A 144,179-nucleotide genomic window follows, 5' to 3' on the forward strand; every position below is an offset into this window, starting at 1 on the left:
CTCTAACGAAGTCATATCTAGGTTACGTTCACTTATATCAGAACAACTCAAGCACAACAGATATGCCTTCAGCTTAGACGTCGTCGCCTTCTACACATCTGTCCCTGCATACCCGGCAATTGACATAATTACTGACTGCATTTCGTCCTGTAACCGCTATTGCTTTGGCCTCACTGGAACTGATATACATGACCTCCTAGAAATGATAATAGATAACACTTACTTCACATACAAACAAAGCACATATAAACAAATCACAGGATTGCCTATGGGGTCCAGCCTGTCAGGACTACTCGCTATCGCATTCATGGACAAACTCGAACGCCGCGCCCTCAACTCTTGCTACTTCGACACCTTCTTCACGCGATACGTTGATGATATCCTACTCCTAACACCTTCCCGGGAGGACGCAAACTCAATTTTTAACATGTTTAACAACACCGGCCTACACATTGAGTTAACCATCGAGCACCCCTACAGCTCTAGATCCCTGGCACTTTTAGAATTCAGCCTCAAGATTCCGAAGACGGTAATATATCCACCAAATTCTACAAGAAGCCCGCCTGTAGAGATCTCTTCGTACACTATAAATCTGCTCTCCCCCGTAAAGCTAAAATAAGCTATACGAGGAATGAAATAGCGCGCATCCGCAACAAATGCAGCAACGAAGCGGATAAAAATACCTCCACAAATAAATTCAACCAACTGCTAGAAACCAATGGATACCCAAAACCAACCATTTAAAACCTCAATAAGTCTAGAAGACGCACGCAACATTCTTCCTCTAACACCTGCTTTCTAAAGCTGCCCCATTTCAACGACAAGATCACAACAGCCATCCGCAAAGCTATAAACAGAGAGGGTCTAGACATACAACTTATACACACTGGCCCATCACTACGACAACATTTGTCAAAATGCAAAACCCACCTAAGTAACGTACCCTGCACCCTAACTAACTGCCCGACGAACACCACTAACATGTGCTACCGTACATACACAGTATATCGCATGCAGTGCACCAGATGTGACCAATCATACGTCGGTAGCTCAGTGAGACACCTGCACATTAGAGTAAAAGAACACAAGCCTCTTCTGTTCGCAAACACCTTCACACATGCGGCAACACTAACAAATCCATCAGAATAGATATTTTAGCCACCGAACGCAATGTTGGCAACCTTCGTATCAAAGAATCAATTCTGATTGCCAAATTACATCCCAAGATTAATCGCCGACATGAATTAGGCTCTTCATTCTTAACTTAATGCACACCATCCTACCATTGTATAATACAATTAAAAAATAAATACACAAACAAAATAAAATAAAAAATAAATCCAAAATTAAATTAAAATAAACCAAAATAAATAAACAAACAAAATAATAAATACGCAATCCCTATTCAAGAGTACTACACATTAATAATAATAACAACAATGTTTAACAATTAAATAGCAAGCCTAAGATACATGAATTAGATGGTTACTTAAACTCTCGAAATAACTTTTAACCACTTCGTCATAACACATTGCATATATAAATAAATAATTATAGTTACTATATAATTGAATTAAAGATCAATAATCCATAAATGAGTATATATATACACTACATAACGAATTAAATAAAATACCTCCAGAATGAGAATAATATAACTAAAATAAAATAAATAAGCAAACAAATAAATACACAAAAAGTAATGCAACGTTATACATCTAACTGAGAAAAAATACCGGTAACGATTATCCTCCTTAGAACAACTCATCAAGTAGTCTCCTTTGACCAATCGACTTATTCTAAGTCTACGCCCACCACCACCAAACAGAACGCAGAAACACAAACAACAAATAAATTAGTTAATTAAATCTCCTCAATATAAACATAAACTACTATATAAAAAAATAAATAAATAAAATAAATAAATGAATTAGAAATAAATTTTTATTTCTATGTTTGTAAGTAAAAGAAAAACAAACAAACTCAATCATATTTAATTAAAAAGCCACCAACAAGGTCCGGACAATTATTTAGCCCGATACTGTTACTATTTACTATTTACAGCAACACGTTTCAACCAAAAATAAACTATTATGAAAAAAATAAATAAATAAAATAAAATATAATATAAAATAAATAATTTAGAAATATAAAATAAGAATGTAGAAAAAAGTCTAACCATATACTACCCACAAGTCCCGAGCGTTTATTTGATGCGGTATAGTTACTGCTTACAACAGCACGTTTGTCAAAGTCAAGTAAATATCTGACGAAGAGATCTTTCTCGAAATATTATATTACACGGACATACCACCAGACCGACTTTCCCAGGTGACCACTGTGCAAATATAAATATACTGCGTATATGAAATATGAATATGTACACATGTATTTATAAGTTGCATTAATAAATTTCTCACCTGCTTCAGCGTGTGTCTTTCCGTTACTTCTGTATTGTACCGCCTTCAACAATTCTATTTAACTACATACTATACAATGCTTCAAGCAAACTACACCCACCTCTTATATATTTTTTTAATTTATAAAAATAAAATATTAAAACGCGAAAATGTAAGTGAGGAGGGTGATATTAAGTGTCATTTTAGACTTTAAATAGAAAGCAATAAGGGGAGAGCGTTTCAAGACTTAACAGAATTAATGGAAAACTGAGAAAGAGATAAAAAAGAGGAAAAAAGGGAAAAGAAAAATAAAAAGAAAAAGAAAGAAGAAAAAATGAAGAACAGAAACACGGATGAACGAAAGAAGAGGAGGTCAACATGATTACATTACATTAAGGAATGGGAGGGGTGAACACATTAAGGATTAAGAGATACTGTGTCAAATAAAGAAAAGGGGTGACGTAAGGGATATGATAACAACAAATTAGCATATAGGGTTTCCAGTGAGCCATATATATACACATACTTACGCTTATCAGCTACTCAGTCGGACACAGACATATGCGCTTATGTGAGTAAAGAAAAAATAAAACACGTGACAACCTTATGCATCGGTAATTAGTGTTTTTTAAATATAGGTCATATTTATCACAATAAAGTTAATAATTTAAAATTAAATTTTTACAGTAGTAAAAATTAAAGATCCAATAATAATAATAATAATAATAATAATAATAATAATAATAATAATAATAATAATAATAATAATAATTAAAAGGTGAATTATAATTATAAGTGTAAATAAATAAGTAAATAAAAAATACAATAAAGAAAATAAGAAAGACATAATTAAAGAAAAACGATAAAATCAATAATATAAAGGAAAATATAGATTAAGAAATTATAGGAGAATAAATTAATACATAGCATAACGATAGTAATTGTTTAATAAAAAATAAATATAAATATGCAATAAATATAAAAATTCTGAATAAAATTTAAAAAGTGATAACAAAATATGTAGAATACTAAGTCGAAATAAACTAGAATATACGAATAAAAATAATTGTAAGAATAATGATTAATTAAGAGAATAACATCATAGAATATAAAAATTAAAATGCAGTAATAATTATGGAAGTCATATGGACGTTAAAAGATGTCAAATACGTAAGACTTAAAACATAACACAACCATAGATGTAGAAGTAAATAATAGAGAAATTAGATTAAAATAGTTGAACATTTATATTTAAAAACTTTCTAACTTTTTAAATATATAACTTTTTTAAATTAAAAAAAAGCTAACAAAATCTAAAAAGCCTGCAAAATAGGTAACTAGGAAGATATTATAAGATTACAATACAGGTTAATAAATCTTAGAGGGTAGTTATATACTTGGGGTTATGAAATTAAAGAACAAACAGACATATGGTAAGCTAAGGAAGACAAACGTGTAAAAGATAGTAAATCAGAATGTAGTAAGAGAAGACCCAATGTTCTGCAACAAGACCCATATTGTCAATTTACAAGTAATCAATACAGCATTTCGCATGTTATATAGTTCCTATTAATGTAAGGACGAAACAAAAAGCATCTAAAAAAAAGATAGTTCAGAGTTACGAAAGGAAATCAAAGTTGCTAAGAAGGCGGGATTTATAGTATCCACAGTTAAGAGAGGCTTCATTTTTTATGCAGGCGTTTATCTCTGCTATTTGGAGTTTAAAATGTTACTTAAATCCACCCCCTCCCACTTAAATTTTAGGTTTGAATATTTTATTTTTATAAATTATAAAATATATTTTACTTCTTCCATTTTTGAAGCAGAGACCTTCGGTGGCAAGTAATAATTTTTACGTTGCCTGGCGAGTGACTTTTTGTTTCTTTAACAACTTTTTCCAAAACACTAGCATGTCAGTGTAGCGGCTATGTAATATTTGTCTATATGAATAAAAAATATTATATTTTGCTCTGTTTTATTAGGCACTCTTAACCTCGTTTTAATTCATGAGTTTTATCTCCTTAATACCTTAAACTTAGTACCACACAAACACATACACATACACACACACACACACACACACACACACACATATATATATATGGCAATTAAGCGACACAGTATATTCCGCGTTTCATTCTCGTGAGGATTCGTCAGGCTTATGCATATGCTACTCCTTTCACATCTCTTTGTTCCTCATCTTTACTTATGGATATTTTATCTTGTTGTCTTTAAATAAATGCGGATAAGACAAAGTTTATGGCTTTCAATGTGAAGAGAGAGATGAGGGCTTTGGTTAAATCAACACTGAAAGAAGTCGCTGAGTTTACGTATCTGGTCAGCAAGATAGTTTCCACAGAGAGAGATATCGGAATTCGCATCTCAAAAGCATGAACCGCAATGGATGGGCTACATTCTGTATGGACTTCGAGACTGGCTGACAAACTGAAAAGGGCAGTGGTAGAGTCTGTCCTTGTTTACGGTGCTACAACCTGGACACTCACCAAAAGATTGGAAAGAAAACTAGACGGCACATACACCCGTATGCTAAGAACAATATTAAATATATCTTGGCAAAATCATCCCACGAAGCAGCAACTTTATGGCAATCTACCTGCCATATCTAATACCATCAGAGAAAGACGCCTACGATTTGCCGGTCATTGTCTGAGGAGCAAGCATGAATTGGTGAGTGATGTATTGCTATGGACTCCACAACACGGACGCGCAAACAGAGGACGATCTAGATCCACGTACATCCAACAAATACCACACGACGCCAACTGTGAACCTGAAGATCTGAGACAACTGATGGAAGACAGAAAACTCTGGAGAAGAAGAGTCACATTGGTCCGGGCAAGGAGCCCGTCATTATGATGATGATGATGATGATGTCTGTAAACACTTGTTTAAAACTACTTAACTCTCTTTTACTTCAGTTACGAACTGTGCACAACTAAATTTTTGTATCCCCTTAAATATAACTAAGGATTATTCCTAGAAGTAATGATAACATTACGAGGATATTTGTGGGGGATACACAACTTGAACTCAGGATAAAATACATCACCCATCACGGACCACGTATTTTCATGTGAGAGATTTGAAATTAGAAACTACATCTCTGATTTAAGTCCCGATTTAAACCATTTTCCTCTAAAAAGTGAGGTTATATCCGTTAATTATATTCTAAACCCGGCTTTAATATTTTAAAAGTTTTCAAAATTCCCATCACCAACAGCAACACGTTGCCCTGAATAACTATTTAAACTGGATGGAAACTGTAATTCTCACAGAAGAGCTACTGTTTATTTACTAATAATTTAAGAAATATATTTCGACACTGCTTTGCACTCAGCACGAACCTAAAACTTTGGGTAACATCTGCACTCCTTTGCTTTTTTCCCTACTGTACATTTCTCCCTTTGCTGTCGTATTTTCATTTTATTTTATTTCTTTTTTTTTACTTAACTCTTCATAATTTTTATACTTATATTAAAATATCTGTTTATTATTATTTTATATTTAATTACTTTGTATTACTTATACTTTTATTATTTAATATTGTTTCGTATTTTTATACTTTTACACTTGTTATCCCGTATTGCTTTGTAGTTTGGTCTCCTTATACTACCATCTATTTATCATATTAAATGAAAATGTTATTTTCATATTGTATCCTTTAAAATCCATCTTTCAACTTTATTATTTTATTATTCATATTATTCCTAATAGTTTATACTTCATGTAAATACTACGTCATAATTCCGATAACGCCACTAATATATACGGACCTATCATAAATCTCCTAATTCATAGCTATAACCCATAATAACATATAATTAAATAAGCATTCTATTCCAATCACTTCCTCTATATTGTTTTGCGAGAGTTTGTATATTGCACGCAGATATTAAACCCACCATGGCAGATATACTAGGCACCTACCTTCATTTTATAATTATATATATATATATTAAATATATAATTAATTATAAGTTATATTCTTCCTACATCACAGTGATCATTTAGTTGTCCAATTCCCTTCCCAAACAGTCTCAAATGTTTATATCTCACTGCACAACTATTTCGCCCCTAATTTAACTATCGCTATTATTTCTCTCCTCTTTCTCTGTCCTTCTGGTGAGAAGTATTATGCTTCGAAATACTCTGGTATAAAGAGTTTTACTATCCTATACCCCAAATGTATCAATGAATGAAAACATGTGGATACATCAGTATATATTTTCATAATGCCACTTTTTAATATTTTAGATAATCTCTCTCTCTCTCTCTCTCTCATATGATTATTTTTTTGAAAAAGAATTCCAGCAGAGTGCTCAATTAAAAGGAAAATCCAAAATGTAAGATCGTATTTATATTTTGTGTACAGAAAGTTGTTAGTTGAGACAGATCATTGGTACCGTCGGTATCAAGCCCGATAATAAGGCCCGTTTAAGGTATCCTTATCAAGCTCTCTTCAGCCAATATTCGTCTATTTTATAACCGGAAGTGTGAAGTATATATACCTCGCGAGTTCACATTTAAATCTCGTTTTGTTAAATTCACCCTCTTTTATTTATCGGATTATGTAATACCTAATTTTAAACTTTGAATTATTTAAATTTAAGATCTAATTTCGAAAAAAAAAATCCTTATATAAATCGATTTTAATTTGAACCCAAATTAATTTAAAAATCTCTTTTCTTATGCATAAAAAACCTTAAAATATATATTGGTTTCGGTTAAAAACTTTAAAATTCGTTTAATTATATCGAATTACGTTTAAAAATTTCCAAAAATACGTTTAAAGTTTTAAAAAATATTTTAATTATATCGAATCACGTTTAAAAATTTCGAAATACGTTTAAAAATACTTTTTAGAAACCAAATCTTTCAAGGTTTGGGGAAGTGAGTATTTATCTATCCTAAGTGATTTCCCTAGTATATTAACATTATTATATTTTTCTATAGTTTTAAATTCGAAATACATTGTAAATTACATTTATAAAGTATAATTTACAAATTTTTTATAAAATACATTAATTTAAAATCTATAATATATTTACGATTAAAATCCAAGTTTACCGACTAATCATTTTGTATTTTTTGATGATAAAACATGGGTCAAAAAATCAAACCCCGAAGACCCCTTTTGACGTCCCGATGGGGGCGTATGACAGTGCGGATAACTGCGATCTGGTTGGACTTTTTCTACTGGAGACAATGAAACATGAATTCCCAGATCACTTTTTTGGATTATATAGAGATGATGGACTTTGCCTATCGCGTGACTACAATGGATGTGCACTAGACAGGCTTAGAAAAGACCTAACTGATTTTTTTGAGGAACTAGGCTTTAAAATAATAATACAGACAAATTTAGATAGAGTAGATTTTTAGATGCCACTCTAGATCTCGAGAAGAAAATACACAAACCCTTCCACAAACTAAATGAACATGCCACCCACCCACAGTGTTTAAAAATATGGTAACAAACATTAGTCAAAGAATATCACGGCTTTCTTCGAACGCTGAAGTGTGCGAGAAAGCAGCACCATATTATAATGAAGCACTGCATTAAAGTGGGTTCAAAGAAAACATAAAATTTCAACAAACCTAGGATAATAGAGAAAATAAAAAACGAAAGAGGAAACGGAAGATAATCTTGTTCTTACCTCCGTTCTCATTGAACACTAAAACTAGAGTAGGACATTTTTTTCTTAGCCTTCTAGACAAGCATTTCCCAGAAACACAAGAACTACATAAAATTTTTAATAGAAACACTGTGAAAGTTAGTTACTCGACAGCTCCATCAATAAAGTCGATAATACCCAAGGAACCAAAAAAGATAGATAACGCAGGCTGCTCTTGCAGGACCAAAAATAGCTGTCCATTCGAGGGGAATTGTAAAGCCGAATCCCTTGTTTATGAGGCCACAATAACGGACCAATCCACAAATGTACCGGAAATATATATAGGTATGACAAAAGGCCATTTAAACAAAGATATTACGCGCATATGAGCTCCTTTAGAGCTAAAACAAGGATGAATACAGCATTAGCTGCCTGCGTGTGGGAGCTTAAAGAAAAAATACACCCTTTTCCATAAAATGGAGAAAAATAGAGCATAAACCAGCATACGTCCCGGAATTAAGTCAATGCTCACTCTGTAACGCAGAAAAGTACTACATCCTCCGGGCAATTCATGACCCAAAAATAAAATGTTTAAATGTGAGGAGTGAAGCTTTGAAAACTTGCATACACAGAAGGAAAGGGCTCCTAATAAATTGGATCAATGAATAGAACAACACTTAGATGTTGATTATATATATATATATATATATATATATATATATATATGTGTGTGTGTGTGTGTGTGTGTGTGTAATAGGAACAAAATTGTAAATACAAAAATGATTAGTCGGTAAACTTGGATTTTAATCGTAATTATATTATAGATTTTAACTTAATGTATTTTATAAAAAAAATGTTCAATTATACTTTATAAATGCAATTTATAATCTATTTCGACTTAAAACTATAGAAAAATATAATAAAGTTAATATACTAGGGAAATCACTTAGGATAGATAAATACTCACTTTCCCAAACCTTGAAAGATTTGGTTTTCTAGAAAATATTTTTAAACGTATATCGAAATTTTAAACGTGATTCGATATAATTAAAAATATTTTTTAAACTTTAAACGTATTTTTGGAAATTTTTAAACGTAATTCGATATAATTAAACGAATTTTAAAGTTTTTAACCGATACCAATATATATTTTAAGGTTTTTTATACATAAGAAAAGAGACTTTTAAAATAATTTGGGTTCAAATTAAAATTGATTTATATAAGGAAAATTTTTTTCGAAATTAGATCTTAAATTTAAATAATTCAAAGTTTAAAATTAGGTATTACATCATCCGATAAATAAAAGAAGGGGGGATTTAACAAAACGAGATTTAAACGTTAACTCGCGAGGTATATATACTTCACACTTCCGGTTATAAAATAGATGAATATTGGCTGAAGAGAGCTTGATAAGGATACCTTAAACGGGCCTTATTATCGGGCTTCAAAACCGACGGTATCAATGATATTTCTCAACTAACAACTTTCTGTACACAATATATATATATATATATATATATATATATATATATATATATTCAACCCATATGCAGTATTGTTTCTTTGTATCATAACTAATCAGTGCGGCCAGACATACACCTTTCGCCAGTCGTGTATCGAACCTACCACCCTCGTGTTGGCAGTCGGCATCTCTAACCATCGGACACTGCCCGTAAATATTTCGCCTCAAATGTCTATTAAATTTAGACTTGCCAGTCGCACCGTGCTCAAACCATCAGTTTGTTTACAAACAAACTAATTGTGGGTTTTGCATAATTGCTTAAATACGCGCCGGGTAAAAATATATTTACAAAGTGGTCAACCCAAAGAGGATGGGCTTTAATATATATATATATATATATATATATATATATATATATATATATATATATATATATATATATATATATCCTGGACAGGGTTCAAAAGAGAGTCGCCAACCTGATAGGTCATGAACTGTCATCTAGGCTTCAGCCTCTGTCCCATCGACGAGATGTTGCATCCCTCTGCCTGTTCTACAAATACTTTAATGGGGAATGCTCTGAGGAACTGCAAACACTTGTACCTCCCCGACGTAACTACCCCCCGACAAACCCGACAAGCTACTAAGTGTCATCCCCTTACAGTAAAGACACCTAGGTGCAAGAAAGCCTTTTACTCCAATAGTTTCTTCCCCAGAACTGCGGGTCTTTGGAACTCCCTTCCAGGATTTTGCTTTCCCAACTGCACTGATATGCAGAAGTTCAAGTGTAATGTTAACAAACATCTTTCTACTCATCTCCCTTCATAATGAGCCCGCTAATTAAGTCCCTAATAGTAGCCCCCCTGCTTCAAAGTGGTACTGTGCCTTGTTTGGGATGAAAATTGAACTAAATATATATATATATATATATATATATATATATATATATATGTACTCATAATTTCTTTTGTTTACCTGCATGGCTGCTTTATACTAAGTTTTATATCCATGCGTTATGATTTTTGAATGTGGGTCTCTATCCAGCTATTTCTCTTTTTTATCGCTCGTCGCTCTTTTGTGTGTACGTATTGCATAGGAAACGCAAAATACAAATTATTTCATCACCACATCGAATGAATCCGACATCTAGTACTTACAGGATGGAAATGTTTGCCAACATTTTCAGTAAAAGTGATTTTTTATTGACCGAACTGGATTCTAACTTGGAACACCCGGTAAGACCGTGTTGTTAAGGATGATGCCATCCTCATTTATAATTCTCCACTTCATGCTGTTCTCATATTTTTTTTAATATTTCATAATTGTGCTTGCATGTCGGAGTATTTACTGGAGTAACTATCAATTATTTAATTATATTATTGTACAAGTGTTAATTGTATTTTTATGCTACTTTTACTGTGATAGTGTTAAATATATCAATTACTTTTTTTTATAATTCCCAATAGATTTTCTGATAACACGCGTGAAGTCTGGCTAGTTTCCAATCTTCTTTCAGGAAATTTATTTTATTTTTACCATATTTCTTACTGTTTTCCCGGCCAATAACTCCCCGCTCACTAGTGCAATCATTGTTTATAGTTGACATATATTTAAATCACAGACAGTTTGATGTACATTTATTGCCGATAATCATGTAAATTAGATTTATCTTTCAAGTTAAATCGAAAATTCTGGCTTTGTATTCACAATACGGTTTTGATTGTGTCGACAAAGAAAATGTTAAAATCAGTTTTCGCGCATGCCGCTCTCGTTATTGACCTTATTTTATTTATGAAGGTTTGACAAGGTCACCAAGGAAGAATCGATAAAAACATCCGATACTTTGCGCTTAAATATGTCTTATCGAGAATTTTAATGTATATTCAGTTGTTTACTAAAGATATGCTTCCAAATAAACGATGAGATTAAAAAATGATATTCCATGGTCTAGTAAGGTTTAATAAAGAAAGAAAATTATAGGCATGATTGTAAGATCGAAGGCAATGAAAAAAATGTATAATCTAGAACCAAATAGAGAATTTTTAATGTTTACATGTACATTGTACTGTACAAAAGATTTCTCTGCAAAGTTTGTAAGATATTTTTTAATTACATTTTCATCCCAAACAAGGCACACTGCCACTTTGGTGTAGGGGGCTACTATCAGGGGCAATAACTACTGGGCTACTATGTTGGGATTTGGGCAGCAAGATGTCGGTTCACGTTACACTTGAACTTCTGCATGTCAGTACAGTTGGGGAAGCAGTGGCCTGGAATAGAATTCCAGAGTTTGGCGGTTCTGGGGAAGAAACTACTGGAGTAGAAATATATTTTACATCTAAGGATCTCTACTGTGTGGGGGTGGGATTTAGCAGCCTGTCGCATTTGTCGAGGGTGTTTACGTCGTGGGGGGCACAGATGCTTGCAGTTTGCCAGAGCATTCACCATTAAAATACTTGTAGAATAGGCAGAGGGATGCAACTTTTCGTCGATATGACAGAGGCTGAAGCTTAGATGCCAGTTCAGGGCCTATCAGATTGCGACTCTCTTTTGAACCTTGTCTAGGAGCGAAAGACTAGCAGCAGATGCACAAGCACAAATGGGACAGCAATACTCCATACATGGGCGAATGGTGGCCTTGTAGAGGTACAGGATACTTTCGGGTGTGAGTAGTTTTCTATTTACTGTAAATTATGTGTGTGTTAGAGGAAAACAACATCCGTATCTCGGTTTCAAACAAACAAAACAAACAAAATGAGCATCTAGTTTGTATTCTATGGTTGACTGTCCTAAGCTTGTGTTCATTTTCATAGCAATTTTTAAGAGAAGCATACACAAAAAGAACATGTAGAGAGTCCGATGTAGATTACTAGCTATTGGTCTTTTTGGATTGTTTTTAAAACAAATTTTTCTGATCTACTGAAATCAATAGATAAATAAATATTTCGCTAATATTTATTAATTTTTTAAGGATCGTGTACTTTTTGGAGTTCTAAACCTTCTAATTAATACACACACACGCATACGCATACACACACACGCACACCACACACACACACACACACACACACACACATATATATATATATATATATATATATATATACTTATTGGAGTGTAAGAATATCACATATTTGGATTAAACGTTCTGAAGTAGTGAAATGAAGCTAATATGTGTGAGATATTATTATTTTACTTTTATGATCTTATCCTATTTATAAAAACAAAGTTCTTACGGAATTTTAAATTTGGATTTCAAATATTGTATTTTCAAATAAGTTTTCGCTCCAATGCCTTGATTTATATATATCATTCTTAAGGGTGTGCTCTGTTCTATCTAATCGTTTATAATACAGTCGTTTTTTTTTAAAGTATGCATTCTTTTAAGAACGTTTAATACAAGATAGAAATAAGGAAATTTGCATAATTTTCTTATTTAAATGGTGAAAGCTATCGAAACAGCTGGTGATATCAACGAAGCGTTTGGCAGAGGAACCACAACAGACAAAACAATGGTGGTTTAATGAATTCCGTGGTGGTGATGAGCGTAATGGTCGGCTATCGGATGTTGACACCGATCAATCAATAGCCTTAGTCGAATCCAATTTACGCAAAACTGTTAGAGGACATACTTCCGAATCAGACTAACGTATACGACGATTTCCAACCACTTGGGAGAAATTGAAAAGACAAAAAACCTTATAAATTGGTGCCTTACGAATTGAGCGACAGCCAAATGAAACGCCGTTATGCAACAGGAAAGACCCGCTTCGACTGGGTGGTGACATGCACTAAAAAGTGGGTTCTTTATGACAACCGGCGACGCTTAGCTCAGTGAGTAGACACAGACTTAGCTCCACGGCACATTAGTTTGTTTTTTTAATGTAGGCGAAACCATTAAGGTAGATAAGTATTTTAAATAAATAAATGAAATGCATCAGAAACTTCGACAATAAAACCCTGAACTAGTTAACAAAAAACGTCTAATTGACGTCAAAGACAATGTCCGACCGCACCTTGCTAAATCTACCTTGCAGAAGTTGAACGAATAAGGGTTCGATACTACATCTCATTCGCTATACTCTCTAGACTTCTTACCTATCGACGACCACCTTTTCAAGCATCTTGAAAACATTCTGCGTGAGAAAAGCTTTAAACATCATAGCTATATTAGAAACGCCTTCAGCTACTTCATTACCACCAGAGCGCAAGATTTTTAGTGACTGGCATAAATACACTTTTTTTTGCGTTGGAAAAAAGTGTGTTAATTCTGATGAGGATTATTTCGATCAATAAATATTTGTTTGAGCCGAGATCTGAATTTAAAAGTTAAAAACTCCAGTTACTTTCTTGTCAACCTGATATAATCGAAGCTACAGTTCAACAAAATAGGACTCCATATTGCTCCTTACTTTAACATGGCATGCGAAGTGTCCAGAAAACTCACTAGGTGTATAATGTAGGTTAGTATTTGTTTGAAATAAATGCATTCTTTGACTTCGACTTGTACATCTTTAGTATTTCAAAGAATGGATCAGAACTGAGATCAACACAGTTACAAATTAGAATGCACGTGTAATAAACAAGAAATCTTCGGAATAGTACAACAATTTACTGCTGGAAACGGTCGTAATTCGCTCTATATATTTGAAAATCATTACAATGTTACAATTTTTTGTACGCTTTAAAAAATATAGCAATATTTTTAGAAAATTGAATACATCAGAAATTTTATAGAAACATTGATAACTATTATAACCAAAGACGAAATACTTACACATATAAATATACACACTTCACATGCTAATTAGTCATGGACACTCCGTCATCAAAATAACCATGGGAAAATTAGTATTAATAGTACACAATTGCTACTATGACCGAACCCCAGAAACAATGCACACAGGATCTGCTAGTACACAACCAAGTATGACACACCGAAATTTTAGCCAGCGATTCGAAAATATCATCTCAAACTAATCAATAAGTTGTGTGTATATGTCAAGGAAGGTAATGTGTATGGTTGAAGGCTTACATACATATTCTCATCGGATTTTTTTTACTTCATAAGATTTTCACTTTCTACATATTATCACTTGTATATTTCTTTATTACTAGCAGTGCAGCCCAGCTTTGTTTGAGCCCTATGTACTGTTCATAACTTTATATATATATGTATTAAAATTTTTGACTCATGTCCAGATAACCTACATCTAAAATTTCAAATGTTTAGACCATAAATTTGGCGGAGGAGTTTGGTAGAGTTTGCAAATATCAACTCATTCAACGTTGACCTCTTGGCAGACAGATTTATGCCTCAAAATTGATTGAAAGGCTTGCGCATTTCTGAATACTATTTGTGTAAATTTTCAAATGTTTAGACCCAAAATTGAATGAATAGTTAGCTACAGACCGCAAAGGTAAGATTTTTTAAATTTGACCGCTTTGGTAGCCAAATGTCAACCAAAACCGGATAAAAACCTTGCCCTATTTTTGAATACACTTTATGTAACATTCAAATGTTTAGACTAAACATTGGCTGAAAGGCCAAATTCTTTAAAACTTTGACCCCAATTTTGACCCCTAATACTTATTGTTTTGGCCTTAAATCAAATTAAAATGTTTGATCCATGTCCAAGGAACCTACATCTAAAATCTTTAGACCCAAAGTTGGCGGAGGAGTCTGGTAGAGTTTTCAAACTTTGACACCTTTACAGACAAATCTCTGACCGAAAACCGATTAAAAAGATTTTCCCAAATCTCAATACTCCTTATGTCAAATCCCGAGTCTGAAGATTGAAAATTGACGGATGGGTTTGGTAGGGAAATTTACACACACAGTCACATACACAAAGAATTTCACTTTTATAGATATATTAGCAGTTCAGGCCGGCTTTTCTCGGGACGTATCTACTGTTCATAACTTGCCTTATGTATGAATACCCTTTATGTAAAATTTTAAAGATTTAAACCCAACAAAATAATAGAGGTAAATGTTATTTAACTTTGACGCCAATTTTGTACCCCTTAACATTTATTGTTTTGGCCTCAAGTAAAAATAAAAAGTTTGACTCATGTTCAGGTACCCTACCGCTAAAATTTCGTGTGTTTAGACCTAAAATTGGGGGAGGAGTTTGGTAGAATCTGCACAGGTCAACTCTTTCAACTTCGATCTTTTGGTAGCGAAATTTTCGCCCCAAAACTGATCAAAATACTTGCTGCATGTCTGAATACCCGTTATGTAAAATTTTAAATGTTTGCACCAAAAATTGGTTGAGTAGTTTGCTACAGACGGCAAAGGTAAAATCTTTTGCACTTTGATCCTCTGGCAGCTCATTTTCCGACCTAAACCGATTAAAAAGCTTGCCCTATCTCGAAATACCCTTTATGTAAAATTTAAAATCTTTAGACCGGATATTGGCAGTGTAATTTGGTAGAAACCGTAGAGGTAATTATTTAAAAGTTTGACCCTAATTTTGTCCCCATTAACATTTATTGGTTTGGGCTCAAATCAAATTAAAATGTTTGACTCATGTCCAAGTAACCTACATTTAAAATTTCAAGTGTTCAGACCAAAAATTGGCTGAGGAGATTGGTAGAGTTTTCAAAAGTAAGTCGTTAAACTTTGACCCCTTGACAGCGAAAATTTTGACCAAAATCGATTACCCAATCTCAATACGCCGTATGTCAAATCCCGAGTCTGCAGACTGAAAATTGACAGAGTACTTCGGTAGGGAAGTACACACATACACACACATTTTCAATTATATATATATATATATATGTATATATATAATCGTGTATTCTCATGAAAAGCAATGCTAAAATGTATTGTATTAAGAATAAAATGATATTTATCGTCTCATTTACACAAACTTACCTGCAAAGACCACATTGTGATGTCCTCTATTAATTTAAGCCTATGTACAAACACACAGAGAAACATTATTATATATATATATATATATATATATATATATATATATATATATATAGTTACATATCGATATATATAAAAGCAAAAATGGGTGTATGTATGTTTGTATGTATGTATGTGTGCTTGTATGTCTCGCAAATACTTTCCACACGGGTCACGTATTTTTGCCATATCGGTATCATTTAAAACTTCCAACATTCGCTCGACAAATATCGAAGAATTATCCAAAAACGTTAATTTCTCAACCCTGAAATAAGCAGTTTTCTATAGGTGGGTCAGCAAAAACCGTCCTCTCATGACGAGTTCCGTTCTACGCATGCGCAAACGACGTCGTAACCTGATTTAGTTTAAAGATTTGAAAAACTGACACAATTTCGGCGACGTCGTCTTAGCTCAATTCCTTAGAGCGCAGCCTCATGAATTAAAAGTTTTGGGTTCGAATCGTGGTGTGTTTTTTTTTAATGGAAAGTAGATAATACAGTGGATGTGTTATCGGCAGCTCCAGTAACTCTTGCTTCTCCTATTGTGTCATTCAGTCCTCATTCAATGAGTGATTTTTCTGACAAAGGGTGAGGAAAAAGCTGCTTAAAGGTCGGTAGTACTTGGTGAGCAGTAGTCTGAGATGTCGGAAATTTTTCTGTCTCTATGTCTGTCCTTGTGGCCATGTCACTAGTATGGGTGCTGGAGGTAAACGTTTTGTCTGTGCTGACGTTATCCACCTGATAGTCAGGGACCCGAACCTTGGATTAAACACTAAGGAGGCTGTCCTATCAGCAGGCGCAAAGTACTGGGACTGCTGTATTGCTATTTGGTGAGTGGATCTGGACCATGCAGTAGTCTCTGGTGGGGCCTCTCGATGCCATACTAGTGGTAATTGTTACGGCTTTACCTTTTCGTGTGTTACAAAAAAAAATCCTGTCTTTTTCTCTCTTACTTTCCCTCTCTGTACTGCTCTAACCAAGTGTGCCGACCTATTCCACAAATCCCCAAACCTCAACATGAAATATCCCCATAATAAAAACTCGATTAAACCTAGAACCCCTTATCTTACTACTACCAGGTCTCCTTCTCCAACATCAGGGGTCTACGTTCCAACCTTCCAATTACAGGAGATGAAACCGGACATATTATTTCTAAGTGAAACTGGAATAGGGCCGACTACTAGTTGAGTTCATAATTAACGGATACTCTTATTTAACAGCTAAATCTGACACCCAAGATCGCCATGGCCATGGAATATGTGCCTACATTAAGGATGGCTTCCCGTGTGGCAGGGATATCTCTGGAGAAGATCCTAATTTACCCTATATGTGCTTCAAAGTTGCACTTGGTAACACCACTGCATTTATATTTGTCCTCTATAGGCCCCACAACAGCGGAGTTACTATCTTTAAGAGCATATCTGAGAAAATAGACCACATACTGTCTTCACATTCCTCGGCTAACATCCACATCTGTGGTGACTTCAACGTCTATAACGTGGAATGGCTGACCCATTCAAATAAAACAGATGATGAGGGTAGGTTTTGTCATGATTTTGCCATTGCTTATGACCTCACTCAGATTGTTCGCGAACCCACCCGTGTGCCCGATACACACGGTCAATATGCAAGCCTCTTAGACCTTTTTCTCTCAACTTCTCCTGATCTATGTTCATGTTCCGTTCATTCTCCTCTAGGATCCTCCGACCACTCCGTCGTATCAGTTAAGATAAAAACGAAATGTAAGAAGCCCCCAGACGTACCCATCCACAGTACTGTATATCGATACTCTATGGCTGACTGGAATAGCTTCCGTACATTCATATCTGATTTACCTCTGCACTCCATGTTTAAAAAGGAAGTGTCCTCTATAGTATCAGAGCTGACCGAATGGTTAATTGTAGGCATAGACCAATTCATACCATCTAAAAAATTCCAACAAAAACCGAACAGCCAGCCATGGTTCTCCCCAGAATGTGCTGCTGCTATCGCGCACAGAAATCAATTTTTTCCATAGCTCCCAACGTAATAGATGCACTGAGACTAAAGCTGCTGTCAAGACTGCCAGCAACCACTGTAAAAGAGTAATAAAAAATGCAAGAGAGCTATATGCCCAGTCTATAAAATCCAAGGTATTTGATCAGCGGCTGGGTTCCCACCAGTTTTAGCAAATAACAAATAGGATCCTGAACAGAAGTGTGCTTCTATCCCAACCATTATCAATGGACCAGAGGTCATCTCGTCAGCGTAAGACAAGGCCAAACTATTTGCAAAGATATTTGCAGCTAATTCTACCCTATGCGACGAAGGCCATCAACTCCCCATATTTCCTCCTATAACATACAAATATCCGTGCATGAGGTCGCCAAGCTAATCAAGAACCTAGAATCCAATAAAGCAACTGGTCCTGACGGCATCCCAATTATAGTGTTAAAAAAGCTTCAACCAGAACTTGCTCCCATACTTACGAAACTATTTAAGCGCTGCCTTAAAGAAGAAGTGCTTTCCGACTCCCTGGAAGACCTCATCAGTTTGCCCTGTATTTAAGAATTCAGGTGATAAGTCATCTCCCTCTCAGTACAGACCAATAAGTATCCTGTGTGTTATGAGTAAGTTGCTGGAATCCATATTAAATAGAGAAATAGTCAACCACCTCAGCAGGAATAACCTTCTTTGCGACACACAATATGGTTTACGCTCTGCAAGATCTACCGCAGATGTGCTGACGGTTATATCCCACAGGATTAGTGAATCTCTTGACAAAGGCTTCCGTTCTAGGGCAATTGCTCTTGACATATCAAATGCCTTCGACAATGTATGGCATAAGGGTCTACTTCACAAGATTTACAGCTACGGTATAACTGGAAATGTTTTCTCAATAATTAAATCATTTCTCTCCGAATGGCTCATAAGAGTAGTGGTAGATGGACAAAAATCGGAGGCCTGCAATATAAATGCTGGAGTCCCTCAGGGGTCAATTCTAGGCCCTACTCTCTTCCTGATCTACATCAATGACCTCACTAAACACATACTTAAATCATTCGTTGACATCTATGCTGATAACACGACCATCTACGGAAACATATCAAAGGCTGTAAATGACAAATCTCTCTCTGATTCTCTCTCCTCTGATCTCGAGCGCGTGGTTCAGTGGGGGAAGATGTGGCTGGTTACCTTTAATGTATCCAACCCAAACTCCTATCCTTATATCATCGACGCTCTGATCCCCATCTGGCATCAATTGTGATGGATGGCTCTCGTCTGGGTGAGGCCCCGTGTTTTGACAAGCTTCTGGGTTTGACCTTTACTCCTTATCTGAAATAGAACACGTACATCAAGTTTGTTGCCAAGGTCGTTGGAAATATGGTGGGATCCTTCTATCGCTCCAGAAGATATCTCACTACTGATGCAATTCTCTATCTATATAAAAGCCAAGTACGTCCAAGTATGGGATACTGTTGCCATATCTGGGCAGGAGCTGCTAAAAACAGCCTATCCTGCCTTGACAGAGTACAAAATAGACTTCGTGGCTTAGTGGGGGGTGCCCTTTTCTCTACCCTGCAACCTCTCTCCCACAGAAGAGACGTTGCGAGCCTATCCTTGTTTTATCGTTATTTCCGTGGCAGGTGCTCGTCTGAACTTCAATCTCTGGTCCCCCTCGCCAATCTTTCACGAAAAACACCCGTCTAGCTTAATCCACTGTGAAAAATTTCTCCCACTCTATATCTGTGCCTAAATCAAAAGGTGGATTCCATTAACAAAGCTTCATTCTTAGAACTGCACGCCTGTAGAACTCTGTTCCGTCTGCCTGCTTCCCACCGGACTACAACTTGGATGTGTTCAAGTCCAACGTTAACAAATTCCTAATGAACCGCCTCCTTAAGTAAACATTTCATCAAATCTCCACACTAATGTATGTACCTGCAATAACCCTTATGCCTGAGTGGCTCCCGGGCCTTGATAAGTGGTGATCACAGTGCAAAAAAAAAAGAGATGTCTTTTTTTTCGATATTTTAAATTTTAATAATGAAGCAGGGTTCTTTAAGCCATTTTTCAGGTAACGTTCGTTTTTCTGTTTCGCGTTTGCCTTACGTTTTTTTTTTTTTTTTTACTTCCCTTATTCTTAGGTTTTCATTAACACCTCCACCCCGCCCGACTATACACCCAAAAACACCCGGGCAACGCCGTGTACGCCCTCTAGTACTTTCATAAATCAGAGTCCATTTTCTGTTGGCTGCTTTGAACCCAGTCAACGACGGGTACTTATGCGAGTATATAATAATTCTGAAATCGATAAATATCGATGTTTTTTCTAGTTGCGATTTTGGTAAAAGGTACTAGAGATTACAACATGGTTGCCTTCAAATCCAATTTAAAAACATTCTTGTAAAGCCGTTCCCATAAATAATCAGATTCTATCAAATTTACACAGTTATTACTACACCATCACCTTCATACACCCTAATCCTCGAGTGTCCTTTAGGTCTTGAAAAGAGGTGACTTCAAGTAAAAGAATATTTATATAATAATATTGCTAATTGTTAATCTGCTAATATGCTATTCAATCCAGCAAGACTGTAAATGAAGGCCATCAAAATATTAAATAAGGAAATAAATAATATAACTGAAACAAAGTTATGAATTTTGGTTAAAAATTGTAAAGCTAAACCAAAATAGAAAGATACAAATACACATTAAAAATGTAATTGCAACAAAATTAATTGCTATCAAATGTACCGGCGAATGTCCGCTTTCTTTGAGTTCCCAGCATTTATTCGCTAGTGTTGTTTTTATACGGTGTTTTTTATTTTTGAATGTACTTTTGTTGTCATAGTATCGGGTTTTGAAATCTAAAAATAAAAAACACCGTATAAAAACAGCACTTGCGAATAAATACTGCGAACTCAAAGAAAACGGACATTCGCCGGTAGTCGAATGGAAAATAATGAGACAAGCTATCACGTGCAGACATTTAGACGACCCATGTAAATTATGCCTCCATGAAAAATTTGCTATCCTGTACTTTAAAGAACCTCAAAATCTATTAAACTGTAGACGAGAAATAGCAAACAACTGTGTTCACAAAATAAAACTTACTCTAGGATAGCGATACAAAATAGCTTTAAAACTAACAATAACAATAGAAAACAAACAAATAAATAAATAAAATAAACATGAATATACATAAACGATCGCAAATATATGTATATATATGTATATATATGTGCATGTGTGTGTGTACACACATATATATATATATATATATATATATATATATATATATAAATGAAGGAAAACGTCTACCTTAAACCACTAACCTAGTTCTAAAACAGATCCTTTGTTCGATAAAATGCATGCCCATTGGCTGATAGGTAGGGGCGCGGTGGATACTAGAAAGCTGATTGGCTTACTAGAAATCCTCAACATATATAAAAACAAGAAGCAACCACAGAATTCGCGCATAAGCCTTACGAATCCTATAGTGGATGAAACGCAGAATATTCAGTGTAGCTTAATCGCCATATATATTTTATAAATTACTAACTAGCTCTACCTACGTATTGAGCACTTTTGAAGTAAATACTTAAAGTTTACGCATAAATCTATACTTTCGTATATTAGGTTTATGTGAGTAAATGAAGTAGTTATATATATATATATATATATGTGTGTGTGTGTGTGTGTGTGTTTATGTTTGTGTCTACAAGTGACTTAAATATAATGCATCACAACACAAGTATATTTGCTTGGACAACAGGAGAAACAGTGCGGCACCTAGTAATAATAATATGTGTTAAAACGTAATTAGAACTTGATCTCCGCATTTAAATGTAATTGGGAAGCGAGCGTCAACCACGTAAGTTAAATTGCACCTGCGCAAACTCTACTTCTTGCCATTTAACAACAATCAACGACAGATTTCGTAACTTTGTCGACGTTGTGTACACGCAGAGTAGTCAAAACTAGTTCTTTTTTTTCATGATAGACAAAACATATAAAAGGAAGTTTATATGCAAGTGATATCGGAGCGTCATTTTTGAATTATAAGCTCTCAAAAGTGCATACTGTCGCAACGAAAATTTAATATTCATCAGTAATTGGTGTATTTTAAACATATATCTTATGTTATTTCCAAGAATGTTCCGCCATTGAAACAATATTCTATTTGTGTGCTCCCTGGTTGATTACAACATGGTTGCCTTCAAATCCAATTTAAACAAGTTCCTGTATAGCCGTTCCCATCAATAATCAGATTCTATCAAATTTACACAGTTATTACTACACCATTACCTTCATACACTCTAATCCTCGAGTGTCCTTTAGGTCTTGAAAAGAGGTGACTTCAAGTAAAAAATATTTATATAATAATATTGCTAAATTGTAAATCTGCTAATATGCTATCCAATCCAGCAAGACTGTAAATGAAGGCTATCAAAATATTAAATGAGGAAAGAAATAATATAACTGAAACAAAGTTATGAATTTTGGTTAAAAATTGTAAAGCTAAAACAAGATAGAAAGATACAAATACACATTAAAAATGTAATTGCAACAAAATTAATTGCTATCAAATGTAGAAGAATTCCCGTTATTAATGAGTCGCAGTTGTTATGTATATTAGAGTGAGAGTGGAAATCCCTCTCATTTTCTGCTTGGATTGCTATATGGCTAAGTCGCTAATGGCTAATAAAATGATTACTCTGAGAAGGTTTTATATTGGAATCTACTGATTCCAATATAAAACCTTCTTAGAATAATCATGTTATTTTTTATAGAGAAACATTGTTATAAAATGATTATTAAAATTAGCTTTATAGCTTTTTGGAGAAAACTTTAAAACATAAAATTTAAAGTTATATCAGATAGGATTTAACTTTGACAAAATTCAATTTAAAGTATATGGTGAATTTAAAGAGTCATGTTACTTTTGAACGACACTATATACTTTGCTTTTAGAATTGCATTAGGCCTGCTTTTCTGGTCGAGTGGTTTTGGTGTATGCAGACCTGTAATTATATGAATGTGTATTAAAACTCGCCTGTGTGATTCGAATCATAGTTATGGAAAATTTCTCATGCTCTTGGGTTCTTTAAAACAAATTGCAAACAATAGGCATTTTCATAGTGAAATCGATATTTTTATGGATTCCTACAACAGAAATCAATTGCTGTGACGCTATCGATTTGTTGCCTACAAAAAAGAAGATACGTTGACATTCATTGGGGTAAAATCGCAGACGTTCTGAGAAATAAGAATTTCATTCGCATAAATATGTTCACTAGAAGACAACGCGTTGCCTGATAGTTAAAATTATTTTTTTTACCGGAAAAGATTTGCATAAATCTTATTTTAGAATATATTTCGGTATCAGGATACAAACATTTATGCCTAGAATCCTTAATACAATTTTCATCGAAATCCATGAAATGATTTGGATTCTTAAATGTCTAAAATTTAAGCCTTAAAGTAGGCTTATGTAGAAATTTGAATTATCGCCCAAGAACTCTGGAGTGATTCACCACACAAATATGCCAGAATTAATAAAAGTAGCGATTAAACTCATAATATTCTAAAAAAAATCCCAAAAATAAATTTTATGCACTTTTTCCAGCTTAAACTATTACTATTATTGTCAGAATTACTAACATTTCGCTTATGCATGTGAAGGGCTACTAATTTGAATAACTGGCGCGGACTGTATGAGCAGTAGAGCTGTAAAACTTCTGTATTACATTACGGTCAGAGAAGCAAGTAGCAGAGATGTAATTCTAAATTATACCAGTCCGCGAGAAGAAACTATCAGAGCAGAAATCGCCTATGAAGCTCAATAGGTAAGGAGTGTCCTTATACTATTTATCAGATTAGTTGGTACTACGAAAAAGGATCACAATTATATAATGAGCTCATACAGCACACCCCATTAGAGAATGCAACATTGACCAGATGAGATAAGGGTTATATCTGGGCTCATAGTGCGTAACCGATAAAATAAGACAATATAAGACTCTCTAAAGTGGAGCGACTAGTGGTAGATGTACAAAAAATATGGCAGCAATACGCCATACATTAGCGAATTGAAACTTTCTATAGATATCTGAAACCATTAGGTGCGAGTAACATAAGAAAGAACAATTTATCCTCTTGCGAATAGTAAAATCAAGATAATAACACCTACATGAGAGCCCATCTGCAAACTCATTTAAAAATTCACAGGCAACACGAATTGGAACAAATACACTGAGAATGCTGCCAAGGCTGCTGCCAAAAGGTTGGCCTTCTTCCGCCATACAAGAGAATTACTCACACCTAAGATTATTTATATATATATATATATATATATATATATATATATATATATATAAGGCCACCGTTAACCTGCGTATGAAATATTGTTGTAATTTTAGGTCTAGTGAATCTACCACTAGTTCCTACATTTTAGATAAAGAATAATTTCGAATCCAATAGATCCCGCACTAACCGCGAGGCACCAGCTCTTGTTCCCTCGTTGTAATGTAGCTTATCAGTGTCTGTTTTATAAGTAATTTACTGGAATTCCCTCTGATGAACTTATAGCACCTGTGCCCCCTCTTGACGTATATACTCGCGACTAATCTGACAAACAGCAAAATCCCACCCTTTTACTGTAGCTATTAGTTGTCGGAAAGAGTTCTATTCAAATAGTTCCCTATTTTCCAGCTCTGATTCATTTGAATGTTACCTTCAAGTTTCTTGTTCATGTAGATACAGCAATAGAAAACATTAAAAACGAATGTGAATTTCTATCAACAAAACAAATCATGTTTTTGTAACAATTAAATAGGATTTATTATACGAGAACTGAATGGTTTTAGAAAGAGAGAGTCGGGAAATAGAACGCGATAAACATTTCTTTGTGTAGTTTACTAAATACTCTGATTCTAGGAACAGAAGTCAGACAGATCCAATATCACTCAATAGAAAGGATCAAGCAATGCTACTCAACCCAATCTGAAGTGCATCTGTTTGAAAACTGAAATAAAGTAATATTTCAAATTATAAAAATAATGTTATACCTGGTAACTATCTATTTACTTTGCTTCACATAAAATGTTGGAAGGATCTTAGTTCCAGCGTCAACAAGATGACTGCAAATGAACCACCAAGCGCAGTAATGTGGAAACACGACAGAAGGTATGTTTATTTGTATATGTTTATTTTTACAGGACTGTGCCCTGTCATGTTAACTGAATGTTTATAGTTGAATAATTATTTGGGTGTATACATATACTAGCGGGGGGGGATCTGGCTTTGCCCGGTCGTAAAATACGCTTAAATATGATATGTTAATTTGTCTATGGTTCGTAGATATTATTATTAAGTCGTGGTTTTAATTGTAAAAAAATATTGGGTAGTATCAGCTTAAATAGAAACTAATTGCAAAACTCTAGCATTCAAAGCTGATTAGGTTTCCATTGTACCAACAGGACACGTATATGAACTGATGCAAAAAAAAAAAGTAAGATGAATTTACAAAATTCGGACTAATTTTGTACCCCTTTCAATCTATTTTTCCTCTTATAATCTATTTTGACCGGCTAAAGACGCATAAAAGAATGGTCCGTAAAAAATCCAATCATTTGTGCCTCCTAACGCTGCTCTAGGACTTTTAGTTTCGGAAGAGATAGAGTTTTAAAATATGGAGACAAACAGACATATAGCCGTTTATATATTAGGTGATGATACACACATGAATTGATAACCAGCATGCACGTTATATATACACGATGGACAGAAAGAATTATACAAGTTGCTTTAAATAAGTTTTCATACTTTTTGTATAGCATTTACATGTGAAAATTAAGTATGGTATTTCTCTACATCTTATGGCATGACTTACCTATATTTATGATTTCAGGTTCAAATGGAATACACCCTGGTGAATTTAAAAATTTCAATCTGGTCGTGAAGACACTTTAAAAGAACAATGTGAAATGAAATTCTGGTTTAAACTTGGGAAAATGTCACTGAAACGTATGGAAGACTACGGACTACTTTTGGACCGCCTTGTATGAATCGAGTATCAGTTTTTGAGCGATATAAAAGATTCAAGGAATGTAGGGTGTCCGTGAAAGATGATGACAGGTTTAGGAAATGTAAGGAAGTCAGAACACGAAAATTAATTGTCCAAATAAAGAATTTCATGGATTTCATGAAGAGCGTGTTTCTATAGAGACAATAAGTGTACTATCTGATGTGAGTGTGTGAATTGTGCACACAATTATTCGCGTGAAACTGAAGATACAGAAGATTTGCGCGCATGAATCCGTCCACAACTCTATCCGTCCTTCCGACTATTTGACCAAGATACGCATCAAGATAATTACTCACCAACTATTGTCAAGAAAACCTTGCTTCCGGTAACTTTTCCTTATTCCCTAAGCACAAGGTAAACCATTACAGGATGTCGTTATGAGAAAATGAAGGAGATAAAAGAGAGTGTGGCAGTCATTGACACGCTCACACTAGAATACGTCACTGGGTAATTCTAAAAGTTGTTAGAACGGCACGAAACGTGCATTGCAGTTGAAGAAGATTATGAGATTGGATGACCAACCTGGAGTGTTCTACAAAAACGGTCTGCAAAGCTTCATCAAACGATAGAAGAAATGCATAACTCTTGATGGTTCCTATGTGGAGAAAGACTAATAACTGCGCCAATTGTCGTTGCTCTACTGCTATGGGAAGTGGGTCAGGGGCATTACTTATTGCACGCCCCTCGTAGTTAATATCTGCTTGACATCTGAATTATTGCATTACATACAACAATCGAAGTCTAAATGGGAAATACTTACCAACACTTTGTAAAAACTATGAGCATTTATAGTATTTTAAAAGTTCATGTATACGCATCAAGATAATTACTCTCCAATTTTGTCAAGAAGACATTGCTTCCTGTAACTTTTCCTTATTCCCTAAGCACAAGGTAAACCATTGCAGGATATCGTTATGAGAAAATGAAGGAGATAAAAGAGAGTGTGGCAGTCATTGACACGCTCACACTAGAATACGTCACTGGGTAATTCTAAAAGTTGTTAGAACGGCACGAAACGTGCATTGCAGTTGAAGGAGATTACTGCAAAGGGGACTAGAGTTTCATGTTTGTTTTATCACGAAACCGCCAATAAGAAAAAGAAGTCTGGAAACTCATGGAAGTCACCTAGTATATATATATATATATATATATATATATATATATATATATATATATATATATATATATATATATATATATATATATCGAAGAAATACACAATGATTGATGCAGTTATAACGTAGACAATGATATGCACATAATGATTACAAGCGTTACTTTATACATAGATGTAATTACACTACATCGATTGCTATATAGCATGTTGTTTGGCTGTCATGCCTTTTTGTTTCTACAAAGTATTTTCGAACCTGATTAGCTGGCGAACACACACGACGTTAAAAAAAACGTATAATGGTTCGTAAAAGAAAAAGAAGGAAAAAAGACAGGCAGTGATATAACGAAAACGAAACGAGTAGATAACTCACACACGCAAACAAAAAAGTAGATGTCTATTTAATTATATAATAGAAGAAAATAGAAAAATATGTGAATGTTATTTTTTGTTGTAGGAAGAATGTTTTACATTAATTTTACATTGTAATTTGTGATGATATATCGATAATTGTTTGGGATTGAATTGTTTTGAAACGAATATTATTTCGAACGCGTTGTTTTGAATTGCGTCAAGCCTATAAAAGTTTTTGTTTGAGTTTAGAAAAGAAATTAGATAAAGAGGTTAATTAATTTTGTCTTTATTTATTTTTATAAGGAAACGAGAAAAACGAAATAAAATCAAAAAGAGCAATTGTTTATTAAAAATAATGGTTAACTTTTGTAAAGCGAATTTCCCCCAATTTGTGACTGAAATCTTGGAAGTAAGTAGATTTTGTGATATAATTTGTAATAAATAACATATTCTTAAATATCAATAAATAATTAATATTAATAAACAATTAATATTAATAAATAATTTATATTAATATATAATAAATATATTAATAAATAAGTAATATTAGTTGTAATAAATCACACATTCTTTAATGATATAATTTTGTAATAAATCACATATTCTTAAATATTAATAAATAATTAATATTAATAAATAATTAATATTAATAAATAAATAATATTAATAAATAATTTATATTAATACATAATAAATATATTAATAAATAATTAATATTAGTTGTAATAAATCACATATTCTTTAATGATATAACTTCGTAATAAATCACATATTCTTACATATTATTAAATAATTAATATTAATAAATAATTTATATTAATAAATAATATTAATAAACAATAAATATATTAATAAATAATTAATATTAGTTGTAATAAATCACATATTCTTTAATGATATAACTATGTAATAAATCACACATTTTAAAACATAATAATATGTTTACGTGCATGTTTGCACGTGAGTTTTTTTTGTGGTTGTCTACTCTGATGGAGGTAAAACTTTTAGAACAGTGAAATTAATTTGATGTATATGTTTTCATTAACGTAATAGAGTGATTTTGATTTTCCATATTTTGTTTTATTATGGACTTAACTTTTTTATGTTTTCGTGTATGTATAATGTTTTTTAAGAACTTACGTGTAATCCGTAGTTAATATTTTTTCTTTATTATCGTGAGAATCGCAATGTCGGAATTTATAAATTTAAATTAATTAAAAATAACAGTAAGATTGAATTTTAAATAAGTAGTCAGCGTACAGGATTAATGTTTTGTAGTTTTTAGCTTGGTGTCGCATAGGAGGTAAACTATTTTACTATTTTGAGAATAATGTGAACTGACATCTTGCTGCTCATCTCCCTTCATAATACCCTTGCAACTTATGTCCCCGATAGTAACCCCTTACTTTAAAGTGGCACTGCCTTGTTTGGGGTGAAAATTGAATACATTTTTTAAAAGATGCACGTAAATATTGGTAATGTGTTTTTATGAAATATTCTTGAGTTTTCACTGTATGGACTAATTCAAGAATAGCATAATTTTTGATCAGCTAGTATGAGTTTGGTATGGGTTTGGTATGAGTTTGGTATGATGGTTGGTTGATGTTAACAAGCAGAATTCGATACTTTCAACAAAAATTGTAAATTCAAGCCATTCTATTGAACGACGTATGTTTCTAAGGAATTTATACTGGACGTGACAAAGTTTTTAACTTGTAATAATTGCAAAGTCTTATGATTAGCATTCATTGGTGATACTTTAATTGCACAGAGTATTTTTACTTAAATATTACTTTGTAAGATATATTAAACAATCAGCTAATGAAAAACATGAATTCACTCATAGCAATCCACTTGGAATATGTAAACAAATGTGAAGAATTGAACTGGAACTAAATATGAGTTTAATATACGAGAAGCGTGCAATAAGTAATGCCCCTGACCCACTTCCAGTTGTCTGATCTAGCTGAAATTTTGCATGTGCAATGAGTTATAGATCTAGCGGTTATCTGGGGGAATTACAGCTCTGAACTACTTGTGGTTTCTGTTTTACAGGTGTTTGAACTGAATCAGGTGTGAAATGGGGCCTGTTGAATGTCGAGCATTGATACGGTTTTCGTATTTGAAAGGACGCACATCACAGGAGACGTTTGATGAAATGAAAGAAACTTATGGTGATAATGCCCCATCATGTGACCTTGTAAAACGCTGGCATCGTGAATTCAAATATGGCCGGAAGTCTGTGGAAACAGCTCCCAGACCTGGTCGTCCCCCTTCTGCCATTGATGAGGCATCTGTCCGTCATGTTGAGGTTACCATTTTTGAATATCGACGCATTACTATTCGCCAAATAGTCCAAGATGTAAATATTAGTGCAGAGTCTGTGGAAACTATCATTCATGACCATTTGCATATACATAAGGTGTCTGCCAGATGGATTCCCAGGTTGCTCACAACATTCAAGAAGCGAGAACGCGTCGAGTTCTCGAGGATGAATTTGGAGATGAGTCAAAGTTTTTCAAAAGACTGATTACACAGGATGAAACCTGGGTCCATCACTATAATCCAGAGACCAAAGCCCAGTCAATGCAGTAGAAGCACTTGGACTCACCACCTCCAAAGAAGGCAAGGGTGCAGCCCTCCGCTGGCAAGGATATGCTCATAGTCTTCTGGGACCAGGATGGAGTAGTGATGACAGATTTCCTGGCAAAGGGTACCACAATTACAGGACCCTATTATGATTCACTATTGAGAAAATTAAGGGAAGCTATCAAAATCAAGAGGCGGGGCGAGATCAGCAAAGGTACCCTCCTCCTGGAGGACAACGCTCCGGTCCAAAACTCGCATTTCGCCAGATCAGAAGCACCGGCCTGGGGTTATGAAATCCTTCCCCATCCCTACTCTCCTGACCTTGCATCCACTGACTTTCACCTCTTACAAGCCATGAAGTTGTATTTTAAAGGAAAGTGTTTCCCTGATGATGCACCCTTGATTTCTGAGCAATTGGCTTGGATTCTCTACTTACACAGATGCAGCTGGTAGCACAACACATACCTTCTCTATATCTCATTTCCTATTACAGATGGTTACGTTGCCAACACATTTCCCAGCCCAGCAAGAACAGCATGTCTTAATTCTAAATCTGTTTCTGACCACAGTTCCTGATGACTGTAAAACAAATGCCCATAGCCCACTTAGGAATGGTCATCATTGAAATCGCCCTAAACCCTAGACCCAAAACTGAAGAGCTATTACTGAAAAAACGAGATATTATAAAAAGGCTGACAGGGAAGCCATCAGATATCCAATCAGAGATGCTCTATGGGGAAATATCTTTCTCTTCCCGCTGAAAAGTGTGCAAATTAGATCACTAAATAGTTCAAAACGGCAATTGAAGCTCACATTAGGAACCTGTGATATTTTGGAAAATCTACAACAATGTAGTAAATAATGGACAATCAACAATTCACCCACTATCAAAGAGTCATGAAGTTGTTTGCACGGCAACTGAGAAGGAAAACATGCTTGCCAGTCGGTTTGCCTCAAGCTTCACATAGGATCCAGCAAATCACGTCCTCCCGAACTTTTCTTTGCGTATTAAAGGCATATTGGATGTTCTGAAAACCACCGCTTTTCAGATGCGTGATATCATAAAAATCTTGACACTTCAAAAGCATGTGGACCCGATCTAATCCCGACTGTGCTATTAAAAAAAATGCCCCGCCGTTCTTCCCAAGCTTTATAACAAATTCCTTAACGAATCTTGCTTACCTGACTACTGGAAAAGTGCGTCTGTTGTGCAGTTTTCAAGAATTCTGGCGAAGGAACTGACCCATTAAATTATCGCCTCATAAGCCTCCCCCCGCTTTTCGCCAAAATATTTGAGTCCATAATTAACCAATCTCTAGTCCATCACCTTACAGATGCTAAACTTCTGACAGACCAACAATATGGATTAAAGCAAGCCCGTTCGACAGAAAATATCCTAACTGTAATTTTTTAACGTATATAGCATACACTAAACAAAGCAAGGGAGGGTATAGTAGTAGCCCTAGATATATCTAAGGCTTTTGTCAAGGTATGGCAATAAAGTCTTCTCAGGAAAATCAGATCATTAAGTATCATTGGACGAATACTTAACATAATTAAACCCTTTCTTAAATAAAAGAAGAATCCAGATTGCCCTCGACGGTCGTACATCTAGACAACAGACCAGTATTATTCCTAATATTCATAAATAACCTCTCTGATGAAGTTGTCTATGAGATGGGTATCTTTGATGATGACACTAGGCTCTATAAAAAGCAGGAGGGGGAAAAATGAACACATATCTAGGGAAATGGCAGAAACACTACAAGAAGACCTCTAATCTGTAGTGGAGTGGGGACGAAAATGGATGGTCAAATTCAATGCTACTAAGACCAAACTTGTCTCCTTCAATAGTTACAAGAAACCTTCTTAACTACCAATAGCTATGGCTTAAGATACATTACCTGAAGTTACTTCTGTCAAACTCCTCGGCTTAACATTCACAGAGAATATGCCTTGGAATAGATACATTAGCAGCATTGCCAGTGACGCTGCGAGGAAGCTGGGCTCTGTCCTCCGTGCTAGACGTAAAGTATTCTGCAAGGTCGCCGTTAGCCCATGTGTTGATTATTGTTGTCACATTTGTGCTGGTGCATCTGCTACTAGTCTCTCGTTCCTGGACAGGGCTCAAAAGAGACTCACAAACCCATCGACGAAATGCTGTATGTCTCTGTTTTATAAGTACTTTTATGGTGAATGTTCTGATGAACTACAGGCGTTTGTATCCCCTGACAAACTCGATAAGCAGCCAAGTCCCACCCCATCACAGTAGAGATCCTGATATGTTAGAAGGCTTTCTACTCTAACAGTGTCTTCTCCACACCTGCTAGACTCTAGAACCCCATTCTGAATTGATGTATCCCCAACTGTACTGATATGCAGAAGTTCGAGTGTAATGTGAATAGGCATCTTGCTGCTTAACTCATACATTGTATCCCTACACCTACTGTCCTCGATAGTAGCCCCTACATAAAAGTGGCACTGTGTCTAAGTTGTGGTGAGAATGGAATAAAAAAATACAGAGCACATGTGGAGAATAGAGTTCGGATTAGAATTAGTTCTGTCTGCCTTAGACCTTACAAAAGCAGAAGAGACACAGACATATGCTACACCCGTGTACATAATCTACAATTAAATAAATAACTATAATTACATATAAGTGAAACAGAAAAAATAATAATGTAGTTTTTACTGTTAAATAATCTAGCAAAATTAAATAATAACCAATATCGATGTTGAGGCGATTGAAAAATTAATTTAAAAGACTCTGCGAACCCACCCGATTGCAGTCATAATTCGTCCGAATCCCAACATATACACGTTTCCAGCGAATGCTTGGAAAACACAGATAACATAATACGGTATAACCTTGATTCGACATATTTTACTGAATACTTTATAATTGAAAAGTATTAAAACTTTTCAATGTCATTTTTTGTAACTTGTTTCATAGATAATTAAATTATATGCAAGTCTGCATTGTTATAACCTTCAAACACAAATCCACAAGCCTTATAGCTCTAATATAACTAGATTTATTAGTACTAGGAAGATATTGAGTGCTAGAGACTATACTCAAGTGTCTCAAGTTGGACTGTTCAGAGGCTTGTCTGAATAACTTGGTATAAAGATAATTTTCCTGACTAAATATGCAATACTACATATTATTTCTAGCACAAACAAGATCCTGTTATTGCCAACCTATATTGACTTTTACAATAGTTTTCTCCCCGCGATGTAACCTCGTATAATACCACGCAAATGGATACATTACCAGACTAGATGAATACTTGTCCTGAAATCTATTAAAACCAAGAGACCACAAGAAATTCTACTACAACATATTTTAATAGTTTATTGAAAGAGGGAAATTATGTTCGAAACTTTTTTACTAATCAAGTTTTTAAGAGGTAAAAATTTAGAACTTTAAGTAAAGTAAAATGAAACACCGACTAGAAGTACGTTAATCGGAAGATTTTATATTGAATCTAAAATGCAAATATAATTGAAATGAAATAATTCGAACATTATAAGCATGCGTTATAGAAGAAAAAAATTAAGAGTGGTTATGACGTTGCTGAATTTTAGAGATGATAATTGGTTATTCGTATTATTTGGATTCATCGCAGAACCCGTGGCACAGTGGTTAGAGTACTTGGAAAATCAATTGAACATGCGATATTCTGCTGAAGGGTGAAGAGTCAATTCTCAGCGTAGGCGACTAAAAAATACAATTGCGAATTGCATAGAATGTCTATAAAGTCATGGCTGATGTCACAACGGCATGCTTACCCCGTGATCTAAATAAAGGGTTCCGTTCGAAATTCCTTCCAAATCTCCGAATTCGGCATAAACATTTCAAAGTGCAACAAGATACCACTGAAGTAGGTCGGAGGTTACATCGACCGAAACATTGTGAAAATCAAATTTAAGGTAAGAACAGTAATCCGATGAATCGAAATGATATGTTTAAGAATGGATATTTTTTCATGAAACAGAATTCGTCTTTATACATACATACATACATACATATATATATATATATATATATATATATATATATACATATATACACATATATATACATATATACACATATCTATATATATGTATTATTAATAATAATAATAATAATAATAATAATAATAATAATAATAATAATAATACTATTATTTCTCCAACCGGCACATATATATATATATATATATATATATATATATATATATATATATATATATATATATATATATATATATATATATATATATATAGGTTGGAGAAATAATCATATTATTATTATTATTATTATTATTATTATTATTATTAATAATAATAATACATGTATATATATATATATATATATATATATATATATATATGTATATAGCTTAGAGCGTTAGAGGAAAAGAGCGAGCTCAATTCTATGACAGAATATAGTATACTTTGAAATTCAGTATTATACCCTTATAACTTCCCACCCAGACCCACCCCTTTAGCTTTAAATCACCACCACGTAATATCCCTTCCAAAATGTTTTAAAGTAAAAGAGGTATTTTATGAGAATGCTAGTAAACCAAATTGAAATTAAATTTAAAAATGGTTTTATTGTCGGCTATCGTGTTAGATTCCGCTTTTATTATCTTTTAATTAGTTTACCGTAAATTCGCATTTAATATGATTATATGATGATTACGTCCGAGCACGCCAATGAATGTGATTAATGTATGTGAAGTACAAAAGAAATATTTGAGCGCCATTCGTTGGCAGGTGTTTATTTGATGGCGGACATGTAAGACATGGTTTGGTTTATTTGCGTTGTTTTACGGCATGTCAACTCTTTTCGGGTTAAAGTCGAATCCAGTTGTTTTGGAAATAGTATTCATGTGGCGTCCATTTATTTTGTAGAAGGATGGTATTCTTCAATCTCTTTGTATTTCCAATCGCTATTTTGTAGTATTTGGTTTGCTTTTTTTTAAAGTAGGTGTTATCGTTTTGGCCCCTGCTTTGCAGAGAACGAATGAGTTTTACAACAGAAGAGGAAAAAGGATTACATTATTAATGTTGGTACATTTTAAGTTAGGAACTAGTAAGGAAGTCGGGGAGATAGAAAGAGAAAAGAGAAATGGGAAGAAAGAAAATATGGAAAAGGCGCGTTGTTGTTTTTGTTTTTGGTTTTACAGAACATAATTGAGTTTTGCAGAACATAATTAAGTTTTGCACAAGGAAGTAGAAAAACAAAAAGCATCAATGTTAGGTGCATTTCGTCTCAGACAGCCTGATCTGGTAGCACCAGGTGAGACATGGTCGCCTGCGAATACGATTACAGGTGCCATCGTATGATGTTAAAATTACACTTATATATGAATGATTTATACATTAAGGAAAAAAGCTTCACGGTCCAAAGAAACGAAAAACGAAAGAGAATTTTATCATTAAATTCAACAACAAACAACATACTTCGCTTGGGTTTACTCCTCAGCTTATCTTATATTGTTTCTATATCTCTCTTCTTGACTACTGATATATATATATATATATATATATATATATATATATATATATATATATATATATAGATACATATATATATAGATACATATATATATACATATATATATATATACATATATATATATATATATATATATATATATATATATATATATATACACGGCACAAACCCTATGCGGGTTAAACCGAGGTACTCCAAATTGGGGAAGTTCCATGGGAGTATGAAATCCACAAACAATCCCTAGTCTCAAGTATATCCCGTTAAGGGAGATGACTGCGTTAGGTTTTGCAACCTTCTCCTACATACAGCCCCTGGAATTCAAAAATTGTCATCTATTCGGTACTGACCAGTCTCACATAAGAAGAGAATAAAATACAAACGATGGTTTATGCTATGCAAATGAAAATGAAAACCTAAAATAAATAAATGGGAATAAACATGTCCTCCCTTTTTTCAGGGAGCGTCATAAGGATTTGGTTAAAAAATGTGTGAAGAAACAGGTTACAGACCACATGTTCTCTTCTCTGGAAAAAAATTTATAAATGCTCGTGCAGGGAGGTTGGATTATTCTATGCATATATACATTCAAATGTGACTTATAGACATATATACATGCATATTTACTGAACCTTTAAATATTATTTTGTTTAATTAATTTTTATTTGTATTTATTTTTTAATGGTTCAATACCGAAATAATTTTGTTAAAATTATATAAGGAGAAATGGTTAAGGATATATAGATTAATTAGCCAGGATTTATATTCATGTTTTGCTTTGATTATGATATTTCCTAAAAGTGGAGCTAAATTGTAAACTCCTTTTCTCTGCATAATGTTGCTAGTATTTTAAATGAGTGCTGATTCTATATATCCTTAACCGTTTCTCCTTATATAAGTTTTACAAGATTAAATAACTAGCACATAAATATAAATAAAAATACATTAAACAAAAAATATTGTAATAGGTCTAGTAACTATGTAGTTATATATGTATATAAGTGACATTTAAATATATATATACATAGACTAACTCAATCTCCCTACATTTATAAATTATTTTTCAGAGTAGAAAAGAACTTAAATTTATTTCCATCTTCACTCGCATGTACTTTGTAACCTGTGTCCTCGGCATTTTTTAACAAATATTGACGATGTCCCCTGGAATAGGGACGAAACGATGATTACCAATTTTTATTTTATTTTAGGGTTTCCTTTTCATTCGCATGATGATGATTGCAACGTCTTGTCAGACGAGTTCCACTCCCTCAAACATTTAAAATCCATGATTCCAAATGTCTGAGGGAGTATCTATACAAATATGATGTTACAGAGTCTTAGCTTTGTACGACAGCTAAGTCTCTCTCTCGGTTCAAAATGTTGAGATCCAGCAACAACCAAGAGCAAGATAGCCAGCAACAAATTAAACTGCAGACCAGCTTCTGCGGGTACTGGTCTTCCGCTTTATGGTTTTTTTAAATCAGAGATTTGCTTCTCCTAGAAAAGTTGCCTTCACCACGGCTTACAGGAGCCCTCTCTACTCCAATACACATATACACACACAAATATACACGTGTATATTTCATTCGCATACATACATACATACATACATGCATACATACACGATGATAGCAGCAAAGTCTTGTCAGACGAGTTCCACTCCCTCAGACAATTCAAGTCCACGAGCCCAAATAATAGAAAAATGCCTGAGGGAGTATCTATACACAGATGATGTTTCAGAGTCTTAGCTTTGTACGACAGCTAAGTCTCTCTCTCGGTTCAAAATGTTGAGATCCAGCAACAAGCAAGAGCAAGATAGCCAGCAACAAGTTAAACTGCAGACCAGCTTAATGATGGTACTGGTCTCCCGCTTTATGTTTTTTTTAAATCAGAGATTTGCTTCTCCTAGAAAAGTTGCCTTCACCCCAACACACACATACATACACACAAATATACACGGTGCTAGTGGGCGATTGACCCCCCCCCCTCGCCAAACAACTCTGGTGGGGGAACGAGTTTAGTCGCCGGTGACCCGACCATGAGACAGGTAGTCCTGGGTTACATGGTACCAGTAGCACATGACATGACCTGACATACATAAATACATACATACATATATGTAGCATATGGCATGACCTGACATACATACATACATACAATACATACATACATACATACATACATACATATATATATAATATACAAATAAAAACGCACATATATATAAAGAGAAAGTGAAGGAGATAAGGAATGAAAGTGAAACATAGTTATTATATACATGTTTAAATAGGTTATGAATATTACGGAGTTGATATTTTATAGATATATGCGCCATTTAAAGTGGAGTTGTTTTGTTGTTGTTTTTTTGTAATTAGTATTTTTTGTTGTTGTTTATAAGAAAATTTTATATTTTATTCGCCCACATTCCAGAAAAATAACCGAAAAATAACAGTGCATTTAACTTAATAAATATTCCAAAGAAATCAAAGCGATATCTACTATCAATAAGTTCAGTTATGGGCGAAAAGTCCATTAAGTATTTGGGCACTTTATTTTGTTTTCATTCTATATTTTTGATCAAAGGAATTTTCAAATATCAACAAGCGAAATAATAGAACAGCCATTTTGTTTTTCGCGTATTTTTTCGAATAAAACAAAATTGTTAGATAGAACGATGAAACGCACTTTTTCAAAAAAAGGAGGCAACTCGTCAAGTCGTTACATATAAAACCGGTCATTTCAACGTCGTTTCTTTTTGTGTTTTAATTTTTTGTTAAATTAAACATAATGTTAAATATATTCCGATCATTCGTCTAACGCGTTTTATTCCAAACATATTAATAGTTTATATAGCTTTAGCTGCGGATATTCAACCTTTTACTAAAGAATAAACATAACTGTGTGAGTTATACTAGAAATAAGGTTAAACAAATGCGTTTATAAGTCAATATATATTCTTTTCGTCATCGATCTGTAACATTTGTTTGTTCAACAAATATACATCCGTTCATGTTTTCACTTATGTCTCATCTTATTCATTTTGGTCAACTTACACAGAGAAGTTATAAACAGACCATCGCATTACTTTCTTGTACGAATGTGTCTATGCGCTTGATTTTGCTGTGTGAGAAATTTTTAAAGCTGCAAAATGATAATAAAGCAGGTCCATTAAAAGGGCGCGATAGTTGTATCAAGGAACATAACAACAGATCTAAGAATGGCAGTCATTCCAATGCTGTACAGACATAAGACATTATAGGCGGCTAATATGAGCAGGCTGTTGAGCCTGCCTTAGTTATTTAGGGGTTTCCAGACATGGTTATTCCCGTAAGATGTTTATACAATCCTATACAAAAATGTTTATAGTATTATCATTTTGTAAAATATGGTTGTCCTGCTCGTTCACGATATATCTACATTTCTTGTATACATTATAAAACTTATTATACAATATTAGGTTTAGATAACATTTATTTAAAATAATTCCTATAAAATACCCCATCTTGTGTTAATTTCTAATATCTATGATGAATAGAAAACGTTTCCATGAATTGAAATAGCAAGATAAAAATGAATATGAGCTCATCACATAAACAGTCAATCTAATTCAGATCAAAGGAAAACTGAGATACAACGTCTGCTATACCCACACTGAGTCAGGAGAGTACTGCGAGGAAGAAAAAGAAATAATTTACTAACTAGAAATTATTAGCACTTAAGCAAAATTTGGGTGATAAAATATCCCATGTGATTAACACAGGGTTAAAGGGCGTTTTTTTTTTGTTTATGATATTTTGAGATGAGGATTGAGAATTCGTATTATTTGTATTATGCGGCCTACTGTTCTCATCCTAAGTGTTATTTTCACAATTTTATTTGTCTACAAGTGTGTCCTTTAAAAAACTTAAGGAGTAATGAATAGAGTACTTGGTAAAATTCAGTTGTTAGTTATAATTCTGAAAGTCGAATGTTCAATCATCAGATCGGGCGACGCCCAAAATAAAATAGCGAATTACTTAATATTTATGCTAGTCAGGGATAATAGAACGAGAGCATGCTACGGCTATGGAAGAGATTAAGGGTCCCGATCGAAATGTTGTGAAAATAATATTCAAAATGAGAAGAGTAGTCCGAATAATCAAAATAATATAGGAGTGATTTTTATAGGCAAGACGTGTAATCATCTGTCTCGCATTAAGAAAATATGATTATATTCCATTGCTCAAATTAAATGCACCTCAAATTCACTATCTGGAATATATATTCATGATAAAAACTGAGATTTAATAAGTTTGATTTTATCGTAAGTAAAGAGGCAAGAGAAAAACTGGACGACATATGTTTTTAATCTTTTTATTGCGAGTCACTTCATATCATGTCATGAAAGCAAACTGATGCTAAGTGTTATTCGCTAAAATAACAGAGTCCTTATCGCTAGCGCAGAAATCAAGTGGAATTCGATTATTTAAGGAAACAGCTCAACAAAACGCATTTACATTAGATTTTAAACACTCATGTTACTGTCAGCTAAACAGTTCCAAAGGTGGGCGGTTTAAATAAAAATAACTTTGTCCATAGAATTTGAGTTTCGATTGGACTGAGAAGGACAGAGAGTAGGGAAAATTGTTGGCAATGGCTGTAGTCAAATGAGTATTCGTTATGCTTTTTTCTAAGGTATTGAAGAGCATTTGAGAAGTTGCAATGAAAATAACGATAGATCAGAAACTTGCAATGCCGTTTATACAGAATAGAGAGAACAAGGAAGTAAAAGGACATAATCATTGAATACTGTCAAGGTGAAATTAAACTAAATGTTTCCTCTGTGATTGGCCATCGATTTAGAACAAATATGGATGCGCGTTTTTAGAAACTATAATTTGGCTTTGTTCAATTTTATCGATTTGTATATACTGATTTTCTCTTAAGAATATCATCGGAACAGAAAGTCAGATAAAGTGTCACTCTAACATATAAACAACTACTGCTGCCCCAACTATACAGTTTGCAAGAGGAATACTAACACATACGTAAGTAGCACTAGTATTTTATCATTTTTGGCTATTTTCATGGTATATAATATTTTTATGGTATATAATATTTTATGGCATATAATATTTTGATGGTATATAATATTTTTATGGTATATAATATTTTTATGGTATATAATATTTTTATGATATATAATATTTTATGGTATACAATATTTTTTGGTATATAATATACTTACACTTTCACGCTTACCTCCAGTTTCCCTAATCACACAAGCGTTTGATTGTCTAATCGAAACAGTTTGTTTTCCATATTTCATTACCGAACAAACATTAAAAAATAAACATTTTTAGAGATATTTTACTCACGCTATTGTATAGGACGATGGTGGTTACTCGGTATATAAGTGTGTTGGATAACAGTATCAAAACGGGTAAATCTAGTATTCGGGGATGACAGATAAGAGATTAGATTATACGTGACAGGAGAAGCATAGAAGATAGACCAAGATAACTTATAGGACAATATGCGCGTATATATTGGATGAGGGCTGTTAGTGTCATTACATTATATACTTAATCCATCCATCCAGCGCGGCTGCAGCCAAGATTGAACTCACTACAGGAATTTGCAGTGTAATTCAAATCTTGTCGGTAGCTAAATACTTGATTCGTCGACAAGGCTATCAAGGGTATTTTTATCGTGCTATCACTAAATGTGGTGCCTACCACGGCTTAAGAGAGTCCCATCTATTCTCGATAGATGGATAGAACGCGCCAGTTTCTCAACCGAGTATTTACCTCGCGGTGCATACAGCGCCTTGTACAGCACAATCACGTTGACACACCGGTTATCGCCAGATCACTGAAGTTAAGCAACGTTGAGCCTGGCCAGTACCAGATGTGTGACCATTTGGGAAAACTAGGCGTTGTATGTACCTTATGGGAAGGCTGCGCGTGGGGCTGCACCCTCACCCTGTTAAAAAACTCAATCGCTGCAAAAGCATCTACAAAGTTGTAGATGGTCTATGCCCCTCCAGGGGTTCAAGGGCTATGGATGGACATACAGAGCCTTGCTTTAAGTAATAGTGGATATTTATGATTGGGAGCACATATATGAGAGAAGGACAATGTTATGTTGGTGATGACAAGACAAAATTACGTGCCTGGGTCAAAATGTTTCAAAATTAGGTACCTGGGTTTATCATGAATTCATACATTCATAATAATCTTCGATTCTTCTTTCCGACATTTTCCGGTAGCTAACAGTCTTAAACGTGTTGGCCTTGGTGGTTCCGATTTGAACACGTACATTAGCTCAGTAACGTTGTTCCGGTTTGTTCTACAATGACGACGTTGATGTGATATTCCTGTATTTCTTGCTCTAACAGCAGCTCGCTATTAAAGAATTTAAAAAAAAATGGGAAAATATAAAAATAATCAAAATTCAAAATGCACAACTCTCCAGGGAAAACACGTGCTGCGGACTGGATTCTCAGGGCTAGGTTGACCCCTCCACTCCTCTTGCTTTCTGACTGCTGAAAGAAATTACCTCAATTTTGTATCATTCATATACAATTTAATCACGAGTTCTTTAAGCGACAAATTATTGACAGTTGATGTAATTTTGAGTTTTCGTTTGTATGGCTTAATTATTAGATATTTCTAATTAGAGAAGAAAAGGGAAAAATATATGCGATGTCTTTTATTTTTACCATCATTCTGCTGTAATAGTGAGTCAACCGGGACCTTTTACAACAATCAGTTGTTTTCGTTTTAATCAGACGGACAGTAAATGGGGGCGTTGTGCGATGGTGACATGAACAGTCCCTAATCTCATATTAACTGGGATTTTCTGTTTTTCGACTGACTAAAAATCGCTCTGCGTCTCTTTTGTAGGAAGGTAGAGGGTCGGGTTTAGTGAGTCTGAGTTTTTCATCCAACCAATCCTTTTGCATTACGCCATACTTAGATTCGCATTAATAGGCTAATTGGACAAATCACCTGTGTATAATAGTTACGTGATTTCCTCAACCTTCATTCGCCCCTTACTGGGACGATTTTCGACTATGGTAAGTGGTTGCGTCATACTTGTATTCCATAGACCGGACATTCTAGTTGAAATCGTTTGCTCATGCACATTTTCGTTTAGAATTAGGGGCAGATATAAAGTAAAAAAATGCTGGAAGGAGTTTTATGTGGGCGAGTGTTTACTTGTATGTTTTAAAGGGTCGGAACTATAGAACTTGCACAGTAAACAATCTATCTTGCACAGTAAACAATCTATCAATAGAGCAGAAAAGCTTCGCAGTGTTTTCTCTGTAATATGTTTGTAAAAATAAATAATAAAACTCGCTTAGTATAACAAAGAAGGAAATTTAATTTTAAACATGCATAAATATGTTCTGGTTAAAATAATAAATAAAGTTTCAGTTAAGTCTAGGATCAGACATATCAATAAAAAATTGTGCATACATTAAAAGGATTAAATAAACTTACTCTGCCAAAGTATTACAAAACGGACAGATCAGGGAATGGGTTGAAATTAAATTTTGATGGCGAATTAATCATTAATGTTGCATTTAATAGCATGACAAACAATGAAATATGTTCTTGTTAAAAAGCATGAAATCTATTTGGTACAGATGCGATGCAACAATTCAATTAGTGTGATTTTCCTATCAATAGGTTTTGTCAAAAAGTAAAACGTTTAACGACTGCGAAAGAAAAAACTCAAGTCAGAATACATAAAAAGTTTCGATGATGTTTTCTCTGTCAGTCTAAAAAAATACAAAAATATGTAAGCCGGATTACAACTCAAGGATAATTCGCAACCAGTATTTAAAAATGTGTGCTATTTATTTCAGTGGATAATGTTAATTTGGAGCCTAAAAGATATTTAAAAAGTAGCATGCTATCAATAGTTTAATTCAATCAAGGAACAGATGCAACGGTCTATATCAAAAAGAAGTCAAGATATATCTGCGCAGACTTCAGTATGAGTTTGAAATAAAAAATACTATTACGCACTTACCAGCACTGAAGAAATTCGCACTAATCTAAACAGAAAAAAAGGGATTTTTGGAAGTTGATTTGAGTGATGCGTACTTTCAAATTTTTTAAGAAATCATGAATACTATGTTTAGCAGTCCAGATTTCGGGATAGCACACTTTGAGGATATTATCACAATAAGTCAGACCAGTAAACAACATGGAGAACATGTTACTGTTATGCGATCGAATACATCTCTCTCTCTTTCTCTCTTTCTCTCTCTCTCCCTCTCTCTCTCTCTCTCTATATATATATATATATATATATATATATTATTTTTAAATAAAAACGACATTTTTGTGATTTTTCAAGGAAGAGATACAATACTTGAGACACATCATAGATAAAAAATGTTATAAACCGGATACGAGAAATAACTTAGCAATAAACGATAGGCTTAATATTTGTGAACTACTATTACCAAACATTCATACCCAATATACACGACTTCCGGGGAGAACTAAATGAACTACCGAAAAAAGAAAACTGTGCAGAAATGAACACTTGAATTCCAGGCAGTATTCGATAAATAAAATAATGTTGACATCAGAGTTATTAACCATGCGTTATGATCAGAAACTAGATATAGGACTTGTAAGCAATGTTTATACTTATAAAATAAAGGTATGTATCTTACATAAAATCCCGGACGTAAATAAAAAGCTGATTGCACACACGTCAAGATCTTTGCTCCTAGCAAAAAGGCAGATCGAGAAAAAAGCGTTCGCTAGTATCTACGCACTTAAAAAGTTCCAATGATATTTACACAATAGATTTATCATACTGCAGACCGATCATAAATCTTTACTGACCATCTTTGCACCGAAGAAAGGGTTACCTGCCTATAGAACGAATAAACTACTATATTGGGAAACTATTCTGCGGAATTAAAATTTCAAGTTTAAATGTTTCTCTTCTCAGCATATGAATGGAAATAAAGTGAATTTATTAAGGACTCAGTAATTGCTTCCTCACGTATTGATTGTGAAATCTTAAAAATGAAATTAAACGCGTTTAATTTAATATTGTGTGGTCATAAGCTTTTGATATTATTGTACATCTTTTTAATTTAGTTTATTTTTTTCAAATTAATACATATATATACATATATATATATATATGTGTATATATATATATATATAAATTCCACAGACACACAACGTCGCAGCTCACAAGAGCCATGGCAGTCAACGAAGCGGAAGTCCAAGACTCGAGTTTCGCCCTCATTTGGGCTCATCAGTTAGACACATCCGAACTCAGGATTCGAAACCCGAGCCTCTTGCATGCGAGGCAAGCACTCTGCCAACTGATGTGTCTAACTTATGAGCCAAAATGAGGGCGAAACTCGAGTCTTGGACTTCCGGTTTGTTGACTGCCATGGCTCTTGTGAGCTGCGACGATGTTTGGCTGTGGAATTTATTATATACAATCTCACATTCTGAAAATCATACATATGTATATATATATATATATATATATATATATATATATATATATATAATGGTGTGTATTTAAAAAAAAAACAATCAAACTAATGAATTCCCCCTCGTATTTCATTTTAATCGATATTTTAAATAAATGAAAGGTTTTTTTTTCATAAAATGATGGTTTAGTGATATGAAACAATTTTTTTTTTTTTTTCATTTTAGATGCATTTCATTTCTAGATGTAAGTTTCCTTTAACCTAGCAAATTATAACGCATCACCAGACATATTTGCCACAGTTTTCTGTTTTCCAGTATATGCGTATTGCATCCGTCACATATGATTCGTACTCATCCATCACGCCTAGAAGTGCAGACACATAAAACAATTCATCGATGAATATGGGCGAAAAAGATGAAAAACTTACGAATATCGATCGGTCGAAGACAAACAACTTGCCGCCTCTGATCGTATCGACCGACGCGGCATGTTTCACAATCGAAGAAGCTGGCATAGTTTTGAAATAAAGTAGCATATGGGCATCGAGGTGAGTTTAGTGCAAGAAGTAAGTTTTGAAAATGTTTAAATGATGGCCGCTGATTAGGAGTAACGCGCATTGAATTGTATTGTGATTATACAAGGCGTTCAGATTTTTAATGATATAATTGATATTTAAGAAAACAATAGATCAATAGATAGATCTGCTTTTATGACTGGAGTATTGGCACCATAGCTTTGCTTTTGCAGCTACCATAATGCTCGTGCTCTTAACCAATGGTAATTTCAAATCACACAACTCCCTAAATCTAACCCTAACTCTAACCAAGTTCTAACCTTTATCCCATCGCCACAGTCTTAATTCTTAAAGCTGTTTTATAGGTACTCTAATAGAATGTGCTCTGATCAACTCATGCTACTTGACGGCCAAGATCAAAGTGTAGTATCTGTCCTGCAGATGCTGCACTTCTATTTCTTGTTCTCTCTCAGTGGAGGAGAAACCCACCACGACTGAAACCATTTTTATATTTGTCCCTTTTTCCCACGTTAAAAAACGACCCTGGTGCCTTATTCTGTCCTGTAGGGAGGCAGTGTAAAGAGGAACTCATGCTATATGTGCCCCCTCGGGGTACATATCACCGACTAACCTGACCAGCAATAAAACTAAACTCCTTCTCTGCTGAGAACCCTAGATGTCGTAAAACCTTTTACTCTAATATCGTCTCCCCAGTACTGTTAGACTATGAAACCTCACGCTGTTTCCCACTTCCCTGTCTGTACACATCTGCAAAAGCTTTAAGATAATATGAACCGACATCTTGCTGCTTAACATTTTATAATACGCTGTTAAAGAGTATACCAAATAATAGGCTCTTACGTCCGAGTAACAATGTGATTGGTTTGGATAAAAACGTTGTTAAAAAATAATCCGTTTCTTGTAATATATATATATATATATATATATATATATATGTGTGTGTGTGTGTGTGTGTGTGTGTGTGTGTGTGTGTGTGTGTGATTATGATTAGTTTTTTTGGAAAAAAGAAATCCATCCTTTTTTTGGAAAAAGAAATCCATCAGAATGCTTAATTAAAAGGAAAATCCGAAATGTAAGAGCGTATTTATATTTTGTGTACAGAAATTTGTTAGATGAGACAAATCATTGGTACCGTCGGTTTCAAGCCCGATAATAAGGGCCGTTTATGGTATCCTTATCAAACTCTCTTCAGCCAATATTCGTCTATTTTATAACCGGAAGTGTATATATATATACCTCGCGAGTTCACGTTTAAATCTCGTTTTGTTAAATCCCGCCGTTTATTTATCGGATGATGATGATCTCATTAACTTTACACTTTGAATTATTTAAATTTAAAATCTAATTTCGAAAAAAAGGTTTTCCTCATATAAATTGATTTTAATTTGAACCCAAATTAATTCAAAAATCTAATTTTTCTTATCTATAGAAAACCTTAAAATTTATATTGGTATCGCTTGAAAACATAACATTTCGTTTAATTATATCGAATTACGTTTAAAAATTTCTAAAATACGTTTAAAGTTGTTTTTTTTTTTTTTAATTTCGAATATTTCGTTTAATTATATCGAATAACGTTTAAAAATTTCGAAACACGTTTAATTTAAAAAAAAATAAAAAAGTCCAAATCATTCAAAGTTTGGGAAAGTGAGTATTTATCTATCCTAAGTGAGTTTCCTAGTATATTAACATTATTATATTTTTCTATAGTTTTAAATTCGAAATACATTGTAAATTACATTTATAAAGTATAATTTTTTTAAATTTATATATGATATATTAATTTAAAATCTATAATATATTTACGATTAAAATCCAAGTTTACCGAAAATTATACTTTATAAATGTTGAAGGATTCGAATATGGGTTTTTCATTCTTATATTTCTCATCAGTAGGTTCATGTGCGTTTTTGCTGCTAAATGACTTTCATCGGCGTTCGATTCGTAGGAAAATAATGTTTAATTTTCGATTTTTGAGCGATTATTCGGAGTAATAGTAAGTTTAAACGAATAAGGAGCATTTTTTTCATGCTTGAGTGATCCGTCCGTGAGTTTTCATTTTAATATACGTTCATAGAAATGTTTCTGTTATATCAAAATAAACTATTTTCTTTACGTCACAAGTGTCACGCTCATACATGAATTCCATAGCTAATATAACATACTGACCCAACGGGTCACGTGTAATCTAGTAAAATGATAACATTTCCTTCTGTCTATCAAACCTATAGAGAACAAGGCTAATTTCTATGCAAATATTTTTCACTCAATATTCAAACATAATGCTGCAGCGTATTCCCTATCTAAAAGACATTTTATTTTCATTGCCAACATATATATTTTGTCTTCTTACCTCACCCTCTTAGCTACGTAGGTAGCAGCAAATATTAATCACCCATCCCACAAACACCGCAATTAACGATTTTGTTATTTACAGTGATGATTACCTACAAGACACGGGCTAATTAATCCATATTCCAAATTCTTTAATTCAATCCATATTATGTTCAGCTTAATATACAATATAACGACTGCTCCCGTTTTCTCCTTGGTCAAAATTAACCAAATCAGCAATTAAAAAAAAAATCATTACGTTAAAACCAGCCGTTCTTTGATTAAAAAATACCGGTGGCTTCGTTCAAACTCGAAAGACAAAGGATACTCCTTGTAGGGGCAGCTGCACGTGTAACTGTGAGGCAAGAGTTGCGTAATTACCAACCACACCTATCCGGCACTGTTTGAATGCAGTAACAAGGAGATTTCAGGACGACTGGAAACAGTGCCGAGATAAGCAGAGAGCATATACACCACCTGGAAGTCACAAACGGTCACCCATTTAGTACTGACGAGGTTAAATGTTTCTTAACTTCGGTGATCCAGCGGGAACCGGTGTGTCAACGTTATTATGCCGTATAAACGATTACTATTTCTGAAAACAGCCAGAACGATTCTCAGTAGCGATTCGCATCTCTCATTGCTGTTTTTTTTTCTTTTTAATATTGTTGTAAACAATGTTTACGTGTTATTTTATTTACAATGAAAGTATTTTTTTACGTTTCTTCTCTAAAAAAACAAATGTTCATAGAATCATAAAATATAACGATATCGATGAATCGTTTACAAATTGTATATCTTATTGCTCCGGAGAAATCTTGCAGGAAATCCGCGTATATTATGTTTGTCCACGCTTGTTGTATTTCGTCGTAACAAAACAAATGCTTATACACACACACACACACACACACACACACACACACACACACGCACACACACATGCACACACACACGCGCACACAATAAGATAAAATATATAAAAAAAAGATAGAAAATAAAATAAATCATCGTTTACATCGGTCATCCACACTGCATTGGATCTCTATTGTTTTACAAAGACATTCTGCAGAAAACACATTTAAATATAGGGAAGACCAACAATTAATTGTTTATCGTTAAAATCTGCATATCTTACCTTTTCAACAGTAGCATAAGTATATATTCCTGCTAAAAATACATTTACAGATGTTTTTTTCGTATATATTACATATATTACTATATAATTTATGTTATAATTTTATGTACTTTCACATGACAAATAAAAAACATAGATGGCGTTGCCCGTTGTCACCAGTGCCCGACCCCCGGGCACAACAGTTAGAGACAGACGATTTTAGTTAGGAGCATTTCAATCTACGGTTGACACTGACCAGGAGTATCAGTGCGTTCCAGTTGCAAAGGCAGCTAGTGCCCACCAGTTAACATCAGGGTTCTCCATAGTCAGAAAGGACCCGCAGGTTTTCCCACTCAAACCAGCATTAATTGGCAGTACCCACCCACTTTCAAGGACCGGCAATGGGACTCCACTAACAATCGCACTTTAATTTGTTTTCCAGATCTTTTACCAGATCTGCCTTAACTTTTATTTCATACTTCCACCGGACAACGCCTGTACACGGTTATTTCTTGTATGAAATAATATAGACAGAGCCTGTTTATTTTGGTTTTATCGTTTCTAATTTGCTTAACGATTTCCTTGCTTTATGCAAAAAGTGACGATGTATCCAGATGCATCTAAATACGCTCGAACCAACAGTTAATATGGAACGTACATCAGCCAGATTTTGTATGAAGCAATAAAAGTAATGCAAAGATTAGAAAAGATCAACGCAAAAAAATGTAGGCAGGAATTGTCTGTGTTACTTTATAAACATGCTCATTCACTTACAAAATATTGATATCCTGTAACAAGAAATACAATCGACTTTATTTCCGCATTAAATAGCACCTATGCTGATAATAATCATATATGACAAAACAATGTATTTTGTTTCCGCATTAAATATATGTTCATAAATTTACATATGTTGTAACAATGTTTTATATCGAAATTAAATAACCATTATCTACAAAATATTGTATATATTTTAACAAAAAAAATGATAATGCATATTGTACCCGTATTAAATGTCCCTTTTAACTACAAATGTCGATATCTTTTTTTAAAGACAATGTACATTATTCTAATTTTAATGTCTTTCATCTAAGAAATATTGACATGTTTAAATGAAAAAAAAGAGTATTTACTTCGGCATTTTATCCATAAAATATTGCTATATTGTAGCATAAAACACAATGTAATTATTTCGGCCCAATTATCTTTAAAAATATGCATATTGTTACGAAAATACAATGCATTTTCGTTAGGCATTAATATCCTCTGCTTCAAATAATACATCGTACCAAAAGGACAATTTAGTATCTTATTACAGCATTAAACTTTCCCGCATCCAAACAGTATTGCCATGTTTTCTTCTTCTTTTTTTTCTGCTTTAAATCATGTATTCTATAATAGTAATCTAACCTGTTTGTTTAAACGTATGTATGTATGTATGCCTAAAATTTTCGACAGAGGCGACGGATTTTCACGAAGTTGATATCCTTTTGAAGCGGGGCACTTCGGGTAAAAAATATCGAAAAATCAGCTAAAAACAATAAGTCCTTCACCCTGAACTGGGCAATTCTCTACAGGGGGAGGTCGCTTTTTTCGCCGATATTTTCAAAAGTAATCCCCCCTTTCGATTGACTAACCTTAATTTAAACATTCGCCACTTCAGGTTTGATGATGGACGCAAGGGCAAAGACGTCACGTTTTTTGTCACATTCTTTTCCCTCTTCGCGATACAGGTTCGAGCCTGCCTGCATACTAACACTTTTTTCTTTGCTCAACACACACCTCCAACCATCCAGTTTGTATCTAAATAAATATAAATATTTTGTACAAAAGACAAGGTACATTATTTTATCAACAAATATTTTCTACTCATCTAGAAAACGTTGATATCTTTTCAAAAACGACGCTGTACTTTCTTCAAATGTCACTTCACCAAGGAAATATTAATATCTTGTAACAAATACACGCTGTACTTTTGCAGTATTAAAGGAAAACTAATCTAAAAATATTGCTAAGTTTAAAACAAGAGAGGATGTATTACATTCGGTATAAAATTATCTCGCCACACCGAAATTACTTGATATCTTGTAAAAAAGATAACGCATTTTGTTTCGCCATTAAATTCCTTAAGAAGAATGCGATAAAAGATAGCATTAATATGCTACATAGAACAGACAAAATCAAAGAATCATGAAACAAAATAGGGATTGGTTTCAATTAGATTTTCTTATGTACATGCTGATTATTGGCAGCACATTTTAATCAAGTCGTTTCTACTCTTTACAAGAAAATATAATCACAATTTGTAACCATGTTTTCTTAACGGGCGCGGCCTAGAGAAGGAGAGATTTAGCAGATTAGTGCCGATAAAATCATAACGGACGGAGGAAGGAAATCAAGCCGCTTATCTCCCTGTTGCATCAGTAGACATCACAGAATAAACGTTACCGCACGTTTCTTAATATTGTGTTTACACGTGTGTTCGTGTGTGTGTGTTAGCGTTTGCATCGTATGTACACGAGATTACCCGTGTTTTCGCTTGTCTCCATTACCTTCCTCTTGATAGAAGATCAATCTACACAAGTATGCAAAACAGTTCGTGGCAGATTTTGTATGATTTAGTAAAACATAAAAGTAGTTTTCAAAAGTTTATATATTTATATATACGAGGGGCGTGCAATAAGCAATGCCCCTGGCTCACTTCTAGTTGCCTGACCTAGCTGAAATATTGCAGGTGCAATGAGTTATAGCTCTAGGGGTTATGTGGCAAATTACATCCCTGAACTAATTGTGGTTTCTGTTTTACAGATGTTTGAACTGAATCAGGTGTGAAATGGAGCCTGTTGAATGACCAAAAGTGATCCGGTTTTTGTATTTGAAAGACGCACACCACAGGAGACTTTTGATGAAATGAAAGAAACTTATGGTGATAATGCCCCATCATATTACCTTGTAAAACGCTGGAATCGTGAATTCAAACATGGCCGGAAGTCTGTAGAAACAGATCCCAGACCTGGTCGCCCCTCCTTCTACCATTGATGAGGCATCTGTCCGTCAAGTTGTGGTTGCCATTTTGGAAAATCGGCGCATTACTATTCGCCAAATAGCCCAAGATGTCAAGATTAGTATAGGGTCTGTGGAAACTATCATTCAGGACCATTTATATATGCATAAGGTGTCGGCCAGATGGATTCACAGGTTGCTCACACCATTCCAGAAGCGAGAACGCGTTGAGTGCTGGAAGATGAATTTGGAGATGTGCCAAGAAGATGAGTCAAAGTTTATCAAAAGACTGATTACACAGGATGGAACCTGGGTCCATCACTATGATCCCGAGACCAAAGCCCAGCGAATGCAGTGGAAGCACTTGGACTCACCACCTCAAAAGACGGAAAGAGCGCAGTCCTCCGCTGGCAGGGTCATGCTCACAGTCTTCTGGGACAAGGACGGAGTAGTGATGACAGATTTCCTGGCAAAGGGTGCCACAATTACAGGAGCCTATTATGCTTCACTATTGAGAAAATTAAGGGAAGCTACCAAAATCAAGAGGCGGGGCAAGATCAGCAAATATACCCTCCTCCTGCAGGACAACGCCCCGGTCCACAACTCGCCAGACCAGAAGCACGGGCGTATGGTTATGAAATCCTTCCCCATCCTCCCTACTGTCCTGACTTTGCGCCCTCTGACTTTCACCACTTCCCATCCATGAAGTTGTTTTTGAAAGGAAAGCGTTTCCCAGATGATGCAACCTTGATTTCTGAAGTCACGTCGTGGTTGGAGGACCAATCTGGGGTGTTCTACAAAAACGGTCTCCAGAGCTGCATCAAACGATGGGAGAAATGCCTATCTCTGGGTGATTCTTATGTAGAGAGAGACTAATAACTGTGTCAAGTTTCGTTGCTCTACTCCTATGAAAAGTGGCTCAGGGGCATTACTTATTGCACGCGCCTCGTGTATATATATATATATATATAAATATATATATATATGCACTTGCAGAAAAGCCCCAAAGATGACCAAGACTGAATGACGATCAACGAATTTTCCAGTTTCAATACTTTGAGTACTATCTAAATCTACTGTTGCTAATGTGCGCTGAACCCTTCTGCTTCTGCGAGCGATGATAAACTTTGTCAAATACATTTGTGATGTTTTGGTCATAATCGGACTTGTAATACTTTCATCTCGCTTTGTTTTCGATGATCGAAAATATTCCAAGAATTTGTTTTTTGATGATCGAAGATATTCCGATAAAACAAAAACCATGTATTATTTGATGAAACCTAAGCTTTGAATAAAAAAAATGCGAAAATAAAAATAAAGAATGCAGTTTAGATTCCCGGAAGGAACAAAAATATTAATTTTAACCTATCGCAGACATCCGATTTCTAAAAACTTTATAATGACCAAAGAGAATTCATTTATATATGAATGAAAAAAGGCCATTAACTAAAATTGTTAAATTGAAATAGACTTAACACTTGTATAAGCCGATTCCGCAAAAGTTTTCAATTTCAAAACAGAATTTAACCACATATGGATGAAAATAGAAAACCTTAACTAAAATATTTGTAAATTGAAAACGGGGATCATCAGCTGCTTATCATGTAACTGTTTCGGAGATTTAAATACAAGACAACTGTTAATTACATGGCTCTCCAGTGGATAATACCACTTACTCAATAAAAAAAATGTCAAATTATACGGTTACTATTTTCACTAATATCTAGAAAAAAAAAAAAAGGATAAATCTAAAAATATAAAAAGATAAACTTTTAATAGGTAAGTTTCAGATTACAAGATTCGTTCTGCGATATTTTAACTTACATATAAATGCCATGAGAATAAAAATGCATAAAAGCTTAAGTACCGTAGATACCAGAAAGGCAAATACATAAGAGGAAGGAAACCTAGCCATACATATCGAAAAACCAATATATAGTCTAAAGAAGGTTTGAACAAAAAAAAATACGAAAATAAAGAATGCAGTTTAGATTCCCGGAATGAAAAAATAATTAATTTTAAGCATTCGAAGACTAAGCACATTTATATATATATATATATATATATATATATATATATATATATATATATATATTTACATAGGCATAGCCACTTATCAAGGCACAGAGATCACTCGAGGATAAGGGTATAGAGTGTACAGTAATTAATTGGACAATACAGTAATCGTTATAATGGAAATTCAGTAAATTTTTAAACAAGTAAAACAGCTCAACAAAAACAGGTTTACATTGGACTTGAAGATAACCATATTGTAGCCGGCTGGAAATCAGGAAAACGGAAGACCATTCCACAGTCGTGCAGTTCTAAGCCAGAAGATTTGTTCATGGAATCTACGTTTAGGTTTAAGTACAAACAAAGAGTGGGGAAATTTTTGATAGTGTTTTCAGCTAGGCAGGTGTTTCTTAAGAAAGTTTGGCGAGGGAGTACCATAGATTGAAGCTCAGTCGAACAATTTCCATTAAAATAACGATAAAGCAGAAACAAACTCGCAAGATCTCTTCTGTGATATAGAGGTTGCAGCGAATAGAAAAGGACATTTCCTACAAGGCTACGAAGTCTTTTTTGAACTCTATCAAGGCAGGACAAGTCCTTTCTAGCAGCTCCTGTCCATATGTAGCAACAGTATTCCATCCTTGTACGTACCTGGCTCTTATATAGATAGAGAATTGCATCAGCAGTGAGATATCTACTGGGTCGATAGAAGGGTCCCACCATTTTTCCAGCGGCCTTGACAGCAGATTTTATGTACGTGTTCCATTTAAGATCAGGAGTAAAAGTCAAGCCCAGAAGCTTGTCAAAACTTGAGGCCTCCCCAAGACGAGAGCCATTCATTTCAATTGATGCCAGATGAGGATCAGAACGCTGCTGATGTAAAGAAAAAAGCTTGGTTTTAGATGCACTAAAAGTAACCAGCAACTCCTTTCCACATTCTACTACGTGCTCAAGATCAGAGGAGAGAGAATCTGAGAGAACTTGGTCGTTTACTGTCTTAGATGTGCTAACATAGATGGAAGTGTCATCAGCATAAATGTCTACGAATGATGCAACGATGTGATTTGGAAGATCATTAATGTAGATCAGGAAAAGTGTTGGACCCAGGATGGGCCCCTGAGGGTCTCCAGTATTTATACAGTGAGTTTCTGATTTTTGCACATCAACTATTACTTTTATGAACCTATATATTTACTTTTGTTATCACTAATATATATAATTATAATCGATAGAAAATTGGTTCTATAAGAATAACTACGTAATATGCATCAATTAAAATATCATATTAAAGCACATATATATATATATATATATATATATATATATATATATATATATATATATATATATATGAGGGAAATAATGGAAATAGTATTCTTACAAAATAAAGAAATAAAAAGCTACACACCGATTTATGTGTTCATCAACGTTTCGTCTTTATTTCAAGACGTCCTCTGGAATATGGGATTAAGAAAACAAAAAACACCAGTACAAATATTTTAAAGTGTTTCATGTACAAAGTGTGACGCTGTTCTATTTCAGAAACGGAAAAAGACGTAGGAAATAGAGAAAAAGAGGGGGCTTGCGTTGTTAAGGGGAGGGAGATTTTATATAACGTTAATGTTTTAAAATGTATAAAGGTAGTTAATATTCTTTCTAGAAAAATATGTCTGTTAAAATTCAAATATAACAGAAATGAAATGGGTGTGTTTTCATTATGTAATTTATTGGTTGAGATTATATGGATTAATTATTACAGGGAGATGAATGAAATTAGTAAAATAATCAACGTTTCGTCCCTATTTCAGAGGACATTTTCAGGATATTGAATAAAAATGCAAGAAAAGAAAAAGTAATAGACCATACGAAAAAGAGAACAGTTTTTGAATCCTACCCATGTGCGTTAAATAAATTTTTTAAAAAGTGTACACATTTATTTAACGCATTTTTTAAAAGTGTACATATAGACATTGAACAACCCAACCTTCCCATTCACACACATATTTTGCCCTTCCCGTGGGTAGGATTCATTACTGAAAACATATATATATATATATATACATATATACATATATATATATATATATATATATATATATATATATATATATATATATATAGAGAGAGAGAGAGAGAGAGAGATGTAGTGGAATATAAGCGCTAATCTTTGTATAGTCCATTTTTGTACAATAGGGCCTGCTAACTTTCGTTTTTGGCGAAGAAGTAGAGAAATACGCCACACTTACAAAGGTGTCCAACTCACATGGGTTGTCTTCACATGGTAGAGTATAGTAAATGTTTATTGCTGAATTGATTTGAGTCCATAATAATTGATTGATCAAACATTTTCGCCTATAAACATTTGAGTAAAATTAACTACACACAACACACCCAACAAAAAATTGAGAATACCCTTTACAGAAAACACGACAGTCCTTCTTGTCTTATTTTGCGGCATACGTCTACCATCGTCGAGGCATTTCTCATTCGAGCCAATCCATCTAACGTCACCCACATGGCTGGATTGGGGGGACGGGGGGGCGCCGTACTCAAATGTTTATAGGCGCATCATCTGATCATTCAATAGACCGCACTACCTGAAAGCGGACAATGGGGTGTACACGTTAGTATATATATATATATATATATATATATATATATATATATAAGTGTCTCTGTCCTTGTGTGTACAGTTCCCTACCAATCTAATCTGCCAATTTTCAGTCTACAGACGCGAAATTGTTGCATAAAGAATATTGAGAAAGATTAAGGAAAATCATTGTAGTCGGTTTTTGATCAGGAATTTACCTGTAAACGGGGCAAATTTCAACGAGTTGACCTTTGAAACCAAACCCCTCGGCCAATTTTGGGTCTAAACATTTGTAATTTTAGATGTAGATTTCTTGGACATCTTGATTTCTTTAATTTGATGTGGGCCCATAAAAGTAAGTGTTTAAGTGTACAAAATTGGATCCAAAACTTAAACAAATGACCTTTGCCATCTCTACCAAACTACTCAATCAATTTTGAGTCTAAACATTAAACATTTTACATAAAGTGGATTCAGACATAGGGAAAGCGTTTTAATCGGGTTTTAGCCGATAATTTGGCTGTGAAGGACTCAAATTTTGAAATATTATACCATTGCGGTCTCTAGCATACTATTCAGCTAATCTTGGGTCTAAACATTTGAAATATCACAGAAAGGATATTTAAACATGCAGCAAGCTTTTTACTAGGTCTTCATGCAGAAAATTTGCCTTCAGAGAGGTCAAAGTTTAAATAGTTTACTTTTGTAAACTCTATCAAAATTCTTCTACAATTTTGGGTCTAAATACTTGAAATTTAAGATTTAGGTTACCGGGACATGTCAAGTTTTTATATATATATATATATATATATATATATATATATATATATATATATATATATATATATATATATGTGTGTGTGTGTGTGTGTGTATATATATATATATATATATATATAATAGCGTTCACATGTTAAGGAATGATCGATCATTATTTTTAATGTCTTCTAACTTTATCTGTGAAAAAGGGGAAAAATGTTTAATATTTCAATGTTTAATAAAGCTAGTTAAATAATTTGGTTTTTAATTTGGAATACATATTAATATTTTACATATAAATAAATTTAATTAATCCAAAAGTTGAGGTACGCAGAAAATAAATACACAATTTAGCATCTTTAATAATCTAACAAAATGTCGACTCTGAATATTCGTAAAACGCTATTTATACAAGAAAAGCAGCTGATTTGTGACTATTATGATGAAAAAAGTCCATAGGTGAGATTGATAAAATATTGAAAGGTTTTAAAGGCATTGTTTTTTGAGTTATTGAAAATAGAAAAATGGTTTACCATTGACTGAAAAGAAAAACATCGGACCGACCCCGAATAACAACTAAGAGCGTAGATCGAAAAATCACTCGATTATTTCGTTCTGATCGCTTTAAAACTGCGGCTTCGATATCCCGAGATTTTACATCCGAAACTGGACAAAAATTACCCAGCAAACGATCTCACGAAGATTAAACCAAGTTTAATTATTTTAAGAGGTTCTATTAAAAATGAAATAAAAAGGGCAGCTTGTTATTTGCCGAAAAAGCATTTGTTTTGGGAAAAACATGGGAAAAAGTTAATTTAAGTGATGAATCTAAATTTAATCTTTTCACTTCAGACGAATAACTACATGTCACAGAAAAAAATGGAGAAGGACTGTCCCCTAAGTTCGTTAAAATACAGGAAAACTTGGAGGGTTACAGTATAATGGTATGGGGCAGGATAACCTCAACGAAACTGGCCTCCTTGTAAAGATACGTGGAAAAGTAAAGGCCCAAGTATACAGAGAATTGATTAGAAAACATGTAGTTTCTAATCGTTCTGATTCTGATATCTTTAGGCTAGACAACGTACCGTGCCATAAAGCAAAAATAGTATTAGAAAGAGCTAAATACATCCAATATTGGCAAGGTCATATTCCCGACCGGGTTCCAATTGAAAATCTTTGAAAAGATATTGGTGATAAGATCGCAGAAAAAATATTGATGATTTATGGGAATGTAATAGCAGGTGTAAGCTATTTTGAGTTTCAGAACAGTTTCAGATGGTTCGCTGTTACACACAAGTCCTGGGAGGTGACTTGTTTGTAGTAGACAGTTCCACAGAACAAAATATTCTTACCGTGTCGAAACCCGGGAAAAGAACATGTGAAATTGCCCCAGAAAAGGTTTAATATTTATGAAGCAATTCTGGTTTCTGATTGGTTGGTAGCAGAACGTGAATTAATTTGATTCGTCAGTTCTTAGCAGCACCGTTTATAAATAGAATCGTCCAACTGTGTGGGATCATACCCCATTATAATTCCTTTTTATGATGGGATGTGTCTCCTAGCGGCTTCGGCTGCAGGGAGACAGGGTAGTACCAGTCAAGGATTCGTCACTTGACACTCAGCCCAACAGGTGAGGGGCAGGGAACCGGCCCAGCACCTGTTGGACTGAGGTACACCGCCTGGGTAATACCTAGGAGGTCCACCCTCCCAGGCCTTGCCACCGGGCTTTCCGGTGGAGCAAGTTTATTGCTTGCTGCCTGAGGGGTCCCCGATCGGGGAATGCCGACGGGGTTACTCAGGCAATTTTTAAAATTGCAGGAGTGCCCCTCCTTTAGGGGAGCCTGCGGGTATCCCACTTTCCAGGCCTTGTGCCAAATATTGTCGATGTGGGCGGCAATTAAATATATATATACCCCATTATAATTAGTTATGATGGGATGTGTCTCCTAGTGGCTTCGGCTGCAGGGAGACAGGGTAGTACCAGTCAAGGATTCGTCACTTGACACTCAGCCCAACAGGTGAGGGGCCGGGAACCGGCCCAGCACATGATGGACTGACGTACACCGCCTGGGTAATACCTAGGAGGTCCACTCTCCCAGGCCTTGCCACCGGGCTTTCCGGTGGGGCAAGTTTATTGCTTGCTGCCTGAGGCGCCCCGACCGGGGAATGCCGACGGCGTTACTCAGGCAATTTTTAAAATTGCAGGAGTGTCCCTCCTTTAGGGGAGCCTGCGGGTATCCCACTTTCCAGGCCTTGTGCCAAATATTGCCGATGTGGGCGGCAATTAAATATATACCCCATTATAATTCCAAAATATTGCAACATCCTCCCTATTTTTTATAATGGGGAAGTCCCTTGTGTTTGTTCTGCTCAAAAATAAATATATATTTTTATTTTCACTTAGACATAACAAAATTTAGAAATCATTTGGATCTTAGAATTTTAGCATTTAAAAAGACGCCATTCTTAATTGTGTTCGAACGTCAAAAAAGAAAATTACAAAGATTTTTTTTTAAGCAAAAGTATTAGTTACGAATTAGTAAGTTAAAGTGTTAATACAAATAAAATGGATACAGTTTAACGTCTTGTCCAGGACTATTTTTTTTATATATAGAAATCTATATACTCTGAGCATTACCCCTAGGTGTTTCCGCTGATATTCATGCAAAAAGGTAAGAGCCTTCTCATAAGTGGAACTTCGCTGGTCTGTATTTTTAATACATAGAAGTCTATATACATACAGGGTAGTGAAAGAAAAAAAATTGTTCAGTCGAATTCACCAACAAGTTTTGAGAAAAAAACGTTGCAGCTTTATCCTTGTCGCCGGTTTCGTAAATACATCAGAATATTTTGTTCTGATGATATGTAATTCAAAATAATGGATTCCTTTTTTTTATCTCGTTTTTTATGAAATGGTATTTTATATCTATATGCTTAGATCTTTGGTTGATTATCGTGTTCTGTGCTAAGACTATACTGGCTTGATTATCACAATTAATTACTACGGGGCTTGTAATCAATTCTGACTCTAAAATAGTATTCAGGATATTTTAAAGGTAGAGTGCTTCCTGGGTCGTGTATGTGATCGCGATAAATTCTGCTTCAGACGTAGATAGAGAGATACAATCTGTTGCTTTTTAGATTTCCATGAAATAATAGGCCCATTTTCTGAGAGTCTGAAACAATATCCAGATACACTCTTGCGATCTTCGTCATTTGCCCAGTCTAAATCCGAAAAACCTTCTAATTTTAGGGAATTTCTTGATTTTCTAAATACTAACTTCTGTTCTTTAGTTCCTTTTAAATAACGTAGGACTTGTTTAGCTCTGTTTAAATCCTTCATTGTCGGTCGTGATAATTTTTGTGACAGTTTTGGTACTGTATAGCATATGTCGGGCCTGGTTGCAGTCATCAAATATATAAGACTACCTATAATTTCGCGATATTCTGTGTCATTTATTATTTCAGATTCTGTTTGTATATTTTTATTAATATCATTTTCAACCGGTGTAGAGCGTTTCTTGCACTCTCCCATTCCAAATTTTAACAGTATTTTGTCGATGTATCTCCATTGAGTCATTGTAACAAGTCCTTTGCTTTGAGTAAATTCTATCCCCAGAAACCAGGATATTTTGCCAAGATCTGTCATTTTGAATTTTTTACTTAATTTGTTCTTAACATCAGTTAACATTATGTCACAATTTGATGCGATTAAAATATCATCGACCCACAAAACCAAAATCAGTAGTTTATCGTCTTTGTGTTGGGTATATAAACAGAGGTCTACAGCGCATTGTCTAAATTATTGTTTGATAATATTACATTCCGCATAATTTCGCGATATTGTGTGTCATTTATTATTTCAGATTCTGTGTGTATATTTTTATTAATATCATTTTCGACCGGTGTATTCGCTCTGACAACGGTACGGAATTTACCAGTAAAGACTTTGAACTTTTACTAATTAACCATCATATCAGGCATGAAACATCAGCTCCTAGATTGCCACACCAAAACGGGACTGCTGAACGTGCGTGGCGGACACTTTTTGAAATGGCAAGATGCCTACTCATTGAATCAAAATTTCCTAAAAACCTCTGGACGTATGCACTTATGGCGGCAGCCTATATACGCAACAGGTGCTTTAACAAAACACTATCTAAAACTCCATATGAATCTTTCTGCGGTAAAAAAAACAAATTTAAGCAGTACAAACACAAGGAGCTTCCTCATTATAAAAAATAGGGAGGATGTTGCAGTTGAAGGTTTTTGATGTTTGTATTTGCATTCCATCAACTACAGTCGGCAACTTTTTGATATCAGGAATATTACAGTGTCCAAGAATTTTATGCCATATCTGTAGATCATGGCAGGCGGTTTTTGATGAGGCTACGCTATTTAAATAATATATTCTTCCATTTTCTTTAATGTCGAATACAGTTCCATTCGGGTATACCAGTTTTGATTTATTGGGGCTAAAGTTTATATTTGCACCTTGCTTTGTGGCAGCTTGTACAGAAAATATATTTTGTTTAAATTTTGGGATTAGAAGAGCGTTTTCTAGAATACAGAAACGCAGTTCACCTTTATTGTTCTTTAGCGAGATTTTCGCATTGCCTCTTTTCAAAACGATATCATTGACTCGACTCCCGTCAGCTAGTTCTACAAAATTATTTTGTGGCTTAAAGTTGGGATCAAAATTGATAAAATCAGATTCCTTTGTAATCACATGTGCTGTGACCACACAAGCGACAAGAAAATTATTATTGTTTGTTGAAGCATCAAATGTACACGAAAATAAAAATGTATGTTCGCTAACAGAGCTCTCTACATTTTTAATGTAGTCGCCATTTTGAGTCCTGTATCTACATTGGAAACTCTTGTAATTAGGTCGTCCACAATTATAGCAAATAACTTTTGTACTTTTCTTAGGAAAAACCCTGCTTTTGGCAAAGTTGCGTTTTTTATTCCTGGCATGGATATAATTCGATTTGGGTGTTTTTATGTGTGTATTTTTAAATTTCATATTTGTGGATTCGTTTTTTCTGTGATCATTTTTTCAGTTTCTTCGTAACTTCTGAATGCTACCTTGAATTGGCTAAAAGTCATGGGTTTTTCTTTCTGGGTTATCACGGTGGTAAATGGCTTGAAATCACTCGGTAATCCCTTAAGAACCGTGGAAATTAACAGACTGTCACTTATAACTTCACCAGACATTGTTAAAGAATTTGCAGTTGTCTCGGCTCTTATAATATAATCAGTAATAGTTTTGGCTTCCATTCGTTTTAGAGAGGTCAGTTCAGTGTATAAAGAAATAATTTTGGGGTTTCCTTTCGATAAATAATGCTCTCTCAATATTTTTAATGCTTTGCAGCCGTCGTCCAGGGCTTCTCTCATTACCAGTGATAGACTTCGGTCATCTAAACAATGTATTAATTCCGCAAAGACAGTTGCGTTCTTTTCAATGCAGTCGGGGTCGTTTCTGTTCTCAGGTTGTGTTTGCAGTACTTTGTGTAGCTTTTGGATTCGTAGATATCCCAGAAATTTAACTTGCCACAATTCGAATTTTGATTCGGATCCATCGAAATAAAGACGCACGCTGGGCCCATAACCTCTAGAAGTGTAAGCTATTTTGAGTTTCAGAACAGTTTCAGATGGTTCGCTGTTACACACAAGTCCTGGGAGGTGACTTGTTTGTAGTAGACAGTTCCACAGAACAAAATATTCTTACCGTGTCGAAACCCGGGAAAAGAACATGTGAAATTGCCCCAGAAAAGGTTTAATATTTATGAAGCAATTCTGGTTTCTGATTGGTTGGTAGCAGAACGTGAATTAATTTGATTCGTCAGTTCTTAGCAGCACCGTTTATAAATAGAATCGTCCAACTGTGTGGGATCATACCCCATTATAATTCCTTTTTATGATGGGATGTGTCTCCTAGCGGCTTCGGCTGCAGGGATACAGGGTAGTACCAGTCAAGGATTCGTCACTTGACACTCAGCCCAACAGGTGAGGGGCAGGGAACCGGCCCAGCACCTGTTGGACTGAGGTACACCGCCTGGGTAATACCTAGGAGGTCCACCCTCCCAGGCCTTGCCACCGGGCTTTCCGGTGGGGCAAGTTTATTGCTTGCTGCCTGAGGCGCCTCGACCGGGGAATGCCGACGGGGTTACTCAGGCAATTTTTAAAATTGCAGGAGTGCCCCTCCTTTAGGGGAGCCTGCGGGTATCCCACTTTCCAGGCCTTGTGCCACATTTTGCTGAGGTGGGCAGCAAATAAATATATACCTCATTATAATTCCAAAATATTGCAACAATAAAAATCCTGGAATAATATTTCACCTATATAATGTGAACAAATGGTTCTGTCCTGAAGAAAAAGATGCCATAAAGTGGTTGAAAACAAGGGGTTTTTCACTAAATAATGAACGGATTTTAACAATTTTTCCATTAATTATTCCCCGCGTTCCTTAATTTTTGGACGCCTTTAATTTAATTGAATTTATTTATATTTAAATAATTAATATGTATTCATAATAAAAAATATATTAATTTACCGTTATTAAATATTGGAAAATTCACCAGTTTTTAATTTTCTTTTTTCATAGATAAAGTTAGAAATCAATTAAAAAACTCTACTGTATATATATATATATATATATATATATATATATATATATATATATATATATACACTCTGCAGAGGTTACGGATTTAGTGGGGCTCTTCTTACTGAAAAACGCAGATGACATTATAAACATATGCAAGGGGGGCTTTATAGAGATGATGCCTTATTCACTACAACAGCGAGGCGAAGAGAGTACAACAAGACAATTTAAAAATTACATAACTTTTTTAACAACTTTGGCCTTTCTATAATTATTGAACCAAACAAAAATCTTCAAATTTTCTAGACATTTTTTTTTTTATTTTACATTTTTTTTTATTTATTTTACATTTTCATTCCAAACAAGGCACATTGCCACTTTGGTGTAGGGGGCTACTATCAGGGGCAACAACTACTGGGGTACTATGTAGGGATTTGGGCAGCAAGATGTTCGTTCACGTCACACTTTAACTTCTGCACATCAGTACAGTTGGGGAAGCAGGGACCTAGAAGGGAATTCCAATGTTTAGCGGTTCTGGGGAAGAAATTACTGGAGAAGAAAAATATTTTACATCTAGGTATCTTTACTGTGTCGGGGTGGGATTTAGCTGCCTGTCAGGTTTGCCGAGAGTGTTTACGTCGTTGGGGCACAAGTGATTGTAGTTTATCAGAGGATTCACCATTAAAATACGTATAGAACAAGTAGAGGGATGCAACATTTCGTCGATGGGACAGAGGTTGAAGCTTAGATGCCAGTTCTGGGCCTATCAGATTGGTGACTCTCTTTTGAACCTTGTCTAGGAGCGAGAGACTAGTGGCAGATGCACCAGCCCAAATGTGACAACAATACATACATAGGCGAATGGTGGCCTTATAAATGTACAGGATACTTTCGGGTGTTAGTAGATTATTGAAAGAAACTAGTTTAGTTTTGGCGGCATTAAACGTGACCATCCATTTTTGTCCCCATTCCACTACAAATTTGGGGTCATCCTCTCGTGTTTCTGCCATTTCTTTAGATATGTGTTCATTTGTTTTCCTGTCGTGCCTTTTATAGAGGGTGGTGTCATCAGCACATATACCCATTTCGGAGGCAATTTTGTCGGGAGGTCATTTATGAATATTAGAAACAATAGAGGTCCAAGGATAGAACCTTGGGACACTCCCGCACTTATATCATATTGTTTAGATGTATGACTGTCGGGGACAACCTGGATTTTTCTCTTATCTAAGAAAGATTTAATCATGTTAAGCATTCTACCAGTGATACCGTATGATCTAATTTTCCTGAGGAGACCCTGATGCCATACTCTGTCAAAAGCCTTAGATATATATCTTGAGCTGCCGCTTTGCCTTCTCCCGCTTTGTCCAGTGAATGGTATATACGTTCAGAGATTACAGTGAGAATGTCAGCTGTGAAACGGGCTTGTCTATATCCATATTGCTGGTCAGTCAGAAGTTTAGCATCTTTAGGTGATGGACTAGAGCATGATTAATTAAGGTCTCAAATATTTTGGAGAAAGTCGAAGGAGGCTAATGGGGCGATAATATAATGGGTCATTTCTTTGGCCAGAATTCTTGAATACTGGTACCACAGAAGCAATTTTCAAACAGCCCGGAAAGCAAGCTTCATTAAGGCATTTGTTGTAGAGTTTGTAGAGAACTGGAGCTACTTCAGCTGAACACTTTTGTAAAGCACAGCTGGGATGAGATCGGGTCCACATGCTTTTGAAGTGTCAAGGTATGCATCTGAGAAAGGGTGATTTTCAGATCGTCTAGCGTGCCATCTGTCCGCATCGGAAAGTCAGTTAGAGGGGTGGTTGAGAGCGTCCAGTGTGGAGTTTGAGGAAAACCGACTTACAAGCATGTTAGCCTTCTCGGTTGCTGAGCAAACAACCTCGTGATTGTTAGTTACTGGGGGAATTGTTGATTGCCCATTATTTATTACACTGTTGTAGATTTTTCCAGAAGTCACGAGTTCCTAATTTTTGTGTTGCGATGCGTTTTTTAGTGGTTTCAGTAAATTCACTCTTAGCTATCACTATTTCTTTCTGGGCATTGCTTCTAGCTTCTATATACTTCTTTCTGTGTGAACTGGATTATGTCGGTTAAATCTGCGGAATGCATGCTGCCTTTGAGCAATAGCAGTTGCGCAAGTATAAGTAAACTATTGAGGAGAGTGGGGCTTGCTATAAAATTTCCGCGTGGGGTATGTGTTTCAATTGCAGTTTTGTTTTTATCTAGTATGATCTAGGACTTACTAGTAGTTTCATTAAATACTTTTGCAAGCAAAATCCGATCCCGCATTTTGCTAATCCCTACCCTCTGATGAGAAAGAAAGCATTTCTTCGACACTCTGCAGATTAAGGACTATATCCACTAATTTTGTGCCTCCTTTTTTAAAATTAAATATGTTTTAACTTTTTCGCGGGGTGTTTTAACATGTTTTACTAACTACTTGTTCTCATATATATATATATATATATATATATATATATATATATATATATATATATATATACATGCAGGGTGACCAAAAAAAAAACAAAAGAGGCCATCTAGAACATATGCTGTTGAACGGAGAAAAAAAGAGAAAAAGGCCAAAGACCCTAGTGTTTTGATGTGATTTTTTTTTTAATATAATAAACTAGTTATGACCAAAGTTTCATTTCATTCGGACAAAACAGTAAGAAACGGGGCCTAATTAGAGCCGGGGCCTGTTTTTATGGGTCACCCTGTATATATTTATATTTATATATAAATAAATTATTAAAAACTATGTGAAAAACTATTGAATGGATCAGATTTATTTTGTAAACTTTTAAACAAATAATTATATTCTTATTCGATCCTAAGAAATCTTATAGGGGGTACATTTTTTCGAAATGTTTTCTATTTTGTGTAATATTAAGAGTTTAGTTTTTCAATCACTGCCAAATTACCAATCCTGTTCAATTAATGCTTAATGGTGATCTGGCGTCTGTTTATGTTTGAATCATTAACTCTATCTGTCCAGTTTACTGCCGCGACGTCTACCAATCAATCATGGTCAAATACGCTTTGATAGCCAGCCTCTAATGAATCATCTAGTTTCAATTACTGAAGCATGACAATTAATTTTACAGCTCTAGTATCACACAGGTCATGACGTGAAGGTGCTACTGTTTTTCTTTAAATTTATGAATAATTGCATGAATCTTGTATTTGATGTGTTATTTGTTCACGGTTTGTTTTACGCATTGGTTAAGATAAAATATGATATATGAGAGAAAACGATTTAGTATTAGTTTCGACATATTTCAAACATAATTTCAACATATTCCAAACATCACCAAAGACGGATTGAGCAAATAAGTAATGCGCATGCCGTCCAGATTTATATGTATAATTAAGTCAGGGAAAATAGGGTAGCTTTTTATGTTATAGGAATGAAATGCCCACTCAAATACAGTATTTGATGTTCTCAAATATTCACAATTCTGCTATTCATCAGGTAAAATATCGCTTAACATGTGTAATCTTACGAACACATGTGTGCCAGCGTGGTAATGTTTTGTAATATTTGTTGCTCGAATATAAATCTGTGTTTGACTGGAAGTTTTATAGAAAAGATGTTAAAATATGTTCTATAAATTTTTTTCTATGATATTTTTAATGTACTCCTTGTTGAACTGATTTTTCATAAAACATCCAATTATTATGAAACAAAATGTTTAATATTGCATCTATAATAAAATGTTTAACAAATAAATGTATAACAAGGGAGTTAACAAAGAAATATATGAAAAAGTCTGTAAATAATAAATGCATAACCAATAAATGTAAAACAACATTAGTTGTTAGTTATTAGGTGGAACAATAAGATTCTTTACTGATAAATGTACAAGGTGTCTCAATAAAATGTATGCACTCTTTAAATGACCTAAAACCAACATTTATTATAAGACAGAACAGTTTCATACATCAAAATATTGAGAACAAATATAGAAACCAGCTGATTATTAACAGTGTTCAAATTATTGCCCATTGTTATTCATGAACAGCTGACAACGCTCACTGATTGAATCGAAAACGTTCCTAATCAGTTCAATTGCTATGTTGACACATCTTCTTTCAATGGTTGCTTTCAGTTCATTCATTGTAGCTTATGCTGTTGTGTGAAGCCCGTATTTAACATACCCCTATCTACCCACCTCACAGAGAAAAAAAACAATAGGGGTGGGGTCAAATCATGTGGGCGTATACAGTACTTGATACTTCCTATTCGTCCTAAATATCTGTTGCGCATGTGACTATTAGGATATGCTCTTTCGTCATGAAGATAGTGTGACTTCATCCTGCTGGAAGTGCCCTTTTTTATTTCTAAACATCTCTTAGGATCGTGGCATAGCATATTCATGTAGCAAGTTGAGATAATTTAAAGAGTGTATATATTTTATTGAGACACCCTGTATAACAATATGTTTACTAATAAATGTACAGCAAGATGTTTAAGTAATAATAAATTGTATAACAATATGTTTAATCAATAAATATATAATAAATATATAAATAAGATGTGTAATTAATAAATGTATAAGAAAGTGTTTAACTAATAAATGTATGAGATGTTTAACTAATAAATATATGACAGAGTTTTGAATTAATAAATGTATAACAAGATGTTTAACTAATAAATGTATAACAAAGTTTTTAACTAATAAATATATAACAAGTCGTTTTACTAATAAATGTATAACATGATTTTTAATTAATCTATAATATAAAGCTGACTTTCTGTGTGTGTGTCTGGTCACGTCTAGGCAACCTCCGTGGCCTTCGGGACAAGATCAAGGTGTAGTATCTGTTCCGGCAGATGCTGCACTTAAGATAATTTGTACCAGTCAATGGAGGGGAAACCCTCTATACTGGGACAATTATTATTTTTGGTAACCAGAGTGCCCCCTTTTTGCCTACTTTTAGGGGAGCTGGTTTTTACCTCACATTAAAAACGGCCTTGTGCCTAATTTGCTCAGTGGGGGAGCAAATAAATACCATCTGTTCCGGCAGATGCTGCACTTAAGATAATTTGTACCAGTCAATGGAGGGGAAACCCTCTATACTGGGACAATTATTATTTTTGGTAACCAGAGTGCCCCCTTTTTGCCTACTTTTAGGGGAGCTGGTTTTTACCTCACATTAAAAACGGCCTTGTGCCTAATTTGCTCAGTGGGGGAGCAAATAAACACCATCTGTTCCGGCAGATACTGCAAGCTATGACAAGCTAGGACTAGCTATGACTAGCAAAGACCAGATGTGGGGGCAACCCCACATGCCTGACCTTTAACCAGCTCCCATTTCCCACCTCTCGGGAGCTGGTCCCCTTTTTCCTTTCCCCCTCCCTTCACTCCCCACATTAAAAATCGGCCTTGTGCCTAATTTGCTCGGTGGGGGAGCAAATAAATACCATCTGTTCTGACAGATACTGCAAGCTATGACTAGCAAAGACCAGCTATGACTAGCAAAGACCAGATGTGGGGGCAACCCCACATGCCTGACCTTTAACCAGCTCCCATTTCCCACCTCTCGGGAGTTGGTCCCCTTTTTCCCTTCCCCCTCCCTTCACTCCTCACATTAAAAATCGGCCTTGTGCCTAATTTGCTCGGTGGGGGTGCAAATAAATACCATCTGTTCCGACAGATACTGCAAGCAAAGACCATATGTGGGGGCGACCCCACATGTAAGACCTTGGTCAATGTAGGGGCAACCCTTCATACCAATTGTCACTATCCAGCTCCCCTTCTCACAGGGGGGTCCCATTTCCCCTTCACTCGTCACATTAAAAATCGGCTTTGTGCCTAATTTGCTCGGTGGGGGAGCAAATAAATACCTGGTCACGTATAGGCTCCTATATGGTTGACTATTTAAAAAAAACTGATTACATATAATGATAGAAGATGTATAGAGACACAGGAATGAGTATGTTTGATCTGGCATAACGCTGGTTCATTAAAATTGCGGGTTCTGCGTTCGCGCCTGGTCCACAAAGTATGGAAATAAAAAAGTTAAAAATTAAAAAAACTTTACAAGTGTTTTTGATATAGATGTACATAAGAATACTTTGATAAATATGTTTTAACTTAAATAGGGATGGTATAATAAAATTGTGGGGCCTGCGTCCGCGCCTGGCCTCCATAGAATGGGCATAGGCAAAAACTTTAATAAAGACTTTTCATATCTATCTGCGTAAGTATACTTTGATAATTATGTTTCAGTTTGAAGAAATATGGTATAATAAAATTATGGGGTGTTCGTTCGCGCCTAACCTCCATAGAATGGAAATATGCCACAAAGTTCAACAAGGTTTTTTTATATAGATCCACAGAATATTGTGATAAGTGTTTCAGTGTGAACAGGTATGGTATAATAAATTATGGGGTATATCTATTTTATTTTTACTTTCGTCATATTTTGCTTTGGTTTTGATACCCCCAAATTCGAAGCTATCTCTTTACAACCCTTCCTTTTCATAACCTATTCTTCTTTCATAAATCAGAGTCCATTTTCTGTAGGCTGTTTTTGAACATAGTCAACGAGGGGTACTTTTGCTAGTAAATATATAAAATGTTTACCTTGCAGATAATTTGTTTAATTGTGATACGTATTCTTTTTTATTGTTGGTAAATGTTTATATTATAGATATGTATTTCAGTTTTTAAATTTATATATTCTTAGTTGATTTTTATTTTGTTCATTTCTTTCATTGAAAACGAAAGCTCTTTGCCGAAAAGATGTTTAATTGTGATATGTATTCTTTTTTATAAGCTAATGTTAATATTATTTCTATCTATTGCAGTTTTTAAAGTTATATATTTTTCTTTAGTTCTTTTATTTAGTAACAGATTTTCTTGTCCATGAAGGTAAACATTATATCTAACAAGTGCATTATAAATATAGCATAAGTAGCTTCGACTATTCTATTCTTTACCTACTTCTTCCCTGTATCCTGTACTCTTTAAAACGTCACGAAACCAATCTGTATTACAAGAGTCGTGTTAGCTACTGCTGCTTGTTATACTTTTTGATCGTAGCACTAGATCAAAAGCGAAGAATATCTTTCATATTTTTCTTGAAGAGAGGAGCTCTTTGCAGATGAGTTGCTCAATTGCTTAATTTGTTTTATTATAGGCACATGTTAATATTATTTATTATATTTAATTGGAATTCATTATTGAGATGAGTATTAGTTATTATTTTTTATTTATTGCGGACTATTATCCTCATCTTTCTTAGATTTTGTTTCACAACGTTTCGGCATACTATACCACCTGATAAATGCAAGAGAAATTATTGGCCGAAACGTCCTGAAACAACATCTAAAAATAGATGAGGATAATAGTCGGCAATAAATAAATAAATTAGTTAATATTATTGATACATTTCACTATGCTCCCGATGAAGACCTAACGTTTGATGCATATTTTAGAAGATTTGAAGACTATTTTATGATTGATTACGGTTCATGGAATGATCAAAAGAAGAATAGGTTATTGCTACAGAAGTTGGGTGCATCCGAACATAGCAAATTCCTGGACTATACAGAGTAACAAGAGTAGCGTTCTCAACGGCTACTTTTAAACTTTTGTGAACGCTGAACTAAGTCTAAAGCGAAGAATGTCGTTAATATTTTCATTGAAGGCGGAAGTTATTTAATTTCGATATGTATTTTTTTATTATAGGCAAATGTAAATATTATTTATATTCATTGCAGTTTTTTTTAATTGATATATTTTTAGTTGATTGTTTTATTTGATTAATTTTATTTTATTGAAGACGGAAGCTGTTAGCAGATAAGTTGTTTAATTGTTATATGTATTTTATTTTATTATAGGCAAATGTAAATATTATTTATATTTATTGTAGTTTTTTAATGTATATATTTTTAGTTGAGTGTTTTATTTTGTAACATATTTTCTCGTCCATGCATGTACACATTATATTTAGCAAGTTTCTTTTAAATATAGCATTAATAGTTTCGACAATTTTATTCATTTTCATTAGTGAGAGAGGAATCAATCACCATACCTCCCATTAAACACGCCAATTAGACTTATATTAAGTACAATATTTGATATAATCTTTTTTAATGGAAAATAAACAATGCATTGTGAGTGCGTTATCGCCAACTCCCGTTACTCTCGCTTTTCCTTATTTGTTCCTCAGTCCTCATTTTTTAAGTAGTGAGTTTTCTGACAAAGGGAGAACCAAAGGCTGTATTATCGGTGGGTAGTATTTTGCATGATTAGTCGCCAGAAATGTCAGGACTTTTCTATTTCTATGTCTATCCTTGTGGTCATGTCACTAGTAAGGGTGCTGCGGTAAACATTTTATCTGAGCTGACGTTATCCGCCTGATAGTCAGGGACCCGAACCTTGGATTAACCACTAAGGAAGCTGTGCTATCAGCAAGTGCAAAGTACTAGGACTGCTGTATTGCCATTTGGTGAATGGATTATGGACTATGCAGTAGCTTTTAGTGGGGCTTCTCAATGCCATATTAGTGGGTAATTGTTTCTGTTTTACCTTACCCTGTGCTACAAAAACTCTTTTCGTTTTTTTTCTCCTTTACCTTCCCTCTGTGCTATGTCTAAACAAGTTTGTCGACCTCTTCTACAAATCCAAAAACTCCAACAATGAAAATTTTAATTTAAAGAACACACGATTAAACCCAGATCCTCAACTTCCAACGTATTCCCCCACTATCCTGTCTCATTCTCCAACATCAGAGGTCAACGCTCCATCGTTTCAGGCGTTGAAACCCAATTACAGTAGACTAAACCAGACCTATTATTCCTAAGCGAGACTGGTACTGGACCGACTATTTCCATAGAAGAGTTTTTAATTACAGAATACTCTAACTTAACCTCTAAACCTGACTTCCTTATTTTCATAGCAAGTGCTCGTCTGAGCTTCAATAACTATCAATAATTTCCCCCACTCTTTATCTGTGCCTTAACCTAAACATAGATTCCATGAACAAAACTTCTTTCTTACTACTGCCCACCTGTGCAACTCTATTCCGTTTGCCTGCTTTCCAACTGACTACAATATGGTCGCCTTCAAGTCGAACGTAAACAGGTTCTTGATTGTCGTTCCCCTTAAGTAATCAAATTTGCTAAATTTACACTACTACCTATTACTATGGTATTGTCCCTTGGACATTAGTACAGTCGTTAACATTATCCTCGAGTGGACTCTGAGTTTTTATAAGTAGTGATTCGTTTAAAAAAACAAAGAATGTAACTAATAAATGTATAAGATGTTTAACTAATAAATGTATAACAAAATTTTAACCAATAAATGTATAACAGGCTGTTTAACTGATAAATGTATGAAAAAGTGTGTAACTAATAAATGTATAATCTGTTAAACTAAGTTATGTATACCAATATCTTTATTTAATAAATATATAAAAAAATGTGTAAAAAGTTAATGTATAAAAAGATGTTTTGCAAATAACTAAATTAATGTTTAACTAATACAAGTATAACAACATGTTAAACTAATAAATTGATATTTTTTTAAATATAAACGGAGAAATATCTTAATTTTTGCGTCATAACAATTCATAAAATGCTACAACAAATAATAGTTATTGAATGAAATTTTATTTATCGAAATCAATAATCAAGTGTATTTATCATATATTCTACTGATTTATGTATTTTAACATAACGATATGCTCTTTGTGTCTATTATGAAACAATACTTGATTTTGTACGTAGCATGTATCTTAAAGGTAGATTACCTACAAGTGTAAATCCCCATAGAAAACTACAGCAAATATCATTTAGTGTTCACACTTATATACATCTGTCAATGCTGATCATATCATCACCAAGCATGTCGTGATTTAAGTACGCCGTATGACGTTGATATAATGGCAGAACATTTGGTTCTACTGACAGAAGGAAGGATGAAGGCGGATCACTAGCGCCATCGTTTAGTGTAGGCGGAGTTTGTTAGCGTTGGAAAACATTTAGAAGATGGTTAATTCTGATTTACCCCTCACCCCAGCTTTGTGCGATTGACTCATGTGAAAGGGTTTATATGTTACCCTTGATTAAATATTTTGAGTGGAGATCCAAATGTTGATCAACAACGTTCAAAACTGGATTCTACAGCTTCTGCAAGAGCAAGGAAATCAAACTGTTACTGCCTACCTTTCCAACGACATGGCGAGCAGAGTAATGTCACGTAGGAAACATCCAGTCCTGCATAACATATCCCCCATGTTAACATCCAAAAGGGAACTCATCGATGATCGACCTTGACAAACACAATCCTGCTACTATATTGAATAATGTTTCAATATGTGGAATTAAAATAGGATTAAGAAATAATAAAATCGTTGCAAACAGCTGGGAAATTTACACAGAATTATCTAAAAAAAAGAATTTTGCCGACATCTCATCCGACAGATTTCTGACTTCTTTTATACCGGCATTATTCTCTAAACCTTTAATTCACAATACGAGAACATTTTACTTCTAAAGTTCTTACGTATCAGCGGCATATATTCTATCTTTTTTTTCTTTTTATTATTCTTTCTCCTTCTTCAGATTCACTACATAGTGGCCACGTCACCACTACACGTCCGCTCTTGTGTTGGAAGTTCTGTTACTCCCAAGATTGGACATTTTCATCAACCGAAGCTCACAAGCGGCCCGATCTGCAAGCTTAATCTATGTGGGTGACTTCTATCGCGCACCCTCGTTGCAGCTACAACAAGCCTTTTAAGGCCATAGGCCTGCAGTACTCCCATATTTATTGTATGCGAAGAATATGATCTTTCAACCGTAAAACCGGTCAGCTTAATCAAGCTACATACAGACGGCGAAAATAGCATTTTTCATAATCGAAAAACCTATTAAAAAATCCCCTTGTAGGGTCCTGTGAATCTCTTAAAAAAAAATAGTTAACCGCCTACGTAAATTTAATCCTGTCCCCTTTTTAAAGTTCTAATTTGACTAGACCGACCATTTTATCTTAATCTAATCTTCTGATTTTCTTCTTTCTTTTTTTTTAATTACTATTTTGCAGACCCCTGGAAAACGACAATGATACATTATATAGTACAATATAAAATCATCAATACACATGTTTTCTAAAAATGAACATTAACTTCTAAGTAATTACATAAACAACCTTCTTCAGTCCTTACAAAAATGTTCAAAAATGCCGTTAAAACTGGAAAAACAATGTTCACGATTTACAGAAACATTCCATTACTTCTAGCCTAAAAAAGAGCATAAATTCTTTTTTCTTTTTCTTTTCTTTCTTTTTTTCCAGTTCAAAACAAGCGATGGCCATTTACTCTATAAACTTCTGCAACGGTGTAAATATTTCAAATCATGATTGACACAATTAAAAACAATTTCATCTGTGCGTGTTCCCATTACATTTTCTTACTGTCTCATCGGTCCATTGTCTTAAACAGAATAACGTAATTCTTTTTTTCCCTTCTAATTTTTACATTAAGTGATATTTTTCTTCAGTTCATAACAAGCTTATTCCTAATACGATAAACATTTTTTAAACTATTTTCTATATATAAAGTTTTACATCTGTGTGTCTGTATGTGTTTCTTTTCTTTCTTCGTGAAAAGGTTGTGCGTGTGTATTGCTTTTTCTCTCTTGTTCTTTCTTTTTTCATTTTTTTCCAGACATTGTATTGTGTTTTATGTGTTTTTCTTGTCTTTTTTCTTGACACGAAATATTCATTCCAATTTCAGGACCTGCTTCTACGTTGTATTTTTCACCCTAGGCTCGATATCGCATGAAAATATTTGAGACTCAAACTCCAAATGAGTGTTTGTTACGTTGTTGTATCATAAAATGAGCGTTTGTTATATATTGGTTGAAATTGGAATGTAGATGATGTATTAAAACGTATCTATTTATAAAGGATTGAGTGTTTAATTATCTTACCAGAGTTAATGTCGTTGTGTGTGTGATCGTCTAGAGGTCTTTCTATTGCATATGTTCATATGCTGTTATATGCTGTTAAGTGTGAATATGTGTGTGACATGTCATGTATCTTCAACATACCTTCTGCCATTTCGTTGGTCCATCTGGACATTCTCGTCTTGGAAGGAGACTTGATACCTGTTTTTGGGGACGAAGATTTATTTCACTCCAAGACTTACTTTTATAAACGAATTCACTTTAAACGAGGCTAAATATAATAATCATAAGTTCATAACTGATGGGCAAAGGTGCAAACTATAAAATCAGCAGAATTTCAATTGCATGATATATATGGAATATACGCATATATATATTGGTTCTATAGTTTTTTTATTCACCTTCCAGTTTGTTCGCAGAAGATTGGAAAGTGAATTTGGTCTGTGTTGTTTTTTTTTTCTTCTAGGTCTTATTTCTACCAAGTCAGTGTTCGTTTCCCCCCCCCAGCGAAGGGGAGGAGACAACGGCGAAGTCGTCCGCTCTCTTCCAACGACTCTTCGACTAAACTTTAACACAAGAAATTCCCCTACTCCCAATGCAATAAAAGCTATGTGCAGTATGACGTGGAGTAACGGCGGATGAAATAATTGGACCTTACGTTTTTGACAATGAAGAAGGAGAGAATGTAGCACTGACAGGAGCTCGGTACCGCCAGATGCTTGAAGATTTTGTTCGACCTTCGGTATAAAACAAACCATCAATGTGGTTCCAGCGGGACGGTGCAACGGTGCATATGGCACGAGAAACATTAAATCTGTTCTAGGACATATTCGACAATCGAATAATTTCTCGTAGCTGTGAGATAAATTGGCCACTCCACTCGCCAGATCTCACATGTGCAGATTATTTTCCTTTGGGGTTACCTCAAAGAGCGGGTATACGCAAACAAACTAGCTACAATAAATGGCCTTAAAAACAATATAGAGGAGGAAAATAGGACCATAAGCCCTGAAACAGTAAGCGATGTGCTGGACAATGCTCTGCAGAGAGCACAAGTGTATAGAAATGAAAATGGTGGACATCTGAGTCTCAAATATTTTCACAACTAAAATTCGACCTTGTGAGAAACATACCCTAGATTAAGTTGTGTACATATAATTAATAAGTAGACTATTAAAATCCGTCAGCTTCTTTTGGGACACACTGTAGTTATAGAAGCGTATACATAAACTGTATCCATCTTAATTGTGCGTATATTCCATATACATCATGCAATTGAAATTCTGCTGATTTTATAGTTTGCACCTTTGCCCATCAGTTATGAACTTATGATTATTAGATTTAGCCTCGTTTAAAGTGAATTCGTTTATAAAAGTAATTATTAAATAAGATACTGTGCAGAATAAGAAATGCTTGTACTAATAATGAATTAGTTTTACTAATAAAAGCACATCTTGTCGGGATGCTTAAATGTTACGCTTAGAAGAAAAACATCTGAGCTCCAATCTATGGTCTTCACGAAAAACACCTATGCTAGCTGAAAGCACTATCAATAATTTCCCCCACTCATTATCTGTGCCTAAACCGAAACGTAGATCCCATGGACAAAGCTCCTTTCTTAGAACTGCACACGTGTGGAACTCTGTTCCATTTTACTGCTTTCCAACTGACTACAATATGGTTGTCTTCAAGTCGATTGTGAACAAATTCTTGCTGAGCCATCCCCATAAGTAATCCAATTTACAAAATTTCAACTAATAACGATGACTGACATGTACCCCTTGACCACGCTCATTAATCCTTGTCCTCGATTGGCTTCTAGGTCTTGATAAGTGGTGACTCCTTTGTAAAAAAGGTAATAATTTATTATTAAAAATTTACAAAAAATGCATTAGATTCATACAAATTGTAAATATATGACGATGTTCATAGTGTACGTGATAGAATTGTTCTTTTGATGTCGTATAAAATATTTTTCCATTTTATAGTGTTTTGTTAACAGTAATAATCTATTTCATTTTATTAGTTAATCTATCGTTAGCTGACGTGATTTCCTAATGTAACTAAGGTCCGTCCATAATTTTTATAAATATTTCAGCTATGATCAGGAATAGAGTGGTCTGTATTGTGTCAGTAATGATTCCATTTTTCAGAAATGTCCTAGTGCCCATCTTATCGTGGTTAATTTAGTGGAAGTTTTATACCATTATTTTTCCATGTACATTTTGCTAGGATAAACCAATTGTAATACTAATATAAAAACACTAACATGTTTACTTTTTTATTTTTTATTTTTTCTCTTTTCCTTATCACAGGTTTGACTTTAATCCTGAATATTTGTCTTGTTTTTTTTATCTTTCATCAGAATCATTTTTGTCAAAAATACTATTATTAACCAATAGTTTTTCTTATATTTACAACGAAAAAAAAGTCTCACATGAAATTGAACACTTCCCAAATTATATTTGCATATTATCTGAACTCAAAAACACGCGGATTTTTTTTCTAAAAGTATGCATTACTTCTAGCTAGTCTAAAGTTAATACGTAACCCTAAAGGTATTACTTCTTAACCAGATTTTTAAACGATTTAAAAATAACCAGACTTTTCAATTTGATAAAAGTTCCATTATAGCATATTTATTATGGGGTGGAGCTGGAACGGTCGAACATCCCAGCTCGACCTAGATAAAGACAAAAAGTATCCATGCATTAACATGGGAGGGGAGACTATCTTTAAGTACTATCCTAAGTCGGGAATGGGGCAACGGACTTATGCTAAGTATATATTAATAAGTCTTACTCACCTTTTTTTCTTAATGGAAAGTAGATAATGCATGTGGATGTGTTATCGGCAGCTCCAGTAACTCTCGCTTCTCCTTTTTTGTCCTTAAGTCCTCATTTTCAATGAATGATTTTTCTGACAAAGGGTGAAGAAAAAGCTACTTTCCAGATCGGTAGTACTTTGTAAAGAATAGCCTGAGATGCCGGAAAATTTCTGTTTCTATATCTATCATTGTGGCCATGTCACTAGTAAGGGTGCTGGAGGTAAGGGTTTCATTTGGGTTGACGTTACTCGCCTGATAGTCAGGGACCCGAACCTTGAATTAACCACTAAGGAGGCTGTCCTATCAGCGGGTGCAAAGTACCGGGGCTGCTGTATTGCCCCTTGGTGAATGGATTCTGGATTATACAGTAGTTTCTGGTAGGGCCTCTCGATGCCATACTATTGGGTAATTGTTACGGCTTTACCTTCTCATGTGCTACGAAAAAATCTTTTTCTTGTCTTTTTCTCTCTGATTTTCCCTCTCTTTCCTGCTCCAACCAATCTACCGACCTGCTCCAAATACCACCACAAAACCTCAACAATCATGACAAATCTCCAAAAAAAGAAACACGAATAAACCTAGAAACCCCATCCTCCAACGTAGACCTCTACTACCAGGTCTCCTTCTCCAACATCAGGGGTCTACGTTCCAATATTCCAGAGGTTAAAACACAATTACAGGAGACAAAACCAGACATATTCTAAGTGAAACTGGCATAAGGCCAACCAATTCTCTAGACGAATTCGTAATTAAAGGATACTCTAACTTAACATCTAAATCTGACCCCCATGATCGCCATGGGCATGGAATGTGTGCCTACATCAAAGATGGCTTTCCATGTAGTAGGGATATCTCCAGAGAAGACCCTAATTTACCTTATATGTGCTTCCTGGTTGAAGTAGCTTACACCACTGCATTTATATTTGCTCTCTATCGCCCCAACAACAGTGGGGTTACTATCTTTAAGAGCATATCTGAGAACATTGACCACATCCTGTCTGCTAATCCCTCGGATAACATTCAAATTTGCGGTGACGTCAATGTCCATAATATGGAATGGCTGACCCACTCAAATAAAGCCGATGACAAGGGGAGGTTTTGTCGTGATTTTGCCATTGCCCATGACCTCACTCAGATTGTTTACAAACCCACCCGTGTGCCCGATACTACCGGTCAATATGCAAGTCTTCTAGACCTTTTCCTCACAACTTCGCCTGAGCTGTGTTCATGTTCCGTTCAATCTCCTCTGGGATCCTCTGACCATTCTGCTGTAGCAGTTAAGATAAAAATGAAATGCAATGTCTTCAGGCGTACCTCTCAACCGTATTGTATATCGATACTCTATGGCTCACTGAGATAGCTTCCGCACATTCATATCTGACCTATATCTGCATTCCATGTTTAAAAAGGATGGGTTCTCTAAAGTGGCAGAAGTGACCGAATGATTAATTGTAGGCATAGACCGATTCATACCATCCAAAAAATTCTAACAAAAACCTAACGGCCAGTCATGGTTCTCCCCTGAATGTGCTGCTGCCATCGCGCACAGAAATCACTTTTTCCATAGCTACCAACGTAATAGATGCACTGAGACTAAAGCTGCTTTCAGGACTGCCAGCAACCACTGTAAAATAGTGATAAAAATGCAAGAGAGCGATATGCTCAGTCCGTTAAATCCAAAGTAGCTGAGCAGCGGCTTGGTTCCCACCAGTTCTGGCAAATAGCAAACAGGATCTTGAACAGAAGCGTGCGTTCTATTCCAACAATCATCCATGGACCTGAGGTCATCTCATCAGCATCAGACAAGGCCAGACTATTTGCCAAAACCTTTGCAACTAATTCTACCCTATGCGACAATGGCTATCAACTCCCCGTATTTCCTCCTATTACAGACAACACGCTATGCAACATACAAATATCTGTGCGTGAGGTCGCCAACATAACAAGGAACCTTGATTCCAGTTAAGCAACTGGCCCTGACAGCATTCCAGTTATAGTGCTGAAAAAGCTCCAACCAGAACTTGCCCCCATACTTACAAAACTGTTTATGCGTTGCCTTAAGGAGAAGTGCTTTCCAACACCATGGAAAACCTCATCAGTATGCCTGTATTTAAGAATTCAGGTGAAAAGTCTTCTCCCTCTCAGTACAGACCAATAAGTCTCCTGTGTGTCATGAGTAAGTTGTTGGAATCCATATTAAATAAAGGAGTAGTCAACCACCTCAACAGAAACAACCTTCTTAGTGACATGCAATATGGTTTCTAGATGTGCTAACGGTTATATCACATAGGATTAGTGAATCTCTTGACAAAGGATTCCTTTTCAGGGCAATTGCGCTTGACATATCGGAGGCTTTCGATAAGGTATGGCATAAGGGCCTACTTCACAAGATTTCCAGCTACGGTATTACTGGAAATATTTTCTCAATCATTGAATCATTTCTCTCTGATAGGTTCATAAGAGTAGTGATTGATGGGCAGAAATCAGAGACCAACAGTATTAATGCTGGAGTCCCTCAGGGGTCCATCCTGGGCCCAACTCTCTTCCTGATCTACATCAATGATCTCCCAAAGCACATACTTAAATTATTCGTTGACATCTATGCTGATGACACGACCATCTATGGCAACACATCTAATGACAAAGTGCTCTCTAATGCCCTCTCCTCTGATCTTGAGCGCGAGGTACAATGGGGGGAGAGGTGGCTGGTCACCTTTAATGCATCCAAAACCAAGCTTCTGTCTTTACATCATCAAGCGCTGATCGCCATCTGGCATCAATTGAAATGGATGGCTCTCGTCTTTGGGAGTCTCCATGTTTTGACAGGCTTCTGGGTTTGACCTTTACTCCTGGTCTGAAATGGAACACGTACATCAAATCTGTTGCCAGGACGCTGGGAAAATCGTGGGATCCTTCTACCGCTCCCAGAGATATCTCACTACTGATGCAATTCTCTATCTGTATAAAAGCCAAGTACGTCAAAGTATGGATTACTGCTGCCACATCTGGGCAGGAGCTGCTAAAAACAGTCCATCCTGCCTTCGTGGTTTGGTGGGGAATGCCCTTTTCCCTTTCCTGCATCCTCTCTCCCACAGAAGAGACGTTGCGAGCCTGTCTTTGTTTTATTGTTATTTCCATGGGATGCGCTCGTGTGGGCTCCAATCTCTCGTCTCCCCTCGCCAATCTTTCACGAGAAACACCCGTCTGGCTGAAACTACTGTCAACAATTTCCCACACTCTTTATCTGTGCCTAAATCCAAACGTAGATTTTATGAGGAGAGCTTCTTTCTCAGAAGTGCACGATTTTGGAACTCTCTTTTGTTCGCCTGTTTCCCACCTGACTACAACTTGGATGTCTTCAAATCAAACATAAACACATTCCTGACGAACCGCCCCCTTTAAGACACTCTATCAAATCTCCAATACTAATGATTACTACAATACTCATTGATTACTGTACACGCAATAACCGTTATCCCGGAGTGGCTCTGGGCCTTGATAAGTGGTGACTCCCATGGAAAAAAAGACAGGTTCAATAGTTGTTTCCCGAGAAAATTCAAATCACGACAGATTAAATAAAAAACGGACTTAGAGAAATAACAACAATCATTAGTTATTGATAATAATAGAGACTCTCTGTATGTATCTATCTTTCTATCTATCTATCTCGCTCTCTCTCTTTCTCTCTCTCTCTCTCTCTCTCTCTCTCTCTCTCTATATATATATATATATGTGTGTGTGTGTGTATATCAATTCATAGCAATGTATGATATTGCGCTTCTACTTCACGTTCTGTTAGACTGATATTAGTGCTTACAGTACAATTATGTAAACACAACGAAAAAGACAATAACAGAGCAAAGTAAATTTTGTTAATAAGTTATGCATTACAAGTGTATGGATTACACGAATAAAAAGTATTACATTTTTTCGTATGAATCAAATAAAATATTATTAGAATTGATATAAGTATAACGTCGCCTTACGCTCGAAGCATGTTCGTTCCAATTCAAACCTTTCCCGAACCCCCACGCCGTCCGGCACTGTCGAAAATGAACAAACCAAAAAATATTTATCTGACTCGGTTTATCTTTCTTTTTTAACACTCGTCGTTTATTACTGTTTTTCTTTCTTTTTCTCTGGTTCTTTCGACCAGAGCTTAAAGAGTCTCTTCATGCCACGGCGGAACTATATACTTACCTCCCTTTTTTCTCACTTTTCCACTGCACGCCGGCCGAGGACAGTCATTTCTCGTCTTCCAATTATACGTCCATCTTTTTAAACCGCAATGTCTACTCCTGACCACGTCGTGTCTTTTATTTTTATTGTTGTCGTTCCCACTCGCGCACACTTCATAATATGCTGCTGCTAATATCCTCGCAAACAAGCTATCTAACAGCTCATCTGATATTTTTCCACGCACCCATATGCGGTCTGTTACATAAGATCAATCAAAGATCTTCAAAATTAATGCAGCATTTTCGATCCCTATTCAGTACTTCTTTTACACTGACTTTAAAAGTCTCCGTCGACTCCAGCAACATAACTAGTGCAAACATAACTTCCACTTACATGATCCGTAGGATTCCTCACGATAATTTTAAAATGGAGGCCATAATTTAACGCATGGGTATATAAAGTCTTTATGCAGTACTAAAACATTAAGGACGGAATTATCACATTCTTAACCTGAACGCAATTATCTTAAACGCATGTCTTCAGACACTTTGATTATGGGTCGTACAAATTAATCACTTGTAAATGGTCATTTCATGTGATTGATCATGTCAATTCATTGAAAACCCGCATGGGATTTCGAAAGGTTTAGTGTCTCTCTAATTATAATATCATTAGTTTTATCTTCATAAACAGTAAATATATTCAGACAGCTACGATTATGAATGCCTATTTACATTTGTCTTACAAAGTAGAGCCGATTCTGCGAATATCAATTGGAAACAGTAAAAGAAACAAAGGGATGCACCATTTAGCCGATAAGACAGTGATTGTAGCTTAGTTTACAGCACCAGACCTATTAATTTAGAGACTCTTTTTGGCATTCTGTCCAAGAGGGAGAGATTAGTGGTAGATGAGCCAGATCAACCCAAATACCCAGTGATCGTACATCTAATTCTTATTTTAATTCCTAATACAATTTTGAAATGTTCTGTTCCATTTTATCCTATTCTTGACTTATAATACTCTATTCAACTACTTTAAACACATAATTAGACAGGTGCAGGGTTACATTATCAGGAATCCGCTTCAGATGCATTGTGCCTGACCTAAATTCCTGTACCAATGGTTTCTCTCAAACCTGTATAAATACCGCTGCGATCATGCTACGTATATCCAATGATATCCAAGGGATACCTTACGTGCAAGACGACTGCCATTGTTTGTTTGTTTTTTTTTGCATGTTAACATAATTTCTTTTACTCCTAAACTCTACTCAAAACTCTATCCGAATTTGTAATTCTGCTGTATTCTGTAATTTAAAATCCTCTCTCTTCGTTGCTTAGTAATTGCTCTACTTCCCGAGTTGCCATTAAATAGATGTAGACAGTATTACAATAATTAATACAAAAAACTGAGGCAATATTCTTTGTTATACAAAATACAAATTACCGGATTTTAAACAAAAGGCGAAGTCATCTTCCTTTGTTAGAAGTTTGAACATAACATTCTTAATTATCTGCAAGTCTATATATTCGTATCTACTGAAAACATGCGATATATATAGATTTATACGTAATTGTGTTTGCAAAATTACGCCAGAGCTTATATCTCATTTTCCAGTTATACGGGTACTGAATTGTACTCTAAATCATAAATGTGTCGTTACTTGTATCTATATTGAATGTATATCTTATTATTCCTGTCGCCATTAAGTATTCAGAGTTTTTAATTTTAATTCCTAATATCCAGTAAATCATACTTTAACGTATTATCCTATACCTAAACTTATATATGAACTGTATCTTCAATATATATGAACTCCTGTCTCTCAAACCAACCTGTTGCAAATTTAGTTGCTTACTGTTATGATTTAATTTGTTGTTAAGAGTTATCCCCCTTGGGATTGACATTCATAATAAAAGCACCCTCTGTTTCATTTTCCCGCTCGATCCTTTCAAGAGCGTACGTGTATTTTACAGTTAATAAAACCTTTCTAAAAGGCAATTCTTTACTTACTGATACTATTCACTTCAATTTTATTAACTGTAAAAAAAAAAAATAAATAAATAATGGATCGAATCTTACGTCCCGACAGATTCGAGGTGGAACCTACATGCCCTAATTCCGAAAAATCCTATAGGCATTGGAAATTAACCCTCCAGAATTATATCCGCTCGCATAATAACGGATTAATCGAAAACACTTCAGATAATTTCTTTGCCTTGATCAATTGTATTTCAGCCTCTGTTTTCGATTTAATAAGCGATAAAACCGACTACGATAGTGCATTAAGAACATTGGACGCCGCTTATTTAAAACCTGAAAATATTGTTTATAATAGATATCGATTGATGACGACGAAGCAACAAACAACACAAAATATAGATGCCTTCATACTACAATTGGAAATGCTTGCCAAAACATGTAACTTCGAAGCGGTTTCTGCTGAAGAAAACAAAAATCAATACATTCGGGAAGCTTTCATCGGCGGAATTTCTTCTTCGTCCATCCGACAACGACTGTTAGAAAAACCCATCCTGACTTTACAAGACACATATGCCACGGCCAGATCTCTTGAACAAGCAGAAAAGCATTCGATAAGCTACGCAAATAACTTTACTGTAGCAGCTACAAATGATCCTTCGGGCTACAATCGTATAGCTGTGACTAAAGAAAATATGCATCCAAAAGGGGTTTGTTTTTTTCTGTGGAAAATCACGTCATCCTCGATATTTATGTCCTGCACGAAACGCCGAATGTAAAAAATGCAAAAAAAATGGTCATTGGGCTAAAGTGTGTAAATCTTCTATTTCTAACACTCATACTGCTGTTCTTTATGACGACTCTGACTACCCCTCACCTTCTCTATCCTGACTAGGAACTAACTCCAAAGATGTCACATTCACTCAATGCCAAATTAACGGGCACTTCGTGAACACTATGGTGGACTCCGGTAGTGTAAAAACATTCATTAATGAAAATACTGCTAAAAAACTTAAACTCTTTACAATACCTAAAAACAAAACTATAGCTCTGGCTGCTTCCGATCAACATGCTAAAATAACTGGCGAAGCTGTCGTGGATTTAATACTGAAAGATAAAACCCATTCTGGAATAACAATTGAAATCATTGAAAACCTTTTCATTGATTTAATAATCGGAAAAGATATTTTAAAAAAATATAAAAAAGTAACACTTAAATTCGACGGTCCTAGAGACAAACTTATAATTGGAGATATAAACACGAATAATTTTTTTCCTACCATAAACGTTCCACCCCCTCCTCTCTTTTCTAATCTTTCTCCTCATACTACTCCTATTGCGACAAAATCCCGACGTTACACTTTTGCCGCCAACAAATTCATAAAAGAAGAGACTGCTAGAATGTTGAAAGAAGGCATAATTGAACCTTCGATATCTCCGTGGCGAGCGCAGGTTCTTGTAACTTCGAATGAGAATCATAAGAAAAGAATGGTAGTCGACTACAGCGATACCATCAATAGATTCACGGAACTAGACGCTTACCCAATGCCTAATATCAATAAGATGGTAGACGACATCGCTCAATATAACATCTTCTCTACTCTCGACCTAAAATCTGCTTATCACCAAATACCTATAAATCATGCTGATCGTAAATTCACTGCGTTTGAAGTAAGTGGCAAACTTTTTCAATTTACTCGTCTTCCTTTTGGCGTCACCAATGGAGTAAGTGCTTTCCAGAGGAGCATAGACTATATTATAGAAAAAGAAAATCTAACCGATACCTTTGTGTATGTTGATAACGTAACTATATGTGGGAAAAATCAAGAAGAACACGATTACAATCTTCAAAAATTCTACAAAATTGCTAAACAATATAACATCACTTTAAATGAAAATAAAAGCATAATTTCTTCTAGTTCTATTACTCTACTCGGCTACACAATAGAAAATAATCAAATAGCTCCCGATTATCAAAGACTAAAACCATTACTCGAAATGCCACCTCCGCTGAATCTTAAATCTCAAAAAAGAATAGTTGGAATGTTTTCCTATTACTGCAAATTCATTAAAAAATTTTCTGATCAAATTTTATTACTAAATCAAAACAAAGAATTTCCACTACCTCCATCTGTATTAAAATCTTTTCAAACATTGAAAAATGATCTAAAAGACGCCACTTTAATAACGGTAGATCCAAATAAAGAATTTGAAGTAGAAACGGACGCTAGTAACTATTGCATTGCTGCAACACTAAATCAAGAAGGTCGTCCTATTGCATTTTTTTCAAGAAATCTCAATACTAACGAAATTAAGCACCATGCAGTAGAAAAAGAGGCAGCCGCTATTGTAGAAGCTCTCCGTAAGTGGCGACATTTTCTACTCGGCAGGCACTTTAAAGTCATCACAGATCAGAAGAGCATCAGCTTCATATTCGACAATAAAAGAAAATCTAAAATTAAGAATGACAAAATATGTCGTTGGCGTAGAGAATTATCCCAATACAATTTCACTATAGTTTATCGACCTGGACCTGAAAATATTGCTGCTGACACATTCTCTCGCATCTCTGCTCTTACTTACAATCTACAAGATCTTCGTGATTTACATAAACAATTATGTCATCCTGGTGTTTCAAGATTAAGCCATTTTATAAGAACGAGGAACCTCCCTTTTACTTTGGATCAAATTAAGAATATTACTGACTCTTGCTCATCCTGTCAATTACTGAAACCCAAATTCGCCAATACCAATGGAGGGACTCTCATTCAAGCCATATTACCTTTTCAACGATTAAATCTTGATTTTAAAGGCCCTCTACCTACTTCTATACATGGCAACAAATATCTACTTACTCTAATTGATGAGTATTCCCGTTTTCCTTTCGCTTTTCCTTGCAGAGATATGACAAGCAAAACCATTATCCACTGTCTAAACAAACTCTTTTCAATTTTTGGTTTGCCTGACATGATACATACTGACCGTGCTTCTGATTTCTTAGCAAGAGAAATAAAGGATTTTTTACACAAAAAAGGAATTGCTACTTCTAAAACAAGTAGGTATCATCCTGAAGGTAATGGACAGATTGAAAAACTCAACGGTACCTTATGGAAGGCAATTCAAACAACATTACATTCTAATCAAATGAAATTACCTTATTGGGAAGACATACTACCGGACGCACTTCATTCAATTAGATCATTACTTTGTACTGCCACTAATATGACTCCCCATGATAGACTTTTTAAATATAGTCGTAAATCTGCTTCCGGAATTTCAATTCCTTCTTGGGTTAAACCAGGCCCAATATATATTAGAAACCACACTAAAACAAGTAAACATGACCCTCCTGTAACGCCTGCCACCCTAATAGATGTCAACCCCCACTACGCTTATGTTCAACTACCTTCTGGTACTGAAACCACTGTCAACGTTCGAGACTTAGCTCCAAACTCATCAAATGAAGAAAACTCTAATAATAATCCTACTACTTCAGAGACTTTATTTGAACCTTCTACTAATGAAAACATTGGTCATGAGGAAGACAAAAATCAATCGTCTGATCTTGAAGAAAATCAGATTTCACTAAAAAATAATACTGAAAATCAGCATTCCTGCCAATCTGTGCGGAGGTCGTCCCGAGTTCGACAATTCCCTAGTAAATATAAGGATTTTGTGACTAAATACTGAAAAAACTGCAGTTTGGGTTCATATGTTATTTGTAAATAAAATGATTCTTATGTGATTGTAAAATAAAAAATTAAAAAAAAAAAAAAATTGTCTATAATAAATTACGCCTTACTTGAATACTTTAGGACGGGGAAAATGTTATGATTTAATTTGTTGTTAAGATTTATCCCCCTTGGGATTGACATTCATAATAAAAGCGCCCTCTGTTTCATTTTCCCGCTCGATCCTTTCAAGAGCGTACGTGTATTTTACAGTTAATAAAACCTTTCTAAAAGGCAATTCTTTACTTACTGATACTATTCACTTCACTTACACTGCATGGATTCTTACTTTTCTCCTTTTCCAGTAACAATGAAAGGAAAAGCATATACATATCCTTTCTAATTACTTTGAGGAGTGTAATTTTCAGTAGATATATAACATCTACCAACTAACCCATTACCATTAACTACCCATGCAGGGTCGGAAAAATACCTGGTTTAGGACCCAGGTGCGAGGAAAACCGCTTCGGTGCTAATGGCCCCGTAGATCTTCACAGATCATCCGTCTAGGAGCAGGAAAACTGTGAAGCGAAACCTAGGAGAGAAAGGCCTCTATAGTCCTGGACGACAACCGTCCTTGAGCTGGTGACTCAAACAGATTACCGGTTTGCAAATCTAAACTGCTTAAGGAGTAAATAGGTCCTGTCTATCGCCCGGCTTCCTACTCCTTCTTTGTCTATAAGCCAGGTGTCGAAGTGCTATCACGGGGACTCAACAGAAATACCCAATGGTCGACCTTGTTTCTTGACTAGGGAATAAATACCTTTTTCCTGGTCCCGCCACATCCTATCCCCCTAAACTGGGCTCTGTGGAGTTGCTTGAGTGCCATATATGCCAGTGTAATTGGATCAGATTGACTTTTGTCCGATGGTTGAGGGTACTAGAATGGCAGTTCCTGTTGCCGTTTCCAACTGATTGTATTCCACTTTGCTAGCGCTTAGCTTAGCGGCTGCTCTATCAACAGTTTATAATATCGAGATGATTGTAGTGCCATATCGTGCAGGGACCCTGCACTCATCTCCGGTGGGAATTTATGAGTCCACAATCCTGTAGATGAAGAGTCAGCTGATGGTCTACTTGCATGGCATGTCTAGTATTCTTCACAACCACATATGTAGCACCTCTAACCCTAACTGAAACTTTTAAGTAAAGAGGAATGACTGTTCAAGCAAAAAGTACGATTACACCAGGTGTAAACTCAAACAAAACCAACTTGCCTCCTTCCTTGAGGTTTGCATTTACGAATATTCGCGGGCTTTAAAACTAATTTTGATGGTGTTGCATCATTTCTACTAGTAAACGCCCCTGGTCGCATTGCACTAAGTGAAACTACCCTACATTCCTCCATTCCCTCTAACCACTTTAACATGCCTTGTTATATCCCACTCTGCTGTAAGGACTCCGACAGACATATGAATAATTTTTCATGTCAGGACACTTCCATATTTTTAGAGACACTGTATACTCATTTAAATGGTGACAACATCTTTATTCGTTACCTAAATTTTTATCATTTTATTCTAGCTGGAGATGTGTCGTCGTACTGGATGGCGGGCATTTACCTACTAAATTAAACATTCTAACCGAGAGATGTTTTTTGTATTCTAATTGTCCCTATAATTGGGTGTGTCTTTCTTGCACTTGGTTTATATTTGCCAGGAAGTTTGGGAATTCTATCGGCGCAGTTTAATTACTGGAATGGTATAGGTCTGTACTAAGATTCAAGTTTTCTTTCATGCCGTACACATGATATTGGTATTTAAGTATCTTTTGTCCTCATGCCATTAGAGTGACGCAAGTGATAATTGTCCGTGACATAGAGAATGGGAAGGCCACGGACATAATTTAAACGTAAGCAATAATAAATAGGCAGTATTACGTATTTTAATTCTCACACACCTGATCCCTACCAGCGGTTTAGAGTCTAGATAGGCTTCTGTATGACGTACAAATAATGTAAACACAATTTTATACCACCTGATTTTTATGTTTGTCCATTTATAAACTTTCAAAAAAAATGATAGTGAAACGGCCGTTAAAATGTTGATATGAAAGCTAGGCAAATGTATAAAAGTCGATAAATTGATAGAGAGATGCAGATATTTCTATAGATAAAGATTAATACATCAATCTCTGAAAATGCTAAATGAATGAACGATGAATCCAAACAACTAAACAGCTATATAGAAAACAATGTCATATATGAAAATATCATTTATATTTAAATCGTTGAATACAAAGGGAAACACATGGTAAGCTGATAAAAAGATATATATTTACACACACATTATATATATATATGTATATATGTATATATATATATATGTATATATATATATATGCATATATTTGAGAATGAGTGTGTATATGGAGAGGGAGGTGAGGACTTAAACAGAATGCAACATCGTGAGGGATGTAAAAGAGATATTTTTAAAATACATCTAAATTACGTATTTTCCTTAATAATAAACCGAACGATAAAAACAATAATACACCCTATCGAAGAAAAATCAGAGGAAACAACACCGCTTAGCAAGATTATATCTTTTATAGCGCTTTCATATTTTACATTCAATATACAAAATCATCTTCATACATTCAACATTGTCAGTTCTGGTTATCATTTGTGCCTATGCATATTTAAGTAAAGACTATTTAAATTATATATATATATATATATATATATATATATATATATATATATATCAAAACGGTTCTAGGTTCAATCTTTTCCTTGGCTTGGGAGAGGTGCTAGTCTAGCGGCAATGATGAGTTGTGATAAAACGAAACAGGACTGTATGTCGATGACTACAAATATATTTTAAACCGCACCCTCTTTGGGTTGAGCATTGTCGTAAATAATCTCACTCGCTACTTAATTTGGCTGAAAAATGCGAAGCTCGCGGTTTGTTTACAAACAAGCGGTTTGAGCACTTTACAAGTGGCGGATGGATGTTTATTTAAATAGAAATTTTGGAAAGATTAGTTGCGGGTATCGCTTTCGCGGCCGAGGGGTAGAACTGCCGACTGTCATCACGACGGTTCTAGGTTCAATCCTTGGCTTGGGAGAGGTGCTAGTCTAGCGGCACTGATGAGTTGTGATACAACGAAGCAGGACTGTATGTCGATGACTACAAATATATATATATATATATATATATATATATATATGTATGTATATATATGGAAGAGAAATAGAAGGATGAAGTTACAAGAATGTTATTAATAAGATGTATGTAGTCATTATGCGTGTTTACCGATTATATTTCTAATTTAGACTGACGTATCACACATTATCTTACTTCAATGTTTGTGTAGACTAATACAAAAATATATTTATCACGAAGGCGGGACAGATGAACGGAAGATACGCTCATTTACTGTTCTGGTTATTAAGGAAAATTATATTTCTCACTAAAAGGTGATGGACAGATGAGCACATCTTCTTATTAATAAAAGCTTTAACTAAAATCAGTGATTAAAGTAGATGTTCTTGACTGTGAAAAGATTGATGAAGACACCCGTCTATTATCACAGAAGAATAAGCAGAAGAAGTAGAAAAGGAAGAAAAAGAAAAGAAGAACACGAAGAAGATGAAAAAGAAGAACCCGAACAAAGAGAGTAAGAAAAGAAAGTAAGAGTAGGATAAAAAGAAGAGTGTGGGGGTATAAAAAGGACGAAAGAAAACAATAGATAGATTCATAAGTGTAGTGGTTGATGGGCCGAAATTAGAAGCTCTCAGTATTAATGCTGGAGTCCCTCAGGGGTCCATCCTGGGCCCAACTCTCTTTCTGATCTGCATTAATGATCTTCCAAATCACATCCTTACATCATTCGTAGACATTTATTCTGATGACACTACTATCTATGGTAGCACATCTAAGACCTTAAACGACCAGGTTCTCTTTGATTCTCTCTCCTCTGATCTTGAGCAATTGGTAAAATGGGGAAAGAGGTGGCTTGTTACTTTTAATGCATCTAAAAACAAGCTTTCATCTTTACATCATCAACACTTTGATCCCCATCTGGCATCAATTGAAATGAATTGCTCTCCTCTTGGAGAGGCCTCATGTTTTGACAAACTTCTGGGCTTGACCCTTACTCCTGATATTAAATGTACATTCGTTGCCAAGGCCGCTGGAAAAATGGTGGGATCCTTCTATCGATCAAGTAGATATCTCACTGCTGATGCAATTCTCTATCTATATAATAGCCAGGTACGTCCAAGGATAGAATACTGTTGCCACATCTGGACAGGAGCTCTAGAAACGACTTATCCTGCCTTGATAGAGTTCAAAATATTCGTAACCTCGTAGGGATGTCCTTTTCTCTTCAGTGCAGCCTCTTTCTCATAGAAGAGATGTTGCGAGTTTGTCTCGGCTTTATCGTTATTTTCATGGCAAGTGCTCGCCTATGCTCCGGTCTATGGTCCCCCCTCGCCAGACTTTCACAAGAAACACCCGTCTAGCAGAAAACACTATCACTAATTTCCCCCACTCTTTATCTGTGTCTAAACCTAAACGTAGATTCCATGAACAAAGCTTATTTCTTAGAACTGCACGCCTGTGGAATTATCCTCAATTTTCCTGCTTTCCAGCTGACTACTATATCGTTTTCTTCAAGTCTAACAAAAACAAGTTTTTCGATGAACCGTTCCATATAAGTTAACAAATTTACCGAATTTCCATGATTAACGATTACTATATTGTCCAATGTCTACTGTACACTCTATAACCCCATTCCCCGAGTGGCGTCTTGGCCTTGATAAGTGGTGATGCCTATGTAAAAAAAACAAGAAAGGGGGCAAATAAAAATAAAAATGAAGGGAAGTAAGATAAAAAGAAAAATAATGAAAATGATAGGAAGGAAAAAATAAGAAGGGCAGAAATGACCAGGATTATCATCTATCATATAAATCTCACCTCTCTGTTTGTGTGTGTGTATGTATGTTTGTATGTATGTCTGCCTAAAACTTTCGACAGAGGCGACGGATTTTCACAAGATCGGTATCATTTTCAATCCCACGCTTCGGACGAGAAATATTGTATAATTGGGAAGAAATATTAATTCTCTCGCCCTCAACTTGGCACTTTTCTACAGGGTGGGGTCGCCTTTTTCGCCGATTTTTTAAAAAGTCATCGCTTCTTTTCGATTGTCTAGCCTTAATCATTTCCGGTTTTGCAATGGGTGCAACGGCAAAGACATCACGTTTTTCTTTTTCACAATTTTTTCTTCCTTCGCGGTACAGGTTCGAGCCTGCCTGCCTGCCTACCTACCTACTACCACTTTTTTTGTTGTTTTTTTGCTCAACACACCTCAAAACAGCAGGGCAACGCCGGGTCCACTGGCTTCAATATATACGAATTTGATTGCAGAAATTCCCCTTTTTAGCAAATTAGCGTAAGTTTGCAATAACAGATATCACATACAAATTGAATATGTCTAAACTATTATCCATCATCTTATGTACCTGTAGAATACTTTTCATACATATTAATTCGTTATAATAAAATGCTATAATCCATCCAAGGAGCGTCATCAACACTACCGTCGATGCTTACAGAGAAAACAGTTCTTTTTTTTCTCTATATTAAAAAAGGACTCCCACCGATCCCATTCAACACCGGGAAATATTATTCACACTGCACATATACTGCTTCGTAACTTCCTCATGAACTCATAAACATAGCATTACCTTTCCTTTTCCAGTTAGATAAATAATAATTTCTCCCTTACAGTCATCTGACAAATCTCATTGGCTGGAAATAAACAAATCACGTATTTCGGATTACGACAACGTAAATACACGAGCACACATTACTTTTGCAGAGAAACTATTTGCACACCACTCACCAAAGATTACTTACAACGTAAACACATCCATTTTTACCTTCTTCGTCGCACCAGTACAGTTAGTACACACATGCACATAAACACACTCCCACACGCCTACGCACACATGTATAAAGATAGATACACACAGAAAGAGAGAGAGACAGACAGACAGACAGAGACAGATACAAAGATAGACACCGTTATTTCGCAGGCCGGACCGTAACTCAAGAATCGAACACACACATATACAGACAAAGAGATAGATAGATAGATAGATAGATAGATAGATAGATAGATAGATAGATAGATAGATAGATATATAGATAGATAGATGGATTGAAAGAGATGGAGAAAAACAGAGAGACGGAGAGAGATGGAGATAAATACAGAAATACGGGGGCAGGATTTTCGTATAGTTGTATGATTACTTTCTAACCCTATATCGAGCAAAAGGTAATAAAGTGGGTGATACCGCTACTACATTGAACGTAAACAGATTTTTACACATGTTACCAAATGATTAATATATTTAATAGTTTGAAATAATAATAATATATTTTATTATAAAAGTAAAAGTTTTCCACAAATAGACAAAAATCAGAACTTTTCCATGAATAAACAAAAACCAGAACATTTTTAAATCACGAAAAATACTTACTCGTAAATAAACAAAACAAAAAGATTTTTACCGTTTTTTGTTCTTTTGCATCCTAATTTTATCCTTCGAATTTTTGCTTGAATTCTTGAAACGCCATTTTTAACAATTAAAAAAAATCGTGACATTTGTTAAACCCTTAATTTTAAGTTTTTAAAAAATTATTTTGTGATTTTTTAATGTAAAATGTGAATAAAAAATGCAGAATCCTCATTTTTCCTTCTATTTTTTTAGTTGGCTTTGCTATCGTCACAATTTTTTTTTTACATAGGCGTCACCACTTATCAAGGCCGATCGGCCACTCAAGGATAAGAGTTAAAGAGTGTAGAGTAGTCAAAAAGACAATATAGTAATCAATAGTAATGGAAGTTCGGTAAATTTGTTAACTTAAGTGGAACGGCTCATCAGAAACTTATTCACGTTGGACTTGAAGACAACCATATTATAGACAGCTGGAATGCAGGAAAATGGAAGACAATTCAACAGGCGTGCAGTTCTAAGAAAGACGCTTTGATCATGAAATCTATGTTTAGGTTTAGGCACAGATAAAGATTGGGGAAAATTATTGATAATGTTTTCAGCTAGTCTAGTGTTTCTTGTGAAAGTTTGGCGAGGGGGAACCATAGATTGAAACTCAGTCGAACACTTTCCATGAAAAATTTGTCCTTTCACTAAAATCCGGTATATATATTTGTTTTGAAATTGCATTTTTTATCAAAACCGATAAAACATTAACTCTGTAAGTATATATACGAAACATACGTGAATTAAAATATCATTTTTAAGCGTACTTTACGACATAGCTATGCGGGGCGCCCCTGCTAGCTTAGATAAATACTTTTTAGGTTTAACAAAATACATGCAAGAACATCAGAGCATTTATGCTGGACATCCACAGAACACCAACATCAATGTATTACATATGAATGGGTCGTCAGTGGAATTTGCATAGGTTGCGCTAATAATAATAATAATAATAATAATAATAATAATAATAATAATAATGATCATGATAATGATCATGATAATGATGATAATGATAATTATAATGATAATGATAATTATAATAATAATAAAAAATAATAATAATAAAGATAACGATAATGATAATTATAATAATAATAATAATAATAATGGTAATGATAATAATGATGATAATGATAATAATGATGATGATGATAATGATAATAATAATGATAATGAAACTAATAATAATGATAATGATAATAATGATAACAATAATGATAATAATATTAATAATAATAATAATAAAGATAACGATAATGATAATTATAATGATAATAATAATAATAATGTTGATAATGGTAATGATAATAATAATGATGATGATAATAATGATGATGATAATGATAATAATAATGATAATGAAACTAATAATAATGATAATGATAACAATGATAATAATAATAATAATAATAATAATAATAATAATAATAATAATAATAATAATAATAATATCAATCATAATAATTAGAAGAGAAGAAAAGGAAAAACGGATGATTAGGAAAAAGAAAAGATGAAAGATAAAAAGAAGGAGGATAGGTATAAGAAGAAGAGGATGAAACAAACGATAAAGAACACGAGGAGAAAGTTAAAAGGAGAAAGAGGAAGTTAATAATACAGAGAAGAACAAGAAAAAGACAGAACATATCTGGACTTTTTCTGAGAAAATTGCTAAATAACAATTTAGAAAAAAAAATGTTTGTTCCTTGCTTTTTAATACGTCACAACTTTCGCCACAAGCTACTAAAGGTTATTGATAGTGTCAGTAGAATAATTACCAATATAGTAAGATGAATGAACTAAACATAATTCCGTTCCTTCATACGACGCACCGGTAAGTTATTTTTTTACATTAGACTTGAGCAATTCCATGCTGCAGTATGCAGGGATGCGATAACAATAAAAGCGTTCCATATATAAAAAGTTGTTAAAAATTCTGTTCGTGAAAATTCAGTTTTGTTTTCAATACCCTCGCGTATTAACCTGTATTTTGCAGTTGTGGTAATAAGACGAGTTCTTTCTATTAATGGTTTCGAGAGAGAAATTGCTTATGAGTTTCATCGAAACTTTCAATTGCAATGATACGAGATTAGAGAAAATCTCGCAACTTCCTTTCTGCTGAATGGACAGGTAAGCTCAAGAAGGTCGGGGAGTCGATTATTTGCACTGTTGAGGCAAAGAATAGTGATCAAAGCGTCACTTTCTCACAGGTGGCAAAAATAATACATCCGTTTAACATAGTATAGATATGTAATGCATATATTTATTTATCATTAGTGTTGTTTCTTCGATGTTGCTTCAATGAAACTTCGAGGTTTATGAAATAACGCTCAATGATAAGTATAGTTGTAAAAATTCCTTTATTTATACTCACTTTCAGGCGATATAAATATCTGAGTCAACTAGATTTATAACAAGATCGCATCAGAAATATGTATCCACACGTGTAGCCAATGAGTGTGCTTGTATATATGTTAGATAATATGGGAGCAAAATCTTACTAATTCGCTTAACGCGAGCTATGCGTATCACCTGAAAATTCAAATACATCACCGTTAAAGAAAACACACGGACTCTATTTGTAATACTATTTTGTTCGTTTTAACACCATGCGACAAAGAAATAAGAGAAAATATATCTACTGAGGAAGACGTATATATTATATTGTGCCCCAAATATATTAGTGAATTCAAAAGTAAAAAGAAAATATATGATATTGGTGCCGTCAGCTAGAATCGAAATCAAAACATATACTGCTCCAGCCTTAGTTGCTACAGTTCATGCGTTGGCTGGATAAGAAATAGTTAAAAATGAACAAACATTTACGTTTAAATATATATTTGCGCATGCGTACAAGTAACAGGTTTAATCGACTTAAGCTAGCTAAGTTACCCTTTTTACATTTTCTCCTTAGCAGCTATTTTACCGGCTAAAATCGTATAAAGCAACGATCCACATAATATGCTATCATTAAACCTGATTTTTAGATGCACTTTAATATACACACAAACATTGTGATTATATTTTACAAGAAACTGTATGTATTATTATTTCCTTAGAGTTTGTAAAGGTCGTGTTAAAATGATCATTTCTTAATGAATATCTAAGGAGATACTCAATCATTTTTGCAGGTCAAGACATCACCTCTTCTCAAAACGTTGGTTCTTTAATACCAGTCTCAGACTTATGAATTATGTGTTGTTATGTAGGGGTAGATAAATACCGTATATAAAATTTAGCTTTATGTTTTATGGACAAATATAACGAACCAGCTGAAATACCCAGCGTTGCCAGGTTGTATATTATATATTTGAATATTTTGTCCTGTTACATTATAATAAAATAGATTAAACAAATAATGAATTCATAATGGTGAATGCGTGTTTTTGTTTTTTGTTCTTTTTTTGTTGCTACAAAAATCATATTCACGGAAATTAACTATTCTACAGTAACTGAAATCTCGTTTGAAAAATAATGGGCAAACGAACTAAGAATTTGACTTCCTGTCGTTAAAGATGTCCTTAAAAGTATTCGTGTTCGGCCGTGATGGACTTCATTCATTCATTAATTACAATGAATTTTGAACTTTGTTGCGAAAACTTCAAAATGTTAAGAAAGGAAATTTACCCAAAATCTAATGATTATTTATAATTTATTAGTTACAAAACTATTTTGTATGAAAATATACGTCTATTTTGTGTTATAATTGTCTTAAATTCATTTGAATAAAGTAAACGTTTCAGGAAAATTTTCTAGAAAACAACCAGGACCACGAACTTGCATGCGAATATATATAAGGAAATTTTCATAAAAAAATACAAAATAATACAAAACGCAAAAATTTGAAACTCGAAGAATTGACATTTTTCCTTTCAAATTAATATTTTTTTACCAATCGATAAATGAATAACATATAGTTAGCATCTTTTTGTATATGTAATGTAACGTCCGAAATTCTTATTTCTAAAATAAAATTCTTATTTTATAAAATAAACAAAAAAACGCACATAATCGGAAACGTAAAATTTTTGTATGAAATTAATATTTGTTTCTCTAATCGATTTAAGAATAAAGATGTATAGATATGCGTTCGTATATTTGAGTTAACGTCTAAAATGCTTATGTCTTTATAAATAAAAGAAAAAACAACGTCTGACATTCTTAGTAATTTAACAATAAAAAGACACGCATTTGGAAACGTAAGAATTCTCGGTACTTGTGCAGTGTACAAATCATGCTGAAAAATAACTTTATTATTTAGAAACCTCATCTGAAATGTAATACGCTGCGTACACTGCAAAAACACCGAATTCTTCTTTGAAATTGATATTTGTTTATCTAATGGGTTAAAAGATAATAGACAAGATATATAGATATGTATGCGTATATTTGAATTAATGTCGTAAATGCTTATTCCGTTAAGAATAAAGAAAAAACGCAAACATTCGGAAACGTTAGAATGTTTGTATAAAATAAATATTTGTTTATCTAATCGGTGAAAGAACAAAAAGAGATGTATAGGTATTTTATATTAAATTTAATGACTGAAATTCTTATCTTTACAAAAATAGAAGAGGGAAATTATTTCAAGAAAAAGGGAGAGCCTATGTAAATAAAGGAAGTTAGACAGTATTGTCCTTTAGTTGTATGAATACTTTCCCTATATCAAGGGAAAGGGAATAAAGTGGGTGACACCAGTTTCACACTGAACGTAAGCAAATCGTTTCCACAAGTAAACAAATGAATAATATAAGTTAAGTGGTTTAAATAAAATAATTTTAACAAAAATAAAAATAAAAATGAAACTTTTTCACAAATATAAAAAGAGTTACAAATTTAAAATGATAATCGTTGATTTAAAGAAAAAACTGTTTCACAAATAAACAGAAAACAGAAATTTTCATTTTTATTTCGGATTTTAATAAAACACCGTACTTATGCAGATTTTGAATGTCTTCTTAAAAATCCGAATATCAAATAAATAAATCAGTGCCTTTTCCTGATCATTTCCTTAAGCACTATTGTTTAATTTTGTGTGGTCGCTTTTTAGGTCTTGTAACTCGTTACCGGATTTTAGCGAACCACAATATCTAATCTAAGTATAAACACAATTTAACATGTATATTTAACGAAAAATTGTGACGATAGAAAACTCAAGTAAGCAAAAGAAAATGAAGAATTCTAAATTTAATTAGGAAATTAAACAAATAAGACTGGAAAAAACTCAAAATCAAAGGTTTAAAAATTTAGTGTTTTTTTTAATTGTTAAAAATGCCATTCCGAGATTCCAGAAAAAATAATTAAAGAAATTACATCTTAACAATTATGATAAAATAAAATAAGTAGAGATAACTTTTGGTTTATTGTTTATTCATGAAAAGGTATTTTATTCGTGATTTATAATTTATTGTTTATTCATGAAAAGGTATTTTATTCGTGATTTATAATTTATTGTTTATTTATAATTTATTGTAACACGTTTTATTCCCTTTTTCTCGATATAGGCTTTGAGCGAATCCATACAATTAAACGATAATCCCGTTGTGAATAGATGATTGTTTTGTTTTTGTTATGAAAATCATATTTACGGAAATTAATGAATGTAAGCGAAGTTTCAAAGGTAGCTGAGTCCCTGTATTTTTATGATATATGTAAAATATAAAGTACACGAGATATTTTATCTGATTAGGTATAAGGAAATTAATATTAATCTGTATATTGTATTGTCATAATGTCCTGTGAAAGTAAGCTCTATCAGAAAAATTAAAAGCAATAAAAGCGACGCATTCGAAAAAAATTTGCAGTTTTTGTTTGTTATAAATATTTATCTAATCGATAAATGAATATATATATATATTTATATATATGTATGTATATATGTATGTGTGTATCTGTGTATGTGTGTGTGTCTGTGTGTGTGATGGGGTGTTTTCGTAAAGTAATGTAAAGGCTGAAAAAGTTAGAAGTTTTGGTACTTGTGCAGTGAACGAATAATGCCGCAAGAATAACGTTATTCCTTTTAGAAAGTCATTCTTAACATAGAGAGTGAAGCTTTGTAACTGTTCTGAACTTTCATCTAAAAATTTAATAATAACGAAAAGTGCAATAAAAAAAGTAATTTAACTTCGAAATCCTATCTAAAACTTAATATGGTGCATACCTTGCAAAAACACCGAATATTTCTCAGAAATTAATAATTGCTAATCTAATCGGTCAAAGAATAATAATAAAAAAGATATATAGGTATGTCTTTGTATATTTGAATTAATGTCTTCACCGTTAGAATTTTGGATTTTATGGTAATATTTGCTTGTCTAATCGAGAACTGAATAATAATAATAATAATAAAAAAAATAATAATAATAATAATAATAATATATATATATATACGTTTTTCTTCTTATTTATAAATTCCAATTTTTTATGTATTGATACAAAGACATAAAAATTAGTTAGTGTTATTAGCTAGAATTGAAATAAAAAAATCTAGTGTTCCAGCGTGATGTTTTCTAAAGAACTTGATGGAATGAAGCGATTATGCGCATGCGCATAAAGACAAAAAATGTTGGCTAGTGGGAATGGGCATTTAGCATGTAAATTTGCCGATATCTGTACGCGATATATTGAATGTAAACAAAGATATTACTCGCTATAAACCATCTTTGGTGAATAAATATAATTTCCCCATAATTTCAGTGTTATGTGACCAGTAATGTAAGAGTTTTCCTGTTAGATATTTACACAGACACCTACATGTATTGTTTTATTTATATAGATTTTTTACATGGAGGTCACCACTTATCTAGGACCAGAAGCCACTCGGGAGAAGGGTTATTTTGTGTACAGTAATCGACGGGATAGTGTTGCAGTATTCATTAGTATTGTAGATTTGATAAAGTATCATTACTTAAGGATCAGTGTATCAGGAATTTGTTTATGTTGGAGTTGAAGACATCCATGTTGAAGTCAGGAGGGAAACAAGCATGCTGTGGAGAGTTCCACAGTGGAGAGTTTTTAAGAAAGAAGCTTTGCTCATGGAATCTACGTTTTGATTTAGGCACAGATAAAGAGTGGGGAAAATTGTTCATAGTGGTTTCAGTGAGAGGGGTGTTTATCGTGAAAGATTGTCCAGGGGACAGAGATTGGAGCTCAGACGAGCATCTGCCATGGAAATAACAATAAACCAAAGATAGGCTCGCAACATCTCTTCTGTGGGAGAGAGGTAGCAGGGAAGAGAAAAGGGCATCCCCCACTAAGACACGAATCTATTTTTTACTCTGCCAAAACAGGATAGGCTGTTTTTAGCAGCTCCTGCCCAGATGTGGCAGCAGTATTCCATCCTTGAACGTACTTGGCTTTTATATAGAAACGGGATTGCATCATTATTGATATATCTTCCGGAGCGGTAGAAGATCCCACCATTTTACCAGCGACATTGGCAACAGACTTGATGGACGTGTTCCACTTAAGATCAGGAAAAGGTCAAACCCAGAAGCTTGTCAAAACATGGGACCTCCCCTAGGCGAGAGCCATCCATTTCAATTGATGCCAGATGGGGATCATAACGTGAGTGATGTGAAGATAGAAGCTTGGTTTTAGATGCATTAAAGGTAACCAGCCACCTCTTCCCCCACTGGACCACGCGCGTGAGATCAGAGGAGAGAGAATCAGAGAGAACATTTTCGTTTATGGCCTTTGATGTGCTGCCGTAGATGGTTGTTTCATCAGCATAGATGTCAACGAATGATTTAAGTATGTGTTTTGGGAGATCACTGATGTAAAGCAGGAAGAGAGTCGCGCCCAGGATGGACCCCTGAGGGACTCCAGCATTAATTCACGTATAATAATCGACGTATATTTTCATACAAAATAGTTTTGTAACTAATAAATTATAAATAATCATTAGATTTTGGGTAAATTTCTCTGATTTCTGCCCATCAACCACTACTCTTATGAGCCTACCAGAGAGAAATGGTTTAATCATTGAGAAAACATTTCCAGTCATACTGTAGCTGGAAATCTTGTGAAGTAGGCCTTTATTTCATACCTTATTGAAGGCCTTTGATATGTCAAGAGCAACTGCCCTGGAAAGGAAGCCGTTGTCGAGAGATTCGCTAATCCTATGAGATATAATCGTTAGCACATCTGCTGTAGATCTTGCCGAACGGAAACCATAATACGTGTCACTAAGAAGGTTATTTCTGCTGAGGTGGTTGATTCCAACAACTTACTCATGACACACAGGAGACTTATTGATCTGTACTGTGATTGAGACGTTATTTCATCTGAATTCTTAAATACAGGGCATACTGATGAGGTTTTCCAGGGTGTTGGAAAGCATTTCTCCTTAAGGCAACGTTTAAATAGTTTTATAATTATGGAGCAAATTCTGGTTGAAGCTTTTTCAACACTATAATTGATATGCCGTCAGGGCATGTTGTTTTACTGGAATCAAGGTTCTTGATTAGCTTGGCGACCTCACGCACAGATATTTGTATGTTACCTAGGGTGTTGTGTGCTATAGGAGGAAATGCGGGGAGGGAATAGCCTTCGTCGTATAGGGTAGAATTAGCTGCAAAGTTCTTGGCAGACAGTTTGGCGTTGTCTGAGGCTGACGAGATGACCTATGATCCATTGAAAATGGTTGGGATAGAACGCACGCCTCTGTTCAGTATTCTATTTGCTATTTGCCAAAATGCGTGGGAACCAAGGTGTTGATCAGCTACTTTGATTAAACGGACTGAGCATATAGCTCTCTAGCATTTTTATTACTCTTTTACAGTGGTTGCTTGCGTTCCTGAAAGCAGCTCTAGTTTCAGTGCATCTATCACGTTGGTAGCTATGGAAAAAGTGAGTTCTGTGCACGATGGCAGCAGCACATTCAGGGGAGAACCATGGCTGGCTGTTAGGTTTTTGTTAGAATTTTTTGGATTGCATGAATCGGTTTATGCCTACAATTAGCCATTCGGTCAGGTCTGATACCATAGAGGACACATCATTTAAACATGGAATGCAGAGGTAGATCAGATATGAATATACGGAAGCTATCCCAGTCAGCCATGGAGTATCGGTATATAGTATGGCGGAGATGTTACACGTATTTAAAAAACAAAAAACAGAAAAAAGTCATTATAATGTTCTTACTCGTCACCAACGAAGATATGATATTTAAAAAAAACCACGTGGATTAAGCAGTGTATATTTGTAATTATAAAAAAAAATCAAATTTTACGATTTTTTGCGATTAATAATAAAATATAAATAAAAGAGGAGGGTCTATACATCTCGGTAGTCGTCTTGAGCTATCAGTCCTTCAAATTAAAACAAGCTAAAATAATATGGCCGCTCTCAACCCTGTCCTCAATTTCTCATAATATTTAGTTTTCTTATTAAAAAAAAAAAAGTCATTCGATCAATTTATGTGAGTTTTAGACTATGGCATCTTCGTCCCGCGATTAGTACACACATAATGAAGATTTGACTGCATTCAGCTTTTTTTCTATTTTAAAATAAGTGTAATTCTGTATAAGAACCGCATGCTTTTAATCAGATCAAATACAACTCTCTTCTGCTTTTGTCATCTTTTTTTATTTAATCTAATTCTATTTCTTTGTTTATTTTTGTTTCCTTTCAACTTTTGCTTCGTCCGTATTGTTCTCTATGGTAACAATCTGATCACGTCATCAAATTCAATTTACCTTGTATACAACACAAGATTCACCAAACTTTCGCTTATTTCAGAGGGAATATCAATAGTCCGAATACGCCTCATGCCGGATTGTTTAAATAATAAACATGACTTATTTCATAAAAAATATCCGAAACTGCTTATACATAACTTATATAAATGTGTTTGTTTTTACGGACGAGGGCGATTATCAAACAATTTCGGGCTGAAATTTGTAATAATTTACAAGTGCAATGTAAATAAACACGATTGTCTTTGCCTGGGTGAACCTCCTGATCTTTTTAAACAAACAAATCATATATCAACGTCATGTAAGACATATGCTTAAATCAAAGCAATGTTTTGAAAGTTGTCAATGAATCGCATGAATGTAGAGAAACAAAAGAGCTGTTCAGGGCATTAAAATGTGTGAAATTAACAAACTTGTTTTCAACAACAAAATGCACTGATGTGAGCGAATGGAATGTTTCCAATTGTAATGACACATCTTTTGAACATCTTCATTCAAGCTGCCGACAAACAAGAATCGTATATTTTCCAATTCAACAGACAACACACAATAAATGGCCGATGGAAGATCGACACAGGCCCTTTAGAAAACTCACTGAATCCATATACCAACGGTTGAGAATATTATTCCGTGATATTTGAAAAACTCACTAAGAGACAGGGGAAATAATACGGAAAGAAAGTCGACTCACCATTTTTGTCTTTTTAACAAAAGCCCTTCGTCCTTGATATTTCCAACAACGGTGTACATCTTGCTTTAAACAATTCAATATTTTAATATCTCGTTTGCCATGTTTTTTTCCAGATGCTCTCGTATCTCCTTGTGGTTTGCTGGCTGTCATTTTTCGGTCATGTCTAGAACACGGTTTTTTTTTTTATCTCACTTCTCCAGCCGCGTGTCAATTTTCGTTTCTGATCTGACGTCACCCACATGTCTCGAACTCGTGTTTTTTTTTTCCTTCTCATGTCATTTCTATTTTATCTCTGCTGTGCCGGCTTGGTCATTTGCATATGTAAAATGTCTTACGCTGTTGTACTAAAGGTGCTAGCGGCTTTATTATACAGAAACTATTTAAATAAACAAGCCAGTCGAATTATTTGAGAGATCGATTGAGAGGGAGAAAAACAAATTAAATAAATACCGAGAGGAGTAAAATATGTTATAATGTATCTGTTCGTATTATTTGGATTATTCAAACAACTGTCTTCATCTAGGTTGTTATGTTTGCAACGTTTCGATCAACATAATCTCCGACCTTCTTCGGTGGAGTTTGGCAAATAAGAAAATCTTTCTGGTGAACTCATAAATCTGCACGAAATTTCAACCGGAACCCCTTATTTGATTCAAAAGCATAGCAATCTTTGGTCCGTGAAGCATGATTGGCTTGAAATGATACGTAATCTACAATCATATTTTTGTATGTCGCATATACGGGAAGAATTGAACCATAAACTTCTAGAAGAATGTAACTTAAAACTGAATTTTAGCAATGATTTTATCCATTACGCCACGTATTCAAACCGGTCAAGTCTGACGGAATGAGATCATGCTACTCCCGTGAATTTAATAAAGAGTGCGCCGTTCCAAGTTCGAGAGAAAGATTCAAAAGTTTGATAGAAAAGATTTCCGAATTCGTAAAAATATATGTGGAGATATTTGAAGGTTACATCGTTGTGAAAATAAAAATCAACGCCAGAACAAAAGTCATAATCATTCACATAGTATCAATAATCATTCACATAGTATCAATAATTTATCTTTATATCTAAAATTCAGAAACGTAGAAGCCAGTCATCCATCGTAATCATCTGAGCGTATTCAATACACTCCATACTAATATAATTTTTGCATATTTACCGATCTGCGTATTTTCGAATTTACTCTATAAAATATACGGATGTAAAATTAGATAGTTATCATTTACTACGTATACAGATAGTGAAATGAGGCTTACATCTATCGTTTCTCATAAAGTTGAATTATATAACTTATTACCAAAATATAAAATGCGATAAAATGACCACGGTGGTACAGGGACCCAATAATGGCAATGAAATATCTTGTTCATGCAGTTTGGCGATTCAGTGTCTGTTTCAAAAGTTTCCAGTTAAAAGTAATATATGGTGTGCATGTGCGTCAAGCGCCCAGCCAAATATATAATGTCAGTATTAAATAATGCAATTGTTTAACTGTTTTAAAGCTTTTTTCTCAATAATAAGAAAATAAAATAATAAGATTTGATGGATAAAAAATAAGATAAAAACAAAATACATATTTGAGTTTTCTTCATTTAATCTGGGATTTAATTTATAAAATTAGTGTTCAAATGTTGAACTTGGCAAACCGTAGAATATGCACGTTAAAAAGATAGCTGGACGGACAAAATTAAATTGTATATGAAACTTTAATTGTGATAGATTTATCAAGGAGGCGTTTCTTTATTGAAATTATTGGAAATTTTAAAACGTGAAGGAGAGTAGAATGTTGATCGCGTGACCGCTTCTGAAAAGTCGTTTAGCATTAGTTGCTACACAAGAGAACAGTCGTCGGCGTAGGAATAGTTGTATGATTTCTAGAAAAATTTGTTTAGCCTTGAGTTAACAGAGCTCAAAAATAGAGTATTTCAGACGGTAGCAAATGTAGATTTCTCGCACCGGGTCTTTTACTATGTGAAATAGCATGCAATTGAAAATGTTGAAGAGTTTTGGTGTCTGTACGCAGCGTTGCTTTACTGCATTGCAGAACTCACAAGTTTTAAACACTATGTTTTTGTTGCGAACTTGTCCTGTCTTTATATCATAGTAGAGACTAATCATAGAAATAAATTTTCGTGGACATCCAATACGCACAAGCACACTTTAAAGAATTTACCTGCTTTATGTTATCAAAAGTCTTAGTAAGATCGAATGTTTAGTTCTATAAACATTTCTTGAAATGTCTCATGGTAAGAATCTTATCCATCGTGCTTTTTTCTAGCCTTAAATATCGCTGTGTTTTTGGCAAGTTCTTTTCAGAGAGTGTAATAAGTCGATTGAGAATGACTTAGAATATTTTCCAGGCGATGGAAAAAGTAATATCCAAATTTAGTTTATAACATCATTTTACTGCCCTTTCTTTATACACGGAAATGATCAAGGCATATCATAATTTTTATTGCAGTGTCTTTGCTGTGCAGATAATTTGAAATAAATAATGAGTTTTCTCATGAGTTTGAGCCTGCCACTTATACATTTCAGCGGGTATTTCGCTCGTTCAATCTGTCTAGCCTGAGTTTCCTTGGATTATTGCTTTATAAATTCATGCAGCTAGGCTAAGGTATCCTGTATTGCTGAGGAACTTCCGTGTTCACTTAACGTAGCTATTTGAGCAGATTGCTAAATTGTTCTTGCAGGGTGCTGTTTGATCAGCGGTGAGCCATCTAAATATATTACGGAAGAGTATTCTAGGATTAAGGGTACATAAATTGTATTAAATTAAAAGAAAAAATATTTTCGTCGTATCAGTATAGAATTTCAGAAGGTTTACTTTCCATCGGTTGTTTTGCAGGGTACGTACATTAGATTGCACTTTGTGTCTGCAGAGCTTTAAATGTTTTGCGCATCGATATGAAAAGGCAAGCGTTCTGTCATTTAATTTAGGCCTTATTCTACCTTAATATATTTGGTTTAAATTGTTATTCAGTTGATTACCATATCAATATGTCGTTAATTTCTTTGAAGTGTGTTGATGTCTAGCTACTTGAATTTAATAATTAAGATTTCTCGCATAATGTAAAAGTGTATTTGCGTTGTATTAATACATTTTTATGTTTTTTAATATTGAATGTATTTATTTGAGTAAATGTTGTTTTTTATGATTACGTTCTTAATTTTTTCAAATATTTAATCGATTCAGTTTTTATACGAGCGTTTTATGTAGGTATACCGACTGAATATTTTCTGAATTAATGGTTATAATTGTTATAATTTTAATGATAAGAAAAAGCTTTTCCCCATGTTATCTGGTGGATCGGAGGAAATATCATTGAAGAGATGGAATAAAATATTTCGTAAAGTTTTCCTATCAGATGTACTGTTATCTCATACACAGGGTTTTAGGGTAAAGGTCGCCGTTTGGGGTTTATGATAAGGTTAGGTAGAAATAAATGTGTGTAGTTAATACGCTTAAAATAGGCCAGAAAATATAAAGTAGAAAATGTTGGGAAATATACAGCTCGAAACTATAAGCGTGCATTGAGCCTAATATTTTGCTCAAAGATAACCAATAAATTTAATGTGGTTGTTGGAACAACTCATTTTTACTGAAGATATATTATTTAGTAAAGCCAGAAGGCAACTAAAGAATAAGCATTTATGGGAATAGCAGGGACTCAGTGGAATAATAAAGTCATGATTGGTAATAATGGTTAAAATTAAACATTATTTAATTATATAAAAGAACGGTTTGACTAGAATTTGTCTATATTTGACTAAAAATGAATACGTTTCAGTAAGTAGTAAAGCAGTTCTGCAGTATTAACGGGAATTTTATCATGACGTCCAATGAAGGTTATCCCATTGTACAAGAAGGAAAAAAATGAAAGAATAATTAGATAAACAATTATTTTTCTAATAGGTGAAAAGGTAAATAGGGAAAGAAAGATATAGTCAGTTTTATGTCTGCCAAATTAGTCCCTCTGGCGGTTCTCAAAGAACTCCATGAACAATATTGTAAGGGATAGTAGGGGTAAGGATATAGGTGTAGTCAGGACTTACTGCGTGTCAAAGAACTGAAATAAAACACGTCAACACTTAATCTTTTAAAAGAGGGTGTATGTAAATTACCTCACTTGCGTCATTAATTTAAATGTTCTCATTTGAGAAAATTTTAATCCTCTTATTTCTGTAACCCAAGAAAATAATCCAAATCTTCTATGGTGTAATATATTTCTATAGAAGAGTTCTTGGTTCCTTTTGACGTGAATTCCAACGCCTCACTGGTGTTAGTGTTCTTTTTTTACAAGACTAATTCTAGGCCTTAAAATAGTCCTTTCTTCCTCGGTGAAGAGATCTTTGTAATTTCGTTTAGAACTGATTTTTAAAAGTCTTTTCTGACTAATTCTGTATCGTCTTCCTTGGCGAATCCCGATTGAAGAAAAAGAAACCAAGCCACTGGTTTCTTTTAAAAACTTGCGATTTTTAACGTCTTTTCTCTTGACGCGGGATAGTGAGTCGTCTTCTTTCTCGTGTTCAAAACTTCCAACAAAATGGCGCACACATTTCCTTTTATCAATCGAAAGGCACGCGTTCAACACGTGATATAACAAGCAGTAGCAGCACAAGACACACCAACAAAGGGGGGTAAAAAAGGGGAGGGAGAGAGAAGGAAAGATAGAAGGTGGAAAATAAAATTTCTATAGTATTGTGTTTTACTGATTGATAGATCTAGCAAATACACTACATTCATGGAAGTTCCGTTTTGTTTACAGAGAGAAAAGAATAATTATTGTCACGAAACCATAAATTAGAGCTCAGTTGACTATCCACTATTAAAATAAAGATAGATCAAAACAATATCATCCAGTATGTGGCCCCTGCACCCAATCTTCAGACGAATATAGGGATCTGACAACTGCTACTTGAATTAGAATCAAGTTGTGAATAATGATAGTTAGTGAGTGACTCTGCACTTAGAAAAACAATCAAACAGAAGCCCCATACCGTATGTAATCTAACGACTAATAATAATCTATGTGTGACTAGTATTGTTTTATATAGATATACCAGAGTAAATAAGTGACTATAGGTCAATCAACAACGATGGAGAAAGCAAACAGAAAATAATATTTGACGTAAATTCAATCCGACTCAAGTGATTCGCAGGAGAGTAAGTGAGTGACGCGAAAAAAGACATCGAAAGGATGGAATATATGCGATAAGACACAGAACACAAAAAAATACACGAAGAAGAAATTCCTTGGGACTGCTTAAGACGCGAAATCTTGTAGATGTAGACAGGAAAATGTAGATGTACGGGGCAGATATCTATCTTATAGTCAGTAACACTCGGTACATAATTCTAGAGATAACTTCTACCTAATTATGAATGCAGAGTAGATAAAAGATGTATAACACGCATCTATAAATAAAAGAACGTGGTTTATACTAAAGTAAAATTAGATATCTTCATAAAATAGTGTTAAAATTAGAAAACTTATTTACGCAACATAATATCCCTTGTAACGTGTACTGAATTATCTGGAGCACGCAGCTCATGCGAAGTTCAATATATTATAGTAAGGAATTATATTATCACATCTTTTAAGTTAAATGCGAAGTCATATTTAATTGATATTCATTTTATATGTTGTCTTCAATTATGTTAGAGTAAAATTTGTGTAACAGACCACATTACCCCTTCTTTATCAATGCATAATTATATATTTATATATATATATATATATATATATATATATATATATATATATATATATATATATGCATTGATAAGGAAGGAGTAATGTCGTTTAGCCATAATTATAATCGTTAATAGGACCTTAGTGGTCTCAGCTGGTATTGGAGGAAAATTGGAATTGATATTATTCAAATTTGGTTCTACTCCATCTGGGATCGATATGATTTAATTAACCAATGTCATTTTCGATTAAAATTATTGCTTAACTGAAATAGAATGGAAGATAAAAATATATTTTTAGATTCGATAAATAAAGATTTCTTTGAGAAGTTTATATTAATTCATAACAGCAAACGTAAACAAAAATTACATGAACAATATATATATATTGTTCTTGTAATTTGTGTTTACGTTTGCTGTTATAAATTAATATATTACAAGTTAAAAGCATTCGCGTGAATATCACAAATATATAAACTTCTCAAAGAGATCTTTATTTATCGAATCTAAGAATATATGTTTATCTTCCATTCTACTTCAGTTAAGCAATAATTTTAATCGAAAATTACATTGGTTAATTAAATCATATCGATCCCAGATGGAGTAGAACCAAATTTGAATAATATCAATTCCAATTTTCCTCCAATACCAGCTGAGGCCACTAAGGTTCTATTAACGATTATAATTATGGCTAAACGCGGATGCAATTGACAACAATATCTCATAAGACGATGAGGCGCAGTTTTTTCTGTAGTAAAATATTATAGGGAACCCAATTATATGATACATTCAAGAGCACGTTTTATGTTAGAAACTGTGTGTCAGATTTTTTTTTTTTTTAAATGAAGATATTTTCTGTTTTATTTATTAGTTTTGTTTTCAGTTCTCTCACAATTCGCAATGTGTAAGCATCCAAGATTTTATTTGGCGTTTCGTGCTTCATTGATTTGTATATATAAGAATCAGAAATAAATACGACACAATCGGGTTGACACACCGGTTCTCGGAAAGTTGAGCAACGTTGAGCCTGGCCAGTACTAGATGAGTTGACATTTTCGAAGGCGAGGCGCTGTATGTACCGCGAGGTAAACTACAAGTTTGAGAAACTGGCGCGATCTCTCCTCTCTCAAGGTTAGATGGGACTCTTTTAAGCCGTTGTAGGCATCCAATCTAATGATGACGTATCGACAAAAAATACCCTTCATAGCCTTGGCGAAGCATCAAGTATTCAGCTACCGACAAGATTTGAATTACACTACAAACTCGAGTAGTTCAAACTCGAGTCAGTTCAATCTCGGTTGCGGCCGCGCTGGATGGATGGAGAATCAGAAAATTACAGCTTCTTATTAAAAAATATTTTTATTTTAATTATATTAGATTGTAAGTTATTTACATCAAAGAATAGTTTATAATGTTGTTTTTTAGATGTTTATACATATATATTTTTACTTATTTAAGGTGTCAATATAACACTGATCTACTTTACGTTTCGCTGTGTTTTTGAATATATTTCATGAAAAATTGATCGTCGTGAATACGTCTTATATAAGTGACTGTATGCATTGCAAATATAATAGGATAATCCGACTTGTACGTTTAGATATGGACGATCAATTTAAAAGTAGAGTAAGGTAACCCCACAAATCAGCAAATACTTGTTTACATTGGAATTGATGACTATGATATGTTTTTTCAACCGGGAGGTAGGCCAGCGGAACAGTGTTCCACAGCCGAGCAGTCCTGGGAAAGAAGCTTTTTTCATGGATTCTGCGTTTAGATTTAAGCACAGATTGAGAGTAGGGTAAATCGTATATAGTGGTTGTAGCTAGTCGGTATTTTTTTCTGTGAAGGTTTAACCAGAGGGGGTTATAGATTGTATTTCAGTTGAGCACTTGCCATGAAAATAGCGATAGAACAGAGGCATGCTGTAAGAAAGAACTGGCAAGGAATACAAAAAGTATCACCTACTAGATTTTCAAGCTTGTTTTGAATTTTATCAAGGCTGTAATTGGTGCAGATTCTGTCCAGATGTGGCTCAGTACTTAATTTTAGAAAATACCTGGCTCCTATACAGATAGAGAATTGCATCGGCAGTGAGCTACAGAAGCGATAGAGTGACCCAACTTTTTTCCAGCGATCTTGGCGAGATAAAGCAGACGCAGAATAAAAGAATGATAAAAACGAAAGTATAACACTAACAAAATAATATCGTTAACTTGTAAGCATACAAAATAAAGGAAATAGTTGCATAATAGAAACAAATACATGCTTAACTACAGTAATATAATTCACTTCTCTTAATTAGCAAAGAAATGCAAATAATAAGAAAACGTGATCTACTCGTCGCCACAAGAAGTCTATAATACGAGATCGTTTTTAATTAAAGAAACAAGAGTAGCGTGTGTTGGTAAAAGAAATCACTAACTGAGAGAATGACAATTAAATCAAGGGGAATTCTAATTTCGAACAAAGTATATACTAACTGTATATAATCGGCATTTCCCGGTGAAAATATATTGCCGGGCGGTAGGTTTAGTCACAGACTATTTAAGATAAACTTAAGGTATTTATTTCTATCCCACCCCGGGAAATGTGACATACGGATTGGAAACGGGATTGAAACCCAGGTCCCAGAGGATTTATTGAAGCATAATTAATAATTATAATTGGGTAATGTATTGAATCATAATTAATAACAAATATTGAATAATATATTCAATTTAAAATATATTGAATAAATAACTTTAAATAGTATGTATAAATAGAAAAATTAAAATAATTCTATAAGTAGTCACTACTAATAATATGGATATACTAATTAAATAAAAAAATATATTGGCTAACGATGTTTACTAGACTGAAAGACGAAAAATTCTGCGTAGCTTAATAATCCTATATATTTCATACCTTACTATATATAATTATGTATATATAATTATGTATATATTATTATTATTATTATTATTATTATTATTATTATTATTATTATTATTATTATTTAATGTATCTACATACAACTATATGTATCTATTTTCAGTGTTTACTTCTACAATGCTCGATACGTAAGTAGGGCTAGGTAGTCACTTTCGAAAATATATATGTCAATTAAGCTACACAGAATTTCTGCGTTTCATCCTCATGTGGATTCGTCAGGCGTTTGTAGGGAATCGATGATATGTCGTGTATTCGTAATAAAACAGTATTAGTAAACTAATACTGGCAGCTCAGGAAACGTGGGTGATCGCCGATAGTCGAGTGGAAAATAATAATAATATAATAATAAGACATGTGAAAACTCAGTAATCCGTGTAGATAATGTTAGAATGAGAAATAATATAGTACTGGAGAATAGACTGAAAACTATCCCCACTATTCGTGTCAAGATGTAAATAAAGGCAGACTAGTCTCTCTTCTTCCTATTTGTGTACGTAAAACTAAAATATGTTACCTGTTAGTTGATGTATCTTTTTGTAAACCGTCGATATGACTTCTAATATGAATTTTATTTGAAACCGACAAGGTATGTTTTTATTTAATCCAAAGTTAACTATCAAAGGTAATAAGTAACGTGTTGATTTACCACTAAACGTATGTATACATAAACATCTTTTACGCTAAGAATAATAACACATAAAAAACATGAAGAAAAATAATAACGACAATAAAACAATAATAATGAACATTATTAATAATAATAATAACAATGCTAATAATGATAATTGATAATAATGATAAATAATAATAACAACACTACTACTACTACTACTACTACTACTACTAATAATAATAATAATAATAATAATAATAATAATAATAATAATGAAAATATAGTTAGTATAAAATAAAATTGAAAGCGAAAATTAGCTAAATCAAAATTAGGTCATTCCCCAACACAGACAAGAGAAACCTATCCACGCTAAATCAGACAGAAAAAGATGCGGTTTTAAGGGAAGGTAAAACTGTTTTATTAAACGCGCACCCTCATTTACTTTGGTAAATGTATGACTGAATACGTAAGAATCTGTTTGGTTGATTAGATAGTCCAGTACAAAATTATTATATAAATAAACGACGTGAAATTGATTCTATGCAAAAGCTTTTCGAATCCTCGATGAGGATAATACGTTGAAAACTCTTGGTAGTTTGATTGCCATATATATTTTCAAAACCTGCAATATATATACATATATGTGTGTGAGTGTGTGTGTGTATGTGCGTGTGTCTGTGTATGTGTCTGTATTTGTCAGTCTGTGTGTACAGCATAATCACCTTGACACAGTAGTCTCATTAAAATTAAGCAGCATTAATGTTGGTCTTTAGCAGATGTGTTAACATTTGGGAAAACTAGGTGAATGTAGAGGGGCGTATACAGCCATATATGCAAAAACAAAGTTGGCCATCTCCCTTCACAGGGATGTACATGTGAATTGGGCCCGTTTGTAAGTTTGATATTCCAACAAAACTTTTCCTTCGAAGGAAGTCGGTTTACTCCGCCTTTATTCAATGCCGAGTTGGTACTGTTATAACACAATCATTTGCTGCCTAGTGTTACGTGGTTGAGAAACGTCTGGAGAACAGAAACCAGCTCCCCGGCTGTTAGACACGATCAAACGATAGGAACATGGACGATTGAAAATCAACGGGTCGATAAGGGCAATAACTATTTGGCATGGGTCTCGTCTTTGCGGGCAGGGTTTTATTATCATTGTTGATAACAGGAACCATTGGGCTGAAATTGAACGCTTCATAAAAAAGCGAAGAAGACATTCTTTTTATATAAAAAATAAATTATTTATTTTTAACAATTAAAAATTACATTTGACTTTGAAATCAATTCTGGACCGTCCGGCGCAAACTACTAAATAGGTCACTAGCATTCGACCGTCTGTCGCACAAAAAATCCAAGCTTCAAAACAATAGAATTATAATTTGATTCTCTTTTTCTTCATTGAAAAGGGGGAAAGGGAGTGAGAGAGAGAGAGAAAGATATATATAGAGAGAGACATGCAAACATAACAGGCTCGGTAACTTTGTTCAGTTTTGATAAACAGCTGTCTATCTCGTTATCTATCAAACGGTGCAGTAGACAAGCCCAACATTTTGAAATAACTGGGCATCTCCTCATAAGTACAGAGCAAGTTGTGCACAAGGTTTATTAATATAGAAGCATCCAGCTTTCTTTAAAAGGGAGCTTCATTGTAGCATACTGTATGTTTGGACACTGTCGTAATTGTCTCTAAAATAGTATGAAACCGGCATCTGTGATTCAGATTACTCAAATAATATTTGTGATAATAATACCTTTTCTATATGTCCTATATGCCAGAACGAGGTCGCCAGCTCCTGCGACCGGTATGAACTTGTGAATTTGATATTTTTTAGATATTTCCTCTTTCAGTGGAAGCCGGTTTAACGCACCTATGGTGAATGCCATTGTACTTTCTATCTATATGGTTGAAAGGAAAGACCCAAATTATGTATTTTCAAATAAGTTTTCGTTAAAATATATTTACTTTAAAGCGCGTTATTCGTCTCTAACTAATCATTTAAATTCCAATCGTTTTTAAACAATTATGTCTTCTTTTTCATAATGTTGAATACAAGATGGAAAAAATAACTTGTGACAATTTTCTTATTTCAATTCAAGCAAGGCCAAAAGCTGCTCATGATATGACTGAAGTGTTTAGTTTAGGAACCACTCGCACAACACAAAAGTTGTTTAGGAAATTTCCTGGCGGCGGCGCGAGTCTTGAAAATGAGCGTAGTGATCGACATTGACGGTTTAAAAGGATACATTAAGATTTTTAGTTGAATCCAATTCACGCGCAACTTTTCGAGAACTTGCTTCTGAATTAGACTAACGTATACGACGACTTCCAACCACCTGTAAGAGATTAGAATTACTAAAAAACTTGATAAATGGGTGCCTAACTAATAGAATGAAAAACAAGAGAAACGCCGTTATGAAGTGTCATCTTCCCCTCTTTGACGCAACAAGGATGATCCGTTTCTTGACCGAGTTGGGACTTACAGTGAAACGTAGGTTATTTACGACAACCGGCGATGAAGCTCCAGGACACTTCTAGAAGCCAAAGTTACAACAATAGAAAGTCATTCTGACATTTTGATAGTCTAAGACCGGTCTCACCCGTTATTGTTTTTTGAAAGCACGCAGAACCATTATAACGGAGAAGTACTGTCAGCAAATGAATGACATGCATCAGAAACTTTGACAACAACACTTAGTATAAGTCAACAGAAAGCCCTCTCCGCCATGGCACGTTGCTAAATCAACACTACAGCAGGTTATCGGTTTGGGCTACGGCACTCTGCCGTATCTACGATACACTCCAGACTTGATAAAGGAGTCTTACTTCGAAATATATTTCTTTAAAAAAATAAACACCGTTTATTTTATAAAAAAAATTCGCGTTGCAGTTTTGGCTTCAAATGTATTTATACATGTTTTATTCTTCAAGTTTCACTCAACGCTTCTAACGGATATACACAAAAATAACTACTCATATTTTCAAAATGCGCGATCATGCTCACCTAACAGCGTCACGTGGACTCTTCATCGAGCCATCTTCCACTACATCATGTCGAGGAAGAAGAGAAAAAAAAAGATTGATAAAGGAGTCTTGCTCCGAAATATATTATTTTAAAAGATAAACTCCCGTTTATTTTATAAAATATTTCGCGTTGCCGTTTTGGGTTCAAATGTATTTATACATGTTTTATTCTTCAAATCCACTCAACGCTTCTAACGGATATACACAAAAATAACTACCTTTATTAAATGTTTGTAGAAAATGTCATTTTCTTTTGTCAAATAAATGAAAGCAACTTTGTTATTTTTTACAACTTGCCCCAGCGTATTATAAACACCCAAACCTCCCCATGTTAAGAACGGCTTTCGACGTTTGGAGGGGTGTTTAATCCGAAAGCCGTTTTTAAAATAGGGAGTTTAGGGTGTTTATAATACGCTGGGGCAAGTTGTAAAAATTAAACAGCAACTTTCTTCTTTTTTTATAGTTTAGAAAATTTGAAAAAACATTTTGTGTATTTTATCACGTATTTATGTAAACAATGCCGCGAAAGAAACTCAACATTGAAAGCGTCATGTCTGATAGGTGAAAAGCTTTAAGCTAAACAAATGAATTTAAAATTTAAAACGTTGGGACGATAAACAAATGGAAATAAATTTTAAAAAATAGGGGATTTTTTTGTACTTATCAAGCTTGTAATTCTAGAGTCTTTGAAACGGAAGTTCCCGGAAGTAACACCGAGAAGCGTCTCGCAGAATCAACTTACAAAAAATATTATTTTAATTAAGTTTATAATTTACAATTTTAATTTATTTTAATAACATAAAACCATTCCTCGACTCTAAGGATATACTGTCTGAAAATTTCAATTAAATTAGTATGAATAACTAATGAACCAAGAATAAGATTAATATATATATATATATATATATATATATAAGAATAGATATATATAATATATATAATAATATATATAAGAATTATATTAATGTATGTATATATATATATATATATATATATATATATGTACGTATATCCGTGTGCTTGAAAGATTTAATCTTAAATTCTACGCAATTATTCAAAATGTGGAAAGTATACATAAATATAATAGTAAAACGAAGACAATAATCTCAAAAGAAACAATAAAGAATTATTAAGTAATTAATTGGAACTCGTTTGTCAGAGAAATATGCAAATTAGTTTAACTTCGTGTAGCCGCTCGCATGTACATGACTGATTATATTACTAATTTCGTTTAAACATTTTTAAATAGAAAAAAGGGCGTTAATATATATATCTATATATATCTATATATATCTATATATATATATATATATATATATATATATATATATATACATGATCTTGTCTTCGTGTGTGCAGATCTGTCTCAACTCTATGCTTTCAATATTTCGTCTATGAACTTTAAAGTTCTTGTATCTGGTGTTTGTATCCGTGGAACAAATTCGATTTTGTATTTTGAAGAATAGCTGTCAAGCGGTCAAAATTGAGAAATTAGAACTTGCCACGTAAGTCGTCTAAAGGTGTACATGCTACGCATACGAAAACATGCTTTTGTGCATTTATCTACGTCATTTTCTTAAGATTTTATGTGTAAGAGTAGATAATTAGTGGAAGGTAAAATGGCTGCAACCTTCGTTTTGAAATCCTTATTTAGGAGAATCAAGAAATCCCAAAATCTGAAAGAATCTTTGAAAGAAAACAAACTGGAAACACAGACCATCGATGTGACGTTAACTTTATGAGGATAGTTATATCTATGCTATCAAATATCCCCACCTAAAAAGTCTACATTTCCGAGAACCGAGAAGAGCCATTAAGGATATCATGTAATATTGTCTCAAAAAAGTAAATGGTTTATAAAACTAACTTCATATACTACATTTTTTTAACCAACATTCACATTTGCCAAGGTATATCGCCACTTGGACATAAAGGGCTACTATTTGGGACCATACCTAGGAATTATAAACAAGATATTGGTTTACGTGACATTTAAACTTCTGCTTATCAGTACATTCAGAGAAGCTGTTAGCAGGTAGGGCATTCCAAAATATAGCTGTTGGACAAAATATTAGTATATAAAGCTTTCTTGGATTTAGGGGTGTCAAAAGGAAAAGGATGAGGTTTAATTGTCAATCGGGTTTGTCTAGAGAGCACAGTTTGAACGAGTTCATTAGAGCACATTCCACTGAAATATCTGTAAAACAGACAGAGATAGGCAATACCGAGGCAACGGGACACATTTAAGTCTAATGAAATTGTTGCGTCTTCCTTAATATATAGTGTTCAACTCTTATTTAAATAATTTGATTACATTTTGTTTGTTTTTAATGTTTTATTAAAATACTAGTTTTTCCATATGAAGCTTTCTCACTAATTATATTGATTCTTTAAAATACATTGTCTTTTACAGTTATTTATATGTTCTATAAAATGTGCGTTCTATGGGTTACCAGATATTTCAAATAAAAATTCTACAGTAAATATTCACAGAAATACGCTGTTTGTATCCTCACCAACGTACGTTTCGATCCAAAATAAAAATTGGTTTTCCTGAAAGGCGAGAAGGTGAGGAAATCCGGTATATGACGTATGATCAATCTCGACATAGCAGAATTAAAAAAAGTGACTTATAACCGAGAAATGACGACAGCATCGTTCGTTGACGATGTCGTCATCATTTTAAATGGAGGAGGAAAGGGAAAGTCGGAAAACGGTGACAAGGGAAAAGTTAATGAAAAAAGTGTTGAGGAAAATAAGTAGTAGTAGTAGTAGTAGTTGCAGAATTATTATTATTATTATTATTATTATTATAATTATTAGAAATGATAGTAGTAGTAGTAGTAGTAGTAGTAGTAGGAAGAGGAGGAGAGGGGGAGAAGTAGTAATATCATCGTTTTTTAATGCTGTTTTAGTTGTTTGTTTTGTGTTTACGTTTGTTCATAAGGTTGTTTGTTTGTTTTTTTAGGTTGTCACGCGGAAATGTGGGGCTCGAAAGAAGTGATAGAGTCATCATCTGCAAACACCCTCTTTTTACTTCTCCTCTTCCACCTCTTCATCATGATCATCATGATGTTATAAAACCTGATATATCGTATTTAATTTTAGCATAAATTGGGAAAGATTTTCCATTGGGTGTGCAGCTGAGTTAAGAACTGAACATAATCTTAACGGTATTATAGGTTATTTATAGCCACGTAACTAGAAGTACCACTGATTAAACATACGCGCGCGTATCTATCTATCTATGTGTCTATCTATCAATCTGTCATTCTATCGCTCTATCTATGTATCCATCTATCTTTATAGATAGAAAGATAGATACTGTGCTCGTTTTTGCGCGTTCATAAGTATATATATATATATATATATATATATATAATCATTACAATTACATATCTATATAATTATTACAATAATAATTTTTAATACCCATAGACATTAGCGTTTCATACTTTCGGGAATCATCAGTGCAGGGTAACAGGATTACTACCAGTCGGGAGATTTGAATCCTGCTAGGAAGCCATCTCTGTGACGCAAGGAACAAACGTCACGGCCAATCTCAATTGCACCGTGAGATATATCGTTGAAATTTTAACATCTATTTTCTTATGAGTCGTAACATAGGTATCTAATGATTATGACATCATGATCTAGGCATGCAGCTTAGATGACAGACTTTCTATTTAAACTTTACAGAGCTCAACAATAAGTACCGAGTTTCTTAAAGAGGCTGACATAATTATTACACTAATAATTTTTAATACCTACACAAACAAGTGTTTCATCCTTTATATATATATATATATATATATATATATATATATATATATATATATATATATACATATATATATACATATATATATATATACATGAGGGTGCTTATAAATCATTATTATACAGTATATTCATTGTTTCTATATTTGTATGCACAGAATTAAGTCTTAAAGTAATAAATCGACGGAAGCGCGTTTCCGAACACCTTAGCTAGGCGTAAGTAATAGAAACCTAGACTATGTTTAGTGTACTTTAATGCTATGTAAAGAGGTCAAATGAGGTAAGGGCTATTTGCGAAAATTCACATACGCTCGATTTTTGTAAAATGTTTACAACAGTTAAATATGACGAATTTATTGTCTTTCCGAGTACTTTAGGTGTATTGGGGAATAAGCAGAACCCTCATATGTTATAATTCAAATATTTCAGATCAGCATTAAATTTGGTATGTGATCCTGAAACACCAATGTGGCAAGATTCCTAGAACTTCAATTTATTCTAATGTGACACACACACACACACACACATATATATATATATATATATATATATATATATATATATATATATATATATATATATATATATATATTATATACTGTCTTTAAAACATGTCTCCTACGTGTTTTTTTATTTGATTTCTTTAAGCAAATAGTGTTCTACTCTAATTAACATGCACTCGATGAGACTTGTGGGCGTAAAATTGATTAGTGGGATTTTGTAAAATGCCGATAATCTGAACGTTGATAGGTACGACAAGCGAATCTAGATAAACGGAAATTACTTGAAACTCTCATTGTAGAGTCGGAATGAAAGTACAATTGGCATTTATTTTGAAATTTGTCTCTGTACAAAATTGTAGTTTGATCAAAAACTCTTTCTAGACTGTTTATTTAGAGAAAGACAAATATTCGTCTTTGATGCTAAGTTGTGCCTTATTCAAACCTGTAAATCGATCAGGTAATGAATGTACTAAATCTGGACACAATATTTGAAATACGCGTTAAACAAAGTGTAACATCTTTAACAACATAAAAGCTTTCATACATAAGTAGGCGTGATTATACATCACCTGTTATTTTCACTTCTTTTAGAGTCTCTTTCATTTTGTGTTGCCGTTTCGTCTGCGGTTGTTACATAATGGTTCTTATACAGAAAATAATACAAGGCTGAGTTGGCTAAGTGTTATTCTTAAAGGTTTTATGTGGGAGAATTGACTTTAGAGATGGACTAATATTCTCTTAGCTAATTATTAGCTTATTATTATTATCAAATTTTATAAAATATTGACCTACTGCTTCGTACAAACAATTGTCCAGATAAAAGCACTATAAATAATTCCGCCCAAGCTTTATCTGTGCCTTAAACTAAACGTAGATTCTGTGCGCCACGCTTCTTCTTTTAGAACCGCACGCCTGTAGAAATCTCTTCCGCTAACTACAATATAATCGTCTTCAAGTCTAACGTAAACAAGTTCTTGATAAGCTGTCCCGTTAAGAAATCCAATTTAACAAATTCCCACTACTAACGATTACTACGATATCGTCCCATTGCCTACCGCACACACATTATTCATTATCCTCAAATAGCCTCCGTACTTTAATAAGTGACTCCTGTGTAAAAAAAAATGTTCGGCCAAACATGACGTAATCGTCATTTCACTCTACGTTGTATATAGGTTGATGTAGGATTCTTCATAAGGAATTCATGTGGAATAAATTACCATGAGATACGCGCTGTGCGAGTACGCATGTCTCTACACACCTGTGTCATAGTTTTTTTTTCTTTTTACTGAAATTCGTTGAGATGAGTATTTATTTATTTACGGATTGTTGTCACCATCTTTATAGTTGTTGTGCCACAACATTTCGGCTAACTATTCCTCTGGCTTTCGTCACGTGACAACAGTCATCAAACAACAACTATGAAAGGCAGTAATTTCTAAGGATACAGTTAAGAAACTCAGCATTCCTATTCCATCGCGGTTAATCACCTGACGAAGGACAGAGGTATAGTTGGCAGAAACAGTCCGCAAATAAATAAATATGTGTCACTGTGTTTAAATTATTTGAGAGTTCATTTCTTCAGGTGTGTTGTATTGTCATCACAAAAGAGGCACCGTGTAGTGATCGTCTCAATGTTGCTGTCTCTTTGTAATATATTCATATCTAATTATTCATATGCATTTGTGTGTTTGTGTGTGGTACATGTATTTTGGGCATACTTTAACTTCATGCGTCGTTGATCTGGTCCACCTGGAATTCATCTGGTTCTTGGAGGGGAGACTGCAAACCTGTTTTGGGCGAATATTCATTCACTTCAAGACGATGATTGGTTTTATATAGTTTTTATTCACCTTCCAGATGTCAATCGCAGAAGAATGGAAAGTGAATGTCTTGGCTTACATAGGTCTTATGTTCATACACGCCAGCGCCCCCCCCCCTCAGTGAAGGGGAGGGGAGCACCTGTTAAGCCGTCTGTTCTTCTCTACGTCCAAACCCAAACTCCTGACTCCAGCTTACCTTATAACGTGATCACATGCAGATCCGATCAACTGACCCTCCCTTCCAGTAAAACGTCTACATGTGATTCAACATATTTCTTTCTTATTTTCGATCTATTTCCTAACAATCAGACCTAGTGCGGGTGGGTGATTTGCGTGTACATAATCGCGCTTGCATTTGAGCGTGGCGTAAGCATGACTTCACGAGCTCAATAATCGGAAAGAATATCGAGAAAAAGCGGTAACCAAAAGGAGATGAAAAAAGGAGGAGAGGAGAGAGAAGGAAATAGGAAACTGTAGCTTACAGGTTGGTCAGTGACGGTTCGTGAACGCGAAATCTGCTCTCTTTTTTTTCTCTACTCAATATGAAAGCCGGATATTGGAAAACAGGTACCCTGAACTGATACCGAATGGCTGTTTTGGTTACGGGAAATGAAAAATATCTACGGTGTTGACGTTTTCATTTTCCTTTCGAGATTTTGTACATAGAACGAGTTGGATCCGTTAAAGAGAAACGGGCGATTACGTTACACAAATACATACACACACACACGCAAACACATCACACGCATGATACCATTGAAGCCCGTCGTTGCCCGAATGTTTGAAGGTATATGTTGAGCAAAAATAAAAGGTCAATTTGTTTTAATTTGACCCCTATTATGATCCCTGAACATTTCTTGTTTTGGGCTCAAAAGGTTTTTTAGTTAGATCCATGTCCAAGGAACCTATATCTAAAATTTCAATTGTTTATACCCAAAATTGGCGGAAGAGTTTGGTAGAGCTCTCAAAGGTAAAATCGTTAAACTTTGACCCATTAATAGCCACATTTCTGACATAAAACGGATTACAAAGATGTCCTCAAATCTCAGTACAATGTATAATAAATTTCGAGTCTGTAGACTGAAAATTGACAAAGTTATTGCGTAGGGAAATGTACACAGACACACACACAGCCACACAGACACACAGACACGTTCACTGTTATAGGTACTAGCATTTCAGCCCGGCTTTCCCCGGGTGTTTGGAGGTGTATGTCAAGTAAAAAAAAGTGGTAGTAGGAAGGTAGGCTCGAACGCGTACAACGAAGGAGGAAAAGAGCGGGGGAAAACACCTGACGTCTTTATGTTACGATCACCGCCAAACCGGAAGTGACTTAGGTTTAAATTAACACTAGACAATCGAAAAGTGAGGATGACTTTCAAAATTATCGGCGAAACATAGCGACCCCCCCCCACTGTAGAAAACTGCTCAGTTGAAGGTGGAGATGTTTTAAGCCAATTTTTCGATGTTTGTCGTCTGAAAGGTCGAACTTCAATAGGATACTGATCTTGGCAAAATCCGTCGCCTCTGTCGAATGTTTTAGGCAGACATGCAAACATACATTTATACATTGGGAAATGGACACGGACACACAGACAGACACACATACACGGTCACTTTCAGATATATATATATATATATATATATATATATATATATATATATATATATATATATAGGTGTTTGAACTGAGTCAGGTGTGAAATGGAGCCTGTTGAATGGCGAGCAGTGATCCGGTTTTTGTATTTGAAAGGACGCAAACCACAGGAGACTTATGATGAAATGAAAGAAACTGATGGTGATAATGCCCCATCATATGACCTTGAAAAACGCTGGCATCGTGAATTCAAACATGGCCGGAAGTCTGTGAAAACAGCTCCCAGACCTGGTCGCCCCTCCTTCTGCCATCTGTCCGTCAAGTTGAGGCTGCCATTTTTGAAGATCGGCGTATTACCATTCGCCAAATAGCCCAAGATGTCAAGATTAGTACAGGGTCTGTGGAAACTATCATTCATGACCATTTGCATATGCGTAAGGTGTCTGCCAGATGGATTCCCAGGTTGCTCACACCATTCCATAAGCGAGAACGCGTCGAGTGCTCGAGAATGAATTTGGAAATGTGCCAAGAAGATGAGTCAAAGTTTTTCAAAAGACTGATTACACAGGATGACACCTGGGTCCATCACTATGATCCAGAGACCAAAGCCCAATCAATGCAGTTGAAGCACTCCGGTCTACAACTGGCATGTCGCCAGATCAGAAGCACAAGCGTGTGGTTATGAAATCCTTCCCCATCCTCCCTACTCTCCTGACCCTGTACCCTCTGACTTTCACCTCTTCTCATCCATTTAGTTGTTTTTGAAAGGAAAGCGTTTCCCAGATTATGTAGCCTTGATTTCTGAAGTCACTTTGGTTCGAGGACCAACGTGGGGTGTTCTACAAAAACAGTCTCCAGAGCTGCATTTAACGATGGGAGCAATGCATAACTCTGGATGGTTCCTATGTAGAGAAAGACTAATAACTGTGCCAAATTTCGTTGCTCTACTGCTATAGGAAGTGGGTCAGGGCCATCACTTATTGCACGCCCCTCGTATATATATATATATATATATATATATATATATATATATATATATATATATATATATATATACTAGTTGTATCCTGCCATGCGTTGCTCTTGCTCAATTTTGGATTGCGAAATAGAAAATTTCCCAAAATGAGAAAATGCATTTTTATATGCTTAATTTCCGAATGCATGTTAATGCACAATTTTTATCGTTCCATTTTCTATGTATAGATTTCTTGTGTCCTGCTCTTGAATACGCAACATAAATTGCCCATGTTAGAAAAGGTCTGTGTGTAGATGTTGGTAACACAATTGTAAAGATTGTTCCTGAGCTTTGTTGATTGTGATTGTAATCGAAAATCGAATTGAGAATTGCAATCTCCTAAATTGATATAGTGTATCGGCTGGAATCATACGAATGTGCGGAATGAAGAAATCTTCACTTTTGAAAGGTACTGTCAAGATTGTTACTTCTATGGTGTTGTTATTTTTTTTACTGCAAGTCAAGTGCCATTGCAAAGCTTATGTTGGATAATATTTCAGGACATGGAAATTGGTACGCCAATGTTCAATTGCAGTACAAGCGGGGCATCCCTTGCAAATCTAGTTAATTCAAAAATTATGTTGCATAATTAACCCCTTATTTCACAACAGTGTCAACCGTCTTGTATGTGACAACCTCACTTCGAATTTTTAGCTGAATAATATCGTTATGTCCGTGAACATCTTTGTTTTGAGCTGCCAGAATTGCTCGTCACGCAGGCAACTGGAATTTGAATATCTCGAAAAAAAGAAGTAGTTTTTTTAATATCCAACTGTTTACAGCCCCAGTCGGGTCTGCTGCTTTAACAAAAATATTTAATAGTGTCGCGGACTAGAATTATGAGTAAAACTGACACATGCATTAGCCCATGGTTATGAGTATAGTAACGTCTGCCCGCCATTTTATTTCTTGTCTGTCGTCTGGTGAAGTGGGTGCGCATGCTCACAAATTGTCAGTGATTGTAGCAGACGATTTCTTTTTCTTCAGTTTCAGCATTTACTGCAAACAAAAAACACGCAAAATTTAATTCTAAAAAACAAATTTTTTACACTTTTTTCTGTGCAAAAAAAAGTTTTATTTTTATTCATTAAAAATTCATCTCTTTATACAGTTCTTTATAGTTTACTTATTTCCATTATTTTTTATTTATTTTTTTTTTTTGTAAAAGTTATTTTAACATTTTCTTCAAGTGTCAAAAAATGATGAATACAAATACTGTGGATTCCTGCTACGGTTGTAGCAACAAATATTTCGACACAGTAAAGGGATTTCCCAACGAAGAAGACACGAGCAGGCAATTTTTGCGAAAACATGGTGTTTTGCTGACAAGCGTTACCTATCCGCAATGCAAAAATGAGTGTTCGTTTCGAGAAGGTAAACGCACTACACAAAAGTGGGAAATTCCCCCAAAAGAAAATATTGCGGTTTCACAGTCGCCGAAACCACAGGAACATTCATTGCTCGGATGTCAGCGTGGAAAGTAATAATGTTCGTCAATCATTTTTTAAGCACTGTGGAATCATTGGACAATACGCGAAAATCTGGACATTTCGCACCACTCCTTAGTTGATTGGCGGTACTTCTGTTCCGAGGTCTGTGAGGACTGGCTTAACAACCAGGAACCCATTGGAGGCGACGGAATAGCTGTCGAAATCGACGAAACCCTTATCGTCCGTCGAAAGTATACTAGACGAAGGATGGCTAGTCAGATATGGTTTTTCGGCGGAATTGAAAGAATTTCAAAAAAGGTTTCGTCGTCGCGTTGACTGGTCCAGATGAAAAACGGGACGCCAAAACTCTGATTCCGTTGGTGCACAAGTTTATCCTTCCTAGCTCAATAATTTTCAGTGATTATTTGAAGGTGTATACTAACCTCGACCGGCATTTTCCACACTACACCATAAACCACTCAGAAAATTTTGTGGACCCTCTGGATCCCAGCATCCACACACAAAATGTAGAACGAATGTAGCTAGACGTAAAACAGTGGATTAAGCGGCCTGGTATTCGAGCAGAAGTCATTCAGCAATACCTAGCCAGGTATTTATTTATAAGGAGTGAGACAGACAAGACGAAACTTTTGCATATTTTTTACAGGCTGCTGCATTGTACAGACACAAGTCGGAACTTGGAGAGATTTCTTGTTAAGAAAAAACAAAAAATTCCTTCCCTGAAATAAAAGCAATAAACCTTCCTTGAAAAAAGAAATAATATTAACGTCAACATTTTCTTCCTTGTTAAGAACAACACATTTTCTTTCTGTGTTAAAAAAAACGAAAGAAGAAAAAGGGGGGGGGTATTAACCCAAACCCTTTCTTGGGAAAATACATAAATAAAAGTCTGTCAAAAAAAAAAATGTTCGCTTGTCTTTTTTTTTGTTGTCTTTTTTTAGACGGAGGGGGGTCATGCGCAGTGTGTTACCGACAGTCTTGCATGGCAAAAAACATGGTGGCCATTAAACTATTACCCGAAATATTCGGGTGGTCCCCCAGTGCATTTTCACCAGCCTTTCTTTTGATGTAACTAAATTACAGCAGTTATGAGGCAACGAAATTCGCCCTTAACCCGGATCAGTCGGGAACTTTCTGTCCCCAATTTCCCACAAGTGTTGCGAAAATGTCTCCGTGGATCAATCGTTCTGCAAAAGGATACGCATATTTTGAGTTAAGATGAATGTCTTCACATGGCGCCAAAAAGTAAAATAGTTGAGACAAGCATTTATTTCATCTGCTGGTGTTGATTGAGGAATTACAAGTAACGTTTGACTGAAATCTCATGCAAGCAATATTAGCGCATTCCCAAATCGTCTGACATTGCTACGAAAATCCTGAAGGGATCGATCAAGTGCCTCAAGTATTTTTTTTTATTTTTTTGCCATTGTTTGCATTTCTGCAATCGTTTTCTCATGCTGGATGTTTGGAGATATTGAACATAGAAGTTTTGAAAAAAAAATCAATGTTTAATAGTAATTTCAAAGCAGAATGAGTAGTTCCTCTACCTGGTACTAAGGTCCCAGCTATTCTGTAGAACCAAGAGCAAAGGATATGTCATTTTGTAATCGAATGGCTTCCAAAATCAATTTAATTTGAAAGGTTGTACCAGTTCCTCCTGGCGTTTTTAATATGCAGTTGTTTTCAAATCACTTTATATTCTAACTGTATGACTAAACCGGATTTTTCTGTTTTAACAACGCCTTATTTACACTGAGTAAATTAGGTGACTACATAGGATTTATCAATATTTTGACAATGTTTTAATCGCTGTAAGTAATTAAGGTGATTAAAATACGATTTATTCATATTTTGACAATTACTTATTCACTGTAAGGAATTTAGGTAGCTAAAATAAGATGGTGATTGGGGAGGAATAAATAGAGAGGGAAATAGAGATATAGAGATAGAAATAGAGAAAAAGAGAGGGAAATAAATAAAAAGAGGGCGATAGAGAGGGATAGAGGGATTGACAGAAACAGAGAGAGTTAGAAAAAAGAGAAACAGAGGAAAATAAAGAAAGAGAGAGAGGGGGCGAGATAAAGAGAGAGTGAGAGAGACAGAAATGGGTTCAAAGAGAGATTGAAAGGGTGATAGATAGAAAAACATAGAGAGGAAGAGGGAGAGATGGATAGAGAGATATAGAGGGAGAAAGAGAGAAAAGGGGAGAGAAACAGGGAGCAAACTACACTTCTTCGTTTTTGTCCACGATCAGTGGAAGAGAAATCCTTGTAGACTGAGGCAATTTATATTTTAGTTCCTATTTTGAGTACACTTTTCACGGAGGTCGATTTTTTACACATTAAAAACAGACCGGTACTTGTGAAGAATTTAAAATATGATTTGTTCAGATGACGACAGAGAAAGAGAGACAGAGGGAGATGTATAGAGGGAATGGGGAGAGAGAAAGAGGCTCAAAGAGAGATGGAGATAGTGATAGAGCGAGAAAGAGAGAGAGAAGGAGAGAGAAAAGTAGAGATGGACGGAGAGAGAGGGATAGGGAGAGAAAGAGGGAGAGGGAGGGAGAAAAACAGTGTTTTTGTCCTCTATCAGTGGATGAGAAATCCTTGCAGATTGAGACAATTTATTATACTATTATTTGGAGGCTGCATTTTCCACACATAAAAAAACTGACCGATACTTGAGCAGAATTTTAACCAGGCATAACTAACTGGCTTTGCTCGAAAGATCCTCATCAACCATCGTCTTTCGCCGAGCGTCGCCGATTACCTAAGCGTAACAACGCTACTCAGGAAAAATACTGAGGAAAACATTTAAATATAATAAAATCACTAGATTGAAAATATAACGAAAATAAAAAAGAAACAAGACCTAGCGTTTTATTCTTGTAACATTGTTTTCTTTCATGTAAAATAATAAATAAACAAAGAAACGCGATTGGTATTTTTATTTTGACACAAGTCACAATTGTTATTTTTCGGTATTATCGAGACAGGATTTTATTATTATTATTATTATTATTATTATTATTTGATAGTAAGTATATAAAAAAATAAACAATATTAATGGAAAGCGAAATAGTAAAACAGCTACTAATAAAAAATTACGAAGAAAAAAACGAATTTTTGTCGCGTTCGAAACGATCGACTTTTGTCGAGAAAAACGATTTTGAAAACGTTTTCAAAATTGTAAAATATTTTAATCTTAAATATATAAAAACACGCTGGGATAAGATAAAAATGCTATCGCAAAATGTCAAGGCAATCAGTTCAGTAGTTTGTTAGATTATCGGTTACAAACAAACATATATTTTACATTTTTATTTATATAGATGTGTATATTTAAGTATTAATTTTAAAAAGTACAAATATATAAGTAAACTTAATATATATTGTTTTTAATTTCAATATAAGGTAAGAGATTAAAATATATTTATTGCATTAACAGTTAACTAGGATCAATGAAATGCAATTATATGATTTAACTCTGCATCGGAGCCGATGCATAATATCAAAGACACAGGTGCATAGGAGACAGCAGTATACATTAATGTGCAAATTCATTTTCGTTGCCATTTTCCGGCTCCGACGAAAGGAAAGACACCTAGAAGGTAGTAACAATATATATATATATATATATATATATATATATATATAGAGAGAGAGAGAGAGAGAGAGAAAGAGAGATAGATAGATAGATAGATAGATAAATAGATAGATAGATTCATCTAATATCATATAAGATGATGCAATTTTTCTTCGGATTTTTTCGTATTTATCTGATCATGCATATTTCTTTTTCTTTTTTTTTTAAGTTTAAAAGTTCCTACTTTTCTGAAGAGTCAGTGAGGGCAATAGTCTAAATAAACGTAATAATTAAAGAATGGTTTCTTCGTAACGAAACAGGTGTTTTCAAAAGTGGGCGTTCTGACATGTTAAAAGAAATAAATGGTAAGATGAATAGCATTTTAGAATTCGGAATCTACCTGCTTTGTCATCTCTTTGTATATGCTCTTTGTTAAATTTAAGAAACACCGAGCTTAATCAAAGAAAAAACAGTCGCTATAATGGAAATATACATATTAACCCATCAGTATGTATTGCCAATATTCGCCCACGGACTAGTTGATTTAAATTCGTAGATTTTTTCGATACAATTTATTGTATATTTTCGTTTTCTCTCTATTATTTCCATTTTTCGCCCCCATTCACTTTCACTTCAGCAACCCTTGAAGATGATTCGCAGTAGAATCGAAAGCGCTCTTGATAACTATAGAAATTTTATCAATTTTTTCGATTTTGATATAGAAAGATTTTACGGAAAATCGAAGAAATACAAAAGGAACATAAAGCAAAGTATCACCGTTATATTTAATAATGTCTGTTTCAAAAAAAAATATATATATAAGTATATGTGTGTGTATGTGTGTACCTCCTCTTAGAAAATAAAACCTTACCAAAATTTAACCATTAGCGATCATCACGATGCTGTCTCATCATCTAGCTTAAGAGAGAGGGAGGGAGGGAGAGAGAGAGAGAGAGCCTAGTAGGGGATGCAATTTTCTCTTTCCTTCAACCTCTCACTGTCTTTGCTTTATCATTATTTTCATGGCAAGTGCTCGCCTGAGTTCCAGTCTATGCCCATCTCGCCAAACTTTCACGAGAAACACTCTAGCTTAAAACACTATCAATAGTTTTCCCCACTCTTTATCGATTCCTAAACCTAATGAAAAACGAGTTGGGACTCTCTTTCGTTTGCCTGCTTTTCAGCTGACTACAATATGGTCGTCTTCAAGTCCAACGTAAACAAGTTCTTGATGGGCCGTTCCCCTTAAGAAATCTAATTTACCAAATTTCCACTACTAACGATTACTACGATATTGTCCCATTGACTACTGTACAGTCCTTAAACCTTATACTCGAATGGCTTCTGGGCCTTCATAGGTGGTGACTCCTATGTAAAAAACAGAGAGATAAGACAAGCGTGTGTGTGCGATATAAGCAGAGAAATAAAAACAACCTAAACAGACATAAACGAACCGTTTCTCTCTCTCCCTCTCTCTCTTCCTGTGTGTGTGTGTATATATATATATATATATATATATATATATATATATATATATGGGGTGGGTGAGAGGGAGGAGGGAAAGAGCGTGGGATAATAAGCACATAAGGAATCAAAAATTGAGATGTATAAATGTATAGCCCAGATCATACATGAATTACTATCCAGTTTCGCCCTGCGTGTGCATTGTCAGCATTTGTTCAATCCCAGATAAATGCACTCTTTATACTTCTACTCCGCTCAAAGCCAAGCTGTCTCACTAATAAAGGTAAACTAGTGTAATACTTTCGTCGTTCATGCCAACTTGCATAACTCTGTTAACGTGCATGCGAAGAGAATACAACGCTTACACTATCTTATAACGAGGCACGCGATCGTTTATTCTTATCCGCGTGCATTTACTTGTTAATCTACCCTCGTTTTGTATAAGCGAGGAAACTATCTCTTACTCAGATGCTGATGCGTGCATTTCGAGGATGCGGACAGATGCGCAACAAAGAGATTCCCATATATATATTTTTTTTCTTCGGAGAAAAAGTCGCGCCTCCTACAACTGCGATGCGCTCGCTTAGCAGTTAAGAGACCACGCAACGAAAAACGTGCAGGAGTGCGGGTTAGGGTTAGAAAAGGAAGACAAGCAGTGGACAGAGTTACGAAATGGAGGTCGACAGAAGTGAAAGCCATCTACGTCTTAATAAGGGCAAAAACTATACAGTTAGCAATCGAATAATCAACAATAAAGAAAAAATGAAAGTTATTTATTTATTAATGTTATCCAAACCTGTGATGTAAACCCTTCCCATTTCCTTTTCTCACTCCTTTTACTTCTCTCATTTTCATCTCTCTCTCACTCACTCTCTCTCTCTCTTTCTCTTTCTCGCTCTCTCGCTCTCTGCATATTGCGGAGCTGATCAGCTACTTTTCAGCAGACAGGATAAATATGATTCAGTAGTGTTGTGAAGTTGTCAGTTTTCTGGGCGAAGGCTGCAGTAATTTGCGCATCAAATTAGATATAAAAAAACAGAGTTACCCACAGTAATGACCCTTAAATTAAACGTGTCTAAAAATAGAAGATTTCCGGGATCTTAACACATAATAATCAAGACACTTGTGCGTAGGCATAATTAATGCTTGCTTTATAATCTCGACCCGATGTTTAAATTTGCTGACCAAAAAAAAAAAAAAAAAAAACAATAAATCCACACCCATCTCTGATTATGTGGAAAATTTAATTGCAACAAAAAGAAATTATTAATCATACTAAAGAAAAAATCGTTTTATATCTGATAAACTGAAATTATTAACCGTTGTGTTACTTTGCGTAATTTTGAAAAGTATCATAGAAACTAAATGAGATACAATTTAGTAGAATCCTATTAGTTTTTGGATAGTGTCACTGGATTGGAAATTGTTTAGTTTGTTGCAACTTAGTGTTCTATCTGAAAGACAGTTAAATTGCTAACCATTATGTTACTTTATGTAATTTTGCGAAAGTATAATTAGAACAAAATGAGGTAGTATGATGTTTGTTGTTGGTTAGTGTCATTGGATTGGAAACATGTCTCGTTTAAATACGCAAATGTAACTTTGTCTTAAGCATATATGTTATTAGTGTGATTTGGATTATAATAAATGATGCTGACGTCGAGCGTGGCGGAGAAATATAATATATTTGGTCGTTTATTGAGATAAAACTTTATGAATACAAAAATGAAAAGGTGTGTATCGATGAAATTCACTACAACTATAGTATGATGTAGCAGTGCATGAACGCTCATTGTGACATAAATATATAAATGACGTCGGGATATAATGAAACACGTTTTTCATTAATTATTTCAAATAACTTTTTTTTATTTTGGAATTAAATTTCTTTAGATGTTTTACATAGAAATATAGCATAACTTTGAATTATTTTGCGGCGTAAAGTTGTGGCACATTTCAAGTGTGAACAACTGTCTTAATATTATAATGGTGATTACGCTTTATTTAGAATATGATTAGAATTTAAAGTGGACTAAGTTGATTGATCGAACATAGACTATAGGAAACGTGTGAATAAAAAGGTTTTTATATAAAAAAGAAAATTGTGAAATATCCCAACTATCAAATATCGTAACTATAAAATATACTAACTATCAAATATCTTTGGTGAGTTCATAAAAGTAGTTGTTGATGTGCAAATGGCTTTAAGCAAATAATATGACAGGTAACTTCACGCGTTTCAAAAGTTATACCTCCTATTTTAATTCTGCACAACTGGGATCAGACAAAATTACAAATTGCAAAATTGCAAACTGCATTATTATGATAACAGAACTTATTCATTTTGACCGAAATGTTCATCTCTCTGTTGAAGATTTGAATGGTGTGAAACTCGAAAAAAACAACTCCTGTCATGAAAGTGCGTCAGAAGCAGAGATGTCTCATGTAATTACTAACAAAATTGAAAACGATAAAAAGCTTAATTAAAAATTAGAAGGCTTTACTTTTGGAAAGACGCCCATATGAAATAACCCTCTCCGTACGCCCTTGCACAGCCATCGTTCATCACTGACAAAACTGCAATGAGAATGGCGGTGACTATTTCGAAAAATGTATTCTGGAATACAAAGTCACTTGTTTTCATAGTTCCACTCCCGTCTTCCTTAATCTTCAACATTTTTACATTTTGACTTCATAAAAGAAGACTATATTTAAAACAACCCTTGTATAGTAGACCAAATTATCTTCCTGATTTGCATTAACGGTGTTTCAAATAATAACTCGATTCCATTTTTGATTTCTAGTCACAATTGTCTATTTCCACAAATCAAAGATTCTTGATGATCTAGATGTTACTGATATTTCTGCAGATTTTGTGCACGTTCTGCAATATGACATATTTAAATTATAGTCAAGATTATCTGCTCTTTTGACTTCCGGTTTCTGCTGTCCATTTGACTTGATAATTATACATTGTTAAGCAGGCACTTTTAAATATGGGAAATAAAGGGCTTTCTGAGAAATATAATAATTATTGCGAAGGGACAATATCTTGCTTACCAGTGATTTCCCATTATCGATTTTAGAATATACTTAATTTTATCGTTGATTGACTTTTAGCTACACTAAGTTGTTGATTGTTTTCCCGCGCATATCCGCAGCTTTTATGAAAGCTTAAAATCTCAGTTCCTCAGTAAAACTCTAGAATAAAGCACTATTAAGCAAGACATTGTACTGCAAAAGTCAGATTTGATCCGAAAATTTCCTGAAGAATTTTAGTTTGGATACATTTTTGCTTTTTTTATTGTAAACCAATCGATATTTACTTTGGAAATTTAGATGGGACCATTACAAAACATTCTTTCGACATTAAATTGATAACATTTCTATGAAAAAAGGGATGAATTAATTTATTAATAGTTTCTTTTTATAAATCGAGGATTTGATTCTGTTTATAAATCGAGGATTTGATTCTTATAATTTTCATCTGTTATTTTTGTATAATAATGTAATTTTACTACCCACAAGAATATTTCGGAGTTGAGAAAATAGACAAAAAATTAATTTTAATAGGAAAACGATCTTGAAATATTTTAATATATTATTAGAAATATTCGAGTAATGCTACAAAAAGACTCATGTTTAAGCAAAAGCACCGCTAAACAAATTTAAAAAATACATAATAAAAAAAAGCTTTGAAACGTACAGAAGGTACACAACGAGCAAAATAAATGTCTCTACAAATTATAGCCTGACATTCGTAAAATGATCAGATTGTAAGAAGGGAATCCAGAAAGTGATATGCAAACACAAGTTATATTTACTTTTTAATGAGGAAATGCTGTTCAGATCTACAAACACATGCCCATATATATATATATATATATATATATATATATATATATATATATGTGTGTGTGTGTGTGTATATATATATGTGTGTGTATGTGTGTGCGTGCGTGTTGTATGTGTGTAATGACGGAGAAATCTACTTCTGTTTAATAGGAATATTATATATTTTATTATGTTGCAAGTTATAAATTACAAATGCATAAAGTTGAACATTCGTTATTCGTTGATGTATCTATATATATATATATATATATATATATATATATATATATATATATATATACATATATATATATATATATATATATTTATACATATATATATACATATATATGTGTGTGTGTGTGTGTGTGTGTGTGCGGGAGAGAGAGAGTGTGCTTATAGATGGGTTGTAGTACGTGTATTATTTGTACAGTAATCATTTTTAAAAATGTTGAAGTGCTTAAAATAAATATTTAACTCTTATCGAATTACCCAACAAACTCTTAGATAGCTTAATAGATAATGGAACTAACAACGCACACACATATATATATACATACACACACACAGCCACACACACACACACACACACACACACACACACACACACACATATATGTATATATATATATATATTATGTAAATTATTAATATACACAAACGCACACACATGTACACACATGAATGTAAATGTATATATATTTCCTAAAACTTCTGGCCTTGATGAAGCGTTAACTACAACTTGCAGCTATGCTTTCAAATGATCTGGAATAACAGCAAGAGAAGAATTGATTCTAAATAATTATCATGTTTTATATCTCCTCACTTTGGTTTTTATACATAAAGTAAAATTCAAAGTGTATAAGAATTATTATTTTATATTCGAGATATTCCTAATCGCACCCTATTTCTAAAATAGAGCGTACATGACGTATAAGAAATATTTGGAATTAAGTCCCCACTTGCTGTTATTTCAGATCATTTAACACAATAGTAGCATGTCTTAGTCACCCCTTCGTCAAGGCATTAGGTTTGGTAAAAATATCAGATATTTTGTAATTAATATTCAAAACTAGGCAAACATATGACTATGACTGGAACATGGTATTGTTGTAAAAAAATGGCCCAAACTAGACTCTCATTTTAATTATGTGATGTTAAGGCAAAATGGCACATGGCTTACAACACAATTCAGGGTATTACCTTTCCAACGAGCCTTTATTTGTTAAATTCTGATTAATAGTCGCGAAGATTTAGAAATTTTAAAATGCCCTAAAAAGGTAGTACATATATAAATATATATATATATATGTGTGTGTGTGTGTGTGTTTGTATGTGTGTGTGTGTGTGTGTGTGTGTGTGTGTGTGTGTGTGTGTGTGTGAATATATCTGTACTGGTAGACAGATTGAATATCTAAATGCTCATATATTTGTTTTTTGGGGACGAAACTACGTGAAAATTTGCAGTCTTTTTGAAGATAATGATAATTTTCTATTGATATATATATATATATATATATATATATATATATATATATATATATATAATTCACAACCCCTTTGGTATACAAGTTCTCTATATATATAGCACAATTACCTAGACGCACCAGAACACAGAAGTTAAGCAACGTTGAACTTGGTCAGTATTAGAGGGATGACCATTTTCGAAGGTTAAGCGCATTATGTACCGCGCCGCGTCGTAGAAGTTTACAGGTTGGTATGTGGGGTGTATTAATTCACTAGGAGAGAAGCACTCTCAGTCTTCCTAAAGACATGCACCTGATAAAAGGAAACTCTGATGTAAAAACCTGCGGTCCTCTGTCTACTGTCCTGTTGCGGTTATTTGCACCGACGAAGGTTAACAGTAATACAAAAAACTGTAGTTGGCTCTTCACAAAACTTCACCACTATAAGCAAATCATCTGTGTTGATTTCCGAGCAACTTTGTGGCGGAACCTCATACGTCGAAATCGACGGGAGAGTCCATTATATATATATATATATATATATATATATATATATATATATATATATATATATATATATATATAATAATTATGTATAAAAAATGAATACGAAAAATATATAAATGGTTATATCTTTTCTATATTTATTTCCTGTGTGTTGACGTGTAGGAATACAAAAAGTCTTTTGAAAAAAAAAAAACAGAATGTTTCCTTCAAAAGCACTGAAAAAAAGGTGATGTTTTCGACGGCAATCGGCGCAAATGAAAGAGAGAAAAAATGAAACACCACACGAATGACAGAATATAAAGTAGCGGCGAAAAGCAGCATGATCTGTGCAAAGAAGTCCGGGTAAAGGAAAGAAAGAAGAAACTAGAAAAACGAAGGAAAGCAGCTGATACGAAAATAATAAGAAAGAGTGCATGATAGAACTACGGCGACGCAATATAGAAATGATTGAGAGAAGAAATAATGAAGGAAGGATCGAATCATTACATAAGCTGGGAAAAGAAGATAGATTTCATGATAGACTGAGTTCAGACAAAATGATGAAATGGCATACGACACTTTGACCTTTGGAACTACGAACATGGTGTAGTATCTGATATTACAAGTAATTTGTTCTGCTCTCAATCATTGAAAGAGTAATCTTTCAAGACGGAGAAAGTCTTTTATTATTTGTTTCATATTACTCCAAAGTTCTCATTTTTTGAATTTTATTTCTTCTGTTTAGTTGGAGCTGGAGTTCTTTGTAGTAAAAGCCGACCTTGTATCGAACTCTGCAATTCTGTGTAGTAAAGTAAATTGGAATACAAAGAAAATTGAAAAAAACAATTGGATGCGCCAAATTAATGTGTAGATTAAGCGATGAACAATCTGCATGTCTGAAATATATATGTGACAGCTCGGCCAACCGTCTTTCTAATAAAATCAAATAAAAATAAAAAGTATTTAACTTTCAAAATTACCTTTAAAATTTACAGTACGTATACACGAAGGAGCGACAGATTGGCGAAGTTAGTTATGGATAGACAAGTTTCGACTAGAAGAAACCGGTAAATATTACAAAGACAATAAATTGAATAAAAATAAAAAAATTAATAGCAACATTAACTTGTTCATATTTTAAAGAATATGCAGTGGTTATAGCACATTGATATAAAATATATTCTCCAGGCTAAACCCGTGCTCATATTTGTATTTAATAATAATTCCTATAATTCCCTAATTGTGCGTATAACAATACTTAATTATACTTATGATAAACAAGGCACGTACACAATGTGAGTCAGATCAGACCAGTAGTTTCCGAGGAAATTGGAACAGACAGGCAGTCTAATGGAAATAATAATAATAATAATAATAATAATAACAATAATAACAATAATAATAACAATAATAATAACAATAATACTAATAATAATAATAATAATAATAATAACAATAATAATAACAATAATAATAATAATAACAATAATACTAATAACAATAATAACAATAATAATAATAATAATAATAATAATAACAATAATAATAATAATAACAATAATAATAATAATAATAACAATAATACTAATAACAATAATAACAATAATAATAATAATAATAATAACAATAATAATAATACTAATAATAATAACAATAATAATAATAATAATAACAATAATAACAATAATAATAACAACAATAATAATAATAACAATAATAACAATAATAATAACAACAATAATAATAATAACAATAATAACAATAATAATAACAATAATAATAATAATAATAATAATAATAACAATAATAATAATAATAACAATAATAACAATAATAACAATAATAACAATAATAACAATAAATTATTAGAAAATCCATTGGATAAGTAAAAGAACTTTAATAATTATTTGTACTCCTTTAAAATAATATAAATAAGACTCTAAACTGAAATTTTGTTGTAATTCTACATTATATATATATATATATATATATGGAAAAACAAGTTGAATCCATTTATCTATAGAGAGGTGGTTTTGCACTACCGTCGTAATCTCTAAAGAATTTCTTCTGTCACAAGTAATTTTAACAGGATCTTCTTGGTGGAATACAAAGGGAAGAAGAAGAAAAAAACAATAAAAACACAGAGATATCGTCATGCATAAAGATTGAGAGGCAGAGAGATAGACACATCGACAGACAAACCTTGACGCGTCAAAACCTTGTTGAAGGAAAGAAGCAAGGGGAAAAAGAGAGGAAGATGGGTTGTGAAAACGATTAGTAGCCAGTGGACAGTGAGTGCCAGCGATACAACGCAACCTTGACAACGAGGCGTAAAACGCTATCAGCGGTGGAATTTACCTCTTCCGTGTAGCACAAACGCTGTGTGCAGCGTCAGTGTTTTCGCTAAATAGAACAAATAAAAGTAAATAAATAAAACAGGTCTATTATCATGTCATTTTGAAGCATTCTCGATTCTAATTCAACTTTAAATCTTATCTCCATGTTAAGAAAAGTCTAAAAAATAAAATAAAAAGGGAATATTTTCTTTAAAAAAATCAAACATCATACAGTAAATCTTCGTTACATATACAACTGTATACGTGTGTGTGTTCGTGTGTGTCTTCCTGAGTATGCGTGCGTGCTTGCGCGCACGCGCGCGTGTGTGTGTGACCGGAAAGGACGTTTTCCCGTTTAAGTCTTAGCTGTAGCCCGTTAACTTAGAATGTGTGCGTCATGCCAAATTGATCATTGAATATCGTTAAATTTGTCTTCATATTAGCATTAAATATTAATCAATATTAAACTCTAATAGGTAATCGATCGGACACAATAGTTCGCATCACCTTATACTATTAAAGGCCCATAACAATTCCCCAGTCAAAAAAAACTGGAAGGACAGACAGATAAACTTAGACTCATATTATATATACCGGGTGACCCCAAAAAACAGAGCACATTCAATTGTTTTTCGGAGCATTTTACAGTCAACGAAGAAAAAAAGGCCAAATACACTAGTGTTTTGATGTGATATTTTGAATATAATAAACAAGTTATGGCCAAAGTTTCATTTCAGTCGGACAAAACACTAAGAAACTGGGCCTAATTAGAGTTGGGACCCGTTTTTTAGGGTCACCCTGTATATATATATATATATATATATATATATATATATATATATATATATATATATATATATATATAAGACAATAATTTGTGTACATATGCGTTTTGGTACATGTGTTTATGCTAACTACCACTGTTTACTAGAAGGGGTCGTCCTGTTTACCACTCGGGCACGCACGCAAACACACACACACACACACACACACACATGTGCGCAAATACACTCCCCATATATATATATATATATATATATATATATATATATATATATATATATATATATACATGCTACATACCAAAGACTTATATCTATCACCCACGAACTATAGTGTTCTCAATCAGAAAAAAAATAAATATAGTGATGCTAAAACAAAAGTAAAATAAAAGATAAACAACTCATATCGAGTTCAACTTCAATTGAGACTGATATTTAGAAATCTCTACTCAGCAATGGTTGTCTACTTATGTATGCTATGTTGTTATATGTAAAAAAAAACTATGGAGCTTACACTTTGAAAAGTTTGTTATATATCAAGAGTAGCAAGCATATGCAAAAATATATATCACAAACTTATATACATATATATATATGTGCTTGTATATATATATATATAAGTTTGTGATATATAAATATATATATATATATATATATAGAGAGAGAGAGAGAGAAAGAAATGGAGAGAGGTATAATACACTAGAGAATCTGATGGCGTTTAACGGAAGTTAATGAGAACAATTCTTGCTTACGTTTGCAACTGTATTCGCGTGCAGTTTTTTTGATGACTTCCATAACAGAAAGACCGACGACATTACGTCATCGTTTGTTGTTTTTTGTTTTTTTATAAAAATAATCTCGTAAAAGTTATGTTTGGAATTAGCGTATAATTCAACTTAAACCTTACTATGAGGATATTTGCATTGCCTTTTAGATACTAGTGCTCCCAGATGCATTCTGGGAGAAAATTTTTAACCGTGCAATTAATTAGAGTTTAATTATTTAATCTATACTAAAATTAGTTTGGATTTTCTAAATCATAATGCTTCTATACTTAATAGCAAAATCAAACAGTTTTCCCTGATCATAAGAAATCAGTTTTTCATATAGAATGAAGTTAATTGTGTAACTGCTGTCTCAGTCTAAACCCGCAGGTTTATGTGCTATAATCGTATTATTGCGGGTGAAATTTTCCGTGATGCAGGGGTAAAAAGTACTGACCGCTAATGACATTTTTTATAACTTTAGTAATCAAGTTTTAAGTTTCAGCTTGAAAGAGTTTGCATCGTCTGCCAACATAGATACGACGTTGTACGGCCGGGCAGCTGCCTCTATATACAGTGTACATAAATGTACGCTTGTAAGTAATTGTTGTAAGAAAATATTTTTATAGAGAAACATACGAATGGACAATTCATATAGACGCAACTCGAAGGAAATCAAAACCAGCGTTATTCAACTCACGGTTGTTGTTGTTCGTCTTCTTTAAATTATTATTATTATTATTATTATTATTATTATTATTATTATTATCATTATTATTATTCACTAAAAATTCCCCACATTTCCAGCACACTTACGATAACGTTTGCCAATTAATTTACCCATCGCACTAGCCACTTTACATCGACCTCTGGCTGAATTAGTGGTAAAATCCTTCTCTAGGTCCCAGTTCGCCTCGCACTTATCCAGTGCGGGTTTGGTTAGTTCTTTCTCTTCTCAGTCTATTCATCACCCTTTC

Source organism: Euprymna scolopes, chromosome 3, assembly GCF_053919585.1.
Source record: "Euprymna scolopes isolate OS-2025 chromosome 3, ASM5391958v1, whole genome shotgun sequence".
Classification (NCBI taxonomy): Eukaryota; Metazoa; Mollusca; class Cephalopoda; order Sepiida; family Sepiolidae; genus Euprymna; species Euprymna scolopes.